Source organism: Silene latifolia, chromosome 3 (genome assembly GCF_048544455.1).
Source record: "Silene latifolia isolate original U9 population chromosome 3, ASM4854445v1, whole genome shotgun sequence".
In the NCBI taxonomy this organism is placed as follows: Eukaryota; Viridiplantae; Streptophyta; class Magnoliopsida; order Caryophyllales; family Caryophyllaceae; genus Silene; species Silene latifolia.
The window spans coordinates 118,322,375-118,466,553 of record NC_133528.1 but is presented as its reverse complement, the minus strand read 5'-3'; the positions used below and the strand labels follow the sequence as shown (position 1 = coordinate 118,466,553).

The following is a 144,179-nucleotide window of genomic DNA, read 5'->3' as shown; positions in this document are numbered from 1 at the left end:
TGGACTATTTCTTTGACTAGGGAGTTTTCAATGAGATACTCGTCCTCATCATCATCGGCCCAAACTCCATTGATTGTAGCTAGTTCCCTCATTCTCATGATCTCGTCTTCTAGTCGTGTGATTTGGTCGACTAGTTTATCAACCACGGCGACTATTTCTTGCATAGTGGCATTTTGAGAAAAGACTAGTGGGGCATGTTCTTTGGGTGCCGTATTGGGGTCATGTAAAGTTGTCACTAAATTTTCTAATTCCCAAACTTACCTATCCACACTCCTTGCCCCTGTGATGAAGTCAGAAATGGTAGGGGAGATGGTAGAGTAGAACCCTTCATTCTCAATCGCGTGGATCTCATCTTCAATTGGAGAGATGAGGTGTGAAAAATCTAAGGTAGATTCTTCACTTGTGATCACTAGAATCCCAAGAGGGTTCTGAGTGTTGTTGGGTTTGCCTCCCGGCGGTATTGGTAGTCGATCGTCCTCGATTATGTCTTGAAGCACATTTTTCAATTTGTAGCATTTTTCTGTGTCATGCCCCTTGCCCCTATGGTATTCACAATACGAGTTCTCGTCCCAGAATTTGAATTTCAATTTGGGTTCGGGAGTAGGTCCTATGGGTTGGAGTTTGCCTTGCTTCATTAACCTCTTTAGAGTGTTGGAGTAAGTGTCCCCAAGATTTGTGAATTTCCTTGGTGGGGTACTCTTCTTGGATGGCTCAAGAAAGTTAACTTCATCAGTCTTGCTAGTGGAGCCGTAAGAACGACTTGTTGAGCCTTGATATTCTCGACCTACCGTTTTTGACAAGAGCCTTTTACGGATGTCATCTTCAATCCTTGTTCCCAGTATGGTTAAGTCCTTGAAAGTTTTGATGTTTTGGTATCTCAAATGATTGGCATAGGTGGGTTTGAGATTGTACACGAACTTCTCCACAAGGGTACCCTCATCCGGGTGTTCAACTAGTTGGGTACTAGTCTTCCTCCACCTACGTAGGAAGTCGGTGAATCCTTCTTTGTCATTTTGGGTAAGAACCTCTAGAGTGCGCATGTTAACTTGGATCTCAGCATTATCCGCATATTGCTTAGAAAACTCGATTGCGGCATCTTCCCAAGTAGCGATCTTCTTGTGTTCTAAAGAGTAGAACCATTGCTTTGGGATGGTGTCAAGAGATGAAGGAAATATCCTTAAGAACATCTCGGGTTTGATGCCTTTGATAGACATGTAATCCTTGAAGGCACGAATGTGGTTCAAAGGGTTTTCGTGCCCCTTGAATTTAGGGATATCCGTCATGATTAAATTGGTTGGCAATTTGGAATTGACGGCCTCATACTTGCGATTATTCTCCCTATAAATGTCATCCCCTTTAAGATACATCAATTGATCCTCTAAGTATTGGAGTCTTTTCATAGCTGCAGTCACACCCATGGGAGGGCTGTCGTCGCTAAAGTCATTCACGAAGTCATCAACGATTTCACTTTCTCGAGGAGGGATCCTCGTTTCTACGGCGTAAATCCGGCCTTCGATGGTGTCGAGGCGATCATACACTTGATCTTGGGTAACTAGGATTTGAGCTAGTGCGGCTAGGATTCGATCATTACCATCTTGAAGTTGATTAAAGTTCGCGTCACTTATTTCAGGCATCTTGAAAACTGGATAAGAGATCGACGACGAATCAAAACACGATCGACCATTCTAACACACTTGCTAAGAGAAGAAATGATTTTACTTGTGAAGTGGGTGTGTGCCACTCGTGTTGAGTGAGCTTTGGAGAAAAGACAAAGCTTTGAAAATGTGTATCCTAGTCAACTATAGTGTAGTTGTAGGAGTGGACTCGAAGTGAGGTTTTGAAATGGGCTTGGGCCCGAATTTTGACTCGACAAACGGACAGAGTTTTGACTGGGTTTTGCGCTAACCAACGGCCTCTTTTTCGAAATTTTCATTCAAAAAATGGGTTTTGATTTTTACAAAAATCGTCATGATTTCGTTTAGAAATGGTGATCACATAAGGCATAAACATTTATACAAACATTATAACGGGATGCTGAGTGCATTTAAAAGGGTTTTGGTTTAAAGGGTGGGTTGCCATACCGAACGATCAAACCCGAAGTCTTTGGAGAGGCTCGTACCAAACAGGAGTAAGGCCGATTCCTAGTCCATTTCCTCAAGTAGTGAAGGTCCTTGATACAAACAAGAGTAAGCATCATGGTATGGATGACGTCAATCGCTATCCATCCTTAGGCCCAAATAAGAATTAGGACCGTTTAGACGGGACGATTGGTCGAATGGGTTGAGTTGGGCCTAGGAAGGCCGAATGAACAGATCTAGGAAGACCGAGTTATGAAAACCGACAATTGTCTTGTACAAACTATTCCTTAACCTTGTTCAAGTTTCACCCTTGGCTACACGTAAGTATATTATCCCCAACGGAGTCGCCAAACTGTGGACAATGGGCCCACGGGGGCGCTTGGGAGAGAGAACAAGTGTTTGCATTTTGTGGAGTCGCCACCAATTTTTATGGGAAATTGGAACCGTTCGAATACCTTGTGCCATGTCTAGACACAAAGTAGTGACATGAACACTAAGCAATCGTTACCCTTAGCATTCTATGTCTAGAATGGCTCTCGTGGATGCCAATGAACACGGATGTTCACAGAGATATGGAGTAAGGGGTGAGGGTATGTATTAGGAAGCTCTTTTGATCGAACACCTGATCCCGCCCGCCTCGATAGCAGCCTCTACTATTGATTGGGGACATCATCTATACTCGATATATCGTCGATTATATGCATGGAATGCAACATCCAAGTTTTAATCCTAGCATGTGAAGAATAGACTAAGTCGGTGAACACGCAATTTAGCATACAATTAATGTCGAAGTAGGATTTAATGCTCAATTACATGTGAAAGCATACAAATGATACAAGAAATATGATAAATATAATAAACAAAATTACAACAATGAGAATTACAATAATTACAATGGATTCAATTGATTTATGTCGAAAATACCTTTAAAACGGATAATTTGAGAAAAAGAATAAAAGAAAGAATTAACGAACAAATCAGTAGGTGATAATATGGTTAGTAGTTAATTATGCGTAAACTAATTAAACTAGGTCAAGCAACAACGGAGTTTAGAGACAGAATTCAACCTGGAACAGGCGCAGCAGGACTGCGCCCTTTGGAAGAGGCGCAGCAGTTGCTGCGTCTGTTCCAAGGGTGAGTTATGGTTGTGAAGCCGAAACTGCAAATCGTTAATGTAAATTGGTGATTTTAATGGTTGATTAACATATTAACTCGGATGGAAGTGATTAACACATTATTTACATATGAATGAGGGTCATAAAGGCAGTAAAACATGGATGAGACGGATTATTTACAAGAATGAAAGATTGATTAGTGACATGGGTGAACTAAATAGGTTAGATATGACAAATTAACGACAAATTAATGACGAAAACGACAAAAGACAGATGAAAATATATCAAAGATCGAATTCCAGAAACCCGATATGAACAAATCGAATTCCTACAACCCGGATTGAGTTTAATGACGAAAACCCGCAAATATGAGATTATAAGGGATTTAAGTCGAAATTAAATGATGGATTAAACATGTTAATGATGAAAAATAATATACAGGTGAAATTATTATGCTGTTGTATCAAAGAATTAAGGAAAACAAGCGAAACAAATAAAACGAACGAATTACAGAGGACGAAGGAAGAAGAAAGGAAGCAGGAACTGCGGCAGCCTCACGAAGAGGCGCAGCAGGCACTGTGCTCCTTCGAAGAGGCGCAGCAGGATTAATTAATTAAGTTGATTAGTTGTGGAGTTGGTCAAATTGGTCGGTCATGCAAACGAGGCTGGTACTCAGAAGGATCCGAGCTTACGTGGTTGAATGTTCAAGCACGTAGACGCCAAAAAGTAAGAACAAAGGTCTAGAATGCAAAGGGAGAAGAGAAGGGCGGACACTCGCGTGAGAAATATGAGGAGCTAAGGCTCCTATTTATACTAATCACGTGAAGGAATAGGGTTTTCAGAGAGACTTTGGAAGTGAATCTCGGAAAGATATGAAAAAGATACGAGAAATACGCAGAAAAGGACCTAGGAAGAGGCGCAGCAGTCACTGCGTCTCTTGGAAGAGGCGCAGTACCTGCTGCGTCTGTTCCCAAGTGGTTTCCTCCTGCGGAAGAAAGATTTTCGTGTTTAAGTTATGGAATGACGGGATAATTTGGTTTTCCTTAATATCTTGTATGAATATTACGGGAAATTGTTTACCAAAGAATAAAAGATTGTGAAATATTTATAAAATATGGAATAGAAATATCCGGAACATTCCAGAACATTCCGACTCGGGATTTAATGGTTGTCAGAAAATGAAGACGGTTTTAGGCCCGGACTCCAAATGTACTCTAATTACTGCCAAAACGACCGTATCGGCGCGTAGATGACAACTAAGAGGTAGACATTAGTGTTTGAGCAATCACTTGACGATAAACTTACGAACTGTCACAAATCGTTCCGTGTACCAAACATGCGGCCCAATCATCACCGGGTGGTTTGTGAGAGGTGCAGAAATGAGGTATCTACAAATTCTTTGTTCTTATTTACCGTCTTCAATTATGTCTTTCATTCTGATTATTATTGTTTTTATTTCTATTATGAGTAGCTAAATTCTTAATCTAGGGTGAAAGGGGATCTAGGTTGTTAAAAAGGGGTTATTACGAATTGATTGTTAAATTGCTTTCTATTGTTGTTTAATTATCGTTTTATATATAATTGATTGATTACTTATCAGAGTTAATTAATTAGTCTTGCATAAACTAGGATTTTCACCGACCGGGTTAAGACTGGTATAGGCCACGATAATTGAATAGAGATAATTTAATGATAGCGATCGCATGTTAAATTAGATCTAAAAGAAAGATTGAATCGACTGATCATATGACTTTCAACAATATAAATTGCTCAATCAATGAATTAAATTCTACCCTTTGATGACGACCTAGTGAACCTAATCCCTAGACTCTTTAATATTATTGTTATTCATCTTTATTTACTTGCAATTAATTGATTAACATACAAACAATCAAACCCCCAAAATTGGTTACTTTAAGACAGATTTAAATATTAACAAACTAGATAATCACCGCCTCCCTGTGGATTCGACCCTGACTTACGGCTAGCTACTAGTTAGTTGAGAATAGGATTACTTTGATTTAGGGGATGCGACTTTAACCTTATCAAATTTGGCCCTGTTGCCGGGGAGGCAACAATTCTCTGTTTGTTTTTAATTTAGTTTGTCTTTTGTTTCAGGGAATTTTAGTTCCTTGAGACAGTTTTATCTTTTCTTGTTGTATTAGTGTATGCCCAGGTCTTACAGGTTAGAGATTGTACCGTTTGATCCCGAGCCAAAAAAGACTTTTTGGTACATACGAAAATTTCAAAGAGAAGTAAGTCAAGTGGAAGACTTGAGTACTGATACGTCTATTTTACATATTTTAACCCCCTATTTTAGCTCGGTTTATTTGACTATTGCACTTATATTAGTGTATTTGTGAGCAAATTCCGTTTTCTAGTTATGTTTGGTTGTTTCTCATTGTGTTTTGTAGGAAATTAAGCTTTTAGTAGCTTTTTCCCGTTAAAGTAACAAGTACAAGAGTTCACGAGTCTAATGAGAGAAAGTCTTGACCATCCAAAGGGGTTTTGGGAAGCATAGGGGCATTTTGGGAAGAAATTTGGAAACCCGAGCAAGAAGAAACCAATCTTAGTTGGTGGATATGTAAAGAAATGAAATACAAGTAAAAGCCCAAGCCATATGTAAGCATTGGATGCCAAATGATGCTTAGGATGCCTTAGACGGACGCATTAAGAAACAAGCATCGGATTCCACATCAACAATAAGTGCAAAGTTAAGACGAATTTAAGAGAAAAATGAGAAAAGTCACGGGCCCGATAAGGGTTGGTGGCCCTGATCGGGGTTACCCCCCTGTAGCTTATTTCCGTTACTCCCTTCACTCCTTACATACTTTCTACACCACTTTTATACTCTCATTTTAGTTCTTAGTTTAGGTTAGATTAGATTTCCTTTTAGCATTTCCATTTTGTTATAAACAATTTTAATTCAAGTTATATACAATTTACATATCAAGTGTTGGGAAATGTGTCCTCAACAATAGTGCGATCACGTGATTTAAATATCATTATTAAATCTCATTTTAAGAATACAATTGGGAAGTAATATTGTTACTGTCAACTGGTCAACATATATCGGTAATGATTGGCTGACTAGAGTTTGACATTACTGTCGTGTGACGGTGGTGATCAGTTGACCCCCTAGGTCATACCTAAAGGGCAATACTCTTAATTGATTATTTAATTAATCGTATAATGTTACGAGTTAATTAAATTACTTGAAAATTGACGGACGATTTTGGAAGTAAAATTTACGTATCATATTGAAATGTGATTAAATAAGATACGGTCTGAGTAATTAAATTGTATAATTACTCGGATGAAATAAATTGTTTAATGTAACAATTAAATGAATGAATTATTATAAATTCAATCAGTTGAAATTTATAAATGGTAAAATATTTTGGCACAAGTAATTATGAAATTACTAAGTCGATTTTTGTATGTGACGTATTTTTATTAATACGTTGATTTTTAATATGTTAAAAATACATAACATATTTATGTCACATATGACATGTGACACATTGACAATTGACAAAAATAATATGGGATCCATATTATGTAAAGTGCCGAAAAATTGGGGAGCATTAAGCTAGTTAATTGTTTTATTTAGTTGATAAAACATAATGATGAAAAAGCAAGTCTAGGCATGCAAGCCTATTGTTCCTTGTGAAGAACAAATTTTCCATGCATTGGCTCCCCAATAGCCCTCCTCTTACACGGTTTTGGGGAAGAAAAACTATCATTGTTTTTCTTTAATTTTGCCTAATAATATACTAAAGGTAGTGTATTATTTCCATTCAAAAATTCACTCATCCAAAAACATAAGTTCTAGTGAGAAGAAAATCCTCTCTTCTTCTCTCTTAAAAACCGAAAACACATAAGAGTTTTATAAAGTTTTTGGTTCAATTTTCTCCTATATTGATATTATACTAGTATTGTAATATTAATTAGATTAAGTGTTAAGCCTTGGGTATAATACATAGGGAGAGATCTTACACTTAGATCTTTGTTCTTCCATTGGAAAAGCTCAAGAACAAGAAGAGAAAGGTGATCTCTCTTGTGCCCTAATAGCCGAAATCTACTATGTAAGGACATGATTTCTCCTCTATTTATATTATTGTTTGCATGCATAAGATCCGTAATTAATTTTATGACAAATTATTTTGACATATAAGAGTATGTTAACATGTATATGAATCTACATTTCCTTCAATCGGTATCAGAGCCACGGTTGTTTGCATGCAAATTGGTTAAAAGTTTTTCCGAGTTATATGAATAACAAAATAAAACTTGTAAAATTTGTGTTATTATGATATATCACGAAATAATTACATGCATGTTAATATTTCTGGTCCTAAAGTGTTTTAGGATTTTTTGGTTAATTTTTCGGATTTTTATTGTTCATAATTTACAATAATGGCATTTAAATGTGATTTTATGAGTAAAAATGTCATTTTTGGTCTAAAAATAGCTATACTTCGAATTTTCACTTGGTTTTTGAATATGTTGTTACATATATTATTTTGAGATAACCTGTAAATTTTCATAATTTTTGGACTTGTTATGCTCGAAAAATGAATTTTTCATCATTAAATTCGGATTTAAGAGAAAAATAGGTTAATATGAGTTAAATTTCGAATCTGGTCATAGAAAATTAATATGTTGTCACATGCAATTTTACAAGATGTGTGTAAAATAATTGGCTATAAAGAAGTCTTTTAGCATGATTTATGAATTTTTGAAGAAAAATTAGCATAAATAGTGACATTATTAGTGTAAAATTAATAAAACATAATCTATGACTTAGGAAAAACGTCTAATGTTGCATTTTATTATATTTTTCAGATCTAAAATTGAAAAGTTAATGAAAATAATTTTTTCCATGTTTTTATGATTATTTTATTAAATATCGATAAACCGCAACATTGTTTTTCCGGAAAATTTTCGAAATTTTTAACCTAAGATTTTGAACATTATGAGTGTCATGGAATTTTTCCAGAATGTTCATGAATTTAAATTTCAAATTTTGAATTTATTTGAAATTTTTCGCTTTATTTGAAGTTTAATGGCTTATTTTTGGTAATTTTGGTCCATTTATGAACAATTTTGTAAATAGAAGTTAATTATGGTCAAATTATTAGTGAAGACTATATTTTGAGTCCTAAGAGGTTAGGGTAATTAACTTATGCATAAATATGAGTTTATGCATTTTTGTGATTATAAAATGTTGAAATCACGCAAATCCGTAAAAACCGAGTAATATACGATATTGGCTAATTAAAAGGCGATTTAGCATAAAAATTGAGCATGTTCATACATATTATAATGCTGCATTTTCTTTATGATTGTCATAATTTTAATTTATGTAATTTTTGAATTATGTAATTTTACTTAGTATGGCCTTAGTTTTTAATTGGTATTTCCCGAAATGCATGGGAATATCGATTCGGTTGTAATTTTTATTGTGATCTCGTATCACCATTTTGTAATATTTAATAGATTTATTTTATTTTAGTTACAAATGTATAATAGGAAATTATGTAATTTATTATGTAATTTTATTCATTCCGGAGTTCCAAAAGACGGATTTCTTCAAGAATGGCGATACATAAAGACGGTGTTACCTCGAGATGCGTGACACAACCGAAGTTCAAGGGACCAATGGAGTTGGTTTCCGAATATGTAATAGATTAATAGTTTTTCTATTTTAGGAAAGGCCATACTAGGATTTATTTATCTTTATGCTTGCATTTTATTTATGTCACATGCATCGCTAAATCGCCATAACTAAACATGCATTGTTAATTTATCGAGTTTATCGACCGTGTCAATTCGAATTATCGTAGTTCACCGCTTTAGTTCACTTAAAACGTGATAGATAATAAATTGACATGACCTCTCGCTAAAACAACTAATTGAGACATAGCCTTACCAAATAGTAGAAACCATGAAAACCTATTTCGCGAGGGAGTGCACTCGGCTACCCCGGGGTACAAACCTTGTTACGTAGGGGAAGTGGGTGATAAATGTCTAATCCACCGAATTCATGTTGATGAGGGTTTCATCGGCTACCCCGTGCCTAAATTAATATGGGTTTGGATAATGGACACATTTATTCGAAATTTGGATTGAACTCAACAAAAGTAATTGATAAGGGTTTCATCGGCTACCCCGTGCCCTTGTTGATGTGTTTTGGGCTATAGATAAATATTAGAGTAATTTTATCGACCAAGAGTTCTAAAAGTATAATCGATTAAAAAGTTAATCCACCGAGTTATATTGATGAGGGTTTCATCGGCTACCCCGTGCCTAAGTTGATATGAATTTGGGTCTTGGAATCATTTATTATAGTTGGGTAGAGGTCACTATATAAATGTTCATATCTTGTTAAAATTGCAAGTATGATTTAAAAAGACAAATGTTAATATTTCCTTTCCTCCATATTTGTAGTGCATTACAATGAATCCATCAAATGCTACCGCACCGATAACCATTGAGTCATATCACCATGTTCTTGACGACGTATGCTCCAACAATAATTTCGATACAACTAGAGAACTTCATTTCGGGATAGGTTCGGATGGAAACCTTAATTTCATCACCACTTCTAAACCACCCACTACTACTAGACCTCGTGTGAGTCCGTCTCAGGAAGACTACCTCATACGATCTATAGGGTCTTTATCTCTGGAAGATAAGGATGCCAAAGCTAGTGGGAGCTCTTGCAATCAAGTTCTTGCTTCAAAGGGCAAGAGGTTCAAGAAGAAAGGAAAGAAAATCAAAAACTTCAAGCAAGTTAATGATGAGTGCCATTATTGCTATGGCATGGGACATTGGCTTAGGAATTGCCCTATGTATTTGCGAAATATAAGGGAAGGACTCATTACTCCAAAAGGTACAATTCCTAAAGAAATTTATGTTATTGATATAAATTATACTTCCACTACGACATGGGTACTAGATACCGGTTGTGGTTCTCACCTTTGTAATCATTTACAGGGTTTAAGAGATGTGGAGAAGCTTAGCAAGGGAGATGTGGATCTTCGACTTGGAAATGGAGCTCGGGTAGCGGCCGAATCCAAAGGAACTTATGTTCTAGCTTTGCCAAACGGTTTTGAGTTGTATTTGCATAATTGTTTTTATGTTCCTACGCTCTCTAAAAACATTATTTCAATCGCCATGCTAGACATGGACGGTTTTTGTTTTGTCATTAAGAACAATCGTTGCTCTATTTCTAGGAATGATTTGGTTATTGGCCAAGCTTCTTCCATTAATGGCATTTACATTTTAGAGACCTCAAATCCAACAAATGATATTTATAACATACAATCAAAGAAACTCAAAACAAGTGACCCAAGTGAAGCGTTCATTTGGCATTGTCGATTAGGTCACATAAACGAGAATCGCATCAAAAGATTAATTTCAACTAATGTGATTACACCTTTTGATTATCAATCATTTGGTACATGCGAATATTGCCTACTTGGCAAAATGACTCGTAATCCTTTTAGCGGTAAAGGGACACGAGCTAGTGAGCTATTGGGACTCATACACACCGATGTATGCGGACCAATGAGTATCACCGCTCGTGGTAATTATGACTACTTTATAACCTTCACCGATGACTTGAGTAGATATGGGTATATCTATTTAATGAAACACAAGAGTGAAGCATTTGAGAAATTCAAGGAATTCCAAAACGAAGTAGAGAACCAATTGAACAAAAGGATTAAGGCACTACGATCCGATCGTGGTGGTGAATACCTTAGTCTTGAATTTGATTCACACTTGAAAGGTTGTGGCATTATATCACAACTTTCTCCACCCAGAACACCACAACTGAATGGTGTTGCCGAAAGGAGGAATCGAACCCTACTTGATATGGTTCGATCCATGATGAGTCAAACCGAGTTACCGAACTCGTTTTGGGGATTTGCAATCCAAACTGCAATTCTATCTTTAAATAATAGTCCCACTAAGGCCACCGAAAAGACTCCATTTGAGACATGGAAAGGAAGGGTTCCTAATCTATCCTATATGAAAATTTGGGGATGTGATGCTTACGTCAAGGCTAAACCCGACAACAAGCTTGCCCAAGATCCGAAAAATGCATCTTTGTAGGTTATCCTTTGACCTCTCGAGGTTACTACTTCTACAAACCTCAAGAAAACAAAGTGTTTGTGTCTAGTGAGGCTGTCTTCTTAGAAAGTCAATTTATTTCTAAGAGACAGAGTGGGAGAAATTTTGAACTTGACGAAGTTCAAGAGCCACAAACCGAGATAGAGACGCAAGAAGATATTCCTTCGTCGTCTAACGCGGTTGCACCTCCTCCACTAAGAAGGACGGGCCGAGTTATTCGCCATCCCGATCGATATGTGGGACTTATCGAAGAAGATGGAACGCTCGATGTGTTGCTTATGGAAAGTGACGAGCCCGCCACCTACAAGGCCGCAATCTCTAGTCCTAATTCCACCTTATGGCTTGAAGCCATGAAGTCCGAAATGGATTCTATGCTTGAAAACCAAGTTTGGGACTTGGTAGATTTGCCTAAAGGGGCAAGACCCTCCAATGCAAATGGATATTCAAGGTCAAAATGGCATAGAAGGACATGACGATGTCTACAAAGCTAGGCTAGTGGCAAAAGGATTTACCCAAGTCCAAGGTCTCCATTATGATGAGACCTTCGCCCCCGTAGCCATGCTAAGATCCATACGGATTTTGTTAGCGATCGCCGCATTTCATGATTATGAAATTTGGCAAATGGATGTCAAAACCGCTTTTCTAAATGGGCATTTAGAAGAGGAGGTGTACATGATACAACCCGAAGGTTTTGTTGATTCTAAAAATCCTAACAAAGTGTGCAAGCTTAAGAGATCCATTTATGGTCTTAAGCAAGCATCTAGAAGTTGGAATCATCGATTCAATCATGTTATAAAAGAAAATGGTTTCACTCGAAATGTTGAGGAACCATGTTTATACATGAAATTTCGTGGGAGCAATGTTGTGTTCCTAATCTTGTATGTCGATGACATACTACTCATTGGAAATGATATTCCAATGTTGTCTTCTGTTAAGAAGTGGTTAGGTAACCACTTCCAAATGAAGGATTTAGGAGAGGCACAACGCATATTAGGTATCTGGATCTATAGAGATAGACCCAAGAGGATATTGGCACTAAGTCAAGAGTCTTATGTTGATAAGATTCTTCGACGATTCAGCATGGACAAATCCAAAAGGGGTTTGGTACCTATGGTAACCGGAACGATATTGAGCAGGACTCAATGTCCCTCCGAACCCCATGATGTTGAACGCATGAAGTTGATCCCTTACGCTTTGTTGTTGGATCAATTATGTATGCCATGATATGCACACGTTCTGATGTCTCGTATGCCTTGAGCATGACGAGTAGATATCAAGGAAATCCAGGTGAGAGTCACTGGATTGCTGTCAAGAATATCCTTAAGTACTTGAGAAGAACTAAGGACTCTATCCTTGTGTTTGGAGGAGACACTGAGTTGCGTGTTACAGGATACACGGACTCAAGTTTTCAAACAGATAGAGATGACATGAAATCACAAGCTGGTTTTGTTTTCATGCTCAATGGTGGTGCCGTAAGCTGGAGAAGCTTCAAGGAAGTCAGAATCATGCGGATTCAACAACGGAGGCTGAGTACATAGCAAAGATCGAAGCCGCCAAGGAAGCTATGTGGATCAAGCAATTCACGGAAGGTCTAAAAGTAGTACCTACCGCCGATGATCCCATCACTCTCTATTGTGATAATAGTGGGACGATCTTCCAAGCTAAGGAGCCAAAGTCTAGTAATAGATCTAGACATGTACTTAGAAAGTATCATGTAATAAGAGATTTCATTGAAAGAAAGGAAATTGCGATTTGTAAGGTTGGGACGGATGACAACATAGCCGATCCGCTCACCAAGCCTTTATCGCAAGCTAAGCATGATGGGCATGTTGCGTCCATGGGACTTAAACGTGTACCAAATTTTTGTTAGATTTTGAAATGAAATAAAAGTGTTGTTTTTGTTCATGTTCATAATCGCATTTGTCTTTTATCCTTAATTTATACTTTGTTACATCCAAACGGGTTGTAGAGACAATTGAACCCCGTTAAAGTGAACATGGATTAACATTGTTTTGCCCATAGTTACTTATATGAGGTGACGTCTCGAAGTGACTAGAGTGTGAGGCGATTGATGGCAAGTTCAAGTGCCATACGGTCATGTGAGATGACTAGTCGATCACATAGGCGATCATTAGGAACATTTTGTCGGGCCTAATGACCGCTTATAGAGTTCTGGCAAATTTATATAGCCTGGTCGTGGCGAGAGCTACTATAGTGTTCTAATGAGTCGATTCTTTTGACTAGAGACTATTCACCTAAGATGGCACAGTTTGATTAACTTTGATTTGTGTTACTACGACCTTCGTAAATGGGGTCAAATGGGCATATTTTGGGTTATGATGGCTGTGGCTAGTCGAAGAGAATGAGTGCGATAGGAATTGTCCACCCCTTGTCAGGGTTATAACAATATCTCGGGGCCACTCGAGGAGCAATGAATCGAAATGCGTGGCCACGCTCGGAGGGTATCCGGTGTGGATAAATCCGGTCAATCAGTTATTCTCCGGATCGAGGAAACCACTCTCGATATGATCACTTGCAAGTACGACCTGAAAGACACCTTGCATTGAGTGGGAGATAGTAATAGACAAGAGAATTGGTGACGCACACTTGTCGAGGACAAGTGGGAGATTGTTGGGAAATGTGTCCTCAACAATAGTGCGATCACGTGATTTAAATATCATTATTAAATCTCATTTTAAGAATACAATTGGGAAGTAATATTGTTCTTGTCAACAATGGTCAACATATATCGGTAATGATTGGCTGACTAGAGTTTGACATTACTGTCGTGTGACGGTGGTGATCAGTTGACCCCCTAGGTCATACCTAAAGGGCAATACTCTTAATTGATTATTTAATTAATCGTATAATGTTACGAGTTAATTAAATTACTTGAAAATTGACGGACGATTTTGGAAGTAAAATTTACGTATCATATTGAAATGTGATTAAATAAGATACGGTCTGAGTAATTAAATTGTATAATTACTCGGATGAAATAAATTGTTTAATGTAACAATTAAATGAATGAATTATTATAAATTCAATCAGTTGAAATTTATAAATGGTAAAATATTTTGGCACAAGTAATTATGAAATTACTAAGTCGATTTTTGTATGTGACGTATTTTTATTAATACGTTGATTTTTAATATGTTAAAAATACATAACATATTTATGTCACATATGACATGTGACACATTGACAATTGACAAAAATAATATGGGATCCATATTATGTAAAGTGCCGAAAAATTGGGGAGCATTAAGCTAGTTAATTGTTTTATTTAGTTGATAAAACATAATGATGAAAAAGCAAGTCTAGGCATGCAAGCCTATTGTTCCTTGTGAAGAACAAATTTTCCATGCATTGGCTCCCCAATAGCCCTCCTCTTACACGGTTTTGGGGAAGAAAAACTATCATTGTTTTTCTTTAATTTTGCCTAATAATATACTAAAGGTAGTGTATTATTTCCATTCAAAAATTCACTCATCCAAAAACATAAGTTCTAGTGAGAAGAAAATCCTCTCTTCTTCTCTCTTAAAAACCGAAAACACATAAGAGTTTTATAAAGTTTTTGGTTCAATTTTCTCCTATATTGATATTATACTAGTATTGTAATATTAATTAGATTAAGTGTTAAGCCTTGGGTATAATACATAGGGAGAGATCTTACACTTAGATCTTTGTTCTTCCATTGGAAAAGCTCAAGAACAAGAAGAGAAAGGTGATCTCTCTTGTGCCCTAATAGCCGAAATCTACTATGTAAGGACATGATTTCTCCTCTATTTATATTATTGTTTGCATGCATAAGATCCGTAATTAATTTTATGACAAATTATTTTGACATATAAGAGTATGTTAACATGTATATGAATCTACATTTCCTTCATCAAGTTATTTATATTTGCATTGTTCTTCAATTCTATTTCCATTTCCATTTCCATTTCAAGGTAATTCTATTCTTATTTTCATTATGTTCACCATTTCAATTGTCATTAGTTTAGTTTACATTTACATTATTCTAGAGTAGTCTACATTGTCTAGGGAATGAAGGGAGCCATGCATAAAAAATATTTGTAACATGATAAACTAGGATGTTATAATATCGTTTCATTGTTTCTATCACATGTTTGTATCGTCACGTTTAATCTTTGTTTAAAGGCCTTATTCTTTGATTAAGTTTGTTAATTCGTTCTATAAGTCGAGAGGCACAGAATCAGATTAGACTAAGCATGTGTAGTAGGACGACCTAGTCATAAACGAGAGTTTCTCTAGGACCCGGTCTATGGTTGACACTAACATCGTGAGGTGGGTGTCTCTAAGCTTAAACAATTGACAATGTTATTATTTTCGAGTTTAACATGAATATATATTTACATTTGCATGTGTGACCCGACTCCACTAGACTCCTTTAATCATATATTGTTATATCGCTTTATTTGCTAATCATCAAACCAAACGTAATCGACCTTGGTAAAATTCACCCCATAACAACTAATTTATAACTCCCGTCTCTCTGTGGATTCGACCCCTACATACTATATTTTGGGAAGAAATTTGGAAACCCGAGCAAGAAGAAACCAATGTTAGTTGGTGGATATGTAAAGAAATGAAATACAAGTAAAAGCCCAAGCCATATGCAAGCATTGGATGCCAAATGATGATTAGGATGCCTTAGACGGACGCATTAGGAAATAAGCATCGGATTCCGCATCAACAATAAGTGCAAAGTTATGACGAATTTAAGAGAAAAATGATAAAAGTCACGGACCCGAAAGGGGTTGGTGTCCCCGATCGGGGTTACCCCCTGTAGCTTATTTCCGTTACTCCCTTCACTCCTATAAATAGAAGCTTTGGTCGACACTTCTTGGACACTTCTTACATACTTTTTACACCACTTTTATACTCTCATTTTAGTTCTTAGTTTAGGTTACATTAGATTTCCTTTTAGCATTTCCATTTTGTTATAAACAATTTTAATTCAAGTTATATACAATTTACATATCAAGTCATTTATATTTGTATTGTTCTTCAATTCCTTTTCTATTTCCATTTCCATTTCCATTTCAAGGTAATTCTATTCTTATTTTCATTATGTTCACCGTTTCAATTGTCATTAGTTTAGTTTACATTTACATTATGCTAGAGTAGTCTACATTGTCTAGGGAATGAAGGGAGCCATGCATAAAAAGTATTTGTAACATGATAAACTAGGATGTTATAATATCGTTTCATTGTTTCTATCACATGTTTGTATCGTCACGTTTAATCTTTGTTTAAAGGCCTTATTCTTTGATTAAGTTTGTTAATTCGTTCTATAAGTCGAGAGGCACGGAATCGGATTAGACTAAGCATGTGTAGTAGAACGACGTAGTCATAAACGAGAGTTTCTCTAGGACCCGATCTATGGTTGACACTAATATCGTGAGGTGGGTGTATCTAAGCCTAAACAACGATTTATCAACTCCTATGTTCAATTTAAGCATTTACATAATTTGCATGTGTGACCCGACTTCCCTAGACTCCTTTTATCATATAGTTTACATCTTAATATTTTCTAATCATCAAACCAACCAACAAACCAATTCAAACGTAATCAACCTTGATAAAATTCACCCCATAACAACTAATTTATAACTCCCGTCTCTCTGTGGATTCGACCCCTACGTACTACATTAATTTGTGTCTAGGGTATTTATTTTTGCATAGGTGTGCGATAGCCTATCAAATTTTGGCGCCTTTGCCGGGGAGCACGGTTTTTTTGCTAATTAGTTGTTGAATTTTATCTTGTTTTATTTTGTCTCAAGGAACACTTGTTCCTTGAGACCTTCTCTCGGTTTCTTTGTAGTTTTAGTGCCTATTTTGTAGGTAATAAAGCCTGGAATTACATAATGAATTACGAATTCGTCCCATAACTCCAAGATGAGCCTTTTCCTGACTATCTTGACCGATTCTACTACTTTTGCGATGGTCTCATCTCCCTTGGACATGTCCTTGGTGGGGATTACTTGGGTCATTTTGTGCTTGGTGGCATAGATTCTGAGACCCGTGGATTGGCTCTAAAGTTGAGTAATGGGAGTCTCTACTACATGATTGGGCCGGAACTTTGGAATTTCTTAGATTTCATGGCTTTCGAATGTCTGGAATTAGCACGCCAATTCCATTATTGGCGCATCGAAGAGGAGCTTAAAGTGTTACATGCTCGTTTGGGAAAAAAATTCTCACGAGAAACCGAGACCACTTGAGCCTATCTTTTCTCATTTTGCTTTTCTACCTCCCCAATGTGAGTCTTTTCAATCTAATGATTTTGAATTATTAGATGACGATGATGATAGTCCGACTTTTTCTTCTAAAAGTCCACCTAATGTCATTCCAATTGAAAATTTAGAGACTCATATTGATGACATTGACCTTGTAGTAGATAACAAACTCACCATGGACGATGTTGGACCCGAATATAATGAAAAGGATGAAGTTTTACCCGAGACCTTAGACCCCTTTGAAAATCCTTTCGTGGAGGATGTGGTTGACCTTTTTAAGGTTGATGGAGGACTTAGTGATGCTAATATATAGCTTAAGTGGGATGCACCCCCCCCCCCCCCCCATTTTTGATGAGTCCTACCACTTAGAGTTTTCATACCACCAATTTGAGACCAAATATGATTATAATTTGTGCACTAAAAGTTATTTTTATGGTCTTAAGCAAGGTGCTCCTTCTCTTACTGACGAGGGGAGTACGGTGGTTCTATTTGAAATCTCTCATGGGCAATTTGATAAGATTAATCATTTATTACCTTTGATCTTTCATGCTTATATCTTATCAATTGCTTACATATGCTTCTGTATTGCTAATGCGCAGGAATATGATCAACTTCTAAGGGCGTTGACATGCTTTTTAAAGGACGATGGATATTCTTTTAGGAAAAATTGTTTTACTTATGCTTTTTAAGACAATTTATGATTGCAATTTCAATTTGGTTTTGATGTAATAGTTAGGACAATAAGACATTTTAGCTTACTTTGGTATTGTAGTAGCTTGTCTTTGGCAGGTACTTTGCTACTTGGATTGGACCTTACCCCGTTTTCAAGCTAGCTTGGGGGAGGCTTCTACACTTTAGTATGCTTTCTTGTCCTTCTTTATTTTTCGCATGTGTCATCTCATCTCCCCTTGTTGGTTTTTGTTAGTCCGTCTTTGTGTCACACATTGAGGACAATGTGTTATTCTAGCTTGGGGGAGGGATTTAGTGTGTCTTGCTTTATTGCTTTCACAAATATTCAAAATCCATAAAAATTGAAAAATTGAAAAAAAATGAAAAATAAAATAAACTTTGGTGTCTTGTTGTGTCCACCCTTTTGTCTTACGCATAATGTCATTCCTCTTTGCATTTTCCATAATGTAGGTCTTTAAGCTAATGAATCATGCTTTATTGACGGGTTTTTCTTTCATGGGGATGTCTTGACATAGTGGGTGGGGGATGGATTTTGGACAAAGTAGACTTGATCTTGTCATCGGCAAACTACATAAATGGTAAGATAGAGCCTCTAAAATGTCAGTACATCTTTACTCGGTCCTATTTAGGTGTGTGTAGTTTCTCCTCTTGTTGTTTTATTACATCTAAACGCACAAGTATGGTTTTGTGTTCCATTTCTTATGAGTTTTGCTATCATGATTGCATCTAGAAGCCATTCACTTGTTTGCTTACATATAATGCCAAAAAAAATCACCCTTTTCTAGCCACGTGTAAAATTGTCTACCCTTGTTGAGCTAGTGACTTGCTACTTTTGTTGGGGTGCTCTCTTATATGGAATATGGTTATTTGATACTATTGTGAGCATTTTTGTTACGGGATTGCTGATTCCCGTAATTTGGTGAATGGTGGTAAAGAAAAAAAAAGTTGAAAAAAGATAGAAAAAAAAATATGAGAAAAGAAAAAAAAAGAAATGAAAAGAAAAGAAAGCAAGAAGCATGAGAAAAATGATAAGCAAAGAAGAAAGAAATGTGAGTTGCTTCCATGTTTGAGATATATTGTTTTGGGAAGTAGTCTCTTGTGCTATAATGAAAAAAATGAGTCATCATCCTATTTTTGGCTCTATTTCTTGCTCTTGGGAAAGGTTAAGGTTCGGAATAAGCATCCTTGTACTTTTTGGTTAGTTACTAGCTTGACACTTGCTCCACATGACCAAAAACATTTGTCCACCTTCTTACCTATTTCCGCTAAGCCTTCTTCTTTGTTCTTGGTTTCTTTTCTTGTGCATATTTGATCATGATTAGCATTATCTTGTTGGCTTGGAATGTTTACCATACTAGATTGCGGGCGCATTCTTTTGAGTCGTAGATAGAAGAGTGTCACATTCACATATAAATTGCCTTGTTCATTTTATGAGTGTGAGTGAATCCCGTCAGGAGTCCGATGTCAATAAGATCATGCAAAAGTTGAAATGTCCATGTGAAGTCCTTTGTGCTACGCCGTCATATAAATCTCATCCATGTTGATGCATTTTCCCTATGCCCAGGTTGTTTCGGGATTTGATTCATTAAGCTTTAAAGTTACTTGACGGGAATTGCATTTGGATGGGATGATTGTTGTTCTTACCCTTGTCCTTGTCATACATTGTATTGTGTACTTGTTTGAGGACAAGCAAGGATTTAGCTTGGGGGAGTTTTATAAGTCCATTTTACATATACTTTAACCCCATATTTTAGCTCGGTTAATTTGACTATTGCACTTATATTAATGTATTTGTAAGCTAATTCCGTGTTCTAGTTGTGTTTGCTTCTTTCTCATTGTGTTTTGTAGGAATTAAGCTTTTAGTAGCTTTTTCCCGTCAAAGTAACAAGTATAAGAGTTCACGAGTCTAATGAGAGAAAGTCTTGACCATGCAAAGGTGTTTCGGGAAGCATAGGGGCATTTTGAGAAGAAATTTGGAAACCCAAGCAAGAAGAAACCAATATTAGTTGGTGGATATGTAAAGAAATGAAATACAAGTAAAAGCCCAAGCCATATGTAAGCATTGGATGCCAAATGATGCTTAGGATGCCTTAAACGGACGCATTAAGAAACAAGCATCAGATTCCGCATCAACAATAAGTGCAAAGTTAAGACGAATTTAAGAGAAAAATGATAAAAGTCACGGCCCCGATAGGGGTTGGTGGCCCTGATCGGGGTTACCCCCTGTAGCTTATTTCCGTTACTCCCTTCACTCCTATAAATAGAAGCTTTGGTTGACACTTCTTACATACTTTCTACACCACTTTTATACTCTCATTTTAGTTCTTAGTTTAGGTTAGATTAGATTTCCTTTTAGCATTTCCATTTTGTTATAAACAGTTTTAATTCAAGTTATATACAATTTACATATCAAGTTATTTATATTTGCATTGTTCTTCAATTCCATTTCCATTTCAAGGTAATTCTATTCTTATTTTCATTATGTTCATCATTTCAATGGTCATTAGTTTAGTTTACATTTACATTATGCTAGAGTAGTCTACCTTGTCTAGGGAATGAAGGGAGCTATGCATAAAAAGTATTTGTAACATGATAAACTAGGATGTTATAATATCGTTTCATTAATTCTATTACATGTTTGTTTCATCACGTTTAATCTTTGTTTAAAGGCCTTATTCATTGATTAAGTTTGTTAATTCGTTCTATAAGTCGAGAGGCACGGAATCGGATTAGACTAAGCATGTGTAGTAGGACGACCTAGTCATAAATGAGAGTTTCTCTAGGACCCGGTCTATGGTTGACACTAATATCGTGAGGTGGGTGTCTCTAAGCCCAAACAACGATTCATCAACTCCTATGTTCAATTTAAGCATTTACATAATTTGCATGTGTGACCCAATTTCCCTAGACTCCTTTTATCATATAGTTTACATCTTAATATTTGTTAATCATCAAACCAACCAACAAACCAATTCCAACATAATCGACCTTGATAAAATTCACCCCATAACAACTAATTTATAACTCCCGTCTCTCTATGGATTCGACCCCTACGTACTACATTAATTTATGTCTAGGGTATTTATTTTTACATAGGTGTGCGATAGCCTATCAAGTACACTTGACTACGAGCGGTATACTTTTGCAGAAGATTCATCCTTAGAAGAGGATACACTTATTTCTGCAGCTGTGATTTATACAACACCAAAGATGCCTACATTAGCAAGTCATTCCGAACCCACGGTTGATTCTATTCCTAAAGGCTTCAAGCTCCCTACCGATGATAACGGAACTTTTGAGATCAAGCCTTCTTACATAAGCTTGATAGAGAGGAATTTATTTGGAGGAAAAGCTAGAGAGGACCCCGCAAAGCACATGGAAAAGTTTGTTACTTATTGTTGTTCTATTCCTTTGACAGCTGGGGTGTCTCAAGATCAGGTCAAGGAAACTCTATTTCCTTTCTCTTTGAGAGATGATGCAGCTGAGTGGTTACGGGACTTAGACATGGAGACCGACGCAATTACTAATTGGACTTCTCTAGCTCTTGCATTCTACCAGAGGTATTTTCTACCACAGAAAACTAATGCATTGAGAAGTCAGATTACAAGTTTTAAACAAGGTCCTACTCAGGATTTTAATGAAGCTTGGATACAGTTCAAGAGACTAGTTCGGTCCGTCCCCCACCATGGTTTCGAAATTTGGTTCCTTTGCAACTAGTTTTACAACGGGTTGTATGATGATCATAGAGCCTTACTTGATTCAGCTGCCAATGGGAGATTCCAAGATAATACAAATGATCGCAATGCTTGGAAGTTAATTGATTAGATAGCTACTCACACAGTTGAGTATGGTAACCCAGAGGAAGCAAGAGAGGAAGTGGGTCAGATAGTGCAATTGCGGCACAACTGAAGGCTCTAACAGCTCAAATAGCCGAATTGAAGACTACTCAATCTTTGGTTAATAAGCGGGAAACGGTTCAAATGGTTCAACAAGAAGTGTCCTGCGAGAGATGTGGGATAGATGGCCACACTGCGGCCAAGTGTATGAGTACCATTGACCAAGTCCATGCCTTCCAGTCTTTCAAACAAGGTACTTCATATTCTAACTTCTTCACTGAAAGGAGTCAGAATGCTTATGCTCAAGCTCCTCAACAAAATCCATATATTATTCCTCAAAATCATGGTAATCAACCACAAGGAGGTTATCAAAGGCCAAATCAAGGAGGTTTTCAACAATTTCAACCTCCTCCTCAATCTCCAAGTAATGAGGTGTCGGAGTTAAAAGTTCTCTTGCAACAAACTTTGATGATGCAACAAAAGAAAACGGCTCAAATCTCCGAACTTATGGCTCATAATAAGATGTTGGATACTCAAGTTGCTCAAATGGCGGCTCAAAATCCATCAAAACAGTCCGGTCTTCCTCCTCAAGGTAAACAAGCACATGAGCAAGTAAATTTTATTTCTTTGAGGAGCGGTACTTCTTATAGCGGTCCGGACATGCCCATTAATGAAGATGAGGTTCTCTATATGCACCCTAAGGAATTGGGAAATCTCGAATTGAGCGATGACGAGAAAGAGTATGGCAAAGATCAAACACGAGATTTGACGAAAAGCGAAAAGAGGATGCAGAACATGGTTCCTCAATCGAGTAGGCACGGGCTCGATCGAGGCACTTACTTACTCGATCGAGTTCACCCCGGGCTCGATCGAGGCACCCCCCATGTTAATGATTTTTCGTCTGTTTCAGCTACGACATTAGATAAAAATAGGTTCCTCGATCGAGTGACTATTGGGTTCGATCGAGGCACCTCTGGAACTGACGATAATACTTCCAAATCGTCTCCTAATGCAAAAGAAGCCGAGCCAATCAAAATTCAACTACCTTTTCCTCAAAGATTGCAGAAATCCAAACTTGAACAACAGTTTGGAAAGTTCATGGAGGTAGTAAAGAAGCTTCAAGTGACAATGCCATTTACTAAATTGGTAACTCAAGTGCCGGCTTATGCTAAGTTTTTGAAAAAGATATTGTCAAAGAAGAGGTCTTTTGATGAAGTGGAGACTGTCGCGTTCACTCATGAATGCTACGCCGCATTGCAAGCCAATTCTCCACCTAAGCTTAAGGATCAAGGGAGTTTTTCTATTCCTTATACAATAGGCCGTTTAACTATTGACAATGCTTTATGTGATTTAGGAGCGAGCGTCTGTGTCATGCCATATAAAATTTGCAATCAATTAAACATGACTAAGCTTAAATGTACTAACATGACTATTCAATTGGCTGACAGGTCTATTAAGCATCCTATGGGTATCTTAGAGGATGTACCACTTAAGATAGGAAAAGTTTTCATTCCAGTCGACTTTGTAGTGATAGATATAGCTGAAGATTCTCGTGTTCCTATTATTCTAGGACGACCATTCTTGCATATTGCAGGGGCGGTTATAGATGTTAGACATGGGAGTCTTACATTCAACATTGGAGAAGATACTATCACTTTTGGTCTTGACAAAGCATCATGTCCTCCTGATTTAACAGCTTCTTGTCATATGATTAATGCTCTTGATCCTACTTTTGATGATTATCTTGCTTTGTGTTTTGACAGGAATCCACCTGACGTCCCTGCTGCTGCATTAGGACCATGGAGCAAGGAAGTAGATAAGATTGTAAAGTTGATTTATGGAGATGATCCTCCTCTTGAGATGGTCCACAACTATGATGAAATCGTTGACATATAAGACGAGTTAGATGCTTTAGAGGCAGAAATATTCAAAGAGGAGCCAGTTAGAGTTTTGAGAAAGCTCATGTGACGGATGAAGAGCCCTATCTCCTACCTATGGATGAGGAATTGAAGAGTGATGGGCATACTTGCTCATATTTTATAAACTTCGAGTTTGATGAGCCAGGACATTTTTTATTGTTTTTATTCTTTGCTTGGACTATTTATTGGTACTACTTATGCTTGTGTGTAGCACATGCGCTACTTTTTGATTTACTGTTACGAGCTTTAACTTGTATTGATTATGATTTGTGTGCGCATTTCTTTTGAATGCAGAATTGGTGCTCAGCAGTTGGTTCCTCGATCGAGTGTCATGGGGCTCGATCGAGTAACCTTGTTCGTTGGGTTCATTTCGTAGCCAGACGATGATAGGAATTGCGCGGTTAATTATTTTCCTCTATTTTTGTAGCTGGTTGGGGGAATTCCTCAGCTCTTACCCGGTATTCTCTTCCCTTGTATCTTCTTTTATTGTAATAATTAAGTATTCCCCATTTCTGTTGCTAGATGTGTCCTTTAGGTTGTTGGAAATTGTGTGATCGTTATGCTGTAGGCGTCACATTGAGGACACTGTGACATTTAGGTTTAGGGGAGGAGTTTAATTATGTTGTGTGATTTATTTATGTTGTGTGCTTTTATATATCAAAAATCCATCAAAATTAAAAAATTTCAAAACACAAAAACATGTTTTTCCTTTGTTTTAGGTCGAGTCTTGGTGAATTCTATTAACAATGATGTTAAATTACATTGTTTTTGCATTTTAATCCCAATTGTCCATGTACATTGTTTTGACCCGTTATTCATGGAAACAAAGCTCATAATTCAAGTCTTAACCGTATTGACATGCCTTATATTGATTAGATTTGATACAATTATGTTGGTAAACTACTTAAATTCTGAGGTCTATAGGGCTTCCTAGGCCAGGAACATCAATAAACTGGTCTCATTGTCAATTAGGCTTGAGTGTGGTTCTTCTTGTGGAATGTGTAATATCAAACTGCATAAGTGTGACATTAGTTTCTTAACTTTTTGCGCGTTCATATGACTAAGTACATATGGATAGGGGGTTCTTACCGTTCAAATAACTTTTTGTTAAGTCCGTTTGAACCTTGTAGCCATTTCATATCCTATTTTCATAGCTACAATCTAGAATTTGCCTACCTTTTCGGGACAGTCGCAGTTGCTTGAGTTTCATGTTATTTTAGCTATTTTGGTTAGGATTGGGACTATTATTGTCAATTGTGGATGTAGTAGAATTATTTAGCAATTGTGTTGTATCCTTGTGTTGGAAAAAGAAAAATATGAAGCAAAAAGAAAAAAAGAAAAAAAAAAGAGAAAAAAAAAGAGAAAAGAATTGAAAGAAAAAGAGATTGCTTCATTTGGTTTTGTCAAGGATCAAAAGGATGGTTGTTGGAGTCTAATGCATAATTGGAGGGTAGTTTGTTAGCTCTCATATGTTGTAAAGTTGAGATCATTTCTCTAAGTTGGGTGCATTTGTTATTTTAAGACTTGGTTTTGGTATTGGTTTAGCGCTGCGACTATCGTCTTAGCTCCACATATCCATAATGTGCTTTGGCACAAACCATTTCTATCTCTTTAACCCACTTATCACCCTTATTGTCCTTGATACATGTACTTTTGTCTACATATGGTGATTGCATATTAGTTGGAGAAATCTCTATCACATTAGATTGCATGCATATTTCATAAGTCGAGTGAGTGTTTCTACTTCTTTCTATCTTCACGTATAACTCACCCGTACATACTTATGAGTGCATGAGTGAAATCCGCGAGAATCCGACTAATTTGTCTTGCAAGATCGAAAGGTATTTGGCATTTATCTATAGTATGGTGACTTGAGACTTGAGCTACGTTTTCTAAGCTATTTCCCGTATCTTTGAATTTGTTTTATTGGTACACTTTGGTGATTGATTTGTTAGAGATAAGGATAGCTTGGGATTTGTATGTGCATCAACATTAGCTCTGAGTTGTTTATTCGCCATTTGTATGTTAGTCTTTTGTAATTGTGTGATGCTTTGATTTAGGAGAAGCAAAGAGATGATTTGGGGGAGTTTGATGAGTCATAATTATATGCATATTTATGCCTCCCCTTAATTGCTTTTGACACGTTTTTGGTGCTAGTTTATATCATTTACATGCATTTTATGTTAGAATGTCGATACTTCCGCTTTTTGATGTTTAATGCAGGAATGATGCATTTGAGAAGCAAAGGAATGAAATGGGCATCGCGGAGTAGGCATGAAGGAACACACGAAGCACAGCACGGAAATCCATAAAAATGAAGGAAGAGAAGTAAAGAAGAAAACACGAAGAAAAGAGCTGAAGACAAGTGGTGCCTCGATCGAATGGAGTTGGGCTCGATCGAGGAAGTGGTGACTCGATCGAGTAGCTCAAGGCTCGATCGAGGAGCCAAGTATTTCTATTATTTCTGCAAATTTCCTTAAGTCGGTTATGTTTTAATATAAATACCTAAACTCGTATCCTAGGTTAACTACGTCTTATTTTCCGTAGTTTAGTATAGCTACCTTAGAAAACTCACTCAAATACTTAGTTTAGTTTAATTATTGTTCTTATTTTCGTATCTAGCTATTTACGGTATTGTTCTTAATCTTTTCTCGTTAATTATTAATTCAATTCATGCTATTAATTCTTTGTTCTTATTTATCGTCTTCAATTATGTCTTTCATTCAGATTATTATTGTTATTCTTTCTATTATGAGTAGCTAAATTCTTAATCTAGGGTGAAAGGGGATCTAGGTTGTTAGAAATGGGGGTTCGAATTGATTGTAAAATTGCTTTCTATTGTTGTTTAATTATCGTTTTACATCTAATTGATTGATTACTGATCAGAGTTAATTAATTAGTCTTGCATAAACTAGGATTTTCACCGACCGGGTTAAGACTAGTATAGGCCACGATAATTGAATAGAGATAATTTAATGATAGCGATCGCATGTTAAATTAGATCTAAAAGAAATATTGAATCGACTGATCATATTACTTTCAACAATATAAATTGCTCAATCAATGAATTAAATTATACCCTTTGATTACGACCTAGTGAACCTGATCCCTTGACTCTTTAATATTATTGTTATTCATCTTTATTTACTTGCAATTAGTTGATTAGCATATAAACAATCAAACCCCCAAAATTAGTTACTTTAAGACAGATTTAAATATAAACAAACTAGATAATCACCGCCTCCTTGTGGATTCGACTCTGACTTACCGCTAGTTACTAGTTAATTGAGAATAAGATTACTTTGATTTAGGGGATACGACTTTAACCTTATCAAACTTTGTCTAAATAAAATCGTTCACTTTATCACAACTTCCATCTCATAAATGATTCTCAATGCTTCTCAAGCACACATAATCATTTCCTAGATGGCTCTCAAGTGACAATCACTAGAACTACATCAATATTTGCTCGTCATACGAACACACAATAAACAATTTTATTATTAAGTCTCATAGACTAAAACAAAATGTATTGTTACATAGAGAAAATATACCATCTACAAACTAAACCATAAAGTGTATTGCACTCCCACTAGTCTTCTTGTACATATTACATTTGAATCTTTGTTTCAAAGGATATCAAACCGTTTGAGTTACTTTATTGAGAACAAAGATTTCAACTCCAAGATACTCGTTTCATCCAATTTGAAACTTTCACATCTTCCTAGTGCACTCTGATGAAGTGAAATTCACATGATGTGTCTGTGACACCCCCATATACCAAGGAGCCTTAATAAGACCTTCCTTAGCATATAAGGACATCACCATTTCGGTTGCCCGAGGAAAGTAATCATCAAAGTCGATAAAAGAACATTTATAATCATTTTACAAGTGATATAACCAAAACTACTGATACAAATAATACATCTCGTCAATAATATATAAACTACTCCTGTCATTACTCGTAAAGACTCATCCCGCCAAGACTCCAGCTACCATCCAAGACAACACATGCTAAGGCTGACTGCTCACCATAAGGGATCACGGCACACACAACAGAGACAAACAAGAAACAACCACACAAGGTCAGTAACTGAGGTAAGACACAATATCAACTACCAACATGATACAACACAACCAATCACACATATAATTCACAACCACTCCAGCCTATTACCATCACCGACTGTCCACTGGACCAGCCCTGCCAGTGGGGGACCGCAGCCGTACCCACCTAAGCCCCGCTCATCATATCGAGCGATAACCCTGTCCCATTAATGTGCACATCCCCTCCCGTGGCGGGTTCCACGGAGGGCGAAACTAGGGCGTGAAGCCACTCCCGCAAGTGACTCCACTCAGCCGAGGACGCACCTCGAGAACCACAGACAATCAGTCACAATCAACGGCATCACAACAACGACAACAACAGCAACTACAACAACAACAACAACAACTAAAACAACAACAACCGACGCCCTAAACAACCAACAGAAACTGAGTAGGCGAACCTACCTTTAGCCAACCGTAGCGATTCCTTGCTTAACCACATGATATCGACCAAGCAAATCAAAACCCCTATATAAACAGTACACAAGCCTATTACTACCATTTCAAACCTACAAGGAACAACAATGACAAAGATGATGATGATGACATACCTACGCATCGTATATCGGCGTCAAGACCGCTACCCGACCCAAGAAATCTATCCCCAAGGCACGCATCCTCAAAGGCTCTCATGGAAGGAATTAAGGTGAAGGGAAGAAGGTGAGGCGACATCTAGGTCTGAAGGAAGGAGCCGGAAATGATTTGCGATTCTATCAAAACAAGATTATAAACCCTCGCTGTAAAGACGCTACTCGATCGAGTAACCAACTTAACTCTATCGAGTACCACTCATCCCCAAAGTCTAACAAGACACAAAGCATCTCTTTCACGCATTACTAAAGGCTCTCACATGCCCCCAAGGTCGGTCAACGTTGGTCAACGGGTCCCTAAAAGGGCGAGTATTACAGTCTTCCCCCCTTAAAAAGAACTTCGTCCCCGAAGTTCGACTCATCCTCCCCAAAACACACGACAAGAAACCAAGTTCGACACCACCGTTCACCCGACATAGGTCAACAACTCTCTAGAAGCATTATCCCACTATGTATGTCCATCTAACATCATCATCGTCATTTGCCTAACACACACCACACACTCAAGTCTCGAAAAACCACTTCTTGAATCACCGAACACACAACATGTACCAACACGACCAACTCAACTATCTTTTATACTACTACCTCGAACTATTCAGACAGGCATTAACGCAGCTACAAGACTATGCTTTCACTGGCCAACAATTTCCAACACAAAACATGTAACACAACGGTCCTATCCCAGATTCACAATAACAGATGATAACACGATCCTATCACAGATTCACCATGAGGTATGATAACATACGAATGATTACTGAAAATAAGGTATAACGATATGTCATCTTGTTTGACAACTACCGACAATTATTCATTCTCGCCCAATTATACAATTCCCACAATAAAAATATTAAAACAATTATAAACTCATATTTTAAATATAACAGAAATACTATAAAACATCACAAACATACTGCAAAATTGCTATAATTGCGGCATTTTCCTTTTGCGACATTACTCTTCCCCTCTAAAAAGGAACTTCGTCCCCGAAGTTCACCATCAAACGACTTCCCAGCCCCTTAACCCAACACCCATAGCATCATATCGACGTATCTTATTAATCACGACTAATATTAATTTATATACACACGCCACTTTACTAACGAACATTATATGGCCGTCACCCATACAAACGTAAACTATTGAAATCACATCCTACTTCACGGACACATATATTTATATCTCTTGTGACAACCTAGCAACATCTCTACCACTTGATAACCAACAACCCCACTGAAGCAGTTAGAACATTATCAACATATTACTCGGTTAACCCTGACAGATGGTACGCGCATTCAGACTAAAAGGTAATACAAATACTACTACAACTTCGTGAATTACTCAAAATTCTTGTCCCTCCATGATACCTGACACCACATAACCGCTACTCACAAGATAACGATATATATACATACAAAACATGAACTTAAATAACATTACTTGCATGTCAAGTTCTCGCAACAAGATGTGTCATTGTCCCGTCACGCTTATATCTTACAAATTTCACTTATAATTCGAGCGCAAACTAAAACATAACTAACAATGAGACCAAAACATGTTACTAACCATGACCGACCAAATCTAGTATAGAAATGTTCAAAACAAAAGCATTTGAACGATTTAATTTTCGAAAAGTTCCTGTAACAGTGCTACTCGATCGAGTGGGTTAAGCACTCGATCGAGCTGGCCCTACTCGATCAAGTATTTTAGATACTTGATCGAGTAGCCCGAGATCAGAATACCTCCAGCTAGACATACCTGCAGCTACTCGACCGAGTAAGGGGCACTCGATCGAGTGGCTTCAGGTCAAAGACTACTTAAAATTCCCAAACATGATATATATAGTCACACAACCACGAGTCGGGATGATAATCCGACCACAAATCCTGTAAAGCAAGTCTAAAAAAGCAAGTACGACCTTATGATCACCAATACAAACCAAATACGAAAAGTACGAGTCAAAACAACTAACATCCAACACAACCGACAATCATAACAAAAGGTAAGGAGTATCACTCCTGCTTCTGCTGCTCATCCATCACGTCGTACTCATCTCCTCCACCGCCCGATGTGCCCGCTCCTGACGCACCAACACCCGCATCACCACCGGCTCCAGCATCTGGCCTCACGTACCAAGAGGTCAAGCCGTCATAAGGATATAACTAAGGTGCTCCCCATGTGGACATATCCACCCCGTAGGAGTGGAATACCCCGTTGTAGTCTCGAACTCCCCTCCACCAAACTGGATGCGGTCCCGAGGTCCCAATACCCTGAGTGTACGCCATCTCATGCATGTTCTGGAGCGTCAAGGTAGAGGACACTCTCTCGGCCAGGTAGCTCTCACGCGTCTCCGGGGTATCAAGAAAAGGGTAACTAGGAAACGGGTACTGTGGTGGTGCTGACGGTTGTGGCTGTGTCTCAGCCATCCTCTCCCTCACACGGCACGGCCCTCTCCCTATCCTGGGTCGATCCTCTTTAGCTCTCACGTTCTCCCTTCCTTGGCTCAGGCATGACTCAGAGGATCTCCGGGTCGATGAACTACGTCTGCCTCGCATGACGTGCATCCTCATCCTCCTCCTCATCAGAATCGGCAGCTACCACTGCCTCGAGTAAAGGCTTTTTTGGTGGGAGGTGCTCAGGAGCTGGTATTTTCATCCAACCCATGCCCCACACCCTCAATGGTAAACTACCGTCCTCCAAAGTTCTCAACCATTTCAGGTCGAGGAAGTAAGCTTTGTCCATGGTAGGTACCAGGGTGGCCAAAGGGACATACTCCGAGGAAGCTTCAAAAGAAGTTAGCTTCTCTGCTAAACGTGTGGCAATAGCACCACAACTCAGAATCCTAGTGCCAGAGGAGACCATCAAAGCAAGGCTGGCACACACCATAGCGGGAGCACTAAAGGTCACTATCTCAGTCCGCTCAGGGTTTAGGTACGCCATCAGAAGCATCAACTCATGCGAGTTCAACTTACTCATATCAGATCCCTCGTAGAGGAGACACGACACAGCACGAAGGAAAATCTTTAAAGTGACATGTTGCACATCATTGATCAACATGTTACTAGCAGTGGAAGCTGATTTCCCGGTGATACAAGGCATAAGACTGCAAACCCCACACTCAGTCGGTATGTCAGGAAGGGCTCCATTGGGAGGCTTAGCCAAGCCAAGGTGAGAGGCAAACATGTCCATGGTCAAGACAAAACTGGTGTTCATGAGGCGGAACTGCACAGTTTGTTACACCGGCTCGTATTTAAACGAGCTCATGAACTCAAGGGTCAGAAAGGCATACGAATGCTTTCGTAGGCGGTATAGTCCGGTGAACCCCAAGGTCTCAAATATGTGTCGGACATCAGTCTCAATACCCAGGTCCTCTAAGAGGGTCGTGTCAACACAACGGGTCGGTCTCATCTTACAGGACTGTAAGGCCACAAAATTCTTTCTTTGGTTGAAATCCACGAATACCACGGACGGGTATTCAGGTACAGCAGGTACTACCGGTCCACTTCCCTCCCCAACTTCAGGCTCGGAAGCCCTTCCCCTCTTACTCTGTCTGGTTCCTAGGTTCAGTCTCGGCATCTGTTTCAGCATACAATTTTAAATATACCACCACATATACACTAAAACGTACAAAGTACACATATTTGATCATAAAAGAATCATCTACGTACACACTATCACCAACAATTCCCAAAATTACAAGCAAAATTTCCAATTCTTATAGCTCAGACGGTCTCTACAGCTGTGAAAATTTTTACATATTTATCATGAATTCACTTAACCACTACTACTTTTAGGACTCAAACCTTCAAAACATATTCATATACAACCCAAATTTGCAATTATATGAGACGAATTTCAGTTTGGGGCACTTTTAAAACGAAGTTTTAAGACAAATTTTGGGGTGAAAATCACAAAAATTATCTCCATACATGATATATACAACATACATTGCTCAATTTTCTTCCTTTTATACGCAATAGATAATCAAAAATCAATTTAATTTCATCAAACCCTAGAAATTCGGTCCATATTACCTTAAATTTTAATTTGATTTTTGCATTTTTAACAACAATAATCATCAAAGGAAAGCATCTAGATCATATTATAACAATTAGAAGCAAGTTTTAACACATGTAAATCGATTTTTCAACATATTCTACCATACTATGTAATTTCAATTAACCAAAAACATTGAAATAGAGTAAGCATTCATACTTTAATCAATTAGGAAGTAAAAAGAACAAATTGAAGCAAGAAAATCAATATATTGAAGCACCACAAATAGCAAGAAACCAAGGAATTGAGAGGAAAAGGGATTAGGGTTTGCGGAAGTAGGAGAAGAAATAAGAAGATTAAACAAAGAGAAGGGTTTTGAACCCGCAGATTTTTCCGATACTATAGCCTTACTCGATCGAGTAAGTAGGGTACTCGATCGAGTGGCCTCTACTCGATCGAGTAGGAGTTACTCGGTCGAGTTTCCGTAGGAATTCCTACTTCCTCGACGTTATAGCTTCCTAACTAGATCGAATGAGGTCTACTTGGTCTAGTAGGCACTCATACTCGGTCAAGCAAGGTTATGTACACAGTCGGAATTACGAGATTTACTAAAGATTCCTGCAAAACAACAACACGTGTCGATTTTCAACCAAATTCGGAAATCGTCACTGGTTACTATACACATTCACAACGCACTATTAATACTCAAATGCAACACAACGGTTCCACCCAACCATGATACATGTCACTCCATCTGTAGCGAACATCACACAAAACAATTTACCACTCTATTAGATCATTCACGCATACATTTAACGCATTATTTCATGTCTAATCCTTCGTCTACAACTTCAATCATAAAACCTTATACTCATATTAGTCTAAGCACTTCCTTAGTATTAAACTATCGTGTACCATTCGAGCCTACCAGAAATCTTTCTGTGCCTCAACATAAACAAACTAGTTTACTCAAATTAATCACGTCACAAGCGGAAGCTTTCAACCAAACATATGTCACATTTTATCCGTCATCATTTGATAATCATAATCACAATTTCACAACTCATTAATTACTATCATTATTATTACTACTTATAAGACTTATAAACTCTTATACGAACTACTATTACCAACTATTCGTAACAAACACGACTATCACCACATTCTACACATTATCCCGCACTTCTACTCTTTTCACATACACTCCTATTCGTGCACCAACTTTCACATTTCTCTTTATCATCACACACATTTTAACTTCAACAGGAACATCATATATATGATTCTAGCATAACCATTACACACATGCTAACTTCAACAGAAACTTTACCACAAATAATTCTAGTATGACCACTATACACATTAGGCACATAATTGCCGACTCAATATTCCCATACCCAGTGACTGGCTTAAGCATAATGGGGCCATGATTTTGAAATGAGGGCGCCTACTTACCCAAAATCTAGCATCAGTTGGGGCTCCCAACATACATACCCCAGGTTCATTTATTAGACTCTCTACGTTCATTAAGCTCATTTATTATAGGTTCCAAAATCGTCGCTCTGATACCACTTTGTGACACCCCCATATACCAAGGAGCCTTAATAAGACCTTCCCTAGCATATAAGGACATCACCATTTCGGTTGCCCGAGGAAAGTAATCATCAAAGTCGATAAAAGAACATTTATAATCATTTTACAAGTGATATAACCAAAACTACAGTGGGAAATAATCTGTATACTTCCCTTAAACTAGAAGGATTATAACGAGTTTAACAATGATGATCAATGGTCATAAACAAAATACATAAACAAAGTATAAAGGATTTAGAATTAACCTTCGGTCCTAGCAAAATTGGCCTAAGAACAATATCAAAATTGATATTCGCCTATTAGCTGCACCCAAGACGACATGAGATATGCCCTTTGATTATGCTAGAAATCGATCTAAAATTTTCTGTAAAATTTAGTTGTTTTTGTGTAAGAATTAGGGTAGAAGAATTCTCACCCTTTCTTTCTTATAGTAGCCGAAATTAGGAGTCAATTAGGAAAGAATAAATCTCTCCTAATTTTCGGCCTAACTGACCGAAATAAGGAGATTATTCTCCTTATTTTTGGTCTTTCCAAAAATATATAAAATATGTTGAATTGTCATCTAGTGAGGATCGAACCCATGACCTCTTGGTTTGTGTACCCTCACTATTACCACTATGACACATTCATCTTGTTGATATTAAACATAACTTATTATATTTAATTACGAATTAACAGATTAATTCGTCCAAGCTAACATTAAATATATTTAACTAAATATAACTTATTATATTTAATTTACGAATTGACAGTTAATTCGTCTCAACTTAATATTATTTAATTTTATTAAATAATTATCTCATCAACACATTGACTAACTTTTTAGTCATTTTGGGCATCAATGTGATTATATTTCTATAACCACATTTCTCAAACACATCCTATAGGCGTGACCTTTAGGGACCAGTTGATCACCGCCATCTGTATGATAATAACGTCAAACTTTCTAGCAAGCCAACCGTTATTAGGTAAACGTTAATCAACTGATTAAATATACGAAGTATACCCTTGTGAACCTGTAAGAGATTTATAAATTTTATCACACTAATTTGTGGAGTACACAAGCTCCAACAAACTCCCACTTGTCCTCACAAGTGTATGTGCGATGACCGATTCTCATATCCTATAAAATTTCTCCCACTCAATGTAAAACAATTTGCAAATCCGAATTCACAAAGGTCGTATTTTACAAGCAATCAATATCAAGAGTGGTTTCCCCGACTAGAGAGTAACTTAACTGATAAACGAATCAACATTCGAGCATGGCCATGCATTTCAGTTACAACTCCTCGAGTGGCCCTGAGAAATAACTATACCTGATAAGGGTTGGATATTTTCCTCAACTCGAATCCTGCAGATGTAAGCACGTATGAAATGACCCGAAAAAAATCTACTTAGACTCCGATTCATGGACCGTGAGAAAGAAACCAAAGTCACCCAAAAACTGCCTTAATCTCAAGAGACAGTCGATAGTCAAAAGAATCGACTCTAGGAACACAATGGATGTCCTATCCAAGACCTGGCATCGAATGTTTATTAAACATTTAGGACTCCATTACGTTGTCACAAAAAGTTGTCCTACGAGGTATCGTCATAATCTCGTATCTGTGATCGATCAGTCAATCGTTTGACTTATGGCTCGTTGAACCCACCATCAATCGACTGCACAATATAATAGCCGGAGTTATCAGCTCACATTGGCGATTACGGACCAAAACAAATTATAATGTAATTCAGTTCACTTTGTGGCGTTCAATGTTGTCAGTACAATCCACATGAAAAACAAAATATTATATATAAAACGATGAAGTTATAAATAGTATATGAAAAAGATAATGTATCAAATCCATAATCAAGTACTACAACTCAGGAACATGTTTAATTCCCATGGAATTTACATGCCCTACATGCTTATCATAATTCAACGGTTTGGTGAGAGGATCCGCGATGTTATCATCTGTCGCAATCTTGTCAATCACTATCTCTTCTTGCTCCACGTAATCACGAATCAGGTGAGCCTTCCGAAGTACATGTCTAGATTTGTTGCTAGACTTTGGCTCCTTAGCCTGGAAGATGGCACCTCTATTGTCACAATAGATGGTGATCGGGTCATTCGAACTAGGAACTACCAAAAGCCCTTGTAAGAATTGACGCATCTATATCGCTTCCTTTGCTGCCTCCGAAGCGGCATAGTACTCGGATTCGATAGTAGAATCTGCTACAACACTCTTTTTGGAACTCTTCCAGTGACCGCAGACACCATTAAGAGTGAAGACGAACCCGGACTGAGATTTTGAATTATCTCGATCCTTTTGGAAGCTAGCATCTGCGAATCGGTTTGCGCATAGCTTAGTATCGCCTCCATAAGTCAATACCCAATCCTTAGTCCTCCGTAGGTACTTGAGGATATTTTTGACTGCTATCCAGTGTGTTTCACACCCGAGTCTTTTGGTACCGACTCGTCATACTCAATGCATATGCCACGTCTGGACGTGTGCATATCATGGCATACATGATCGATCCTATTGCAGATGCATAAGGAACACGACTCATGCGCTCTATCCCTTCAGGCGTCGTGGGTGACTGAGACTTGCTTAACTGCATCCCAGTCGTCATAGGAAGGTTCCCCTTCTTGGAGTTGGTCATGCTGAACCTCTCAAAAACCTTATCCAAATAAGACTCCTGACTAAGTGATAACGTCCGTCGTGATCTATCTCGGTAGATACGGATTCCCAAAATACGCTGTGCCTCACCCAGATCTTTCATCTGGAAATGGTTCTTCAACTATTCTTTAACCGAAGATAGGAGAGGAATGTCATTCCCAATCAAGAGTATGTCATCGACATATTATATCAAGAATACAATCTTGCTCCCACTCGACTTGATATATAGGCATGGTTCTTCGACCGATCGAGTGAAACCATACTCTTTTATCACTTGGTCGAAACGATGATTCCAACTCCGAGAAGCTTGCTTAAGTCCTTAAATGGAACGCTTAAGCTTGCATACTTTCTTAGGATGTTTAGGATCTATGAAACCTTCGGGTTGCACCATGTACAACTCTTCCTCCAAATAACCGTTTAAGAAGGCGGTTTTCACATCCATTTGCCAAATCTCATAATCATGAAATGCGGCAATCGCTAAGATTATCCGAATGGAACGTAACATGACTACAGGTGCAAAAATCTCATCATAATGCAATCCTTGCACTTGAGTGAAAACTTTTGCCACAAGTCGTGCCTTATAGATATCTCTGGTTGCGCGTCTGAGCGTAACGCTTTATTTTGTAAAGCCATTTGCACTGTAGAGGTTTTACCTTATTAGGTAAATCAACTAGATCCCATACGTTATTCTCATACATGGAGTCCATCTCGGATTGCATGGCTTCGAGCCATATCTTTGAGTCGGAACAGGCCATAGCACCTTTATAGGTTGCGGGTTCATTACTTTCTAGAAGTAAAACATCATTCTCCTCGACCATACCAATGTATCTGTCCGGAGGATGAGAGTCTCTACCCGACCTCCTAGGTTCCTCAGGAATATTAACCGTATCATCAGTTGGAGGTACAACTTCCTCCATCTGTTCCTCGGTTGTTGGTTTTGGAATCTCCGACAGCTCGAAGAATCTATTACTCGACTTGTTCTCGAGAAATTCTTTCTCTAAGAACGTCGCACTAGCCGCAACAAAAACTCGATGTTCGGTAGGTGAATAGAAGTAATGACCAAATGTTCCTTTTGGGTAACCTATAAAGTATGTCTTGACCGATCGCGGGCCGAGCTTATCCTCGTGTCTCCACTTGACATAAGCCTCGCAGCCCCAAACCCGAATAAAGGACAAGTTAGGGACCGTTCCCTTCCACATTTCATATGGAGTCTTGTCGACAGCTTTAGACGGACTTCGGTTAAGTATAAGAAGCGGCTGATAAAAGAGCATAACCCCATAATGAATCAGGCACTACCGTGTGACTCATCATGGATCGAACCATATCAAGTAAGGTTCGATTTCTCCGTTCGGACACACCATTCAATTGAGGTGTTCCAGGTGGAGTTAACTGCAAAACGATTTCACAGTCTTTCAGGTGTTGATCAAACTCATTTGAAAGATATTCGCCACCCCGATCTGAACGGAGTGCTTTAATCTTTCTACCCAGTTGGTTCTGTACCCTATTCTGGTATTCCTTGAATTTCTCAAAGGACTCACTTTTATTCTTCATTAATTAGACATATCCGTATCTACTCAAATCGTCCGTGAAAGTGATAAAATATCTATAGCCATCTCTAGCGGTAATTGACATAGGTCCACATACGTCCGTATGTATGAGTCCTAATAGGTCACTAGCGCGCATTCCAACACCTTTGAAGAAAATTCGAGTCATCTTGCCAATGAGACATGATTCACACGTGCCATATGTAGAAAATCCGAATGCGGGAATAGTCCCATTATCGACGAGTTTCTTCACGCGTTTCTCATTTATGTGTCCCATTCGACAATGCCATAGATAGGTTCGATCTTTGTCACCAACCTTTAATTTCTTATTATTCATGTGTAATACTTCCGTGGTTTGATCTAAGATATAAATTCCATTCATGGAAACTGCTTTGCCATAAATCATTTCATTAAAAGAGAAAATATAACTATTATCCTTTATTGAAAATGTAAAACCGTCTTTAGCAAGTACGGAAACAGAAATAATATTCTTAGATAAACTGGGTACATAGTAACAGTTATTTAAATATAACTCAAAACCACTAGGGAGTTGGATTACATATGTTCCGTTCGAGGCAGCAGCAACTCGTGCTCCATTCCCGACTCGCAGGTCCACATCACCTTTTTTGAGAGGTATGATGTTCTTTAGGCCCTGCAAATGATTACACAGATGAGAACCACAACCAGTATCTAGTACCCAAGTTCCGAAACTTGCATGGTTAATCTCAATCATATGAATATAAGATGACATACTAACAGAACGACGCGGCTGCCTTGATGTCCTCACGGTAGACGGGACAGTTCCTCCTCCAATGTCCAGTCTTGTGACAATGGTGGCACTCTATGTCACCGCCCTTGCTCTTTGTCTTGCCCTGTGAGCCACTAGTCTCACCAGGCGCACTCTTACCGTTTCCTGGCTTCTTAAACTTTGGCTTACCTACAGCTAGGTCGCCATGAGCCTTGCCCTTACCTTTACCTTTGTTGTAAATCGTGAGAACATCCTGCTTCACGCTCCCACTCAATTTCATATCCTTCTCGGTCTGTACGAGAAGGGAGTGTAGCTCATGAGGACTCCTTTTCAAATCATTCATATAGTAGTTCGCCCTGAAAAGGGCAAAACCATCGTGAAGAGAATGAAGCATTCGGTCAATGACAATGCTCTCACTGATTTTACAATTCAGTGCCTCCAGTTTCTCGACATTCTCAATCATGTGAAGAATGTGTGGGCTAACCGGTTGGCCCTTCTGGAGTTTCGCATCAAAGAAGCGACAGGTATGCTCATATGTAACGATTCTCGGTGCCCTTGAGAACTCGTTAGTGAGCGTGGTGAAAATCTTGTTTGCACCTTGGGCAATGAAGCGTCTCTGCAAATTGGTTTCCATTGCAAAGATGAGTACGTTCTTTATCGCACCCGCTTCCATAACGAAATCACTATAAGCGAGTGACTCGTTGACTCCTGCATTTGGGCCTGGTTGACCGGTATTGGCTCGATTAAATACCCGAGCTTACCGTCGCGATGCGGGCATTCCGTAGTGCCGCCTCCCAGTCCGCAAAATTGGACCCATCATTCTTCAGTCGAGTGGACTGATTCATTTGGTCCATGAAATTTTTAAGCCAGGACGAACGATCTAGTGTGGCACTAGGCATTGGGATTGCGTTATTTTCAGCCATTTGTTGTAACAGTATTATTGATAATAAATGTGTTCTACACTGCGAAAGAAGAATAAAATAATAAGCATGTGCATCGTTTTTATTTTAAGTCTAATGAACTAATGTCATAACGCGAAGACTCAAAACATTTATACAATTGACCTCCCTCAAGAATTATATAAATGACCTCAAGACTCAATTCTCTGTAAATTGATAAGCTAACCTTTTAGCTAATTCTACCGTTAGAATTCTTGGTCGATAAATTTCTGTAAATACTATCTTTAGTCCATGATAATCACGAGAAACTCTTCGGACTATGATGTTGAGGTAAACTAAGTCAACACAACTACTTACCCAACATAGAAGGGGTCATATTAGGCCTACCGAAGAAGAAGGGATTCATAGATGTTTGCTCTTATAAAGACTAATCTCAATTTCCGTTTTAGAGGAAGATCCCATCAACTTTATTTAAATTCATTTTAAGTGAACTATAATCTAGCATGCGAGAATGATTAAACTAAAGTGATGGCTTAAAGTCTGTGACATCTGCATGTCCATGAAAACTAACATACAACCTATATGAGTCAATTTTCATGCATTTTAGTAGTAGGTGGTTTGGTTTTAGGCGGAAAATGATGCAATTACTAACATGTGAATGAAACGCAATAATAATGAAAAACGTAAAAAAAAAAAACAGTAAAAGTCCTAGTGTGGCCTATCCTATCAAAATGTACAATAAATACAAGTTTGGAATCCATCCTTGGACCCGAGAAGCTTGTCTTGATGTTCCATCTTGATCCATGTAGCGGGAGTGAGCTTGAATCTTCATCTTTAGTCTTCTTTGAAATTACAATAAATAAAATTACATAATTGACCTATTTATTACATTCTCATTTCAAAACCCAAAACTAAAATAAAAGAGATTCGAGATCTCATAATTACATAAAAATCATGTTTCCTTCATTACGAAAACATAATTTGACTAAGGCCACACTAAGTATTACAAATTACAACCGATTGCAAAATTAAATACGTAAATAAAATTCATTCATTCGATTCATTCAACAAAATTAAAAGCATCAACTAAAATAAATTAAACATACATTACACAATTCTTTAATTATGTTGATTAATTTATCCAAACCACCTATTTAAATTAAATTAAGTGACAATTCCGCAGTTTAATCACATTAATTTCATTCTTAATCCATATTAAACTTGTAATATGAATTCTATCCGTCAAAATTTTAAACTGCTTTAAAATAACTCGGTATCTTTAAATTGTGAACGATTCACAATAACTAATTGGCCAAAATAAAATAAAAAAAACAAAATCCAATTTTTCTTCCTTTTGGGTCTCGGCAAAAAGGAAAACAAATTTTTTTTTTTTTATTTGTAAACTCAGCTCACGGCTGACAAAAAAAAACAGCCAAATTTTTTTTTTTTTTTTCGGAAATAAGGCAAAAACAAGAAAAGAAAAAACTTTCCTTTTCTTTTTCTTTTAGATTCGGCAAAAAGAAAAATAACCCAAAAAACAGTTTTTTTTTTTTTTTATGAACACTGTTCACGGTGAACAGTACCGAACAGAAAAAAAAAAAAACAACAACAACGGCAAAAAAAAATAAAACAGCCGTCACAAAAAAAACTCGAGGCAAGAATTGCCCTAAAACAAAACTGATGAAGAAAATGTTTATAGTTGCCATATAGAACGTGATTTAGCAAGTGAATTAATGAACATGATTAATCTTATATGCTAAAACTATATAGCAAAAACAAGTTCTTGTCTCATCGACATGATTATTCCATTAACAATTTAATTTAATCCGAGGTATCTACAAATTCATTTTATTATCATCTTAACATATTAAAACAATAATTCATATGAATCAAATGGAAATAAATCATTAACAAAGGAAAAACAGGCCAGAAAAAAAATTCTCTCGGCACAAAAAATTTCAGCCGAAAACCCTAAAAAATTTTTTTTTTCGAAATCCCCATTGTTTACATACATATTTTATGAAAATCATCAAAAATAAAATCGTGGCCTAATGCTCTGATACCACTTGTGGGAAATAATCTGTATACTTCCCTTAAACTAGAAGGATTATAACGAGTTTAACAATGATGATCAATGGTCATAAACAAAATACATAAACAAAGTATAAAGGATTTAGGATTAACCTTCGGTCCTAGCAAAATTGGCCTAAGAACAATATCAAAATTGATATTCGCCTATTAGTTGCACCTAAGACGATATGAGATATGCCCTTTGATTATGCTAGAAATCGATCTAAAATTTTCTGTAAAATTTAGTTGTTTTTGTGTTTTTCTGATGAGAGAGGAGGCAAGGTCCAAGAAAAGAATTAGGGTAGAAGAATTCTCACCCTTTCTTTCTTATAGTAGCCGAAATTAGGAGTCAATTAGGAAAGAATAAATCTCTCCTAATTTTCGGCCTAACTGACCGAAATAAGGAGATTATTCTCCTTATTTTTGGTCTTTCCAAAAATATACTTCCTCCATTCTTGAATGATCTACCCATTTTCCTATTTGGGCCATTTCACAATGATCTACCCATTTCTATTCTTTCTACTTATGGAACAAAAAAATGACCAAAGTATCCTTATGACCCTTCATTATTTACAAAAAATGCCACAATTAACACACCTAACTATTTCCCTAATTATAATCAACCTAACCTATATTACTAATGACTCCCTCCTTATTTTCCCTGATTTCCCTCGTTATTTCCCATATACCCCATTTTCCTCCCTCTCTCTACCCTCATTTATTCAAACCTACTCTCTCCCTCTCTCTAGAAACTTCCTGAGAAACCCTAAAAATTCCTACTGCTTTTTCCGCCGTTTGTCATCATCCTTATCTCTTCCTTCCTTCCTTATCTCTACCTTCCTTCCTTCTCTTAATGTCGAAAAATAATCCTAAATCAGAGCCTTCCTATCATTCATCACTTGATCATTTGCTATTTGTACCCGGGGTTGGTCATGTTGCCCCGGATACGTATTCTGGATATGGTTCACTGCTAGATTCCGACAATGATGACGACACGGAGGCTACCTCGGCGTTATACCTGGCGTCAAATACCGTCGTTCCTGATTCTATACCTGTGGATCTCACTATTTCTGGTGAGAAATTGTTGGATTGTGATAAATATATTGATGCATGTGTCGAAGAGAAGGAGATTACTCCTGAATGTCATAGATCTGGTGATTTGTCACCTACATCTGTAAAGTTTAACCGGTATTGTACCAACTTTTTAGAAAAAAAGAGGAAGAAAGATCAAAAGAGAGGTATGAACTGTTAGATCACTTGATAAACTCGCATTTACTGAATTTTTTTCATTAAATTTTTTGTCTTTTATTGTGCGATTGACTTATTCTGTGTAATCTGATGCTGCAGTTGAGGAACTGTATGATTTTGATGCTGATAAGCTGAAATCTGCTGCCAAATCTGGTGATTTGTCACCAATGACGAAGAAATTCAATGCTTTTTATGCGAGACAGTTGGAAAGGATGAATAAAAATTGCTAAAAAGGGAGGTTTTGTTCTAATACCCTTCCTTTATTCGTTTAATTTATGTTTTCGCCTGATTTAGATTTTGTTGGTGTTTGCTGATTTTCATTAGTTGAACTGTGACTCTCTGGTTATCTGTTGAACTGTCACTCACTGTTTACTGCTGTTTCTGTGTTTTGATGGAGAATTTGTCAATTTTAGGGTTAAAATGGTTATCTCGTTGAATCTGTCACTCACTTTGGTTTCTTCTTTGTTTCGTGTTTTGATGGAGAATTTGTCAATTTTAGGGTTAAAATGGTTATCTGTTGAACTCGTCACTCACTTTCTTTATCTTTGTTTTTACGTGTTTTGATGGAGAATTTGTCAATTTTAGGGTTAAAATGGTCATCTCGTTGAACTGGCAATCCTTTGGTTTACTATTGTTTACGTGTTTTGATGGAGAATTTGTCAATTTTAGGGTTAAAATGGTTATCTCGTTGAACTGTCACTCACTTTGGTTTATCTTCTTTGTTTCGTGTTTTGATGGAGAATTTGTCAATTTTAGGGTTAAAATGGTTATCTTGTTGAATCTGTCACTCACAAGCGGTTTATTCTTTGTTTTACGTGTTTTGATGGAGAATTTGTCAATTTTAGGGTTAAAATGGTCTGTTGAACTCGTCATCCAGTCTGGGTTTATTTGTTTTTTTTGTGTTTTGATGGAGAATTTGTCAATTTTAGGGTTAAAATGTTCATCTGTTGAACTGTCACTCACTGGTTTACTTTTCTTTGGTTGATTTGTTGTTCTTTGGCTTCCATATTCTGTTTTACAATGATCTACCCATTTCCTAACATGGCCCAATCCACTATGATCTAGCATTGTTGTCTAAGTTCTTTGTAAGACTCTACCTCAATGAAGGTCTTCACTTGACTGAGAGGTTGTCTTTGTGTTGGTGTACAACAGTTAATGACAATACTCAAAGAAACCTAAAATAAGTGCTCCATGTTGTTGCTAGTAATGGCACCATTATTTGTAGCCATGTCGAGGTAACTTATTCTTAGGTTTATTGACCCATATCTCTTTGCCACCAAGAGGCATTACATGTTGAGTTACTTGGTTTTTTTTTATTTACGAGTTTCCATGTTATGTCTCCTCTTGAAGAGGCATTTATATGTGGTGGTCAGTTACTCAATGAGGAAAAGTTGCTTCTTTGAGAGTAACAATGCATTAAGCATAAAAACTTGAAATTTCATTCATAGTCCATTACAAAATGAGTGCTTACATGGTTCATTCATAGTCCATTACAAAATGAGTGCTTACATGGTTCATTCATAGTCCATTACAAAATGTCATTCTTAGGTTCTTATGTTTGCCTTGATAAACTTTCATGCTTAAGACTTTCTTGATGCAAGTTTATCAATCAAACAACCACCTAACTTGTTCAAAAGGGGACTTGTATGCCTAGGTCCAACATTAATTGATCTAGTTCACCTATCAATCCACATGTAATTAAAAATTGAATACATTCTTTCACCAAGTCTTCATCAACTCATTAAATCTCTAGGAAGTGTCCCTTGTCTTCTTTGTGCAGCCTTTGCCAAATGTGGAAGTGGATAGTTATTGTGCCCTCTTTTTTTCATAATTTCCACCATACAAGCTTGTAAACTTAAGAACACATTATCTAGTGTTTCAACTGTTTCTGATTCATATGCTTCTGTTACCTTCTTCACCAACTCTTCAACTGTCTTTGCTGGATTTTCGTCTTGTAATGATTGAATTGATCTAAAAAAACCTAGATCTAAGATGTTCAAATCAGGTGATTGAGCTGGTTGTTGTGTTAATTTGATGTTAAACCCATCTCAAGTTCTTTGCCTCCAAGAAATCTTTGTCTTTCCCATTTATATGAGGCTTGGCATTATCTTGCTTTGAATATGAATTTCCTTTGATGCGAGATCTTTGGCCATTTTTGTTTAATGGCTGGTATCACACATTGATCAAAGCTTGTTTTGTGACTCCTTTGTGATAGATTCAATTGGTTTTGTGACAATTGTACCAGCCACCCTATTCTTGCTCTTTCTCTTAGCTGGTTCTTGGTAAGTGAAAGGCCATATACCAAGCTTTCCATCAAACAATACTTCTCCATTCTCTTTGTATGTTGGTCTTGAAACGGCTGCTAGGAACATGATCTTTGTTATGTACCGTTTGCTTTTACAACTTCGTAAGGTAGTGCTTCATTCTTTGCCAATGTAGTACCTACATTTTGGATTGGTCATATAAAACCATTTTTCATCAATGTGAATGATGCGACTCATATCCTTGAACATTATACACCTCAATAGCCTATCAAAGACTAATTTGCCCATCACAAAATGCAACCTAATGTGCTTGTGGTCTTCACTCAATCTTTGGATGTATTGAACTTGTGTGAGACTTAATGAGTCCTTCTTTTACCCATCTATGACAGGTAGATGGTGAATGCCCAATTGCCTTCCCCAACCTCTTCAAAGTTGTTCTCTTTTCTACATCAAGTGCCACTATGGCCTCTATTGGACAAGGTTTTCTGGTTTTCCCCTTCTTTCCCTTTATTTTACTCCTCACATTGATGGCCACTTGACTCCTCTCTTTTTTTTTTTTGCTGACCATATAGTAAAAACAGATTTCCTTGTGACATTGAACTTATTTGCCACTTCATTCATCTTCCCATGTGCAGGTTTACCATTTTTGCAACTCTCAAACAACAAGCGGTGATTCTATGCCTTTGATCGTCAGTCAGATTTGGTTTTTTCATAGCCCAAATATAGTTGGTGTAATTTTACTGAATTTTTTTTTGTAATGCTTGTAATTTTCTGAGAAGTTTAAGAGTAGTTTGTGTAATTTTATTTGAGAACCATTGGTTATGTAATCCTATTATAGCTGGTGAAACATCACTTGAGGTCTTGGTAATCACATCTTTGAAGTGATGTAATTTGGTGGGAGATTTAAAAGTTCATCCAAATTTTCATTTCCCTCCCATTTTTCCCACTGTTTTACACCAACTTGCACTCACATGAAAAACCGGGTACAATTAAGAAATTGGGGGGAAGTTTATGCCTTACCCCACCAATTATCAATTGTACTTTATTTGTTAATTAAGCTGCCAAATTGCAACTAATCTACTTCCCTTGGTTGTTGAGCCAAAAGTAAATGGGTAGATCATTGTAGAATGGAGGAAGTATAAAATATGTTGAATTGTCATCTAGTGAGGATCGAACCCATGACCTCTTGGTTTGTGTACCCTCACTATTACCACTATGACACATTCATCTTGTTGATATTAAACATAACTGATTATATTTAATTACGAATTAACAGATTAATTCGTCCAAGCTAACATTAAATATATTTAACTAAATATAACTTATTATATTTAATTTACGAATTGACAGTTAATTCGTCTCAACTTAATATTATTTAATTTTATTAAATAATTATCTCATCAACACATTGACTAACTTTTTAGTCATTTTGGGCATCAATGTGATTATATTTCTATAACCACATTTCTCAAATACATCCTATAGGTGTGACCTTTAGGGACCAGTTGATCACCGCCATCTGTATGATAATAACGTCAAACTTTCTAGCAAGCCAACCGTTATTAGGTAAACGTTAATCAACTGATTAAATATACGAAGTATACCCTTGTGAACCTGTAAGAGATTTGCAAATGTTATCACACTAATTTGTGGAGGACACAAGCTCCAACAACTACTAATACAAATAATACATCTCGTCAACACTATATAAACTACTCCTGTCATTACACGTAAAGACTCATCCCGCCAAGACTCCAGCTACCATCCAAGACAACACCTTCTAAGACTGATTGCTCACCATAAGTGATCACAACAGACACAACAGACACAACAGAGACAAACAAGAAACAACCACACAAGGTCAGTAGCTGAGGTAAGACACAATATCAACTACCAACATGATACAACACAACCAATCACACAATCAAGTCACAACCACTACAGCCTATAACCATCACCGACTGTCCACTAGCCCAGCCCTACCAGTGGGGGACCACAGCCGTACCCACCTAAGCCCCGCTCATCATATCGAGTGATAACCCTGCCTCATTAATGTGCACATCCCCTCCCGTGGTGGGTTCCACGGAGAGCGAAACTAGGGCGTGAAGGCACTCCCGCAAGTGACTCCACTTAGCCGAGGACGCACCTCGAGAACCAAAGACAATCAGTCACAATCAACTGCATCACAAAAACGACAACAACAACAACAATTGCAACAACAACAACAACTAAAACAACAACCACCGACCCCCTAAATAACCAACAAAAACTGAGTAGGCGAACCTACCTTTAGCCAACCGCAGCGATTCCTTGCTTAACCACATGATATCGACCAAGCAAATCAAAACCCCTATATAAACAGTACACAACCCTATTACTACCATCTCAAACCTACAAGGAACAACAATGACAAAGATGATGATGATGACATACCTACGCATCGTATATCGGCGTCAAGACCGCTACCCGACTCTAGCAACCTATCCTCAAGGCACAAGCATCCTCAACGGCTCCCATGGAAGGAATTAAGGTGAAGGGAAGAAGGTGAGGCGACATCTAGGTCTGAAGGAAGGAGGCGGAAATGATTTGCGATTCTATCAAAACACGATTATAAACCCTCGCTTTAAAGACGCTACTCGATCGAGTAACCAAATTACTCGATCGAGTAGCCCCTACTCGACCGAGTAACCAAGCTACTCGATCGAGTAGCCTCTACTCTATCGAGTACCACTCATCCCAAAAGTCTAACAAGACACAAAGCATCTCTTACACGCATTCCTAAAGGCTCTCACATGCCCCCAAGGTCGGTCAACGTTGGTCAACGGGTCCCTAAAAGGGCGGGTATTACAGTGTCAAACACTCTATCTTACACATTTCCAATAAGAAAAAGTATTTTTCACAATTATCTACTAAAACTCATCATATGAGTGGCAGTATTTTGCTAGGTTAATCCTATTTAACTTAAGCATACTGCTGTAGTTAGATTTTATCATAGTCAATAATATGACATCAATCTATAGTTGTTGCCAGCCATGCTATATAGATATCCATATATCTTTCCATGTCATCTTCACATTGAAGGCCTATCTTTTACAAAGTTTATACTTTGATATGGTACATGGAGTACTTTAGGATTTGTGATTTCTACCACCTTTTGGAGTTGCGGTCCATCACTTCTTCCATATAGGTCAAACCTATGTAGGGCTTTCAGGTAAAACATCCATGACTCTACATGGGTAAAACCTTAATCCTTTTTCAACAGTTGTAGAGCATTTTGTTAATCTTGAACACTTCAACATTTACTCTACTCCTACTGTCTCTTTTAGAGACCGCATCTCTTTAATAGAAACCATAACATTCCACATAACAAAACTTCTTTTGTTCATGAGATGGGTTATCGAATAAAATTCCTTCTTAAGGCCAGAATACCCCACAAAAGCATATGTCAGAATCGAAACTAAGTTTCGAGAAACATTTTATTAAAACTTTCAAAGTCTCAAGTCTTAAAAAAAGGCAGTTTAGGAACACTTCCAATGCATATGAGATATGCTGTCTTTTCTACGACTTTAGATGGACACTTTCATTAATCATGTACGCAGATATTATAGTACAACATTAGCCTCCAAAAGAATTAATAAGATCTGTGTGGCTCATCATGGGCTGAACCAAATCACATAGGGTTCGAGATAGTTTGAACGATTTCATTTATCTCTAAGATGATCACATGCATTAAGCCCAAATTCTCTCAGTCTCCTTCAGATTAAACGGTACTAAATCAACTTCTCAAGTTGATCTTATACTTTCAACTGAAATTCTCCACGAAGCAAAATAACTTATTAAACCCACATATATCTGTATATGTGTGATCAAACAAGCCGGACATACTCCCACTGAAATCAGTAGGAGACCTCTTTTGTCCCTTCATCATCTAAATAAAAGTGACATACCTTATGTTTTTCATGCTTAATGATTTAAGGACAATGCCATAAATGGGTAAGAACTGAGCCGTAAAACTTGAACTCTAATAATCATTATGTTATGGATAAAGTTGTTCATTACTAAGAATAACAACTTGGCTAGTCTCACTGTACCTGATCTTCTGATAAGGTCGTAGAACAACATTTGTTCTTCATAAAATCAGTCCATGTCCTAACATGAACTAGAATTACCAACCTTGAATATGACATGTACATGAATAACTTTTATTCAATTCTAGTATGAAGCAATAAGGTAAGCTTAAGTAAACCATTTCTACATATGAAATAACAGTATTTGTTAATATCATAGTCAAATCACTTTACATTTGTTGTTGTTCTACTCTCTTTAACCAATTACATTAACAATGTAACAGTTACATTTGGTATCTTATACCAAAATAGCAGAACAATGTTAATGCTTACCTCCATAGCGCGCGCGCGCACACACACACACACACACACACACACACACACACACACACACACACACACACACACACACACACACACACACAAAAACTTGAAGTCATACTTCAGTTGCATTTGCAGATCTTCTAGACACTTCTAAGAGTTACCTTTCCAATCAATACTACAAAAGTAGACGTAATGCAACATTTCGTGGGCAACACTTACGGTTTGTGTTGCAATTTTTAGTTAATTAAGCAACGCTTTATTTAAAAATGTTGCTTCTACCTACATAGGGCATCACTTTAAAATAAGTATTGCAATGTATTACTATAAGTGCAACGTTCTTACACAAATGTTGCATTTTATCGCAACACTTGAGCAACACTTTTTTTACCTAAGTATAACCCTCTAAATTTTTTTTCATTTTTTTGTTTTAGCGCCTTAATGCTAATTGTGAAAATGAAAATTTTGCGCCTTTTTTTTTTGGAATACCAACCATCATTCCTCCGCAATATTCTTCTTATTCTTATCAAACATACATCCACCGTCTTCTTTCTTCTTATCATCTTCACGAAGGAAAAAAAATTAAAAATTCTTGTATTCATTGCATCATCCACCGTCTTCTTTCTTTGTCATTCATTCATTCATTAAGATCCACCGTCTCTTCTTCTAACAATTTCAACTTTGATTCAATCACAAAACGGTGAATTGATTGGCATTTTGTTGATATAATTGATTGGTATTTTGTCAAAAGGTATGATACTCCAATTTCAATTATTTTTATCATTTATATAATTGAAAGTATTGTTTTCATTGTTCAAATTCGTTATTGAATTGTTTTTTCTTATATTGGTTCCTACTTGTAATCATTTTTTTCATTCCTGTTAGTTATTTTTTTCGCAATTAATTTTGTGTTTTTATTGAATTTCAGTACTGATAAGATCATTTAATTGATGTTGTTGTTGTTGATTTTATTTGATTGTGTTTCAGATGAATTAATCCGTTTTTGATGATTTCCTGTTAGTTATTTTTTTCGCAATTAACCAGACTTGTCATCACGAACCCGATTTCCTCCCACGGTTGACTCTGACGACTGTACAGATTTATTTCTGTATCGGGGCCTGGCTGTGATTATAGTAGTGTGATTATAAACTTTGAGGAGAACCAGATCAAGTTGAACAGCCACCATTTTAAAGATTAACATTATAGTACTTTGGCAGAAGAGTCCCTTCCCTCAAATAAAGTCAATCATTAGTGTACTCGTCAAATTCGGCAACCTGGGCAACAATATAAGCAAGTCCTCTTTTGAAAGATTTTTCCTGCACCAAAACAAAACCACAGTTTCTAATGTGTAAGACTGAAAATGAGACGGAAACCAACTGTAAATATATAATGCTCTGAAAATTAATGTGTTTCCTGATAACACAAGAATTGAGTCACTGGAAATTTAGCTAAAGTTTTGTTTGCAGCCTGTAGTTGATATTTGTGATGTTTTTGTAAATGACTCTGTTGATGAAGTTGGGTTGTGTAGATACCTCATTTCTGCACCTCCCGCAAACCACCCGGTGATGATTGGGCCGCATGTTTGGTACGCGGAACGATTTGTGACAGTTCGTAAGTTTATCGTCAAGTGATCGCTCAAAAACTTGTGTGTACCTCTTAATTGTCATCTACGTGCCGATACGGTCGTTTTGGCAGTAATTAGAGCACATTTGGAGTCCGGGCCTAAAATCGTCTTCATTTTCTAATAATCGTTAAAATGCCGAGTCAGAATGTTCTGGAATATTCCGGATATTTCAATTCCATATTTTATAAATATTTTAATCTTTGGCAAACAATTTCCCGTAATATTCACACAAAATATTAAGGAAAACAAAATTATTCCGTTATTCCATAAACTAAACACGGAAATCTTTCTTCCGCAGGGGGAAACCACTTGGGAAAGGACACAGCAAGTGCTGCGCCTCTTCCAAGAGACGCAGTGTCTACTGCGCCTCTTCTCAAGTCCTTTTCTGCGTATTTTTCGTATCTTTTCATATCTTTTCGAGATTCACTTCCAAAGTTTCTCCGAAAACCCTACTTCCTCCACGTGATTAGTATAAATAGAGACCTTCGGTCTCACATATTTCTCACGCGAGTGTCCGCCCTTCTCTTCTCCCTTTTCATTCTAGACCACGTTCTTACTTTTTGGCGTCTACGTGCTTGAACATTCGACCACGTAAGCTCGGATCTGTCTGAGTACCAGCCTCGTTTTGCATGACAGACCAATTTGACCAACTCCACAATAATCAACTTAATCAATCTTAGTCTTTTTCCTCTTACGAGGGCACTTTCGTCTACATTCGAGTCGAGCATCACTAATCGTAAACTTAGTTCATCTCGTTTCGTCAAACATGTAAGTCTGAGGTTGTAATCTCTCATTTATTTATTGTTCTTTATTGTTGTAATCATATTTTAAGATTTATGTCGAGAATACAATTAAAACCGATTTCTAAAACCCTTTGTTTAAACCCTTTTTACGGATTAACAGGAGACAGACGTCGAGAAGGGACGCAGCAACTGCTGCGCCTCTTGGAAAGGATGCAGCACTTGCTGCTCCTCTTCCTGAGGTTGCCGCCATTCTTGCTTCTCTTCTTCTTCCTTCGTCCTCTGTTGGTTTCGTCCTTTTGTTTTCTTTCGTCTTTGTTTGTTCTTATTTCATTCAAAAACATATTGTTCATCATCATTAACATATAATTTATCATTAATTCTCGACTCAAATTCCAAATAACCAATATTTACGGGTTTTCGTCATTAAAGTCAAACCGGGTTGTAGAGATTCGATTCATTCATATTGAGTTTCTGGAATTCGACCTTTGATATATTCTTACCTGTTTATCATCGCGTGCATCATTATTTCGTCATATTTAACCTAATTATTCTGTTTAATCCTTAATTTTCTAATTAACCCTTTTTAATCATGTAATTAATTCGTATTAATCGGTTTCATCCATGTTTATTGCTTTCATGATCATTAATCACATGTAAATAACCTGCTAATCACTTTTACCCGAGTCAAATAGCATAATCAAGCCTTAAAATCACCAATTAACATTAACGATTTGTAATTCCGGCTTCACAGCTAGAACTGAGCCAAGGAACAGACGCAGCAACTGCTGCGCCTCTTCCAGAGGGCGCAGCGCTGCGCCTGTTCCTGGTTGATTTATGTCTCTGAACTCCCGTCTTGCTTTGACCTAGTTTTAGCTTACGTATTAATTAACTACTATTCGTATTATCACCCTTAATTCCCGTTCGTTAATTTGTTTATTTATTTCTTTTTTCAAATTATCCGTTTTAGAAGTATTTTCGACATAAATCGTTTAATCCAATGTAATTGTTGTAATTTTCTTTGTTGTATTTATTTTTCTTGTCTTGTATTGTATTGTATGTTTTCACATGTAATCGATCCTAAATATCTACTTTGACCCAAATGCATGTTAAATTAGGTGTTCACCGACTTATTATTAATTCTCACATGTTAGGATTAAAACGTTGGATGTTGCATTGCATATATATAAATCGACAATATATCGAGTATGGACAATCTTCCCTAATCATTAGTAGAGGTCGCTATTGAGGCAGGCGGGATTAGGTGTTCGGTCAAAAGAGCTTCCTAATACGTACCCTCACCCCTTACTCCAGATCTCTGTGAACATCCGTGTTCATTGGCATCCACGAGAGTCATTATAGACATAGAATGCTAAGGGTAACGAGTTCTTGGTGTTCATGTCACTACTTTGTGTCTTGACATGGCACGAGGTATTCGAACGGTTTCCAATTTTCCACAATAAATTGGTGGCGACTCCACAAATGCAAACGCTTGTTCTCCCAAGCGCCCCCGTGGGCTCATTGTCAACAGTTTGGCGACTCCGCTGGGGATAATACACTTACGTGTAGCCAAAAGGGTGAAACTTGAACAAGGTTAGGGAATAGTTTGTACAAGACAATTGTCGGTTTTCATAACTCGGTCTTCCTAGATCGTTTCTTTCGGCCTTCCTAGGCCCAACCCAACCCATTCGACCAATCGTCCTGTCTAAATGGTCCTAATTCTTATTTGGGCCTAAGGATGAATAGCGATTGACGTCATCCATACCATGGTACTTACTCTTGTTTGTATCAAGGACTTTCACTACTTGAGGAAATGGACTAGGAATCGGCCTTACTCTTGTTTGGTACGAGCCTCTCCCCAGACTTCGGGTTTGATTGTTCGGTATGGCAACCCACCATTTAAACCAAAACCCTTCTAAATGCACTCAGCATCCCTTATAATGCTTGTATATTGTTTGTACCATATGTGATCACCATTTTCTAAATGAAACCATGACGATATTTTGTAAAAAACGAAATCCTTCTTTAAAATACAAAATTTCGAAATTGGGCCTAACATTAGCGCATAACAAGCCGAAACTTTGTCCAATTGTCAAGTCAAAATTTCAGGCCTCAAAACCCATTTTAAAACCTCACTTCGAGTCCACTCCTACAACTACACTAAAGTTGACCAGGACCAACATTTTTCAAACTTTGTCGTTTCCTCAAAGCTCACTGACACAAGTGGCACACTCCCACTTCACAAGTCAAAACATTTCTTTTAAAGTAAGTGTGCTAGAGTGGTCGATCGTGTTTTGATTCGTCGTCGATCTCTTATTCAGTTTCCAAGATGCCTGAAACCAGCGCCGCGAACTTCAACCAACTCCAGAATGGTAATGATCAAATCCTAGCCGCGCTAGCTCGTATCCAAGTTACTCAAGACCAAGTGTATGATCGCCTTGACACCATTGAGGGCCGAATATATGCCGTAGAAACGAGGATGCCTCCTCGAGAAAGTGAAATAGCCGATGACTTCGTGAACAACTTCGGTGACGAAAACCCTCACATAGGTATGACTGCAGCTGAGAAACGACTCCAATACTTGGAGGAACAATTGATGTATCTCAAATAGGATGACATTTACAGGGAGAACAATCGCAAATATGAGGCTGTGAGTTCCAAATTGCTAACCAACTTCAACATGACGGATATCCCGAAATTCAAGGGGCACGAAAACCCTTTGAACCATATCCATGCCTTTAAGGATTACATGTCTATCAAAGGCATTAAACCCGAGATGTTCTTAAGGATCCTTCCTTCATTTCTTGACACCATTCCAAAACAATGGTTCTATTCACTAGAGCACAAGAAAATCGCTACTTGGGACGATGCTGCAATCGAGTTTGCTAAACAATATGCGGATAATGATGAAATCCAAGTCAACATGCGCACTTTAGAGGTTCTTACCCAAAATGACAAAGAAGGTTTCACCGATTTCCTAAGCCGGAAGAGGAAGACTAGTACTTAACTTGTTGAACGCCCGGATGAAGCCACCCTCGTGGAGAAATTCGTGGACAACCTAAAGCCCATCTATGCAAATCATTTGAGGTATCAAAATATCAAAACTTTCAAAGACTTGACCGTACTAGGGACAAGGATCGAAGATGACATTCATAAAGGGCTCTTGTCCAAAACGATAGGTCGTGGATATCAAGGCTCAACAAGTCATTCTTACGGCTCTACTAGCAAGACTGATGAAGTTAACCTCCTCGAGCCATCTAAGAAGAGTACCCCTCCAAGGAAATTCACAAATCTAGGGGACACATATTCCAACGCTCTGAAAAGGTTGATGAAGCTAGGCAAACTTCAATCCATAGGCCCTACACCCGAACCAGAAAAGAAATCCAAATTCTGGGATAAGAATTCGTACTGCGAATACCATAGAGGTAAGGGACACGATACAGAGAAATGCTACAAACTGAAAAATGTACTTCAAGATATGATTGAAGACGGTCGCCTACCAATACCACCTGGAGGTAAGCCTAACAACACTCAGAATCCTCTTGGAGTTCTGATGATCACAAGTGAAGAATCTACCATAGATTATTCACACCTCATTTCTCCAGTCAAAGATGAAATTCATACAATAGAAAGTGAAGGTAACTACTCTACCATTTCTCCAACCATCACTGATTTCATTTCATGGGCAAAGTGTAACACCCCCATACTCCAAGTGCCTTACCAGGACCACTCAGGTATGAAGACATTACCATCTCGGTTACCCGAGGCAATGATAATCAAATAAACAATAAAGAAACAACGTTTAAATATAAATACTTAGTGAAGGGTTACAATTCTCAAAACCAAACCAAAAGTATAATACATGTTCTCAAACTGACTGTTTACTGTTCTAATTGAAATGTAAAGAAACTACTAAGCTACAGCGGAAGACTTCTATCATCATATCGTGGCAATCCCAAACTATCCCGTACTCATCTCATACCTGCTCAATATCTGCTCACCATCCCCGAAAGGATCACCGCAGGTTTACAAAACAACAACCGGGGTCAGTACTAATCACACAACTCAATATATATCAACAATAAGATAAACAGACAGCTTAACTGTCACACACACAGTCACACCAATTCCAATCATCTCAATCACTAATCGTCCACCGGACCACCACCACGCGAGGGGACCGCAGCCGTACCCACCAAATCCCCGCTCCACATAGTGAGCGATAACCCTGTCCATTAATGTGCACATCCCTTCTGTGGCGGGTTCCACAGAAGGCGAAACTAGGGCGTGAAGCCACTCCCGCAAGTGACCCCACTCAGCCGAGGACACACCTCGAGAACCATAGATAACAATCACAATCACAATCACAATCGTCACAATATAATTACTATATCAAACAATCAATCTCAACCCATCAACAATCATCCCATTATGGGACTAATACTGAGTAGGAAATCCTACCTGGAAAGCACACAATCAGACGGTCTCTACTGCTGTATCAAAAAGCTTCCTCTATAAAACCTCCTCCTATCATACAACATACAAATGCTACCAAATCACATACTACTCAAAAACCCCCAAATCCCTATATTAGGGTTTAACCAAATCAAAGGAAAGACAACAAAAAAGGTACATAGATCTTACCCTCGACGCAAGGATCTCAACGGTATAACCAACGATGAGAACTGACCTTCCAAACTCCGGGAATTGCTAACAATGCGATTAGGATTAAGAACGTACTTGCTTTCTCTCTTAAACAGTAAATTAGGTTTTGCAAAAGTGTTTAGAATAATGACGACGAAGGTTATATATCTTAATCGCATAATTAACAAAACCCGAGAAAAACTCCCCGTAAACCGGCTACTCGATCGAGTACCCAAGGTACTCGATCGAGTACCCCCTTACTCGATCGAGTATCCCAGCTACTCGATCGAGTACCCAAAACGTCAGAAATTTTCTAAAACGCAACTTACCCTTACTCGACAGAGTAAGGCCTACTCGATAGAGTACCCAAAGACTCATAAATACGGAGTATTACAGTCTTCCCTCCTTAAAAAGAACTTCGTCCCCGAAGTTCAAACCACTACTAAACAAAGGTACTCCCATAACACTCCCGACTCAACAACCAAAACAAAATTCAACATAAAACGTGTTACTAACCCAACTCATCCCGACAAACATGCCGACACAACATACAACAAGGGTGTAAAACTCTTAAAAAATGTTCGCAATCATCACCTACCCCCCTAAAAGAAACAAGGTTACGTCCCCGTAACCACACATACCTGATCAAAAAGAAAAGGGTACCGCTCTTTCATAGCTTCCTCTGGCTCCCATGTAGCTTCCTCAGTCTCGTGGTTAGACCAAAGGATCTTAAGCAAAATTGTCTCACCACTCCTAGTCTTCCTAACCTTTCGGTCAAGAATTTGCTTAGGCACCTCAAGATATGATAAGGACTCATCTAGCTCTAAGTTCTCTGCCTCTAACACATGTGACGGGTCACTCACATACTTCCGCATCTGCGATACATGAAACACATTATGCACTCTTTCTAACGCAGTTGGTAAAGCCAGACGATATGCCACTTCCCCAACTCGCTCTAAGATCTCATAAGGCCGGATAAACTTCTGACTTAGCTTGCCTTTCTTCCCAAATCTCATAACCCCACACATAGGAGACACTTTCAAAAGAACCTTGTCCCGAACTTGAAACTCTATGTCCCTGCGATGTAGATCTGCATAACTCTTTTGCCTATCCTGAGCTGCTCTCATCCGTTCCCTGATCATCTTAATCTGTTCCACCATCTCATGCACCATCTCTGGTCCTAAAACCACTGCCTCAGCACTATCGTCCCAACAGATTGGACTCCTACATCTCCTCCCATACAAAGCCTCAAACGGTGCCATACCAATACTAGTGTGATAGCTGTTATTGTAATAAAATTCTATCAAGTCTAACCTCTGCTCCCAGCTACCACCGAAATCCATCACACAGGCTCGCAACATATCCTCAAGAGTCTTGATTGTTCTCTCGATCTGTCTGTCCGTCGCGCAGGATGAAATCTTTGTACTCATCTTCAAAGTTGTTCCCAACGATTCCTGCAACTCTTTCCAAAACCTTGATATAAATCTCGCATCTCTGTCAGACACTATGTCCTTAGGGACTCCATGTAACTTAAGCAAGTTCTTTCGATAGGCCATAGCCAATTGTGCCTTAGTACATGTATCTTTCATTGGAACAAAGTGACCTGACTTGGTCAGTCGATCCACTATTACCTAAATCATGTTGTTACCTTGTTGACTCTTTGGCAAACCCACGATAAAATCCATGGAAATGGATTACCACTTCCACTCAGGTACCTCTAAAGGTGAATCTTACCTTGTGGTCGTCGCTGTTCCCCTTTAACTCCTTGGCAAGTCAAACAACGGGACACAAACTCAGCTGTCTCTTTCTTTATCCCAGGCCACCAAAACGTTTTCTTCAAATCCTTGTATAGCTTGTCACCACCTGGATGTACTGAATATGGTGTACAATGTGCCTCTGTCATGATAGTCTTTTCAACTCCTCATCATTAGGGACACACCACCTACCATCGAACCTCAAACTACCATCTGTATGAATAGAAAATCGGGACACTGTCCCTTTCTCTACTCCAGCTCTCCACTCTACTATCTTAGGATCCAACGCCTGCTTACCTCGAATGTCATCATAAAACTCAAGTCATCTTGTCATATCACCCATGGCATCTCCTTTCTGCATCATATGTATCCCAAACCTCGCTACCTCATCTCTCAGCCTCATCAAAGATAGAGCTGTACACAGAGAATGTACACTCTTCCTACTCAAAGCATCAGCAACTACATTGGCCTTCCCTTCATGGTAGATGATTTCTATGTCATAGTCGCCAATCAACTCCATCCACCTCCTCTGTCTCATGTTCAACTCCTTTTGAGTGAAGATGTACTTGAGACTCTTGTGATCAGAAAATACCTTAAAGATTGCTCCATAAAGGTAATGTCTCCAAATCTTGAGAGCGAACACCACCGCACCCAACTCCAGATCATGAGTAGGGTAATTCTCCTCATAAGGCTTCAATTGCCTAGAAGCATAGGCAATCACTTTACCATTCTGCATCAACACACATCCCAACCCATTCTTTGAGGCATCTGTATAAACCTCAAAGTTCTCGCTCCCTTCAGGCAATGCTAAGACAGGAGTTGTGGTCAAACGTTCCTTTAATGTTTGGAACGCCGTCTCACAACTCTCATCCCAACGAAACCTGTTCTCTTTCCTCATCAACGCTGTCATAGGTCTAGCTATCTTGGAGAAATCTTTCACGAACCGTCTGTAGTATCCAGCTAAACCCAAGAAACTCCTAATCTCAGCAACATTCTTTGGTGCTTCCCACTTTGTCACTGCCTCAATCATCACCGGATCCACAGCCACTCCCTCCTTAGAGATCACATGCCCCAGAAAAGCAACTTTCTCTAACCAGAACTCACACTTGGACAGCTTAGCATACAACTCATGCTCCCTCAAAGTTTGCAACACGATCCTCAGATGCTCCTCATGCTCCTCCTTAGTCTTAGAATAGACTAAGATGTCATCGATAAATACCACCACAAAATGGTCCAAGAACTGTCTGAAGATCCTGTTTATCAAATCCATAAACACTGCCGGTGCATTAGACAACCCAAACGGCATCACCACATACTCATAATGGCCATACCTCGACGTGAAAGCTGTCTTTGGTATGTCCACCTCTTTAATCTTCACCTGATGGTACCCCGACCTTAAATCAATCTTAGAAAAGACTGATGCACCACTCAACTGATCAAACAGGTCATCTATCCTTGGCAAAGGATACTTGTTCTTCACCGTCACTCGGTTCAGCTCTCTATAGTCTATGCACAACCTCAGACTCCCATCTTTCTTCTTTACAAAAAGAACTGGTGCTCCCCACGGCGATACACTAGGTCTAATGTATCCGTTCTCTATCAAATCATCCAACTGCTTCCTAAGCTCCTCCATCTCCTTAGGACCCATACGATACGGTGTCTTAGAGATTGGCCCCGTCCCTGGTTTCAACTCAACGGTGAAATCTATCTCCCACTTCGGTGGCAACCCCGGAATCTCCTCTGGAAAAACATCTACAAACTTTCCCACCACTGGTATCTGATCAACTGTCGGACTCTCTATCCGGTCATCTCTCACATGGCACAAGATCAAAGGACATCCCTTCCTCAGATAAGACTTCAAGGTGACAGCTGCAATCAACTTAACTTTGGGTTTGACTAGAAACCCACGATAAGACACACTAACGCCCTTAGGACCTCTTAAAGACACTTTCTTTTGATCATGACAGTCTATCTTAGCTTTATACTTTCCCAGCCAATCCATCCCAACTATCATCTCAAAACCGTCAAAAGGAAACTCTAGCAAGTCTACAGGGAAATCAACTTGCCCAACTATCATAGATACATCTCTAAACAACCTCCCACATGATACAGACTCACCCGAAGGTATAAAAACTTGCTCACTAACAGACTCATACACCCTCAAACCCAACCGTTTAACATGACTTGAAGATACAAACGACTGAGAAGCCCCCGAATCAAACAAAACAAAGGTATGAATACCATTAACAAGGAAAGTACCGGTGATAACGTGTGCATCCTCCTCAGCTGCTTTCTTCTCCATCATGAATAACTTTCCACTAGTCTTCTGTCCACCTCCCTGGACAGTACTGGCTGATGTGGTTGGCTTAGCACCTGACCCTTGATTGTTGTTGTTGTTCGTTGGTGGTTTGTGATAAGAATTACCGCCGTTGCGGTTGCCTCCACTCTGGTAACTCTGACTTCCCCGGTTTGGCCATGACCCAGCCGGTCTATTGCTCGCATAGCTCTGCGCAGGTCTCTGGAAAGATCCCGGTGCACTTGTGCACTCATGTCTCTTGTGGCCTACACCACCACAGCTATAGCAGGTCACTCCCCAACTACCACTAACACTTCCATGGCCACGCCTAAAGGAATCCCCAGCACTGAACCCTGACCCAGAAGAAAACCCCTTAGACTGATTGTGGTTGCCTTTCTTGTGATTAGATTGGCCACCACCCTCGCTCTCAGACTTCCTTTTCTCACCACCTGACCTCTCCTGAGCCATCTCCACCAACCTCTCAGCTCTCCCAGCCCTCTCATAAGCTTCCTTAACATCAGTAAGGATTCCCACGGGTAACTTATCCATAATCTTACGGGTCAACCCCCTCTCGAACCTCAACGCCAAATTCTCCTCACTCAAACCCATATCCTCAGCATACCTACTACCTAGACTTCTCATTGAACTGCCTGTAGTACTCAGCCACAGACATCTCAGCGGTCATCTTAAAACTGTCAAACTCTTCTCTCAACTTACTCCTCACATGCTCCGGTACGAACTCCTTTCTCACAGCCCTACGAAACTCCTCCCAAGGTATAGCAGGTAAACCTTGGTTTGTATATATCTCCTTAGCACTCACCTTCACTGTATCCCACCACTTGCCACCGCCTCCCTCGGATAGAACGCGCTGTGTTCCACTCTCATCTCATCGGACAAGAACCAAATCTAATATGTTCTCCATCTCTCTAAGCCAACTATCAAGAAGGTTAGGCTCCCCAACTCCCTTATACTCTTTCGGGTTAAACCTCGCTATATATAGGCTGATTTTAGAGTGATCAACCTCTTTCTCCTTATCCTTATCCTTATCCTTCCCCACAGTCTTTAAAGTCTCAGTGAGAGCATCCTGATGCTCCAACATCTTAACGATGTCATCTATGTTCATAAGCTCAGCTCTCGCATACAAAGCAGTCTTCTTGGGCGGCATCTTGAAACTATATCAGAAAAAGGGGTGGATATAAACATATGCGCCAAAACCTCAAAACAAGAAAACACGCTGCCCAGACCCCTACTCGATCGAGTTCCCAAACATACTCGATCGAGTAACGGGCTACTCGATCGAGTGCCCACCATACTCGTTCGAGTGCCCCAACATCGACCCCTAACGGACCTTCGATCTCTAACATACTCGACCGAGTCGAGTGACCCCCTACTCGATCGAGTGCCCGAGGTACTCGATCGAGTGCCCAAAAACACGATTCTGGACTCAAAATCGTCAAAAACCCACCCGATCAAGTCAGTCCCACTCGATCGAGTCATGCTAACTCAGAAACGCTACCCGCATGCTATATCATATGCTAACATGCTAAAACTTTATAAAACCAACATTGTATCATAACTAAGCATATAATGCTACGCATCTTTTTATTCGATTCACGAAATCATTATATCATGTTATTAAACGCCACATTGTAAACATCCAACATGTTTTCATTCCAACAACAAGTATACATATATCATCAACCTTCCTTTCATATTCTCAGCTTTCTACTTCTCCAACAGTTACACACACTTCATCACATTCACACACAAGTAAACCAAACAACACATACAACCTTGACTTACACCCCCCATGTGACCGGTTCAAAATTGTAGGACAAGTTCGCGACTTTAGGACATCTCCCAAGCCTTTGCATTAGCTCCTACAACTTTTACCCCGGGTTCATTTTAATTGACTCCCTATGTTCATTAGGTTCATTGGTTACAGGTTTGAAGATCGTCGCTCTGATACCATTTGTAACACCCCCATACTCCAAGTGCCTTACCAGGACCACTCAGGTATGAAGACATTACCATCTCGGTTACCCGAGGCAATGATAATCAAATAAACAATAAAGAAACAACGTTTAAATATAAATACTTAGTGAAGGGTTACAATTCTCAAAACCAAACCAAAAGTATAATACATGTTCTCAAACTGACTGTTTACTGTTCTAACTGAAATGTAAAGAAACTACTAAGCTACAGCGGAAGACTTCTATCATCATATCGTGGCAATCCCAGCTATCCCAGTACTCATCTCATACCTGCTCAATATCTGCTCACCATCCCCGAATGGATCACCGCAGGTTTACAAAACAACAACCGGGGTCAGTACTAATCACACAACTCAATATATATCAACAATAAGATAAACAGATGACTTAATCACACACACACACACACACAATCACACCAATTCCAATCATCTCAATCACCGATCATCCACTTTGGACCACCCTACCAGTGGGGGACCGCAGCCGTACCCACCAAATCCCCGCTCCACATAGTGAGCGATAACCCCGTCCATTAATGTGCACATCCCTTCGTGGCGGGTTCTACGGAAGGCAAAACTAGGGCGTGAAGCCACTCCCGCAAGTGACACCACTCGGTAGGACACGCCTCGAGAACCATAGACAACAATCACAATCACAATCACAACCGTCACAATACAATTACTATATCAAACAATCAATCTCAACACATCAACAATCACCCCATTATGGGACTAATACGAGTAGGAAATCCTACCCGGAAAGCACACAATCATACGGTCTCTCTTCTTTGTATCAAAAAGCTTCCTCTATAAAACCTCCTCCTATCATACAACATACAAATGCTACCAAATCACATACTACTCAAAAACCCCCAAATCCCTATATTAGGGTTTAACCAAATCAAAGGAAAGACAACAAAAAGGGTACATAGATCTTACCCTCGACGCAAGGATCTCAACGGTATAACCAACGATGAGAACTGACCTTCCAAACTCCGGGAATTGCTAACAATGCGATTAGGATTAAGAACGTACTTGCTTTCTCTCTTAAACAGTAAATTAGGTTTTGCAAAAGTGTTTAGAATAATGACGACGAAGGTTATATATCTTAATCGCATAATTAACAAAACCCGAGAAAAACTCCCCGTAAACCGGCTACTCGATCGAGTACCCAAGGTACTCGATCGTGTACCCCCTTACTCGATCGAGTATCCCAGCTACTCGATCGAGTATCCCAGCTACTCGATCGAGTACCCAACAGGTCAGAAACTTTTCTAAAACGCAACTTACCCTTACTCGACAGAGTAAGGCCTACTCGATAGAGTACCCAAAGACTCATAAATACGGAGTATTACACAAAGAGTGTGGATAGGCAAGTCGTGGAACTAGAGAGTGCAGTGACAATATTACGTGGCCCCAACGCCACACCTAAAGAACGTGCACCACTAGTCTTCTCTCAAAACACTACAATGCAAGAAGTAATAGCCATGGTTGATGAACTAGTCGACCAAATTATCCATTTAGAGGCTGAAACCATGAGAATGAGAGATCTTGCTACTGTCAATGGAATATGGGCCGATGATGATGAAGACGAGTATCTTACTGAACACTACTTAGTCAAAGTTAGTGAGGAGATAGTCCAAAATTGTGAAGATCAAGATGTAGATCACCTCACTCGTTCAGGGCGCCCATACCAAAACACCTCTCAAAATGGTCCCATAGCAAACGGTCCAACCAATGTAGTCGTACCAAATGATAACAAAGAAAGTTCTACCGACCATTTGCTAAAGCAATTCCAGAAGACAAAGGCTTATCTTTCAGTCTGACAACTAGTGTCAAGCTCATTCCCACATCGCCAAGCTTTACTGCAAGCTTTGGCCAAACTAAATGTGGCACATAACTCCACACCCGACGACGTGGTCAACTTGGTCTTCCAAGAATAACCAAAGCTAAGTAATCCTATTACTTTCTCGGATGAGGATTTGCCACCTTTCGGTGCTAGTCATAAGTTGGCTCTTTATATCACTGTCATTTGCTTAAAGAAGAATGTGCTAATGACTTTGGTAGATGATGGCTCCGCAGTTAATGTCATACCCTTGAAAACGGCATACAAGTTGGGCATGAAAGAATCAGATTGGACCCCTACCAACCAAGGTGTTCACGCATATGATGGTACACGTCGAAAGGTGGTAGGACTTGTTAACCTAACCATAGCCACAGGGCCGATTGAGCGAGAAAGGTGGTAGGACTTGTTAACCTAACCATAGCCACAGGGCCGATTGAGCGAAAGGTCAACTTTCAAATAATGGACATTGAGGCGTCCTTTAACATACTTCTGGGAAGACCCTGGATTCACGCTTCCAAAGCGGTAACATCCACACTCCACCAGAAAATCAAAATCCCACTAAATGGTAAGGTGGCGACGATCACTTCGTCACCCATCAACGCAGTAATCGAAAAGAAGTCAAGCAATCAAGTCTTTACAGATCCAGTACATGAACTTGGGGGCTTCCATATCATAAATGTCATAGAGAGTGAGTTGGCACCGTTATACTTCAATCGCTACTCTAACTTAGTGGTCAACCACATACTCAAAACCCAGGGATACTTCCCGGGAATGCCTTTGAATCCTATCTGAAGGAACACCATTGCACCCTACAAAGAGGGCAATTCATAAAGAATACCCCTTGGACTAGGATACTGATGTGACCATAATTAGCGCATATTTAGCCCCCGAATTAGCCTTGTTCCCATGCTTTTTAGTGCATATTTGGGTCATTTATTGTCTTTAGTTCTTTGTTTTGCATATTCTTTGAGATTTTGATCCCTTGGTAGGAAAGGAGTGCAAATCTTGCATTTTCATGGCAAAACAAGACTAAATTGATTGAATTCAATGACCAAGCATCAAGGAGAGACAAGATTAGAAAGCCTTTGTACATATGATAGTAGATGAGCAATGTTGAGGAAGGATCCTTGCATCCCCGAGGAAATCCCCAAGGATTTTATGAAGAAAAGGGAAGAAAAAAAGAAGAAACAATGCTGAGCTACAATCCGAGCGGATTGCCTTGAATCTGCCCGTCCTCCACAGCACAATCCGTGCGTCTTCCGCCAAAGACGCCGGGTAAGCGACCACGAGAATCCGCCGGATTCCCTTGAAGACGCCGTCTTTCCCCTGCTACAATCCGCCCGTCCCGACACCAATACGCCCGGATTCCAGCCCAGCACGAATTCGTCTCTTCATGCATCAAAGAAAGAAGCCCTTCCTTCGAAAAATACCGGCTTCTCCCTGCTCAATCTAAAAAGTGTAATTACTAGTTTATCCCTTAGATTAACCCTAATGCATCCACTTAATTTCCACTATAAATACCCCATTAGTCTAATTAGAAGAGCATGTTCTTCTTATCAATTATTAGAGTAGTTAATATCAATCAAATCTCTCTTTAGTATTGTAATCAACAATTAATCAAGTTTTAATACAAGTTTTATTTCCTTAATCTCTCTTTTGTTCATCCTTTATTTTGGGTAATTGAAGATTATTTGGGTTATTATTGGGAGATTGACAACCTCTCAATCAAGCATCAAGTACTTCTTTTATTCTTTGATTTATTATTGGAATCATTAGTAGGTATAATCCTCTTAATCCCTTTTTAATTATTGTTAATTACTTTCATTTATTCATCATGTTTCCTTTTGTTGGTATGATTGACAACCTTGCTAGCATGATCAACATGATAATGAGTGAGTAGTGACCTAGCTAGGGTTAATGGGTAATTAGGGGAAACCAACATGGGGAATGATTCATGCTTAAATTAATATGCTTTCATGGTTTATTTGCTTGCTTGTTTTGATCTCAACTCATGCACATGTTATGTTTGATGAAATGTGAGCCTATGAATCCTTGCATTTTTTACCCATCACCTATCTTTTCAATGAGACTTGTAAGACATAAACCAACTCGAGTCTCATTAGACCATGCATGTTGTTGAGTAGGAAAGACTAAGTCGACTTGTAGGTGTTGTACAATCTAATCGATTCGGCTCCGGGACCCAAACTTTCCTAGGATTGTAAGATATAACCCAACTCAATCCATCACAACAATAATTGCTTGCTTATAATTTGAGAACATGTTTGTATGATCAATTACCATGATTCCCCTATGACCCCATTACACCCTAGTGCTTTTTATCAATTGTTTACAACCCTTTTATTTCATCTTGCTTATTTACTTTCATTGCTATTTAGTTAGTGACCTTCTACATCAACCCAAATTGTGACACCCCTAAGACACCACTAGTTTCAATAGAAATCTCATCTCAATTCCCGTCCCTTGGGATCCGACCTTTACTTGCCTCTTTACTAATTGTAGAGTTGTTTGTGAAGTTATAAATTGTGTTTTGATTCGGACGTGACCCAACGACAACATCTATTCAATTGTGAACACGAAACGGACCGATCAAAAATGGCGCCGTTGCCGGGGACGGTGTTAACTTGATTTAGATTTTCTTATATTGTTATTAGTTGTGTCTTTCTTTGCCTTGGGGAAGTAAAACTCCTCAAGGTTTGTTCTAATTGTTTTCGAGTTGTTTGATATTTTGCATGTCTAGAAGGTCACAAGGTGATTTGTTACCTTTTGATCGTGAAATTGAAAGAACCTTGACAAACAATAGGAGATTTGTTAGGAGGAATTTGAGAGGTATTAGTGAGGTTGTGGATATTCAACCAACTATTGAGTTCATCAACCCTTTTGCAAGAGAAGGTGAGGAGAACCCAACACAAAATACCCCACAAAATCAACCTACAATGCCTAAATTTTCATCACATTCCGTACCCACCGAGGAGAACCTACCAAATGGTACTCCCACACCACAACATTTGACCGGAAATTTTATTGCCAAATCCGCCTTTATCCAATTAGTCGAAAGGAGCCAATTTGGGGGGATGCCTAGTGAAGACCCTCATTCTCATATGGAAACCTTTTGTGACTATTGTGATGCAATTTCTCAAACCGGTGTAACTCAAGACCAAAGCAAGGCTTCTGCTCCGTAGACGAGGTTGAACGGGGAGTGCCCGGTCGATTCTTAATGACTCGGAATCCCGTGTTTTTTGGTACTAAGCGTGCCACCTCGACAAATCCATCCCAGCTCTAGATAGGTGGTCCCTCTCGATCATCAACATCAGCTTCTCTGCCTCCGATTGGTCACCCATGCGCTCCTCATGTGCTATGAGTCGAGCCCATTACGCCGTTTCGAGCTAAGAATTGGCCTTTTTTCTTTCATTGAGGGGGAAGAGTCGAGTCAAAGACACCCCCACCAGTCAGAAGTTGTGCCAGTCATTCGACGTGGATATGTTAAGGATATACAGAGAGTGATCTTTTTTTACACCTTTTAAGATTAAGAAGATTGCAATGCATCAATATGGGGGAAGTTCCCGTCAGGCAACAACGGTTCTGCCCGACCCTACAAAAGTCGCGCAAACATCAATCCGGAGCGCAAGACTGGGTTCAAAAGCTTTGGACGACTGTGTCACTGCGGTCGGCGCTCATCTTTTTACTGTTGTCAACTTATCTTTGAGGTACGATTGAGTTTCATCGTAGGAAGCCATCATTTAGCTATTGCCATTCTTTTCCTGATAGCGGGTAATGCGCGCATTGGTATTTTAAAGTAAGGCTCGCCTTTAAATTAGAACAGGGCGCTCACATTTTTTGGCTGAGCCATATCGAGGATGGGTCTTTAGCTTTTATATGACTAGCCGGTGAACTCAGATTTGAGCTCTGACCTTTGCTAGGTGGGGTCTTACCGTCTAGCCGTTGGTACTCCGCATCTTAACGGAGAATTCAATTTCACCGAGAAGGACGGGGGTCGCTAGGTCAGAAAAGCGGAGAAAGAAAAAGTTATTAATGTATATTCTTTGTTGATTTTAAATCCTAGCATCGCAACTCCATGAAACAGCTCCTCCTGCAAATGTCATCAAGTAGCCCGAGATAGGTTATCTGACCAAATTCCTGCCAGTCTAAACTAGAATTAAAATAAGAATGCGCTGTCCCTGTTCCTGAACTCGTAAAAGGTGCTGCCTTAGAAGCCACAATTGCGATGGGAACAGCTGCATCGGCTGCAACTTCACCCGGTTCCTCCTTTAAGCTACTTCTGAAGCAGCTACATTTTAGGGAATTCGATGGGTCTTATTTCCTTTTTCTCTAATTGGCACCGCGAAACAATGGTTGAAGGGCCTTGATAAGGCCACTCTTGGAATAGATTCTTGGAAGAAGTTGGCTCTAGCTTTCTACAAAAAGTTCTACCCACCGGAAAAGACTAACATGCTAAGAGCTCAAATTACGGGTTTTAAGCAAAGGGATGAAGAATCTTTGTATGAAGCTTGGGAGCGGTTCAAGGGAATTTGTCGCTCATGTCCTCACCATGGACTTAGCGAGTGGTTCTTGGTACAACAATTTTGGAACGGTCTATATGAAGATTCAAGGAACATTCTCAATATGGGATCAAATGGAATGTTCACCGAAGTTGATGACAATCAAACATGGAACAAGATTGAGGAAATGGTGGTCTATAACTCACAATATAGTAGACCTGGCAAGGCTACTAGAGGAGGAAGGCATGAAGTGGACTCTGTTACTCAATTGGGTGCTCAACTTAGTGCTCACATTGGCACAATCAATTTAAAATTTGAACAAGCTATGGCTAGACTTGAAGAAGCCTCAAAATCACCAAAGCATCATGTTAATGCCATGACGGCATCCTCATCAATCCCAAGTGGGATATGTGAGAATTGTGGAACTTTGGGACATGACCAAAATGAATGTAGGGGAAGAAATGTACAAGTGAATGCTTTCCAAGCATACAAGAGTGGTACCCCTTATTCCAATTATTACAATGAAAACACCAAGTTTCATCCAAATCTCTCATACAAAAGCCAAAATGTTCAAAACCCTCAAACAACATACACCCCACCTCCCATGAGAAACCAAAATCAACGACCCTTTTACAACCAAAACCAAGGTTACCAAAACCAAAATCCATACAATCACCAAAACGACCAAGGTTTTGATGTGCAAAAAGCGGTCCTCCAAATGCAAAAGAATCAACAAGAATTTTTCACTCAAATGCAAAAAGATAGTCAAGCAAAGGAAACCACCATCAACAACATTCTAGCTCACACCAAGATGTTGGAAACCCAATTGACTCAACTAGTATCTTCAAGCTCACAAAGACAAAAGGGGCAATTACCACCTCAAAGTAATCCCCCAAGACATGAAACGGTTAGTGACATTCACTTGAGAAGTGGTACAAGGTATGAAGCACCGAAGAAGCAAGTTGAGGATGAAGTTGTGGAAGCTAGTAATAAGGAAGAAATTGTGCAAAACTCCAAAGATGGAGAATCATCAAAAGAAGAAATTTCAAAGAAAAATGAAGACAAGGTCAAGGAGAAGGAGCCCATTGTGATTAGACTTCCTTTTCCAAGTCGTCAAGCCAAGCCCAAATTTGATGACCAACTTGGAAAGTTTATGGAAATTGTGAAGAATTTGGAAGTCTCAATTCCTTTCACGGAATTAATCAATCACGTGCCGGCCTATGCGAAATACATGAAAGACATCATCACAAAGAAGAAGTCGATCCGGAAACTTGAGACTATCGCCTTCACTAAGGTGAGTAGTGCAATACTTCAAGGGAGTTCACCTCCAAAACTAAAGGATCCGGGAAGCTTCTCAATACCGTGTACCATTGGCGACACCACAATAAACAAAGCCTTATGTGATCTAGGGGCTAGTGTGAGTGTTATGTCGTACTCGGTGAGTAAAAGGTTGGGGATGGGAGAGCTTAAGTGCACTAATATCATACTCCAAATGGTCGATAGATCGACGAAGACACCATTAGGGATATGGGAAGATGTCCCCGTTCGAATTGGGAAGTTTTTCATCCCGGTGGACTTTGTCATTGTTGATATGGAGGAAGATTCCAACATTCCAATCATTCTAGGAAGACCCTTCTTACACACCGCGGGTGCGGTGATTGATGTAAAACATGGAGAGCTCACTCTAGATTGGGAGATGAGAGTATAACTTTTAATCTTGACAAGACTATGAGAGCTCCCCGTTTACATGAACCGTGTTTCATGATCGATCATTATAGTCGGAAGGATGAAAGGAAAAAGTCGGAACTCCAATGGAAGAAGAAAATTGAAGATGCTCCATTCAAAGAGCAAGTGAATTGTGACAAAGAGAGCTTGCAAAGCTCATCAAAGACAAGCATTGAAGAAGATGGCCTTATTGGCCAAGAAAAGGAAATGGGAAAGTTGTCTCCATCAAATCAAGAGATTTTCAATGATCAACTTAATGAAGTATGTGGTCTTTGGGACGACAAATTTGAAGGGATTTTTAATCCCTACATTGGTAATGCCATCGATCAAGACCGACAACAAGGGCCAAGGTCTATTGAAGACCTCTATCATGATAATGAACAAGCTTTTGATTACTTTTTCAAGGTGTTCAGCAACATCAACAACGCCTTGAACATGCCCCCTTGACATCTCATCAAGAATGAGAGTTTGGTGGAGTCCTCCCTAAACCACCATTTGTAAATATTTCTAACTCCCTAACTTGCATTTCAATTCTAGTATTGCATTTTTGTTATTTTTGGATTTTTATACTTTGATCAAGATAATTATCATGTTTGAGAGAAGTGAGGGAGGGACTAATAATTTCAATTAATGTGTAGTGCTTTAGCTTAGTGTGGGGATGGCAAATGCCTAGGCTATCCATGCCTTAGTAGTGCCCCCACAATGAAGGACACGAGATATGAAGAAGAATGGAAAAATGACAAGGGATTGGCAAAGTACGCGGATGGAACTGAATCCGGGTACAAAAGGGTCGAATCCGAGCGGATTCAGGAGAATCCGCCCGTCTTCAGGCAATCCGGGCATATTGGGTAGAAGACGCCCGTCCACCATGAGCTGAATTTTTGAAATTTTTGACTGTCAGCAAATCCGAGCGTCCTGCATTCAAATCCGCCCGTCTTTAAAAATCCGCCCGTCCTGAAAGGAAGACGCCCGTCTTCTTGGCTGAAGAAAACAAGAAAAATCCCTGTGAAGGAATCCGCCCGTCTTCTGTAGAAGACGCCCGTCCCGTGTTTGCAAATCCGAGCGTCTTCACTGAAAGACGCCCGTCTTTAGGCGAGTTTTTCCCAACCCAGAACAGGCCAAATCCGGGCGTCCCGAGCAGAATCCGCCCGTCTTGCCCCTGCAGTTCAATTTTTTCGAGTTTTATAAACCCCCTCCCACATTCATTTCTTCATTCCTTCATTCATAACACTACTCATAACCCTCAAAACCCTCATCCTCTCCATTACAAAAACAAGATTCCTCAACAATATTCACCAAAATCAAATCAAAACATCCTTTTAACAACAAATCAATCACTCCTCTTTCAACAAAAATCAAAACCAAGCACAAAATCTTCAACCTTTGAGTCGATTTTTGAATTCATAAAGGCAAAGCCTTTCATCTTTAAATCGATTTGGGTGCACTAGAAATTGAAGATGTTCTCTCTTTTCTTGGTTTATTCATCAATGGCAAGGACTAAGGGAGCAACAAAGGCAAAGGCACCAAAGGCAAAGGCAATCTCATCAAGACAAAAGACTCTTCAAGCAAAGAAAGCATTGGCTATGGTGGTAGCTAACCCAAACATGGAAGTGCGACAACAACAACCTCCCATGGAAGCAACAACATCCTCTACTCCGGAAATTGCTCAACTTTCGAATTATCCGGAGGTAATTTTCATTTCCAAATCCCATAGGGACACTTTTGCTAAGTTTGCTAGAAAATCATTCCTATCCACCAAGTTTATTTGTGAAGATACCTTAGAAATGTTGGGTGTCCTTGAGCAAACTAGAGCATTTTTCAAAGTCATGGGGTTGGAGAAATTGTTTGAATCAAAATAATTGACATACCCCTCCCTTACCTTAGAATTTTTGAGTTCTTTGAAAGTTAACAAGGTTGAGACCATGGAGACCATCGAGTTTCGTCTAGCTAATGTTAGTAGGCGCATCTCCTTTGAGGAAATGGGTAAAGCTTTGGGTCTTAGTGATTCACCGAGTTATTTTAAGAATGTTGGCAAGTATGACCCCAACCCTCTTTGGGAGGCAATTTCCGGAAGGAAATTTGAAGACTTTCATGCTAGTCGCGCTCTATTAGTCCACCATCCGGGCATTAGAGTGTGGCACAAGGTCGTAGGGAACACCATCATTGCAAAAAAGACACCAACCATTTCACCAAACTCGGTTTTGTTCTTCTTGAGTCGGCTTTGAACGTTGGAAGGGAATTCACCAAGCCTTTTAACTCTCTAAGGCTTTTGGTGGATAGATGGTTAAATATTAATTGTGGGAAGAAAGGCACCATCGTTATTGTGAATGGAGGCCTAGTCACTATCCTAGCTAAATACTTTGATCCAAACTTCAACAAAGATAACAAGTATGAGGCGAAAGAGGGTGGCCATCTCATTAATATTAATACTATGATATACAAGTACAAGTGGGTTACCCATAACCCTCTTGACACCAAGTATGGATGGCTCACTAGTGAGGCTAGATCTTTCACTTTGCCTTCAAAGATTTGTCGATTGAGTGTCCACCGGACCAACTATCTACTTCCCCTTTCAAAAGAGGCCGAGTATATTATCCGACAACAAAAGGGTGAAATTGAAATGCCCTCCTCTTCCATTGTCACACCAACCTACCCTTTCGAGTATCAAGAGTTCAAGCCCGAAGGCGTTGAAGCAAGAAACGATTATTTGACTCTTCTCATGCAAGAAATGCACAAGCAAGCTTTCGAGGATCGAAAAAATGCTTACTTAGCCCAATATCCACTCCTCTTACATTTAGCTAGGCAAGGACTACTTGACCCTTCATGTCCTTTGCCTAGTTGGGCGGATAGGGAAGTCTTCTTTCCGAGTGCATCTAGGGTTGTTCCGGGTGATAATGAGGTTGTCGGTAATGAAGAGGTTGATGATAACATTGATGAAGAAGCTAGTGAAGAAGGAGAAGAGGATGATGAGCAAGGTGAAGAAGAAAGTGGTGATAAGACCACTTCTAGTGAGGAAGGTGATGATAATGATGATATGATGGAAGATTAGCAAGCTTTAGAGGCTCCTACCCTCTTGAGGTTTGTCTATTTCTCTCTTTGTTCTTTTTATTAATCTTGATCATTGTTGGAGTAGTCCTAGCACCATTGAGGACTCACACCTCGGCCCCATTGAGGTGTTCTCATTTTATTGTTCCCACCTTTCAAAATCCAAAATGACAAAATTAATTTCATGCATTGCATAGTGTGTGCATGAACTATACCCATCCTTGGACATTAGCAATAATGTCTAGATCGGTTTGGAGAAGTTAATGCATACACAACGGGAGGTAATCTAAATTATCCTCTCCGTCATAAACAAAAACCATGCATCATGTAGCATAGATTAGTGTAAGCTTGCATTTAGTGTAGAAATCATGCATCATGTTTGCATAATTTCCCATCATTTTGGCCATTGAGGACAATGCCCATATTAGTGTGGGGATGGGGAATTCTAACTTAACTTTTATTCAAAAATCCAAAAAAATTGAAAAATTTCGAAAAAACCATAAAAATTTGAAAATTGAAAACCCAAAAACATGTTTATTTCTTTGGTAGTGTATATATTGTTGTATATATTGTGTTTGTTCTATCCTTGTTCACATTGATTGACTACGCCACATCCGAGACATGAGGATCATGAAGACCGCATGGTATGATCTTTCCAATCTCCTTTTTCCTCTTTATGTTAATGACTATGTGGCTTTATTTTGATTGATGCGGTATAACAATGTGAACTTAGGACTTGCATTTAGTATATATGTCATATTAATTGATAGAATCACTTGCATTAGGATGTATATAATAGTTGCATCATGGCATATAGTTGTATTTAGATGAAATACTTTGAAAAGTGCCTAATTGAGAACTTTGAAAAGAGCAACTAAGCCATTACAAATACTTTTTCAACTTAAGACTTTGCCTACTAGAATGGTTGTAAAACACCCTAGGTTGTGTCATACTAGTGTCTTTTGACCCATGACCCAAAGCCTAGTCAAGGGTTTGCATGTGAGTCACCTATCCAACCCCGTGATGCGATGTGGACTTGGTTAACTTGTCTAGGTGACCTTGATTGACCTTGTGGTAAGGCAACCCAAAAATACTTTTCTATCAATAAGCTTGAAGTGCTCATTTCGAAAATTTTGTCATGTGGAAGTAATTTATTGCCAAGGAAACCTCAAATGTTATGAAATGTTGAAATGTTGAGAAATTTTAGTTGTTTTGATGGAGGCGTACCACTTCGATGTGCTTTGGAGAGAGATCCATTGAATTGGGCCCCCACACGGTTGTGAATTCGACCGCCCAGAGACAGAGTGACTATCACCCCGAAAAGCTATTGTCTAGAGGTTAACCGGTTGCCTAATAAGCGGTTGGCGAAAGCAAAGGACACTAGCCCGGAAGGGACAAACCCCATCTTAAATTTTTGAAATGTGAAAGTTAAATGAGGACAATTTTGAATACTAGTCATATCCACCCTTTGTTTATAAAGATTTGAGCATTTCATTCCCAAAAAGCCTTTTGTCAAGCCACTTTGTCGAGCTTGGGACGATCCATGACCTTTACTTTTGTAGAGAATTCGAGACGTGTCATGCCATATGCTACTAGCATCATAGGGATCATCATTCCACCACCATCCGATCGCTCTTGACGAAAGCATTTGGAAATTGAGGACGAAAGTAGTCTAGTTTAACACCATTTGGAGGTGATTTAGTGCCATCCTCTTAACCTTAGTAATTTGTTGAACTAGTATTTGTAAAGGATTATATGCTCTTAAATTTGTTCTCTCTTAGTTGCCTCCGCCACTTGATGAGGAAGTGGATATTCCTTTTGTAGATGCATCCATTGAAGGAAAAGTAGATTCATATACATAAAAACATACTCATATATGTCTAAGTTAATTTGTCATAAAATTAAATACGGATTTTATGCATGCAAACAAATAAATATAATAGAGAAGAAATCATCCTTACATTGTGATTTCGGTTCTAATGGGCACAAAAGAAATCTCCTTTTCTTTTGTTCTTGAGCTTTCCCTTATGGAAGAACAAAGATCCAAGTATAGGATCTCTCCCTAAGCTTTATACCCAAGGCTTTCTCTTAATTTAATTAATATTACAAGAACTAGTATAATATTAATCTAGTAGAAAATTGAACCAAAATATTTATAAAACACTTAATTATTTCGGTTTTAGAGAGAAGAAGAGGAGGATTTTTATTCTCTCTTAGAACACTAATTTTTTGGATGAGCAAGTGAATGAATGAGGATACAAAACATTTTGTATATTATTAGGTAAAAATATGAGAAAACCATCATAGGTTTTGTCTTCCCAAAACCGTGTAAGAGGAGGGCTTTAAGGGAGCCAATGCATGGAAAAATTGTTCTTCACAATGAACAATAGGCTTGCATGGCTAGTGACTAGTGTAATCATCATGTCTTCCACTAATTACAATCAACATATAATTAGCTCAACAACCCTCTAATTTTCGGCCCACTTTATAATATGGATTCCATATTATTTTTGTCAATTGTCAATATGTCACATGTCATATGTGATATAAATTTGTTATGTAATTTTTAACATATTAAAAATCAACGTATTAATAAAAATACGTCACATACAAAAATCGACTTAGTAATTTCATAATTACTTGTGCCAAAATATTTTACCAATTTATAAATCGTATTTACAAAAATTCATTCAATTCCGATTGTTTCCTTAAACAATAATTTCATCCGAGTAATGAAACAATTCGATTACTCAGACCGTATCTCATTTAATCACATTTCAATATGATACGTAAATTTTACTTCCAAAATCGTCCGTCAATTTTCAAGTAATTTAATTAACTCGTAACGTTATACGATTAATTAAATAATCAATTAAGAGTATTGCCCTTTAGGTATGACCTAGGGGGTCAACTGATCACCACCGTCACACGACAGTAATGTCAAACTCTAGTCAGCCAATCATTACCGATATATGTTGACCAGTTGACAGTAACAATATTACTTCCCAATTGTATTCTTTATAATGAGACTTAAACATGTGATCATCATGATCAACAATCGTGATCGCATTATTGTCGGAGGACACATATTCCAACAATCTCCCACTTGTCCTCGACAAGTGTGCGTCACCAATTCTCTTGTCCTATTACTATCTCCCACTCAATGCAAGGTGTCTTTCGGTCGTACTTGCAAGTGATCATATCGAGAGTGGTTTCCTCGATCCGGAAAATAACGATTGACCGGATTTATCCACTCGGATACTTTCCGAGCGTGGCCACGCATTTCCAATTCATTACTCCTCGAGTGGCCCCGAGATATTGTTTTAACCCTGACAAGGGGATGGACAATTCCTATCGCACTTATTCCCTTCGACTAGCCACCACCATCATAACCCAAAATATGCCCATTTGACCCCATTTACGAAGGTCGTAGTAACACAAATCAAAGTTAATCTGAAACTGTGCCATCTTAGGTGAATAGTCTTTAGTCAAAAGAATCGACTCATTTGAATACTATAGCAGCTCTCGCCACGACCAGGCTATATAAATTTGCCAGAACTCTATAAGCGGTCATAAGGCCCGACAAAAAGTTCCTAACAGTCTGCCTATGTGATCGACTAGTCATCTCACATGACTCTATGGCATTTGAACTTGCCATCAATCGCATCACACTCTAGTCACTTCGAGACGTCACCTCATACAAGTGACTATGGGCGAATACCATGCTAATCCGTGTTCACTTTAACGGGGTTCAATTGTCTCTACAACCCGTTTGGATGTAACAAGGTATAATAAAAGAGTTTTAAAGTAAAACTCGAACGACAAATGCGATTATCACATATGAATAGTCAATGCTTGATTACTATTTCATAATCTATAATCTAATTTGATCTTGTATGTAGTTGTTCATTTCAATTCAGTTGAAATGGCATGACTCATCATGTTTAGCCTTTGAGAAGGCTTTGGTTAGTAGGTTTTATCAATTTCTTGTACCTTACTCAACCTTACTACATACTCGTTTTCCTTTGTAATGTATACATTTGCATCACAAAACTTTCTGAGTACGTGTCGAGATCCAATCAAGACATAGGTCCTCTAGCCTAAGAATAGCTCCCACTGTTTTCACGGTGTGTGGGACTCATCCTCTTGCACATCTCATGATTGCAAGTGTACTCAATTTCCGTTATAAATATCTCTTATTGTTCTTTATTGTCCAGAACGATTCTAGAAAATCTACTTCTTAATTAACATAGCCACAATGGTATCTTAACCATCCTAATGTGTTTTGATTATGGTTTTGTCGGAAACCATGCGCAACCTCAATTGTCAATTGTCACTTGTGTAACACCCTTACACAAAATTGCATCATAAACACTTTGCTTCACTTCCTTAATGCTTCTGCATGCACTTAAGGGTAATCTTTATGGCTTTCTTGGCAAGGATTACTTAAATTCGATTTTGAAAACAATTCATCATACTCAAAGCATATGAAGTGTTATACATCATTATTCATTTAATTGATCCGGCAGCGGAAGCAAATGGAATCAATCAAATATGTTCAAATTAATTGAACTAGTCATGAATCTTATCAACATAAGACTTCTTATTGACTCTAATATCATGTGGATTTATCTTCATAAATCCGGATATTCAAGATGTATTATAATACTCCAAAAGTCTTAAATCATTTTCAATGATCAATATGTCATCCACATATCGGACTAATTAAAAATTCCGTAACTCCCACTAAACTCCATGTATAAACACAACCTCTCGACTTATCAAGAAATGTTTTTCACATGATCAAAATGTTGATTCCAACTCATTGATGTCTTACTTAAGATCCTCTCTTAAGTTTCACATTATCTTAGGATTGCAAGAATCTATAAAACTCATGACATGTATTGAATACATTCCTTCTATTGAAGAAGTGTGTTTTAGATTCACTCGCTATGTATTTCATAATAATGAAACACAATCCCTAAGAAGATCCAAATAGACTTAAGCATTTCAATTGGTGCAAAACCCTTTGCAACCAATCAAACCTTGAAATCTCTCTTTATTAGTGCAAAACCCTTTGCAACTAATCAAGCCCTTTTATTTCGGATTTTCATGGCTCTAAGCCTTATATTGAGTTGTGACTTAAACACTCTTATGTAAGTCATATGTTCATTACTTTCTAGAAGTAATCAATTTTGAATCAAACAATTTTATTTTGTAAGTTATAAGCTCTTTACTTTCTTAAAAGTAGCATGAATTCATCATTTTTAACAAGTGACGAATTTAACCTCCTAGGTTTTAAAGAAACAACATCTTACACAAAACGTCTCATGTAGCCAAGAAAGACTAGTTTCTTGCGACATAACATTCTTTGTGGCTCTTGAATAATTTCTCCCACTCTGTCTTCTAGAAATAAACTTGTATTTTAGAAAGACAGCTTCACGAGCCGCAAACCCGTTGTTGTCGTGATAATAGAAAGGGAAAAATGAGCATTTGTTACTTGTGAAAACTTACAAATATGGTACCCTTACCATTTCATATCTCATATGATTTAGTGGAAAATAATTTAGACAAAATGATAAAATCCCCAAGGGATCAAGTAACTTAAAGTAACTTGATCGAAGTCCAAACCATATTGAATAGCGTTTGAATTCTTATCCAATCACACATTATTCCATAATGCGTGTTAAGAGAGATTAACTTGTGATACTATATCACAATTCTTTTGGCTTATATCAAAAGTCTTCACTTTGATAATCCCATCACGACTAAATCGTGATTCCTTGAACTCTTTAAACTTCTTCAAAGATTTTTTTTTTTTTTTTATTTACCTTATTAAGTTAATACATAAGCGTCAACTTAAATCGTTGGTAAAAGAAAATGATCAACCTATTATGGATCAATGATTTACAACCTCGATCTCCTTTTCAACCAAAAAGGCACGAGACATCTTGCTTTGAATACAAGATACGCATATACCATTAACAATCTAATGGTTTCAAGAGTACTCGATAACTCCTTGCGTTTATCATTCCAAAATTTGAGGTTTAATCTTGGGTTACCAATTTGAGTCTTACATCATCTACATGATATATCATTCTAGTTTGGTTTAGAATATATTCACCTTGATGATGGGCTAGCCATACATCAAATCGTGGTGTATAGGGTCACAAAAGTGAAAACCTCTTTTGTATCTTAACAAGTTTATATTCTTATTTAGAGTTTATGCACTTAATAGTCATAATTAAGTACAACTTTAAATCCAAAAACTAGATTGAGTACACAATTACTCTATCTCTCGACATTATTGATGCTAGTCGTCATATTCTAATCATCTTATGTAACGAACACAATGACGAAAACCACCACCGGTTTCTAATATTGACGAAGTAATACTAGCAAAATTTATGTTTAATCAAATAAACATTTAACGAAGAAGGTCCCATTAGATGTCCCACAACTAACTTGTTGATTCTTCAATAATTTGGGGTAGTTTCCTTTCTCGTGTCTAACATTTAAGACAATGGAAACTTTATTGGTCGGGATTGATAGGTTTAGTATCGTCATTTCTCAATAACTTTACTTTTAACATTACCTTGTATCAATTCCATTATCATCTTTACTTCTTGAACCTCGTTCTCATCTTAACGGTTTAAGAGAATGCTCCCACTCGTTTCAATGAGTCTTTGCTTTGAGAAGCAAAATTGAATTCATGAAGATTTCTCTTCATTTGTTCGTTTAGTCTTAAAACTTTCATTGAAGTGGTTGCGTTATTTTGGTCAATTACGAATTCTGAAAATCTAATCACCAAAACAATTTATCGCTTCAAGGTACTTAATTCATTTAAGTATATGAAAAACAATCCATTGTAAGTAGATGTGTTAGTCAAGAATCAAAAACCTGTTTGATAATGAATAACTTTAATCTATACTCTTTACAAGAGATCCTTAGCAATGGTTCATTTGAGGTTTTAGAAGCAAATTCATATTTGTCTTTAGTTACGATGTTATAAGGAGATTTGAATCAAACTCGAAATGATATCGTATAGGAATTGTGGTAAAGAAATAGAACAATATGATAACGGAATGGTGGAAAACAAAACATCCATCGTTATATTAATACTTGTAAACAAGTATAGCATTTACATAGTGACCTCTACCCAACTATGATAAATGATTCCAAGATCCAAATTCATATTAACTTGGGCACGGTGGGGCCGATACATCCCTTATCAATATAACTCGGTGGATTAACTCTTTAATCGATTCTACTTTTAGAACTCTTGGTCGATAAAATTACATTAACATTTATCTTTAGCCCAAAACACATCGACAAGGGCACGGTGGGGCCGATACATCCCTTATCAAATACTTTTGTTGAGTTCAATCCAAATTTCGAATAAATGTGTCCATGATCCAAACCCACATTAACTTGGGCACGGTGTGGCCGATACATCCCTTATCAACATGAATTCGGTGGATTAACATTCATCACCCACTTCCCCTACGTAACAAGGTTTGTACCCCGGTGTGGCCGAGCGCACTCCCTCACGAAATAGGTTTTCATGGTTTCTACTCTTTGGTAAGGCTAAGTCTCAATTGTTTATTTTAGCGAGAGGTCATGTCAATTTATTATCTATCACGTTTTAAGTGAACTAAAGCGGTGAACTACGATAATTGTAATTGGCACGGTCGATAAACTCGATAAAATGACAATGCATGTTTAGTTATGGCGATTTAGCAATGCATGTGACATAAAATAAAATGCAAGCATAAAAGTAAATAAATCCTAGTATGGCCTTTCCTAAAATAGAAAAACTCTTTAGCTATTACAAATTCGGAAACCAACTCCATTGGTCCCTTGAACTTCGGTTGTGACACGCATCTCGAGGTAACACCGTCTTTATGTATCGCCATTCTTGAAGAAATCCGTCTTTGGGAACTCCGGAATGAATAAAATTACATAATAAATTACATAATTTCCTATTATACATATGTAATTAAAATAAAATAAATCTATTAAATTACAAAACGGTGATACGAGATCACAATAAAAATTACAACCGAATCGATATTCCCATACCACTACTACAAATAAGCACTTGGGTCACGGCTAAATTCGTGGCGCAAGTGTTAAATTTCCGTGGCTAAATTATTTGGCCACGGGAATACCTTTCGTGACGCAAGTGGCCGTGGCAAAGAGATAGCCACGGGAAAAACAAGAATGTGGCTATTATTATATTTTTGGCCACGGATTCTCTCGTGGCTAATAACTCCCGTGGCCAAAAAATAATTCCCGTGGCGAAAAAATAATTCTCGTGACAAAAAATATATATGAAAATTAAATAACTAAAATGTTAAATAATCTTTTTTTCACGATCGATATTTTATCATATATCGAATAGTGACAATCTCAGTACTCGTTTCTCTAGTTAACTCGATTCGTTTAAACGTTCTTTGGTTTTACCGGTTATGCATTCGCGCGCATCAAAGAGGCTTCCCAGGAGGTCACCCATCCCAACACTACTCTCACCTGAGCACGCTTAACTATAGAGTTCTTTTGATGTGCTACCGAAACTGAAAGTTAACTTTGTTGATATGATTAGTACTTTGAATCCTTTTAAGTTTATTTTTTTTCCTTTCAAAATTTACCTTTAGTACTATTTAATTACAAAAATGTTACATGATTTGCGAATTTTTGCGGGAAAAACATTATTGTGGCCAAAACAATCAAATTTTCGATGTTACCCTCCCGACTAATGATTTTGACGTCATTTTTTTACCGAAGTTAGCAAAAGCATTTTCTCTACAAAGTAAACTTAATTGTGTTTTCCTAAAAAAATTTAATTTCTTTAGTTTATCGACATTCTTATTTTCACTTCTCTTGTATTCATTTTTTCGTATATTTTTTTACGCAAATGCTAATGTACGACCTTCGTACATACGATATGAAAATTAACCATTTTTTGGTAAAATAATGACCACTTTGTATAACTTAAGGTCTCCCCCCATTGGTCACTATTAACCAAAACGTAGTCACTTTTACTAAAAAAAAAAACACGAAAAACACTGTCGTACAACCGAATCGCTTATTTTCTTAAACTGATTTTTCTTTGTTATGATTTATCATTTTTTTCCTCAAATTTTTCACATTATTTGCACATGTGACTTTAAATTATTATAATTTCTATATTTTCCCCATGATGTGCTCATCTTCAATAAAAAAAATTTCTCCTTATTGAATTTTGGGTAAATTGATAAAAACTACCAACTTTAGTCATCTTTTTCATAATCAATACCAACATAATCAATAATTAGTAATCACTACCAAAATATTAACTTTTTTCTACGATAGGTACCAAGTCGCCTTCTTACTCTAATGTTTTTCCTACTTTAAAGATGTTTTCATCTAAGAGAGGAAATTTGGAAGTGGGTGAGTGAAGATTTTGCCTTGAATGATGGCTTTTGGGACTTTTTCGAGTAGGTTGAGATTAGATTTTCAAACGACTTAGTACCTATCGCAGAAAAAAGTTAATATTTTGGTATTGATTACTAATTATTGATTATGTTGATACTGATTATGGAAAAGGGTCCTTATATTGGTAATGTTTATCAATTAACCCTTGAACTTTTTATATTGATAATTTTTCCGATATGTTTTTTTCCTAATTGATTTGTGGGAGATCATTTTTTTTTCTTTCATTTCTCAGCGCACTTATTTATTTAATCAATTTTGCAATCTAATTGTTGTTTTTTTTTTCACTCCAAAAAAAAATTTTCCCAAACTTTTTTTTCTCATCAAGTTAAATTTTAAATCAAATTCAATTTTTTCTATAAATATCTTACAAATAAAGTTGTAAAGCAAATTTTGAGTGAACCAATTTGACAATATGTTAATTTTTGATTTATCAAAGATAGATGATAAATAACTTATTTAATGAATTTTATATGCTATGTATTTAAAAGTGATACGATCATTTAAGATTGTTATTCAAGATTTTAATGTTTTAATTAAAAAATTAAAAGAAATTCACGCCTCTAACAAATAGAATTATATATTAAAACAAATTTCTTAAATTCCTGCAAAACGTAAATGTGATTTCTAAAAGAATAAAAAAATTTAGACGATAAAATTTTCTTTGCTTGCATATAAGTTTATAAAATTTTAAAATTTCTTATTAAAATAAATAAAATAACAAAAAAATATTAATTAAATTAATCAAAGTGTTTGCAAAATTTTATATTTAAATGCATTTTCAAATTATTTATATTGATTAAATTTCTTTTAGATTTTAAGTTTGCCTTAACATGAAAATATCTTAATTTAAGTCGGAAAAGATACTCGCCACGGGAGTTTGTTCGTTCGTGGCTAAAACATTTTTGGCCACGGAACAATTCATGGCTAATCAAAATTTCGTTACGGGTGTGACATAGTTTGTGGCTAAAATGATTATTTGCCACGGGTGTAGCCTATTTCGTGGCGCAAGTGACTTTTTGCCACGGGAAAAGTTATCCCGTGGCATAAATTTTTTTCCAAAATAATGAATACATTTTTCCCGTGGCTAAGCAGAATTTAGCCACGAATTATAAATTCCCGTGGCATAATTCGTGGCGCAAGTGACAATTTGTTGTAGTGTACATTTCGGGAAATACCAATTAAAATCTAAGGCCATACTAAGTAAAATTACATAATTCAAAAATTACATAAATTAAAATTATGACAATCATAAAGAAAATGCAGCATTATAATATGTATGAACATGCTCAATTTTATGCTAAATCGCCTTTAAATAGCCAATATCGTATATTACTCGGTTTTTACGGATTTGCGTGATTTCAACATTTTATAATCACAAAAATACATAAACTCATATTTATGCATAAGTTAATTACCCTAACCTCTTAGGACTCAAAATTTAGTCTTCACTAATAATTTGACCATAATTAACCCTTATTTACAAAAGGAAGAATTGTCGGGAATAATCCGACCTTTGTGTCATCTTCCAAGAACAATCCGACCTTTCAATAATCCGAAAATAATCTCACCTTTTAACCGCGTCTTCTCTAAACACTCTCTTTTACCTATTACCTGATTAAAAGGTTTCAAGTCTCTTACTTATTTTTATAATTATTTCATTCCTTCATCTCCCACTCTCTAAACCCACATAAATTAATCTAAACAAACTTCAGAAAAGATGAACGATAAAAGAACACCATTAATGAACTCATTTCATCGGCCAAAATCAAGTAATAAAAAATTTCAATCAAAAGCGACATAGGTGAATTAAATCACCATACTCTTCAATTGTTAACATAAGCAAAAACTTCCGATCAATTAAAATCTTATTTCACCATACTCCTTCATTGTTAAATAAGTTGTACATATTGCCATTAAAATCCTATTTCACCATACTCCTTCATTCACAGGAAAAAGTACTCAAAAAGTGTTGATCTCACACTTGAATTAATGCAAAAGCGGGGGGAAATTTTGCTAACCATAGAAACTAGTTATTGCGTCCTTTGTTCACTCCGTTTCTTGTCTAAATTGGGTGTATTCAGTCAATACTATGCTACCTCCGTGCAGCAATTACATTCAATTTTGCATATGTTTAGATTTTATCATCACTACCGTATATTCATTGTTCATAAATTACTTGCATCGGTACATTAGACAATGAACATGTTAAGTTGTAGATATTTTGTCTTATAATATTTGTTTATCATGAAGGAGAGAGAAATGGTTATGTGAAGTAAAATAACTAAATAACAATTTGAAGACACTCACATTACCTACTATAACAAGTCATTTTTATGGAGGGATTGTTTAGAGAAGATGAGGTCAAAAGATGGGAGTATTTTCGGATTATTGAAAGGTGGGATTATTCTTGGAAGATGTCATAAAGGTCAGATTATTCCCGTCAATTCTTCCTTTACAAAATTGTTCATAAATGGACCAAAAATTACAAAAATAAGCTATTAAACTTCAAATAAATCACAAAATTTCAAATAAATTCAAAATTTGAAATTTAAACTCATGAACATTCTGGAAAAATTCCATGACACTCATAATGTTCAAAATCTTAGGTTAAAAATTTCGAAATTTTTCCGGAAAAACAATGTTGCGGTTTATCGATTTTTAATAAAATAATCATAAAAACATGGAAAAATTATTTTCACTAACTTTTCAATTTTAGATCTGAAAAATATAATAAAATGCAACATTAGACGTTTTTCCTAAGTCATAGATTATGTTTTATTAATTTTCCACTAATAATGTCACTATCTTATATATATATATATATATATATATATATATATATATAAAACTGGGTTGAAACGTTGTAGATGCGCCACGTGTCAACCCAGCTTTAAATACAAGTATTAATTACAGTTGAACATTAAATATAAACATAATAAATGCGGTATAAATCTCAGCAAAATATTAATTATAGATTACTAAATTTTATTATAAAATTACATTAAATAATTACAGTGATTTGATTCTAAATTTATTAAAAAATTATTTTGAAAAAAATCCTAAAATGTAAATAATTACGTTTATTGCGAAAAATGCTTCAAATTGAGTATAATTTTCATTATATTTATTGAAATATTTTGATTTTTAGAGATGATTAAAATGAGTGTCTCATAATATTTTTATGTTTACGTAAAAAGACATTTTGAGAAAGTTATAAAACTTAGACTATTAAATCCTAAGAAAAATATATTTGTCATCTTTTAATTGGTTAAGTTGAATGATGTATATTTTAGTCAAAATTCAAAATGAATGTAACATAATGATTTGTATACATGCATATAATTCATGTATTAATGAATAATACATGTGTTTTTTCGTAAATGTTTTTAATTATTCAAAATGAAGTGACTAAACAGGATTAAAAACACGGGGTAATTAAACACTTAATTATTGCGTGAATTGATGACTGAATCAGTTAACATGATGGTATGTACGGAGTAAGTGTTTGCAATTAATTTTTCCCTAAAAAAAAAGTGTTTGCAATTAATTTAGCCAAAATCATTTGACCAAATAGTGTCACATATGGGAAGTGTATGTATGCAGTGTACTTATTTGCAATGATTCACATTCATTTTATATTGTAATTGGTGTATCAAATGAAATTGTATATAAATATTTGATATTGCAAGTCGAAACATTTTGTAAAAAGAAGAATGGTTCCTCGCAATTTTTTTATCGTCTCTGTTTTGACGAAGACCAAACCAGGAGATTTTTTATGCTCATATACTGTGTGAATACGAAGACCAAACCAAAAGATTTTGACGTTCATATAGATTATGCGTTCATCACTAGAAAGGTAAATGCAAGTTCCTTAATTTTAAACTATTTCCATTTTTTTTACAATATAACAATTTTTAATCTTATGTTATTCAATAAAAGGATGTAACCAAAAAAAAAATTATTCAATAAAAGGTGTTGTCATTCATTATAAATTGTTTTTGTAACAATATTAATAAGACTCAATATTGATGCTATAACTTTAAGGCGTTGTCATTCATTATAAAATAATTGAGTGATTTAGCTATATACTCCATTATTTTATTTGCTAATAATTTCAGTTATATTTATGATTCACAATTCTGGCTAAACATGAAATTGAAAGTGTAAAAACTTTTCATATAAGTTAATGCAACTTCTTCTTGAAACCTATAAATTAAAGAGAGTAAATTGATGTACTTTGAAAATTAAAGAATACAAATGTTCTCAACAATTTTCATTATAATGAGCTAGATTGTCTCTTCTATTGAGAAAAAATTGAAACACACTAGATTTTTTCACTTTATATTGATATATTGATGTACAATCATAAAGTCATAACATTCACTTTGTTCAAATGTAAAAGTAGTAATTTTCGGTTAGATAAATTAAATGATTGTTTACACTTACAGAATTAAAATAACAATTTATAATTAGTAGTCTTCTACACTTCATAAGAGTAGTAAAGTTATAAATTATAAAACACAACTCATTTAAGTTTTATGAAAGTCCATGGATCACAAGCAAGAATTGTGAATAATAATTTTTTAGTGTGTAGTCTTAGTTTTTAATGGTCGATGTTCTCTAATGGTTGACATATATACAGTACATATAGAGGATAAATATGTAATTTAACATATGATAAGTATGTATCTGATCAATTCAATCCATGGATCACGAGCTACCTATCGAACGAACACATAATAATGGACCACACATCTCAAAATGATCTATATGTAATGTTTCCGGACTTAGAGAAACGATCATTGATGACCGTTATGACACTAACTAAAGATGCAATATACGAGAAAACGATGCCAATGTGCCTACATTCGAACAATAAATTGCATTGAAAATGTAATATGGACTATTTTTATACACTTATATTTTTCTATGTTATGTTGTACCAATTGGATTTTTTTTTTGAATAATACTTCCACCATAATATATACAATATCACTTTACATATACAAAATATTATTGAATAAAGAAAACACACACACAATATTACTCATTAAAATGACATATGAAAAATAATTGAGGGACTGAGGGAGTATTACATATGTGGAGCGAGTCAATTATTTTACAAATGAAAAGACATAGAACAAGATTTTTATAACAAAATATATAAATAGGAATTTAAAAGCCAGAAGTAGCTGGTGAAATAAAATTATAATTTAATAAATGTTATTATAAAATTACTTCAAATAATTACGATGGTTTAAATTTATGAAAAAAATATTTTGCCAAAAATTCTAAAATATAAATCAAATCATTGCGTTTATTGCGAAAAATGTTTTCAATAGAGTATAATTTTCATTATATTTATTGAAATATTTTGATATGCATAGATGATTAAAGTGAGTGTCTCACATTGCTTTACATTTACGTAAAAAACATTTTGAGAAAATTATAAAACCTAGACCACTAAATTCATTAAGAAAAATATATTCGGGAGAGTAATTGTATTTATTACAAACAAAAGTTAAAGCTAACTACTAAAAGATAAGTTTTTTATAGTGTGTAAATGAAAAAAAATTATATTGCGATAAATTAAATACACATGGAATTTTGAGAGAGTTTAAATAATGTGATAACGAGTATGTATGTACACAGTGATCACGAATGTATTTGAATAATAAAAAAAATAATGATTATTAAGTACAATAGTGTTATAAACGACATGAAAAAATAGAAAACATATTTCATTTTTCTTTAATATTTTCAATTAAATATGTATACGCCAAGTATAAAACGACATTGATTATGGCTAACTAGATTTTACTTTTAGTTAAATATTTTATATGTTACTTCATATTTTTTAAATATTTCTAAATTAAACCTCAAAAAATAATATTTGATAATGTTCAACCTATTTTATTTATAGGTAAAATCTTAAACATCATTACATATACTCCGTAGTTGTTTCAAAAAAAATGTGTAAATTTATAATAAATATGTTTGACATATAGCACATGCAAGACACGACAAAAACATTCGAATAAGTTTTAGTTTGAACCTGATATGTTTGCCATAAATATCACACGGTTTACATAAAAAAATCGAAAAGTGCATAAAATTATATTCACATCATTTTGAACATATATTAACTAATTTGGAGCATAATTCCAATTTAAAAACTTAATGTTGATTGTTACATTATTCGAATACATTTTATTTTAATTTATAGGATATTGGATTAGTTATAACATTATTTATAAAATGTTGATCATGCATAACTAATTATCACTTATTAGTTCTTCGTATAAATAAAATTGTATGTATTTTATCTTAATACGTTGAAGTTAAACCTAAAAAAAATAAGATTTGAGAAAGATTAATTTATTTTATTTGTAAAAAAAATATTAAATGTCATATTTGAATTATATTATTTTCTTCAATTATGATAATAAAAGTTTCAAACAGGCCGCGCGAAGCGCGGGATACTACCTAGTTTATGCTATTTTTCTTCAAAAATTCATAAATCATGCAAAAAGACTTCTTTATAGCCAATTATTTTACACACATCTTGTAAAATTGCATGTGACAACATATTAATTTTCTATGACCAGATTCGAAATTTAACTCATATTAACCTATTTTTCACTTAAATCCGAATTTAATAATGAAAAATTCATTTTTCGAGCATAACAAGTCCAAAAATTATGAAAATTTACAGGTTATCTCAAAATAATATATGTGACAACATATCCAAAAACCAAGTTAAAATTCGAAGTATAGCTAATTTTAGACCAAAAATGACATTTTTACTCATAAAATCACATTTAAATGCCATTATTGTAAATTATGAACAATAAAAAATCCGAAAAATAACCAAAATATCCCAAAACACTTTAGGACCAGAAATATTAACATGCATGTAATAATTTCGTGATATATCATAATAACACAAATTTTACAAGTTTTATTTGTTATTCTTATAACTCGGAAAAACTTTTAACCAATTTGCATGCAAACAACCGTGGCTCATGATACCGATTGAAGGAAAAGTAGATTCATATACATAAAAACATACTCATATATGTCTAAGTTAATTTGTCATAAAATTAAATACGGATTTTATGCATGCAAACAAATAAATATAATAGAGAAGAAATCATCCTTACATTGTGATTTCGGTTCTAATGGGCACAAAAGAAATCTCCTTTTCTTTTGTTCTTGAGCTTTCCCTTATGGAAGAACAAAGATCCAAGTATAGGATCTCTCCCTAAGCTTTATACCCAAGGCTTTCTCTTAATTTAATTAATATTACAAGAACTAGTATAATATTAATCTAGTAGAAAATTGAACCAAAATATTTATAAAACACTTAATTATTTCGGTTTTAGAGAGAAGAAGAGGAGGATTTTTATTCTCTCTTAGAACACTAATTTTTTGGATGAGCAAGTGAATGAATGAGGATACAAAACATTTTGTATATTATTAGGTAAAAATATGAGAAAACCATCATAGGTTTTGTCTTCCCAAAACCGTGTAAGAGGAGGGCTTTAGGGGAGCCAATGCATGGAAAAATTGTTCTTCACAATGAACAATAGGCTTGCATGGCTAGTGACTAGTGTAATCATCATGTCTTCCACTAATTACAATCAACATATAATTAGCTCAACAACCCTCTAATTTTCGGCCCACTTTATAATATGGATTCCATATTATTTTTGTCAATTGTCAATATGTCACATGTCATATGTGATATAAATTTGTTATGTAATTTTTAACATATTAAAAATCAACGTATTAATAAAAATACGTCACATACAAAAATCGACTTAGTAATTTCATAATTACTTGTGCCAAAATATTTTACCAATTTATAAATCGTATTTACAAAAATTCATTCAATTCCGATTGTTTCCTTAAACAATAATTTCATCCGAGTAATGAAACAATTCGATTACTCAGACCGTATCTCATTTAATCACATTTCAATATGATACGTAAATTTTACTTCCAAAATCGTCCGTCAATTTTCAAGTAATTTAATTAACTCGTAACGTTATACGATTAATTAAATAATCAATTAAGAGTATTGCCCTTTAGGTATGACCTAGAGGGTCAACTGATCACCACCGTCACACGACAGTAATGTCAAACTCTAGTCAGCCAATCATTACCGATATATGTTGACCAGTTGACAGTAACAATATTACTTCCCAATTGTATTCATTATAATGAGACTTAAACATGTGATCATCATGATCAACAGTCGTGATCGCATTATTGTCGGAGGACACATATTCCAACATCCATTATTTGATTTTGTGTGCTTAATGTTTGGATGTGTCACCATTTTGGCAAGACCCACCTTGCCTTGCAAGAAGGCATCCTACCTCATGGTTATCTTGTTGTGAGTTGAAGGGGCAGAGTGAGACCCGCTAATTGTCTCATATCGGCTATGTTATTAGGTTAGTTTAAATAATGGTCCTAGTCTTTGTCACCTCTTTACTCGGGACGAGCAAAGGTTCGGTTTGGGGATATTTGATGTGACCATAATTAGCGCATATTTAGCCCCCGAATTAGCCTTGTTCCCATGCTTTTTAGTGCATATTTGGGTCATTTATTGTCTTTAGTTCTTTATTTTGCATATTCTTTGAGATTTTGATCCCTTGGTAGGAAAGGAGTGCAAATCTTGCATTTTCATGGCAAAACAAGACTAAATTGATTGAATTCAATGACCAAGCATCAAGGAGAGACAAGATTAGAAGGCCTTTGTACATATGATAGTAGATGAGCAATGTTGAGGAAGGATCCTTGCATCCCCGAGGAAATCCCCAAGGATTTTATGAAGAAAAGGGAAGAAAAGAAGAAGGAACAATGCTGAGCTACAATCCGAGCGGATTGCCTTGAATCCGCCCGTCCTCCACAAGACAATCCGTGCGTCTTACGCCAAAGACGCCGGGTAAGCGCCCACGAGAATCCGCCCGGATTCCCTTGAAGACGCCTGTCTTCCCCTGCTACAATCCGCCCGTCCCGACACCAATACGCCCGGATTCCAGCCCAAAGACGAATTGTCTCTTCATGCATCAAAGAAAGAAGCCCTTCCTTCGAAAAATACCGGCTTCTCCCTGCTCAATCTAAAAAGTGTAATTACTAGTTTAGCCCTTAGATTAACCCTAATGCATCCACCTAATTTCCACTATAAATACCCCATTAGTCTAATTAGAAGAGCATGTTCTTCTTATCAATTATTAGAGTAGTTAATATCAATCAAATCTCTCTTTAGTATTGTAATCAACAATTAATCAAGTTTTAATACAAGTTTTATTTCCTTAATCTCTCTTTTGTTCATCCTTTATTTTGGGTAATTGAAGATTATTTGGGTTATTATTGGGAGATTGACAACCTCTCAATCAAGCATCAAGTACTTCTTTTATTCTTTGCTTTATTATTGGAATCATTAGTAGGTATAATCCTCTTAATCCCTTTTTAATTATTGTTAATTACTTTCATTTATTCATCATGTTTCCTTTTGTTGGTATGATTGACAACCTTGCTAGCATGATCAACATGATAATGAGTGAGTAGTGACTTAGCTAGGGTTAATGAGTAATTAGGGGAAACCAACATGGGGAATGATCCATGCTTAAATTAATATGCTTTGGAGAAGATCGATTTGTTAGAGCCGCGCAGGATGAGATCATTACCATAATACTTCAAGACGATCACTTCAACCCTACCGCGTTAATCACATAAACCAACACCAATCAGCAGAAAGGATGGAGAAAATCGATCAAGTGGACAAACAATCAAGGAAGACTCTTCAAGCTCACTACTGGAGAAGGAGAGATGTTCAAAGGAGAACCAGAAGACGATGAATTCGAGTCAGAGTCAGAGTCAGAGTCGGAGTCTAGAGAAGTTCCTAGAGAGTCTCCTCCTGTCGTCATTCCCACTCCCCTCGTTTCTTCTAGCCTAGTGTCTAATAACAATAGTAGTTCGGGAAATATCCCAACCGCTGTCCCTTTACCGCCACTGACCATAGATCAGATGGCTTCTTTGTTTCAACTTTTCTCCAATCTTAATATGAATAAATCAGGTTCTGCTTACTCTTCGTGTTATCTTGAATGCAATTCTGTTTACGATGATAATAAGAATGACCCAGACCCTGACTCAATCGAAATACCTCTCTACATATCCAAAGAAATACTACAAGAGGGGGAAGGGGGGACAGTGATAGAGAATACTGAACCCATCAACGTAGGAACTGAACTAGAACCCCAAGAAGTTAGGATAGGGACAACCTTGAACCCCACCGAAAGGGCCAACTTCATAGACCTTCTACACGAGTTCAAAGACGTTTTTGCCTGGTCCTACAAAGATATGCCAGGGATCGACAGGGACATTGCAGAGCAGAGAATCAATCAAACCAGGTTTCAAACCCGTGAAACAGAAGCTTCGTCGAATGAGGACAAAATGGGCTCTCAAGATCAAAGAAGAAGTCGATAAACAATTCAAAGCCGGGTTCATCAAAGTTTCCGAGTACTCAGATTGGGTAGCTAACATAGTAACCCTACCCAAAAAGGATGGGAGAATCCATGTTTGTGTTGATTTCAGAGACTTAAACAAAGCAAGTCCTAAAGATGACTTTCCTCTAGCACATATCGACATATTAGTAGACAATACGGCAGATCACGCGTTGATATCCTTCATGGACGGATACGCAGGATATAACCAGATCAAGATGGCCTTAGAAGACATGCATAAGACCACCTTCATCACTCAATGGGGAACCTATTGCTACATGGTCATGCCGTTTGGGTTAATCAACGCCGGAGCTACATACCAACACACTGCAACTAAACTCTTACATGACATGATGCAGAAATAAGTTGAGGTATACGTAGATGACATGATTGTCAAGTCCAAGGAAAGAGAGGGATATATTGCGAACCTTTGCAAATTCTTCTCAAGGCTACGGAAGTACAACATGAGGCTCAATCCTCATAAATGCACATTCGAAGTAACATCTGGCAAATTCCTGGGATACGTCATTAGCCAACGAGGTATAGAAATAGACCCTTCAAAGATCAAAGCTTTAATCGAAATGCCGCAACCTCAAACGGAGAAAAAATTTAGGGGATTCCTAGGCAAGGTACAATACATAAGTCGATTCATATCGAAGCTCACCATGATCTGCGAACCCATATTCAAGAAGTTAAAGAAAACAGATCACACCGTGTGGGATGATGACTATCAGAAGGCTTTCGACCGAATCAAGGAAATACTAGCCAAACCGCCAGTGCTCATGCCACCCCAATGAGATCAACCTCTTGGTTTATATCTCACGGTAACTGAAACGGCCATGGGCGCCATGCTAGCTCAAACTGTAGGAAAAGAAGAAAGCGCCATCTACTACCTTAGTAAGAAGTTCTTGGAATACGAGTGCAAATACACGCCACTCGAGAAGACATGCCTCGCTCTTGTGTGGGCAACAAAGAACCTACCCTATTACATGCTTAGCTACTCCGTCAAAATATTCTCCAAAATAGATCCTGTCAAATACCTCTTTGAGAAACCCGTTCTCAATGGACGTCTAGCGAGATGGACCTTGATGCTCTCAGAGTTCAATCTCAAGTATGTACCTTTGAAAGTCATAAAAGGGCGCGCCGTTGCCGAATTCTTCGCAGAAAATCCCATCAATGATACACAAACGATAGACACCTGGCCGTTTCCGGATGAGGATATACTCCAAACGGATGTAGACTCCTGGGACCTCTATTTTGATGGGGCGTCGAACTTAAGAGGATTTGGAATAGGAGTGTTGCTCATTTCTTCTGAAGGCAAGCATACACCAATTTCTGTCAAACTCGACTTCGAGGTGACAAATAACGCTGCAGAATACGAAGCCTGTCTCATTGGATTGCAAGCGGCAGTAAGTTTAGGCATCAATAATCTTCGAGTACATGGGGATTCCTCTTTGATCATCAATAAAATCACGGGATCTTGGAAAATCCGAAGCAAAAGCTTGGCACCTTATCAAGCCAGAATAGACCAAGTCGCCCAATTCTTCGATCAAGTAACCTACTTACATCTACCTCGAGAAGAAAATCAATTTGCGGATGCTCTTGCAAAACTCGCATCTTTGATTAATATGCCGGATAGCATGGTAGAAATGCCTTTATGCATCGAACGACGGTCAGAACCAGCTTACGTGCACCAAATCACCAATGAAGAGGAAATTACAGAAGAGCCTTGGTTCCAGGCAATCCTAAACTTCAAACTCCATGGCACCTATCCACCAGAAGTGGACAAAAGGGGACAACGCGCCATCTGTTTGCTAGCTTCCCAATACGTCCTCGTGCAAGGAGAGTTATACCAAAGAACACCTCTTGGTGTAATCCTACGTTGTCTTGATCATTCACAGGCACGAAAAGTGATGGAAGAAGTCCATGATGGAGAATGTGGCCCTCACATGAGTGAACCCATGATGGCAAAGAAAATCACACGTTTAGGATATTATTGGACCACGATGGAATCTGATTGCATCAAATATGTGAGGCATTGCCATAATTGTCAAATCTTCGGGAACGTGCAACATGTTCCTCCTTCATTGCTTTACACCATGACATCTCCCTGGCCATTTTCCGCTTGGGGAATTGACATCATCGGTAAAATCACTCCAGCCGGAACAGGAGGTCACTGTTTCATCCTAGTAGCAATCGATTATTTCACCAAATGGGTAGAAGCGGCTTCCTACACTAGTCTTACGGCCAAGAACGTGGCAAAGTTCATACAAACCAATATCATCTGTCGATATGGTTGCCTATGAGATCATCAGTGACAATGGATTACATTTTCAAGCTGAGACTGAACAATTGCTAGCCAAGTACAAAATTAAGCATCACCACTCATCGCCATATAGACCACAAACCAATGGCGCGGTAGAAGCAGCAAACAAAAATGTTGTCACAATTCTCAAGAAAATGATTAACAACTATAGAGATTGGCCAAGCAAGATACCCTTTGCTTTATGGGGATATCGTACATCCGTTAGGATGCCCACTGGGGCTACTCCTTTCTATTTGACCTACGGCATGGAAGCCGTACAACCAGTCGAGCTAGAAATACCATCCTTGCGTATTTTACTCGAAAGTCAAATCCCAGAAGCCGAGTGGAAGAGGGATAGATATGAAGAACGCATCCTCCAGGATGAACGAAGGTTACGTGCATTACATAATGTGCAAACATACCAGGCGCGTATCAAACAAGCCTTCAACAAAAGGGTTAAGCCAAGGAACATCAAGGAAGGAGACTTGGTCCTCAAATCCATTAGGGCTCTTTTACCTGTCGATCCACGAGGAAAATTCAAACCCAATTGGGCCGGGCCTTTCCTAGTCAAGTCCATACTTCCAGGGGATACGGTTAGGATCACAGACCTAGACGGGAATGAATTTGCCAACCCAACAAACCTTGACCAACTGAAACGTTACTATGCCTAGAATAGGAGCAAAAACGCGCCTCGCGTGACCTCACGTGTCGCTCTTGTGGCACGAAATAAACGGCCCCTGGCCAAGCTGAATCAAGCTAATGTCATCTTGCTCTTACACTTTGACAATTTGTCATTCTCATATCATCAAATAAACTAAATCGAGTTTTAGGAGTAAGTAAAGCACATGCTTATTTTCTAAAATTCATTACAAGCTCTTGCTTAGAACAATTATTATTTTACATTTACTCGAACTACGCGCAAGGGTTTGATTTCATTTTTTTAAATGAATACGTAGGCAATCCTTCACGGGATACAACCCATTTAATTATTTTAAATGTAAATAGAAGGACATTTGCGAATGCACTTGAAATTCGACAAGAATAATGAAAAGAAAATCACAACGGTTTCATAACCATTTAAGCTTTTTATTTCATTAATAATAATAGTACGTTACATAATAAAATCATAATAAAAATAAATAGGCTAGGATTCTAAAAACCCCACCTTCTTATTGCAATAATAATAATAATAATAAATAATAATAAAGACTTAGGCTACTCTTCCATTTTCCCTTTGCCTTTGTCATTTTTATCATACTTCTTGTCGCGGCCTCGAGCCGGACGCTCTTGCGTCACTTCAGACCTAATCACCAATGGTCTCTCTCGTGGTCTCGCTTTGCCATTCTTATCGACCACCATCTCGACGGCAGGAGAAGTATTCGGTTTCTTCGAAGGATGAACAACTCGAAACCCGGCTTCTTTCTCTCCCTCAGTCAAATGCTTCTCCTTCTCCTTTTCCACCTCGCGAACCCTGTAGTCAGCAGGTTCACGCTTCCTCAATCTCTCGCGCTCCTCCGGAGTGGTAGCTTTCCTCCATCGCAGATAGGAATCTGACACCCATAGAGCACCGACAGAAGAATTCAAGAACCAAATGTTCCTCTGAGCCCATTTGATGGCCCATTCTCTTCGACTCTCAGTAGTAAGCGCCACGGCAGTCTGCGGGACAGTGTCTAGCTTCGGAATCATTTGTTTTAATCCAACCTGCCTCATCAGCCTCTCCGGGAAAATGCATACCACAAACTCCAAGCCGGGAATGCGAACGGGTCGGGTAGGATCCAGGGAAGATACTCCAGTGACAGATTTAAGACGCCACCATGGTACGATCCATCTGATTAAGGGGCCATCTTCGCTCTTCAGTTTATTCTCCCAGTAATTGCAAACTCGAGTGAAGTCCACCATGTAAAGCCTGGTCCTCATTACAATTGAGCGAGCATGATAAGAAGGAACATTAACTGGGGGGCTCGATCAATCGAAGACGTTCCATAAGCCAGACCTTCCAAAAGCAGGTATTACGAAAAAAAAAACGAAAAAAAAACGAAAACGAAAGAAAAAAAAAGAAAAAAAAAAGAAGAGAGTTCTTTTTACCTGCAAAATAATGGGACTTCCCAGACAAGGTAGGTCGCGATTAGCTTTCCTGTTATCCAAGCCCAATAGGATCTCTCCTAAACACAGACAAGCTGGGCTCCTGCGCAGCTCCATTTGCACAATCAAGCTCAAGAGACGAGGGTCACCTCTCATATCCTCATCAACATGCCCTTGAAGGACATACACATGTAATAGGCAAAACCCGAATGCCCTTCACCTCGCAACATAAGAGACAGTGGGATCAGCCCTATTGATAAAGCGATCGATGAAATCCAATATTCGCACTCTTTTAGAAGTCACAAGAGGGTCAACCTCAACTCTGGCCAATCCAAGCAAGTCTCTAAACTTGTTCTTATACCCCTGAGAAGTGGAGGGAATAGCAGGCAAATGTTCCGAATCCCTTCCACCAATCGCAGCAATCTCCTCGGGAAATGGGCAAATGTCGCCTCCAGGAAAGGCAAATACATGATAATTCGGGTCCCAATAGTCAAGACAAGCATCTAGGAACGGTTTGACTACCTTGATCAATTTCAATCTCAAAAGTGCTCCAAAATTATAAGCACCCATGTCGTGTTTCTCCACGTTGGAGAACTCATTTGTCCATTCTTTTAGACGAATCTCAAGAGTATTCATGATGTATGCTTATTTTGGGAGATTTGTGTAATAAGACGAAGAAAGACGGAAGAATTATGTGAATAAAACCTCCCTCGACGTCTCTATTTATACTAAAAGTTGTTTCCTAAAATCCGTCAGAACAGACGCACTGGGGAACAGGCGCAGCAGGTGCTGCGCCTCTTCGAAGGGAAGCAGCTCTTGCTACGCCTCTTCCTCAGCACCCTTTCTGTGATTTTCCGCGTTGGATCTTTTCTAAATTCCTCAACGAATAATTTCCTATTCATACGGGTTATTATTTTGGGAAAGGCGCCAGGTTGCCATATTTCGTGTTTCCTAATTTCGCGGATGCGCATCTCGAGACGATATCGACATTTTCGTCATTTTAGCACACTTGTACATTTCTTTTAATTTTCTTTTTTTGGGAATCATTTCACCAATTTAATCTAATTTATTCTTTTTTTCAAATCTGTACATTTTTCCAACTTATACATTTCTTTTTACTCTTTCTTTTTGGGGAATCATTTCACTCCCCACTTCAAACTTACATGTTTTTCTTTTTTTCTTTTTTAAGGGGTAACCCTCCTTACCGTCCGGTCATTTCCGACCAATTTTTTGCATTTTCATTTCTGGTCATTTTTTTTGCTTTTTCGAGTCATTGTTTTGCTCTAATTTAGGCCATATGTACAAATATATGTTCTATGTGATTTCTGTGTAAATTTCGGCAGCATGACGGCGTAAACCGTCATCTACTAAACCTGTCCGAAGCTAACCCGCAGGCACAAACAAAGAAACCCAACAGCAAAGGCACTCAGGCCATCATATATACGATCAAAAAGGGATATGTACACCAAACTGGGGGCTCGAGCCCCAAAACAAGATCCAAATGTCCTAAAATGTATAAATGTACAGAAATACAATCAAAAAACAACAAGCAACACGGAAGCTACTGTTGGTCGCCGTCTAGCTCAGCGACTCTCGTCTCGAGAGCAGCAACCTCGGCGTCACGGACCTCGAGCTCCCTCAGTAGGCGAGCCGTGTCCTCCCAGGACTGGGCAAGCTCTCGCTCCAGCTCACGCTCCCTCTGCAAACAACAAAACTGGCTCATCACTCCAAACATAAAGGAAGATTAGAAAATTCAAAAATAAAGTAAACGGAAGGTTCATACCTGACGTCCTCGGCCACCAGCAAGCGCCTCGACGGCAGTAGCCCGTAGCCGGTTGGCTACCCTCCACAAAGCCACGAACCGGGATGGCGCAACCTACATTTCAAAAGAAAGATTCTTAGCGATTGGACAAACTTGAGCAAATGCGTTCTTAGGCACAAAAAAAAAAAACTACACGAGTTAGAAGACTTACCCTCCGAATGAAATGCTGCCACTCGTCCAGGCCAGCATCTCTCACCGCCACGTCAAAGTCACGCAGCTCGGAAATGGTCGTCATCCCCGTCATGTCGGTGTACTCAAGGGTCTCGGGGTACTCTGGGGGCTCGATGCCCGCCGCCTCGACCTCCTGCAAGGTCAAATGACTTCCGTTAACCGATGATCTTTCATCACATGCTCAAACAATAAAAAATGAAAGAGGATAAGGCACTAACCACAACCGGCCAGTACGCCAACCTCCCGTAGAGGAACGCCGAGTAGTCCTCACCAGGAAGAAGGAGGGCGTCGCCACCGACGCCAGCCAGGTCAGCCTCCCTCTCAGCCTCGGAAAGCTCCCTAAACATCGTCCGAGGAGGATCGATGGGAACCGTCAAGACGTCCCGAGAGCGCTGACGAGCCAAGTGCTCACCCAAGTACCACACAGGTGTTGGAATATGTGTCCTCCGACAATAATAAGATCACGACTGTTGATCATGATGATCACATGTTTAAATCTCATTATAAAGAATACAATTGGGAAGTAATATTGTTACTGTCAACTGGTCAACATATATCGGTAATGATTGGCTGACTAGAGTTTGACATTACTTGTCGTGCGGCAGTGGTGATCGATTGATCCCCTAGGTCATACCTATAGGGCAACACTCTTAATTGATTATTTAATTAATCGTATAATGTTACGAGTTAATTAAATTACTTGAAAATTGACGGACGATTTTGGAAGTAAAATTTACGTATCATATTGAAATGTGATTAAATGAGATACGGTCTGAGTAATCGAATTGTATCATTACTCGGATGAAATAATTGTTTGAGGTAACAATTGAAATTGAATGAATTATTATAAACACAATCTGTTGTGATTTATAAATGGTAAAATATTTTGGTACAAGTAATTATGAAATTACTAAGTCAATTTTTGTATGTGACGTATCTTTAATAATGCGTTGATTTTTAATATGTTAAAAATACATAACAATTTTATGTGACATGTGACATGTTACATATTGACAAATTGACAAAAATAATATGGACTCCATGTTATAAGTATACCGAAATTAAAGGGGTATTAGGCTAATATTGTGTTGTTTAATTTAATAGAAAACACAATGATTACCTAATAGCCTAGCCATGCAACCCTAGTTTGCATTCTGAAGACAAACAAGAGCATGCATTGGCTCCCCTTTTGCCTCTCTCCCACCCGGTTTTATGAAGAGGAAAACCACTTGGTTTTTCCTCTTAAAATTTTACCTAATATACATTAATGTAATGGTATCATTCATTCATACTTTCACTTATCTAAAATAAGAGTTTTAGAAAGATAAAAAGCTCCCATTTCTTCCTCCTCCAAAAACCGAAAATATTAAGAGTATATAATATTTTTGGGTCATTTTCATACAAGATTAATATTGTACTAGTAACTATAATATTAATTTTAATTAAGAGTAAGCTTTGGGTATTATTCCTTGGGAGAGATCCTACACTTGGATCTTTGTTCATCCAAAAGGAAAGCTCAAGAACAAAAGAGAAGGAGATCTCTTTTGTGCCCATTTGAACCGAAATACCAATGTAAGGACAATGTTTCTTCCTTATTTTGTTTTAATGTTTGCATGCATAAGATCCATCTTTAATTTTATGACAAACTAAATTAAATCATATATGAATATGTAAGTATATAGATCTATATTTTCCTTCAATCGGTATCAAGAGCCACGGTTGTTTGCATGCAAATCGGTTAAAAGTTTTTCCGAGTTATAAAGAATAACATATAAAACTTGTATATTTTGTGTTATTATGATATATCACGAAATTAATCCATGCATGTTAATATTTCTGGTCCTAAAATGTTTTAGGATATTTTGGTTAAATTTACGGTTTTTTATTGTTCATATTATACAATAATGGCATTTAAATATGATTTTATGAGTAAAAATGTCATTTTCGATCTAAAATTAGCTACACTTCGAATTTTCCAGTGATTTTTGGATATGTTGTCACATATATTATTTTGAGATAACCTGTAAATTTTCATAATTTTTGGACTTGTTATGCTCGAAAAATGGATTTTTCATTATTAAATTCGGATTTAAGTGAAAAATAGGTTAATATGAGTTAAATTTCGAATCTGGTCATAGAAATTTAATATGTTGTCACATGCAATTTTACAAGATGTGTGTAAAATAATTGGCTATAAAGAAGTCTTTTTGCATGATTTATGGATTTTTGAAGAAAAATGGCATAAATAGTGACATTATTAGTGAAAAATTAATAAAACATAATCTACGACTTAGGAAAAACGTCTAATGTTGCATTTTATTATCTTTTTTTAGATCTAAAATTGAAAAGTTAATGAATATAATTTTTCCATGTTTTTTATGATTATTTTAGTTAAAACCGATAAACCGCAACATTGTTTTTCCGGAAAAATTTCGAAATTTTTAACCTAAGATTTTGAACATTATGAGTGTCATGGTATTTTTCCAGAATTTTCATGAGTTTAAATTTCAAATTTTGAATTTATTTGAAATTTTGTGATTTATTTGAAGTTTATAGCTTATTTTTGTAATTTTTAGTCCATTAATGAACAATTTTTATAAATATGAGTTAATTATGGTCAAATTATTAGTGAAGACTAAATTTTGAATCCTAAGAGGTTAGGGTAATTAACTTATGCATAAATATGAATTTATGTAATTTTTGTGATTGTAAAATGTTGAAATCACGCAAATCCGTAAAAACCGAGTAATATATGATATTGGCTAAATTAAAGGCGATTTAGCATAAAATTGAGCATGTTCATACATATTATAATGCTGCATTTTCTTTATGATTGTCATAATTTTAATTTATGTAATTTTGAATTATGTAATTTTACTTAGTATGGCCTTAGATTTTAATTGGTATTTCCCGAAATGTATGGGAATATCGATTCGGTTGTAATTTTATTGTGATCTCGTATCACCGTTTTGTAATTTAATAGATTTATTTTATTTTTAGTTACAAATGTATGATAGGAAATTATGTAATTTATTATGTAATTTTATTTATTCCGGAGTTCCCAATACGGATTTCTTCAAGAATGGCGATACATAAAGACGGTGTTACCTCGAGATGCGTGCCACAACCGAAGTTCAAGGAACCAATGGAGTTGGTTTCCGAATTTGTAATAGTTATATAGTTTTTCTATTTTAGGAAAGGCCATACTAGGATTTATTTATTTTTTATGCTTGCATTTTATTTTATGTCACATGCATCGCTAAATCGCCATAACTAAAACATGCATCTTCTTTTATCGAGTTTATCGACCGTGTCAATTAAAATTATCGTAGTTCACCGCTTTAGTTCACTTAAAACGTGATAGATAATAAATTGACATGACCTCTCGCTAAAACAATTAATTGAGACATAGCCTTACCAAATAGTAGAAACCATGAAAACCTATTTCGCGAGGGAGTGCACTCGGCTACCCCGGGGTACAAACCTTGTTACGTAGGGGAAGTGGGTGGTAAATGTCTAATCCACCGAATTCATGTTGATAAGGGTTTCATCGGCTACCCCGTGCCTAAGTTAATATGGGTTTGGATAATGGACACATTTATTCGAAATTTGGATTGAACTCAACAAAAGTAATTGATAAGGGTTTCATCGGCTACCCCGTGCCCTTGTTGATGTGTTTTGGGCTATAGATAAATATTAGAGTAATTTTATCGATCAAGAGTTCTAAAAGTAGAATCGATTAAAAGTTAATCCATCAAGTTATATTGATAAAGGTTTCATCGGCTACCCCGTGCCTGAGTCGATATGAATTTGGGTCTTGGAATCATTTATCTAGTTGGGTAGAGGTCACTAGAAAAATGCATAAAACTTGTTTAAATCATACATTTTTACGAGTATTATTAAAATGACAATTGTTTTACTCCTTATATTTTGTTTTGTAGACCACTTCTTTTTCTCATAACAAATGGCAACACCAACTCCAAACGCCACACCTCTCGCTAGTTCATCATGGCTCCAATCCTTTATGGATCGATGTAAACTTGAAAGAATGGGTCAAATTTCTCCGATTGGGATGCCCAACTCAAATTAGCCGCCGAAGGTGACGACAAGCTTCGTTACCTTACCGAGGCCTCTCCACCCGAACCTACTACTAGGTCAACCGCCGCCACTAGGGAAGCATATGAGGCTTACCAAAAGGAGTCCGCCGCAATGAAAAATGTCTTGATATTTGCGATGGAGGCGGACCTCCAAAGGAGAGCCTTTAAAATGGGCAATGCTAATGAGATTTACTCCAAAGTTGTGACAATGTTTTCACAAGCTCCGCGGATCGTCCAATATGAGGCGGCCGCGGCATTCTTTGATCTCGACTTCAAAGAGGGCCAAAAGGTTATCCCTCATGTGCTCAAACTTATGGAGCTTGTCGAGACCATGAAAATTCAAAAGGTTAAAATCCCCAAAGAACTCATTGTAGATAGGATTCTACACTCCTTGTCCAAAGTCAAAGCATATGTTCAATTCCGGGTGAATTTTAACATGCAAGACAAGGATGTGTCTCTTGAAGAGTTGCACAAGTTACTTGTGCAAGCCGAGAGAGACATGGGGTTAAATGTGAACCCACCAAAGGATGTGCTTAACATAAGCACTAAAAGCAAGGGGAAGTTCAAGAAGAATGGGAGGAAGGGTAAAAAGCAAGTTCCCACATTCACCAAAGCTAAGACTTGTGAAGCTAGCACTTCAAAAATCAAGAAGGGTCCTCTTGATAAATGCCATTATTGTAATGGTATGGGACATTGGAAAAGAAATTGTTCCAAATACTTTGGTGATATTAAGGCTGGAAAGATTACTCCAGTAGGTAAATGACTATCCTTCTTTTATGTTTCTAATTCAACTATGGTATTATGATGCAAAGTTGTGATAATGTATCTCCCTTTTTATTGTAAATAGGGCCTCCACCAAGCAAAGACAAGGGAAAAGAAAAGCAAGCATGAGAAACCATCAAGAAGCTAGGGATAGCTTTTATGGAGCTTTGCTTTTCATTGTCTTATTTTAAATTATGTTTTGGATTTTAGGACCTTAAGTTTCCGTGTTCGACATGGAAAGGTATTTTGGATAACGGTGACTTGGTTTGCAACCCAAGTCACCCGTTTTATCATTTATCCTTTTGTTCTAAAATTCATCTTTAAATGCTTGCTCATAGAAACATAAGATTATTCGCTTAAAGTGATCTAATAGACAACTATAATGACGGGTTTCATTATATGTCCACATGCTTAAGGCTTGTGTATGATCATTTACAAAGTAACCTTGACTCTACGAAGTCTCTTAAAGGTATGTCAATCACCAAGTACACATATGAAATCTAAAACTATTAGTCAACCTATGAAGTAGTTCTCCTTATATTTCAAATCATTATTTGTGTCTCATATACTATCTTTGAATTCATAGTGTATTTATTCTAAAGATAGAGTGGGAGAAAAATGAGGACACAACACACAAAACAAGATAAAATTGTGTTCTTGTGTAAATGAAGATCTACGCAAGAGAGAATGATTTGAATGAAGGTATATCTATTTACATAGTATACCGAATAGATGAGATCTATGGTCTCAAGTTAGTTCTATATGACTAAAGAGACCAAGTGAAGTAATCATAAGAGTATATTCTCAAGATAACTACACGAGGAGACCAAAAGAAAGTTTTGAAAGGAAAATGACTAATGTAAAGTCTTAACAAGTTTTTGACTAAGTTTATGAAATTTTTGACCAATAGTTTCAACCTTGAGATTTACTTAAGAGCCTAAATGAATCCAAGTTACATACTAGTTATGATCGAGTTGCAAAGATTGATATACCGATATCTTCAAATGGCCAAGTTTTAACCACGCAAATGTCATTGCTTAACCTCATTATGAAATGGTTAAACCTCCTTCCGAAAGGGATATTTTGAAGGATGTGTATTAGATATTACTTATATTTAATAAATGACATTGCTACACATCATTATGACATGAGTGTGTTAGAGATTTAAAATCTCTTTCCGTAAGGTTAAGATGAGACCTCTTCGAAATAGGTATTTTGAAGGGATATGATGGGAACATATATGGTTTGATCTTAATGACTTGGCAATGCAATTTATATTTCAATTCTTGAAAAGTTTCGATTGAGAAGTCAATTTCGAAATATGTAGAATTGAGTGGGAGTTAGGAAATTCTCATGTGAAGACATGGAATTTAGTGGGAGCTATCATCCTTTGAATGTTTACAACTCATCACTCATTGAAGAATGACGAGCTAATACCTTCTTTCATAAAGAAGATTTGAGTTTTCAATTCTGGATGAAAATGGACTATGATGAATCCGATTACATCAAGGGATGTTGGATTAGTATTGAGAGATACACATCGTATCAACATACACATAGGTTATTCATATGAATGAAAATGAAATTACCATTAGCAGTCATGGTCGTTCATAGAACCTAAGAACGGTTGATCTCATGATTATAAATTACTAATGTTTCCGCCATTAGAATTATCATGCACATGTCCAAATGGTGAATCATATGCATAAGAGCATGATGATTCATCGGTAAACCATAATAGAAACGTCATGAATTCTCGAGAAGAATCCGATGAGCGATTTCGGTGTTTGACGGAATGCTCTATTGCGTGTCAAGAGGTTGCACATATTATAGAAAATTCGTTCACATACAAGGATTTATGAGAATCCTTAACCTTTCTAGCTAAAAAGAGAAATAAGAAGTTTTGGAAAGATACTTAGTTGAATAAGAAGTTACTCAAAACTAATCCTTCCTAACTATGCTAGGACTTGTGAGAAGTGCTAGGCTAATCATCTTGTCAAATTGTTGCAAGACTCTACAAAACATGTACCTAGTGCATTGTGTGTGGATGGAGTACTTGATCAGTACAAGTTATATCATTAATCACAAATTCGTTCGTTATGTGATAATCGATAAGAAAGTTCTTTCGAGATAAAGAACCAAAACCGAGGTCGGGAACCTTGATGTGTACTTGGTAAAGTTCATGCTGTGAGAGAGAACATGAATGTAAAGGAAAATGCAAGTGTAAGAAGTTTGAACACATGGACACATTGCATGTTAAACTTCTATTGCAATCTATAAGTGTTTACACTTACGATATACATCACAAGGTTGTAATATGATATTAACCACCCGAGTGTGATGTCGACATTTGTCGTTTGAGTTATTATTAACTCACCCTGTACATTGTTGTATCCAAACGGGTTGTGGAGACAATTGAACCCCGTTAAAGTGAACATGGATTAACATTGTATTTGCCCATAGTTACTTGTATGAGGTGACGTCTCGAAGTGACTAGAGTGTGATGCGATTGATGGCAAGTTCAAGTGCCATAGCGTCATGTGAGATGACTAGTCGATCACATAGGCAGACTGTTAGGAACTTTTTGTCGGGCCTTATGACCGCTTATAGAGTTCTGGTATATTTATATAGCCTGGTCGTGGCAAGAGCTACTATAGTATTCGAATGAGTCGATTCTTTTGACTAAAGACTATTCGCCTGAGATGGCACAGTTTCAGATTAACTTTGATTTGTGTTACTACGACCTTCGTAAATGGGGTCAAATGGGCATATTTTGGGTTATGATGGTTGTGGCTAGTCGAAGGGAATGAGTGCGATAGGAATTTTCCACCTCTAGTCAGGGTTATAACAATATCTCAGCGCCACTCGAGGAGTCATGAACTGGAAATGCGTGGCCACGCTCGGAAAGTATCTATGATAGATAAGTCCGGTTAATCAGTTATTCTCCAGATCGAGGAAACCACTCTCGATATGATCACTTGCAAGTACGACCTGAAAGACACCTTGCATTGAGTGGGAGATAGTAATAGGACAAGAGAATTGGTGACGCACACTTGTCGAGAACAAGTGGGAGATTGTTGGAATATGTGTCCTCCGACAATAATGCGATCACGACTGTTGATCATGATGATCACATGTTTAAATCTCATTATAAAGAATACAATTGGGAAATAATATTGTTACTGTCAACTGGTCAACATATATCGGTAATGATTGGTTGACTAGAGTTTGACATTACTGTCGTGTGACGGTGGTGATCAGTTGATCCCCTAGGTCATACCTATAGGGCAACACTCTTAATTGATTATTTAATTAATCGTATAATGTTACGAGTTAATTAAATTACTTGAAAATTGACGAACGATTTTGGAAGTAAAATTTACGTATCATATTGAAATGTGATTAAATGAGATACGGTCTGAGTAATCGAATTGTATCATTACTCGGATGAAATAATTGTTTGAGGTAACAATTGAAATTGAATGAATTATTATAAACACAATCTGTTGTGATTTATAAATGGTAAAATATTTTGGTACAAGTAATTATGAAATTACTAAGTCAATTTTTGTATGTGACGTATCTTTAATAATGCGTTGATTTTTAATATGTTAAAAATACATAACAATTTTATGTGACATGTGACATGTTACATATTGACAAATTGACAAAAATAATATGGACTCCATGTTATAAGTATACCGAAATTAAAGGGGTATTAGGCTAATATTGTGTTGTTTAATTTAATAGAAAACACAATGATTACCTAATAGCCTAGCCATGCAACCCTAGTTTGCATTGTGAAGACAAACAAGAGCATGCATTGGCTCCCCTTTTGCCTCTCTCCCACCCGGTTTTATGAAGAGGAAAACCACTTGGTTTTTCCTCTTAAAATTTTACCTAATATACATTAATGTAATGGTATCATTCATTCATACTTTCACTTATCTAAAATAAGAGTTTTAGAAAGATAAAAAGCTCCCATTTCTTCCTCCTCCAAAAACTGAAAATATTAAGAGTATATAATATTTTTGGGTCATTTTCATACAAGATTAATATTGTACTAGTAACTATAATATTAATTTTAATTAAGAGTAAGCTTTGGGTATTATTCCTTGGGAGAGATCCTACACTTGGATCTTTGTTCATCCAAAAGGAAAGCTCAAGAACAAAAGAGAAGGAGATCTCTTTTGTGCCCATTTGAACCGAAATACCAATGTAAGGACAATGTTTCTTCCTTATTTTGTTTTAATGTTTGCATGCATAAGATCCATCTTTAATTTTATGACAAACTAAATTAAATCATATATGAATATGTAAGTATATAGATCTATATTTTCCTTCAATAGGACCCATCGATGTCCTCAGTAGCAGCCGGCTCGAGCTCCTAGGCCGAAGGACCTCAGCCACGAAAGGAGGAGCGTCAGCGTACTCCTCCCAAGGCCTGGGCACCCACTAGAAGAAGCAAACGAAGGGTCATTCTTATGATCAGTTCTAAAAGTAAAGAAAGGGAAACGGACGAATATAAGGTGAAATACTCACGCCGTCCAGCGGAAAAGCGTTCCCCTCCCGCCGACAAACGTCGTGGAAGGAACGCCGACTCCTCGTGTAGTACATCACCCAATCCCTCACAACGGGATAGGCCTGCTCCACCAGCTCCATCCTCTTGGGCGCGAGGCTCGGAAAGTAGGAGTACACCCACGCCTGTAAAGCAGATAATCAATAAAGATCTCTCGTGATTTGAAAAGGAAATGATCTTTCATGAGAAGAAGCGAAGGTTCATACCTCCAACAGCAATCCAGGGCCGACAGCAGCAGGAGTAGTCCCCTTCTCCATCAACTCCGGACGAACCATGGCCCTCATGAAGTGGATGAGGACCACAAAACCAGCAGTGACCCAGTCCCAACGGCCTAGGTCGCTCAGGTCAGAAAGAAAGGGAAGAAGCTTCGTCGAAAGCCTCTCCCATTGTCTCCGAGGTAAATCGAAGACAAGAACCACCAGAGCCACAAGCGGACTCTCTGCTCTGCAGTGCAGGGAGGAGGAGCCGTCTCCTTCCCCTCGATCACCACCGACGCCAGGGTCTTCCCCACGAAGTAGTCCCGCACGTAAGAACTAGGCACCAAGCCAGGTACCGCAGCCGCCTTCGGCGCCAAGTTCCAGCCGATCAGCCTCCTAGCCTCCGTCGAGTCAACCCTCATGGCTGTCTCCGGCCACTCCACCACCTCAGTCCCACACGGTAGACCAGAAATCATGTCGTAGTCCTCCAACGTGACCACCACCTCACCAAAAGGCATGTGAAACGTGGAGGCCGTGTCCCAAAACCGGTCCAAGAAAGCTCGGACGAGACTGAGGTTAGCCCGAAGCTTCCTCCTCGCAATATCCCTCCAAGCCTGCACCAAGGCGCCGAACGCTCCCCGCTTGATCATGGCTCGCTCCTCAGTCGACAGCCGCTCGTAACACCCCATCGCCGTCGTGTAGCCCGAGAACGACCTGATGTTCCCGGCCTCCTATGTTGATTTGAAACAAAGGCTATCTTTAGCTCAAATGAAGAAGAAAAGGAATGACAAACAGAAATGAAAGAAGATGAATGAAGAGTTATGAATCCTATTTACTAAGCTCTTCACCGTCCTGTAGGACAGGTGACCCTCCGCAGCCCAAAGCAGGTGCCTACTATCCCAGGTCTCAGCCCACGCAGGTGCTCCCCTCAGATGGCGGCCACCCCGTCCAACGTTGGCCCGTATCGGGACCTCCTCCTCCTTAGCAGCCTCCTCCTCCAGGACCTCGTCCTCGGCAGCCATCACCCCAGCGGTGAAAGCCTCCTCCAACGCCTCCTCAAGCACCTGAGAAGGGTCGACAGCAGTGTCCACGTCCATGAGATCTCTCCCAAATGTAGAAGCCTCATCACCTGCAAAATTAAAGTAAATTTAGGTCGCGTCAAGTGACGACAAGCCTTGATTAGGGGATTTTCGAGTTTTCGGAGACCTGAAATCGCTCTTTTCTCGCCATCTTTGGCAATTTTCCCACAAACCCGTCCGCTCCTATGGTAAATTGGGTCAAGTCAAGCCTAAGTTGAAGCCTAGTCATGGGTTCGAGTTGGAATTTCGACAGCATTTCGTTATAACGGCGGTTATGCCTTAGAAAGTGTCCTGAAAAAGTCGTCACCAACCAAAATTCCGAGATGGTAGGAAGTTTACCCATAACACAAGGATTCCAAATATCGAGTTTCGTCGCAAATGGGCAATCCTAAGGCTATTTTCGAAGCGATTTACGGTTTAGCTGTGAAACCGTCTCAATTTCACTCAAATGCTCAAAACTTAACAAAAATTCTAAACAAATACATGGTTATGATCCTTATACTACCAATTGGCCATTTACAAAGTCAATTTCGCAAGGCAAAGTTGTTTGGGGGAAAAGCCCCAAATTTTCGACTAATTAGGGTCGAAAACCCTAATTTTGTCGATCCCATTTGATCAAATACGGAAGATAAATGAAAGATTGATACACATACCTCGATTAGTCATGGCAAATACAAGCTTTTGGATCAAATTTTGACGAAAATGGTTGGAATTTGAGAGAGAAATTGAGGAATTGTGTTTCGAGCAAATGAAATGAACCCTCTATTTCATCAGGTTTTTACGCAGAATTGCCACATCCATGAATAGACGCAGCAGGTGCTGCGCCTCTTCCAGGGGACGCAGCTCTTGCTGTGCCTCTTCCTCAGCTTTCCTTCATACGAATTTTCGAAAATTCGTTATGAGTTCGTTATTTTGTGGGCCCATCTTTGGTGCGCCTCTTCCTTGATGCTACATCGCATATTTGGTCCGTTTGACGTATATTCTTCGCCCGGATCCACCTCTTCCAAGCCAACAGCAAATCATCGCCCTATTTTCATCCAAGACCTAGCTTGTCACAACGAGCGTTCCTTCTTTGACAGGTGTTTCGACACGCCTTAATTCTGTTCCCCCAGCGAGAGTACATGGATAGACATTCCCTCTCGAAACATGGAGATCAGTTTCCGATTATGTTCCCCCAGCGAGAGTACACGGATAGACATTCCCTCTCGAGACATGGAGATCAGTTCCCGATTATGTTCCCCCAGCGAGAGTTCACGACCGACAGTCATTCTCTCTCGAGATATGGAGATCAACATCGACCCCAAATCCTTCCGAAGTTTATTTGAAGTTGAACACAAGCAGATTTCTCCCAGCAGTTCCAGACTGTGTCATGTTGTCTTCTCCCAATATCGCGTTTTGCTTCCTCTGGAGTTTCAAGAAAATTCAGGTATGGTCTCTTCTTATGGCTGGCGAGCCTCCTCACATAGTCTAATGGACTTTAAACGACCCTCCCCGATAGTCGGCAGACTCTAAAATGTTCCCGACGACAGGTCCTTGGCTCAGACCCCTTGAGCCGCCTCGCGTAGCCATAGTCGTCAGGTTGTAATCTTCGATTGGCCTGATGGCTATACTTTGACTTTCGCCTTGTCCAAGCCTCGGTCAAAGTGGGGGCTCTGTAGATACCTCATTTCTGCACCTCCCGCAAACCACCCGGTGATGATTGGGCCGCATGTTTGGTACGCGGAACGTTTGTGACAGTTCGTAAGTTTATCGTCAAGTGATCGCTCAAACACTTGTGTCTACCTCTTAATTGTCATCTACGTGTCGATACGGTCGTTTTGGCAGTAATTAGAGTACATTTGGAGTCCAGGCCTAAAATCGTCTTCATTTTCTAATAACCGTTAAAATACCGAGTCAGAATGTTCTGGAATGTTCCGGATATTTCTATTTCATATTTTATAAATCTTTTAATCTTTGGCAAACAATTTCCCGTAATATTCAAAAATTGTGAATAAAGGAAAACAAAATTATTTCGTTATTCCATAAACTAAACACGGAAATCTTTCTTCCGCAGGGGGAAACCACTTAGGAAAGGACGCGGCAAGTGATGCGCCTCTTCCAAGAGACGCAGTGTCTGCTACGCCTCTTCCCAAGTCCTTTTCTGCGTATTTTTCGTATCTTTTCATATCTTTTCGAGATTCACTTCCAAAGTTTCTCCGAAAACCCTACTTCCTCCACGTGATTAGTATAAATAGAGACCTTCGGTCTCACATATTTCTCACGCGAGTGTCAACCCTTCTCTTCTCCCTTTGCATTCTAGACCACGTTCTTACTTTTTGGTGTCTACGTGCTTGAACATTCGACCATGTAAGCTCGGATCTTTCTGAGTACCAGCCTCGTTTTGCATGACCGACCAATTTGACCAACTCCACAATAATCAACTTAATCAATCTTAGTCTTTTTCCTCTTACGAGGGCACTTTCGTCTACATTCAAGTTGAGCATCACTAATCGTAAACTTAGTTCATCTCGTTTCGTCAAACATGTAAGTCTGAGGGTGTAAATCTCTCTTTCATTTATTGTTCTTTATTGTTGTAATCATATTGTAAGATTTATGTCAAAATACAATTAAAACCGATTTCTAAAACCCTTTGTTTAAACCCTTTTTACGGATTAACAGGAGACAGACGTCGAGAAGGGACGCAGCAACTGCTGCGCCTCTTGGAAAGGACGCAGCATTTGCAGCGCCTCTTCCTGAGGTTGTCGCCGTTCTTGATTCTCTTCTTCTTCCTTCGTCCTCTGTTGGTTTCGTCCTTTTGTTTTCTTTCGTCTTTGTTTGTTCTTATTTCATTCACATGATAATTTAACATATTTTTCATCATCATTAACATATAATTTATCATTAATTCTCGACTCAAATCCCAAATAACCAATATTTGCGGGTTTTCGTCATTAAAGTCAAGCCGGGTTGTAGAGATTCGATTCATTCATATTGAGTTTCTGGAATTCGACCTTTGATATATTCTTACCTGTTTATCATCACGTCCATCATTAATTCGTCATATTTCACCTAATTATTCTGTTTAATCCTTAATTTGATAATTAACCATTTTTAATCATGTAATTAATTCGTATTAATCGGTTTCATCCATGTTTATTGCTTTGATGACCATTAATCACATGTAAATAACCTGCTAATCACTTTCACCCGAGTCAAATAGCATAATCAAGCCTTAAAATCACCAATTAACATTAATGATTTGCAATTCCGGCTTCACAGCCAGAACTGAGCCAAGGAACAGACGCAGCAACTGCTGCGCCTATTCCTGGTTGATTTCTGTCTCTGAACTCCCGTCTTGCTTTGACCTAGTTTTAGCTTACGTATTAATTAACTACTATTCGTATTATCACCCTTAATTCCCGTTCGTTAATTTGTTTATTTATTTATTTTTTCAAATTATCCGTTTTAGAAGTATTTTCGACATAAATCGTTTAATCCAATGTAATTATTGTAATTTTATTTTGTTGTATTTATTTTTCTTGTCTTGTATTGTATTGTATGTTTTCACATGTAATCGATCCTAAATCTCTACTTTGACCCAAATGCATGTTAAATTACGTGTTCACCGACTTAGTATTAATTCTCACATGTTAGGATTAAAACGTTGGATGTTGCATTGCATGCATATAAATCGACAATATATCGAGTATGGACAATCTTCCCTAATCATTAGTAGAGGCCGCTATCGAGGTTGGCGGGATTAGGTGTTTGATCAAAAGAGCTTCCTAATACGTACCCTCACCCCTTACTCCAGATCTCTGTGAACATCCGTGTTCATTGGCATCCACGAGAGTCATTCTAGACATAGAATGCTAAGGGTAACGAGTTCTTGGTGTTCATGTCACTACTTTGTGTCTTGACATGGCACGAGTTATTCGAACGGTTTCCAATTTTCCACAATAAATTGGTGGCGACTCCACAAATGCAAACGCTTGTTCTCCCAAGCGCCCCCATGGGCCCATTGTCCACAGGTTGCATGTAACTATGTATCGTGGTTTTGTGGTTGTGCTGGGACTGATGCTTAATTGATTTGATGACCATCCCTACTTTTACTTGTAATTTCTTCGTTGCAGACATTGTTTATTCGTCATAATTGATTATTGAAACAATTATTTTTAACTCTTCCTTGCGGACATTGTTTCTTGAATGATGTATTATGCACTGTGTCATATAAAAACGTGAAGCACGATTTTTTGTAACTCTTTTTGTTGCGTCTGATGTGATTCTCTATGATATTTAGGATGCTAAATATAGTTGCTTAATTAAGACAGTTTATAGGGTATCTAACGAATGAAGTATTCTCTGTTCATTTTAAGGTTATATATTTGCTGAAGTAAGATAGTTGAGGCAGCCGAAACACGCACTCTCTTCATTTTATCTGAACTTGCTTGTTGTGCTCTTGTAAGTCTGTTATCTCCTCTCTTCAATCCGTTGTTTCTTAATGCAATAGTCTGATGTAAATGCCCTACTCATTTTGCTGACACATGATTTACTTGATGTTATGATTGCTTATAATATTGTGTTATACAACAAGAATAACAAAAAGAGTGGGTCATAATACAATAGGCAATCATAGACAATTATTATTTAAATTTAAAATACTAAATGTATTATTTTTACATGCTTAAACAAATTAATGCCTAAATTTCTCATCATTCCTACCATTCTCCAAGCAGTTACTGTTTTTACATGCTTAAGTATATGATTTGTGCTTATTTAATCCAGAATTCAGAGGATGAGGAATGATAGAAGTTGGATGTATATAGCTAGACGTTTGCAGTTTGAAAATGGAGTCATTGAGTTCCTTAATATGTTATTTTCTAAGGGTGTTCATGGGAGTCAAATAAGATGTCCATGTAAGAGGTGTATAAACCGATATTGGTTACGAAGACATGAGGTGTATGATCATTTAAAAGCATTTGGTTTTGTTGAGAATTATTATGTTTGGACCTTTCATGGAGAGTCTCCTTTATCAACTGAATCCATAGTTGAAACCCTTGATGAAGAACCAAATTTCAATGACAATACCAACACATTGTTAGGCGACAGATTTAGAAGTTGTTTTGAAGGTCCCACTAACGTACAAGATGGTCCGAATGATGAAGCTAAAAAATTTTACAAGTTGGTAGAAGAGGGTCAACAGGAATTATTCTCGGGCTGTAAGAATTTTTCAAAACTGTCTTTTATCATTCGACTATTTTTGTACAAGACAGTTCATGGAATTAGTAATGTGGCATTCAATGATCTCCTCCAATTGCTAAGAGACATGGTTCCGGAGGCAAAAATTCTGGTCAACTTCAATGAAGCTAAGAATATTGTGAGGGATTTGGGTCTTGATTATAAAAAAAAAATATGTGCGTGTCCTAACGATTGTATGCTATTTTGGAAAGAGTTTGAAAATGCTGAAGAGTGTTTTAATTGTCATGCCTCTAAGTGGAAAAAATGTGAAGCGAATTAATCTAATAAGACTTCAAACACTAAGAATAATCGTCAAATACCTGCAAAGGTATTATGGCATTTTCCACTACAACCTAGGTTGCAAAGAGTATATATGAATTCAGAAACTGCAGAAGCTATGACATGGCATGCTGATAAATGTCCTAAAGATGGGTATCTAAGACACCCTGCGGACGGGTCAGCTTAGAAGGAATTTGATTCGCTATACCCTTTATTTGCTAATGAACCTAGAAATGTAAGGTTAGGTTTGGCTTCTGATGGGTTTAATCCATTTTAAATTATGAGTGTATGTCACAATACATGGCCCGTTGTGTTGGTCAATTACAATTTGCCACCTTGGATGTTCATGAAACCGGAATATTTTATGCTATCAATGCTCATTCCCGGTCCCGAGGGTCCAGGGAATAACATTGACGTATACTTACAGCCTTTAATTGAGGAATTGAAAGATTTATGGAATGTAGGGCTGGAGACATATGATAAATTTAGGAATGAATCATTTAAGTTACATGCTACTTTGACATGGACAATTAGTGATTTTCCGGGTAATTCAATGTTATCGACTTATCGGGATGGAAAACAAAAAGGAAGTTTGCATGTCCAAGTTGTAACCATGAAACTGACTCCTTATATCTGAAGCATAGCAAAAAAAATGTGTTATATGGGTAGTCGCAGATTTTTAGATGCTAATGATCCTTTGCGCCGTGATAAGAAGTCTTTAATTGGTAAATTTGAAGAAAGACCCCCTCCCAGACCCCTGACAGGATTTCATGTATTAGAAGAGTTGTCTGATTTTGTGAATTGTTTTGGGAAGAAACAAAAGCAAAAGAACAAAAGTAATTGCCCATGGAAGAAGAAGTCTATATTTTTTTAATTGCCTTACTGGAAACACAATAAATGTCGGCATAACCTAGACGTAATGCACATTGAAAAAAATCTTTTTGACAATGTACTGGGAACTTTATTGGATATCTCTGGTAAGAGTAAGGATCATCCAAATGCTTGTTTTGACCTATTAGATATGGGTATTAAAGAGGATCTACAGCCTCAATTGTCAGAAGACCAGAGACATGTCTTTTTCCCAAAGGCATGTTATTCCATGTCTACAAAAGAAAAGGATATCTTCTGTCGTGCTTTGAAAGGTTCAAAACTTCCTTATGGCTTCGACTCTAATATTTCGCGATGTGTGAATTTAGCGCAAAGGAAAGTTTCAAGATATAAAAGTCATGATGCTCACATCATTTTACATTACTTACTTCAAGTTGCTGTGAGAAGGTGCTTTCCCAGGCATGTGGTTGTTCCTTTGATTAGATTAGGAAATTTTTTCCGGAAACTGTACAGTAAAGCCCTAAATCAACAAGAACTTGATTACTTAGAATATGAAATTATCCAAATATTACGTGACTTAGAAAAAATATTTCTCCCAAGCTTCTTCGACATCATGGTACATATGCCCATTCATCTAGTAGAGAAAATTAGACTTGGGGGTCCTGTGCAAGGGAGTGGGATGTATTTCATTGAAAGATATTTTTGTCAATTGAAATCATATGCGCGAAATAGAGGTCGTCCAGAAGGATCTATTGTAGAAGGTTATTTGATTGAGGAATGCATGAATTTTTGCTCTCGGTACGTGGACGGGGGCAAGACAAGAGATAACAGAAGCACAGTTGACATGTCAGCTAATGAAACAGAAGTATTTGACAGTACAATTTTTACAAGTTGTGGTCATCCTTTGGGAGGAAATAAGCAAAGAAATGGACGGGTGTTTACTCTGGACGCCAAAGTAGCTGCACAGGCGCATCGTTACTCATTATTCAACTCAGATAGTCAAGAGGTTGAACAGTGCATAAAGTAAGTAACTTTAACATATAATTTAATTACTAACATTATCTCATAGGCATTAATTAATATATGTCTGCTTTTAATTTTTAATTTGTGAATTTATGTAGAGAACATGAAGTGGTTGTGAACTGTCAACGAAGGAAAAGTAAATGGAAACGTGCACGGCACCATAGTCATGATTTCCCAAACTGGTTGAAAGAAAAGGCGACCCAAACCAGTATTTCTGACCAAATATTTTGGCTTGCTAAAGGACCTACTCCTACAGCTAAAAGGTTCAAGGGATATTATGCGAATGGTTATGACTTTTATACGAAATCACGCGATGCCAGATGCAAAACACAAAATAGTGGAGTAACTCTCTCTGCTTTAACTTCAAGTTTTGCTAGCTCTAAAGACAAAAATCCTGTTGATGGGGATGTTACGTATTATGGTGCAATTCTAGACATAATTGAGCTCAACTATTGGTCTAAGTTTACTGTTGTTTTGTTTCGTTGTGAGTGGTATCAAGTGGAGAAAGATGAATATGGGATGACTTGTGTTAATGTGAACAAATATTGTTCAGTGGATGATCCGTTTTTAATATCATTCCAAGTGCATCAAGTATTTTATGTGGCAGATCCAGTTGTAGATGGGTTGCAATATGTCATGACTAAGGTTCCAAGAGACATATTTGATTATAACATTGAAAATGAAGAACCTAATAATGACCTTATAATGCGTGATGGGCATGTGGAACCTCAAGAGAATATTAGATTGTCAAGAGAAGATATAGATCCTACGGTTGTTGATGCTAATACTGTCTTGGGTAACATTAATAATTTGTTTGATTTAATGTTGACAGTGACGACAATGATGACACCTTATGGGACTGAATGCAAGCTGAGGAAGAACATAACGATGAGGAATGATGAGTAGTGTCAATCTAGTATTTATACATTTTTAGTGTGTCGTATTTGATTATTGTGTGCTAATTTATGTGACATTTTGTAGTTTTATTTATAATAAATTTGATTGTTTGTCTGATGCTTTTTTTTTGTGGAAACTTGAATGCAATTGAAGTATATTAAGCCTGAAAATGGGAAAAGTCGATCAACAATTACGCTTGAATGAATATGAGAGAGTTCGAATTGCAAGAATCGCTCAAAATAAGGTAAGGTTGGAACAGCTTGGGTTACAGAATCTGCTACAGTTGTCGACAAGCCTGGTGGAAAGTAGCGAGAGCAAAAGACGAAAACATAATAGATCAGGAAGAACATGTCATTCCGACAAAGATGATCTGGATTATTTTCCTACCAACAATGAGGCAGAGGATGATCATGTACTTGCGGAAGTTCCTAAAAAGGTATCCTAAGTCTACATATTTTTTTTTCATTGTTCATATTTTATTGTTGTAGGGCGGTTATGGTTATAGTTTTAGTACAGTAAGCTTTTCAGCATCTGTATGAGGGTTCACACTCCTACTGATCCAGGTCTGCAAAAGATTTTATTGAGCCAACAAGTAAGATGTAAGATCTTTAATATTAAACCCACCTGCTCCCCAATCTGCTGCCAACTTTTCAGTACTATTTTCTTGTCACCTAACCAAAAGAAATTCTTGCAAATCTGATTTATCCCCAATCTGCTGCCAAATTTTCAGAACTATTTTCCTGTCTCCCTTAAAATTTCATCACTAACTTCATATGCAGGTTTTTTTTTCACTAGTTTTATCTATATATAGGATGTTTATGTCCACCTATTTATGAATATGCAGGTTTCTAAGTCTGATAGTCGACAACGTGCACAATATATACCTCCTAGGTCAGTGACGAGATACTCCAATTATAGCAGATTGAGAAATCAAGGTCAAGCTAACAAACACCAGCAAGGGTTCGAGCTCCAGCAACTCTTTGACAAAGATCAGACACGTCAAAGGCAGGACGATGTATCTAATGTAAACCCTAACCAGAAAAATGATGTTAGAGAGATGACTATGGCTGAGTTGATCTTGAAGAGAAATCAGTTGCAAAGAGACGAAGAAATGAGTACTGATTTTCATCAACCATCACATTTCACCCCTACTGAGGGAGATAATAACATGGGAGGTAATCATTTGAAGATTTATTTATCCTAAGTTAATTTATTTACTTTTTTCACTCAACTATTTAAAAACAAAACATGCAGTTCACTATGAAAATTCATCTCAATTGGAACGAGATCAACTTATAGCAGAATATTTTGGAGAAGATGCATTAACTGATAGTAGTAGTGAAGGAGAGAACTCCGATACGTCACATAGCGATGAAGAGGAAGATCCTGAAGATGAGAGTGAGGAAATAAACTTGGATAGTCGAGATCTTGAATTAGCTGGTAAATTAATATTTGTTTCTTGTACGTTTTGTTTAAATAATATATATATATATATTTATGAATATTGTATATTATATGATGTTTTATCTTATATACTTCTCCTAGCTATCTCGGAAGGCGGTACAAGAGGACCAACCATGTTACACGATGTGCACACGCGACCACTTCAGAAAAGGGTGGCCATTATTCTAAATGAGTTTGGGCAACCAGTTGGTCCCATAGTTCAGAAACAAAACATTGTAGGTTAATTTTCTAGTTTTTCAGATACATTAGATCGAGATTATACCTATGCACCCTTAGTTTTTGACTCTTGGCGGAAAGTCCCTAACAAAGATAAATTGTGGGCATATGTCTTGGTATGCCTCCTTTAAATTACAGCTTATTTGAATTCAGTAGCGCCCATTTATTTTTTTCAAACTTATACGAAATCATTTTATTTTATGCAGACAAAATATATAGTACCAGATAAAGGTAAAGACTGGGTGATGAAGACTGTTAGAGATGCTTGAAGAGTCCATAAATGTCGTTTCAAGAAGAAGCATTTCTACAGGTATAAAAATGATAAAAGTAGGTGGAGAAACAGATCTAACCTAGTTCCTGATGACGACTTTCTAAAATTACTTGCCACATGGAAAAAGAAATCTGAGAAGGTGATATTCAACCCCTTATACTTGAATTTATTAATCTGAAATTTTTTTGCCTAGCTGTATATGCTATAGAAATCATCTTTAACTACGCTAGTATGTTTCACTATCTATGCATTGCTCTAATGTGCAGAGGCGATGCTCTCGTAACCGTGATCGTCGGTTGGCTCATAAAAATATGCACACCGCTGGCCCAAAAAGTTTTGTAGTTATACGAGAGGAACTGGTAATTTTAATGGTTGTCATCAGTTATATGAACCGTAGATGATATTAACTGAAGCATAAATTAAGTTTTTGCTCAATTTACAGACAAATGAAAATCCAGACAAAGAGATGTTTGAGCATACTCGTGAAACAAAAATAGGAAGAAAGTACAAAGAGTCGTATGACGATACAAAAAGAAAGATAGTAAGTAAATCAATCATGTCATGTTTATAGTTACTATGATGCTTTGAGAATTTTTTTTGACGAGTGACTGTCTAATTATAGACAGAAATGAAGACGTATGTACCTGATGATGAGGAATGCCAACCAGGCCCATTTTTGGGTGTCATGGGCAAGGAATATGACGGTCGTCATAGATTATTTGGCAGGGGCGTGTCTAATAAAAAGTTAAAGGAGGTGAATGGTACACAAACGTCTTATGTGGTTCCAGTGGAAATTTTGGAGTCTCTAAAAACTAGTCTATGTGAAGATTTGCGGAAAGACATGGACTACGAAATAAGTAGCCGAAACAAAGAACATGAAGAAGAATATCTCAAGAGGAAGACCGAGTTAGAAAGCATGGAAAAAGATATTGAAAATCAAAGAGAGTTAATGAGAGAGCAAATACTGACAAAGTTTTTAGAAAGGCTACCTCCAGAAGTTGTCAAGGAGTACTTATCTTGAGGTATATATATATATATATATATATATATATATATATATATATATATATATATATATATATATATATATATATAGGTATGTATATATCTTCTTCTTTGTTGATTCTTTATTTTTCTCTCTTTTCTCCCGTAAGTCTTGCCGATGAATGTGAGGAGTTATTGATGAGAATTGCCCCCTGTTTTAATGTGGAAACATTTTGGTTAAAGTGTACCCTTTTCATTTAGAATTGGTTAAAGATCAGATTTAACATTCTGATTTGTTGGCTAGGCTTGTCACATTTAACATGGCTTATGCTTGACCAAGGTTGCAAAAGCTCTATTAATTGGAAGGCAGGAAGTGCATTTGTTATTATTCTATGTGATCTTACTTTTGGCAGCCTAGGCATACCCTTATAGTGACGTTCACAGTAGTTGCTAGTTCCTACCAAAAAGAAATTGTAAAGAATATCATTAGCTTCTAGCTGATATACACCGGGCTTCCGTGGATTTAGATCTCTTGTTGTCATAATGAATATGTAAAGTCATGCTTCTGCTTTAGGTGTCAATATTATCTGACTGTGTTATACAAGATCTTTCGACACTTGTGTAGCCAATTTAGCTAGTGTGATGAAAGTTTAAAACATATGTGAAGTATTGGTTCACATATAATGTGACAGTTTTTAACATATTGGAATCCATAGTTTATTTTAATTATTTGATGTGGTTAGATTTTAGTGTCAATATGGTTATAGTTGGGGTGGGCGAGTGTCCGAGTACAAGATCAGGCTTCACTTACGAATGGGTTTAATTAGCTTCCTGGCTGAGATGGCTATGATTTACTGATTGAATCAACCGCTTGTCGGCATTGGCTGGGGTTAATCATTTGGTTTGCTTGTTTTTTTTTTTAACTTTCTCTAGGGTGACAAGCTGTATTAGCTAGTAATAAGATCAGATATAATCTGATATTGATTCTCTGATGCAATTCTCGCATTACAACCTGTTGTTCCCATTTGAGTTTTTGCTTGTAATTTGTTGATAACTATTGTTATGCACATGGGATTACCTCTAACTTTCCTTTCATCAACCATATGTTAATCCGTCCTTTGGTTACTCCGCATTATATTTCCTAATAAGGCACAATCAAAGGCTTTAAATATTCCGCGATCCTCAAATCTAATTGTGTTCCGTTTGTTACGTTACAGGTTACATTTGAGGTATTACTATTTTGCTGTGGGTTGATTTTCTGTTCGGGTGGCAACATACATATGGTCCAAAATACAACAATGAAGACTTTTAATATAATAATCGTTACTCATTTGTTCTATTTAAACATTTGCTACATTTTTCTACTTAAACATTTGCGAAGTTCTACTTTTGATTCTTTTTGGAAATGTAATTGACATTCATTTTGAGACTGAATCTATTGCAATTTTGGAATGATTTGCAATTGAATGCACAATTAGTGAGAATTACAATTAAGTATTGTCTTTGGATAAAGTAGTGTTGCATTTGTTTATTACACGTGTTGTTATTGGACGTAACTAGTGTTGCGTTTACAAAACAAAAATGTCGCATTTGTTTGTTATAAGTGTTGCTTTTCAACATGAAAAGTATTGCATTAATTCAAGAAGTGTTGCTATTTTTTCACAAGAAGTGTTGCATTAGCAAATAAAAATGTTGCCTTTGAAATTGAAAAAAGCGTTGCATAAATATAACATATGCAACACTTTATAAAAGTGTTGCTTTAGTTTGAAAAGTGTTGCATTAAGTGTTGCAATGAGCTAATGCAACAAAACTTTATGTAGCACTTCATTAAGTGTTGCATAAACTCTAAAGCAACATTTATACAACATAATGCAACAATAGAGGAGTGTTGCTACAGGATCACAATGTAGTAGTGAATGCTATCATTATATTAATGCTCTAAATTATTTACGTACCCTTTTCAGACTTGGCCTAAGGTATGGGTCTGACAACGATTGCGCTTTCACTCACCTTTACCACCGGCTAAGTCAATATCTCAAGTCTTCTTCTTAATAAACTCAAAGATTATTAATATTAGACTTTTTTGATACGACATTCAATCGTCTTTAACATCTCATGTTATTTGGTGAGAAAGCTAATGGTCAAGTTACATCATAATGAACTCACTTTAACTTGAGGCATAATTGAAACAATTTCAGTTGCTAATTTTATCTAGCACAAGAAGTATCCAATCATTCCAGATTATCGGTATAACTATGTCATCAAATGATATATGGACTAATCGGACCATCTTAGCTTTACCTTTCTCACTTAACGGGAACGTTTCCTTAATTTAGACGGTTGAAATATTTGGTACATCTAGTCATCTTCATGACTCTTACCATACAGCCCAAACTGTATGTTAGCATTGGTTCTAGTTTGTAAATGATTCCCTTTATAAGGAAAAATCTTTTCTCTAGTACTAAGAACAATTCTCAAGATACCAATCTATGAATTTGAACAATTCAAAATCATCTTTATAAGAATGTGATAATGTAGACAAAATATAACCAAAATATACATGTAAAATGAAACGATAATTAATAATTAATCTTAAACAATTTAAGATAATAAATCGAACATGTAACCCTCATACATGAACAATATTCCAAGATCCTAAACACTTTGTGATTTAAGTGAGCTTTGGCTCATCGCCCAAACCACAAATGTCTAGGTAGACATCACCATGTCAATTATATCTCCATGTAACTCTCGGTTTGTCGGTTAGTCATCATATGACACCAACTCCTTGCCTCAAAGCCCAAGTCCGACTTGATAACCATGTTAAGCGAACCAAATTGCACCGTATGAGTAACAACTCAATTCACATAATTGACAAAGCACTGCTTTGACCGTCACTTTAAGCAACGATGCAAACTGTTACCCATCTACTCAATTCACATAATCGGCAAAGCACTGCTTTGACAGTCACTTTAACCAACGATGCAAACTTATTGTAGTGGTCAATAATGGAAAGGCAATGCTTAATATTTATGAGGGATAAAAGCAATACGAGTCCTAACTATGGCACTAGGTCAACTACATTAGTCCAATGTTGTACTAGCTTTAGCTATAACATTGACATGTGACTTAAGTTGTATTAGTTTCAGTTATAACATTGAGCCATAATCTCAAAGTTATACCAACTTCAACTATAACTTTATCACCACCTCAGAGTTGTACCAATTCCAGCTTTAACATTGAGCCATAATCTCAAAGTTATACCAGTTTTAGCCATACAAGTCTAAAACAATAATTATTCATACATCACATGTCTTAATGAGAAAATTTAAAAGACCCATAATATGATGTATAATCAAGAGATAATTCATAATCGCTATTTAATTGAGAATCTTTCTCATTTTCCCGACCCGGGAAATTGGGAAAAACATATCTAAAATTTGATTCATAATCATTAGGCAATTCATAATTGTAATTTAGATGAACAATTCATCAATATACACAAAAGAGGCATGACAACATTATCCTGGTCAAAGAAACGATTTTCTTAATTCGAGATACGAAAGTAAATGCCCAAAATGATTCATAAAACAATTCTCAATCATAACCAAGTCATTGTGCAATTCATAACTGTAATTTAATTGAACAATTCATCCAAAACAAACGAGACTTGATATATTAAAGGATTGCTTTAATATCCCGACCAAAGAAACCATTTTCCCTATTTGAGATATAAAGCAAGTGCAAAATAATTTGTAATTGTAAAACAATTCATAATCATAATCAATTCAATGTTTAGACAAAATACAACAAAACCAAGGTCAAAAAAGCGATTTTCAAATAAAATCAATAGGTTTTGATAGAAAACAGGCGGACACGACCATAATATGACCGGTTCCTAACTGGTATTGGCCTTCCCAACTCGGAACCGGAAAGAACACAGTCCAACCATTCCTTTTAAATCGAAAACCGAGCTAAAACATGCTAAACGTGCTATAATGTTAAACAGAACGGTTCGCATTGAAATAAACCGGTTTTTAAAAACCTTAAACCGGTTCCCTGACAATTAGTGTCCAATTAACCTGGAACCGGTCTGTTTAACACAAAAAACAGATCAATACTAGTCAAAAAAATTTCGACAATTGTTATCATGCTAAACCGATTTGTTCAACCTTTTAAACCAATCAATTAAGCCATGTTTTTCGACTCTTAGCTCATGGTTTTGGCCTCCCTTCATCCTATTTCATTCGAGTCTTGCCTTAATAATATTAGGGCTCATCATCAATAATGAAATAACATCTCAAGGTTTTAGAAAAAACGATTTTAGGGCAAAATATACTCTAATTCAAAATTAGGGTTTATATAAAATCCAATTTCATAATTTACAGTATTAAATTCGCAAATTGAAACCACCCTAAACATGTTTCTAATAGATCTACAAATATTCATATTCATCATATCAATTGAATCTCCCATATCCAATTATGGGGCAAGATTCAAGTCGATTTGAATAATACTACGCGACAAAAGCTTTGATACCACTTCAGGGTTTTGTACACCCTATGAGCCCGGATCTAATCGCAAATATTATACAAATTAACATAGAAAATAAGATGAATCACATACCTCTTAGCGCAACGGAATAATAACGATAATAAGAAGTATATTTGATGTAGAAATCCGAACCCAGACAAATAATAAGCACCCCACTTGTGATGCCTCCACCGGTATCCACACAGGTACTAATCTGCGCCTCGTATGCTAGTACTGAAGGGATGAAGTAAGCCTTGGAGAAAACCCCTTTTCTCTCTTATGTTTTTTCTCACAGTTTTTGTCTGACTAAACTGAATGGAATAATTAGGGTTTGTCACACAAACCCTTTCTTATATAGGTGAGATACACTATTGCTATCTTATTAACCCTAGCGTAGCGCAGCTGGGCCTAATCCATATTAGAGCCCTATTAGAGCAAGTCCAATGGTAAGCTAGTTGTAACTAGTTTACCTTTGCCACATCAAATGTTAAGCTACAACTACCAAACTTAGACAATGGTTTAGCTTTGTTTATACTAGCTTGATTGAATCCAACTAATTTCTTATTGGTTGTTTTTTTTTAGTGGGACCACTTAAGCTACTAGCCTAATGAAGCTAGTTGCTCAACCTAAGCAATCCTACTTGGCTATCTCCAATGGTTTAGCCATTAGCTTGTAATTTTAAGAAATTGCAAGCAAGTCCCTAAGCTAAACCATTGTACTTGCTCTTAGTATTAATTATAAGTCTGATTTATAATTATTATACTAATCTCGTACCTTTTGTGTGTGACCTAATAGGCCCACTTATGACTACCAGATACGTAAACCTCCTTACGTGTCAAATCGACATTGGCCTCTAGCAAAGCATATCGATTACATAGACTTAAGTGAGTTAATTCGTATAGGACAGTGGACATAACTCCTTCATAAGTTACATTACCTTTTCATCCAAGAACACCATCTCTATTCGATTCATCTCTTTGGGATTGGTCCATGATGGTACATCGTAGAGCCTGATAACTCTAACCTTCAACCTCCAAGTTTCCTCGGCGTTGTTGAATGTTGACATCTTTGATAAAGTTGAAGCGTCGAGATTGTGATGCCGCCATGAGTATTGGATGATTGTATGTTAATATAATTTATTCTATTGTGTAGAAATTCAGTATATATTGGCAATCATATCCTACGCCTATATATATAAGTTGCAGAATACTATTTGCAAGTTTATTAATCAAGTTAATTTTGGCAGTGAGTTTTTTTATATCTTTGTTTAATATATGAGATAATTTGCAGAATAATATATGCAAAATATCAACATCTCGAGATTTGGAATATATGAAGCCATATCAAGATTTCGAGATAATTATAGATTGTACTCCGTATATATTTTTGGCAATGATTGAGGATTTTATACTTAGTGTGTTTAGTAATAAATTTTTATGCTATTTTTGGGCAAGATCATTGATATGATCTAGATTTAGCCCATAGTAGAGTAGAACGATGTTATACATTTTTCTTCTACAATAATAATACTTTTAAATGTGCTCTCTATCTAAAATATTGGACCCACTTTTTTATGTTTACACTAAAAAAAAAAAATTGCAAAATAAATTTCTTCACTCACATATTAAATGGAGCTAGCAAACCAAGTGCTCTTATTTGCTCTTCCCCAAGAGTACCAAGAGAGCCCCTCTTCATTTTTTTTTTTTTTTTCATGGAGAGCACCTTCTTTCTTTTTGGAGAGCTCTTATTGTAGGGAAAAAACATCTTTATTGCGCTCTCCAATTGTAGGGAAGAGCACCATGAAGAGCTCTTGGAACGCCCCTACTACGCATGCTCTAAATACCATTTTAAATATATTTATCTTTAATGTAAAGTAAAAATAAAATCTTAGACGAATATCCTATTGAAACAAATTTATGTGTTTTCAGTTGTTTATCAAATCTAAAAAAAAAAAAACTTCAATTTTTTTTTCATTTATTAACAAAATCTTGTCATGTAATTTTCAACTATATTACAAGTCTATATCCATATTAGCAATTCCTTTCTAGTTTTATTGCTGTAGTGTTTTTTTTTTTGATAGTAATTGCTGTAATTTGAGTTACGTTAGTTGGATGGACAAATTAACAATTCAATGATCAAGGTACCATGTTAACAAAATGTACAATGGAACAATATCAAAGAACCAACCCAGTTTTTCCTCAACTTCAATTTGGCAACAATACCTTTGTAGTAGCAAAAGCCACTAAAAATAATAGTAGTACATGCTAACAAGCACAACCTTAAAATATGAACATCATCCTCGCTATACGACCTCATTTCCCAAAGCGGGACTTAACTGTCTCTAGTAATGAAAATATATGCTATTTCACAAAATGTAAGGGGGCAACGACAAAACACGGTTCTTGGCACGCAGATTGCAGCTAAATTTTCAGGGCTTCCCTCAACCCCACATTTAAATTGCTATCTTGGCCTTTCTTACCTCCGACTGTCATTGCATTTCCACTTTGCATCATCGCAACAAACTCGTTGTAGTCAATACGCCCATCCTGCAAGTGGAACACGTATAACCATCATTATGATTAAAAGTAAACCTCAGATATACTTACTCGTGATTAGAATGCCCAAACTCGAGATCCTAACAAACGGCCCCAGTATGGCGGAAAGTCTAAAACACGAATCAATCCGATCAGGAAATACCTCACTTGAACTCAAATCAATCCTAATTGAAATGACCGGGCTAAAAACATGTGATTCAAAATTACTCGAATTGACCTAAAATGACTAATTTCAAGTTGCCTCAAGTGTATCTACATAACGAATAAAAAACTATATATATATATATATATATATATATATATATATATAAAAAAAAAAAAAAAAAAAAAAAAAAGACATTTTTGATGTTCCAGATTTACTTACATTGTCTTGATCAGCATCTCGAATCATCTCATCCAGTCTTGCGTCTTGTACACCAAACTCCTCACACGCTTGTTGAAGCTCATCGATAGTAATATAACCACTTCCGTCCTTATCAAAGTAATTAAATGCAGCAAATAAATTATCTTCTTTCTCAATTTTATTTAGATGCAATGTTGCTGCTACGAATTCCCCATAATCAATTGTTCCACTGTTGTCAACATCAGCCTATATTTCAAACAATAATATGATCGATCAGGTATATATGTCTTCTAATTAAAAGGAGAGAGACATACTCTTAATCACACTAACGAAAAGAAACCAAGATCTTTGTCGCCTTGAAGAGAAAAGGATTACAACTTGTTCGACACTCACTATACAAAATGCCAATTCCCCTGAATTCAGGCCTATAACCAGTAACAAGCATAACTTAGATGTGAAGAACTCGCAAGTGACACTATAAGATAGCTTAGATAGTAAAGTTACTGAATGGAGACACTCAGGTTAAAAACCTGTCAGCGTAACACATCCTTTTTGTGGCTCCTTTCACACACAAAAAAAAAGAGCTCAGCAAGGAGACTGATCAAAGGGCGGCCAGATACAAGTGGAGTAAATGAAAACTAAATTCTACTTTTCTGCATTACTTCACCATGTTTCGAAGTAAGTTGGGCATTTCTAAATGGTGACGGACTGACGGAGGGATTAGTTGTGCCGATTGACCACTAAGTCAAATGGGCAAGATAATTCGGGATGTAGTAGTTCGTCATCTAGCCTCCTACAAGTACAGTGAAATACATTCTCCATGAAGCCTGGGATACCCTTTTAACAAGTGCACCGAAGTGTATGGAGTTTATCTGAAACAAAAACATGCAAGCAAGAGTAGGGATTGATATCTTGTCCCAGCATCTTTGGAGAAGAGTATGAATTAAAATCATATACTAGTGCCTCTGCTGTCACATTAACTGCCTGATTCTACAATCTTCCTTTTCATATCAAGAATTTATTGTATAGCATAAATGACCATATCACAGAGAAATTGTTCCCTCGAGGCTATTAATAATGTCAAGCCTGCCCGGATCTCCAAAAAATCTAGATCTTGTGATGTGCTGAAGGCAAGCAGTTACGCTCTAATCACAAGAAGAGTGTTTGTGGCTTTGGGTATTGTGACTTCTCAATAGTTGAGACAAACCTAATCCATGTGACTTTTCAAAGTTAAGATGGCTAAACTATACAAACATATTGACATGCATTTTCACACATCTATAGATATCGACACTACACTTACCGCTTGCATTAGATCATAAATTTCAGACTCCTTGAGATTGGCACCAGCCTTTTCAAGTCCAACTTTGAGTTCTTCATAAGTGATTTGGCCACTGTTATCTGCGTCTATCATTTTGAACATCTCTTTCAGACCTGCAATCTCTTCTTCGGACATGCAATCTGCAATCACCTACAACAATGATAACCTATTAATTCACAAGGGATCAGAAAATTGTAATTAATCAAAAATGTTTTCGGCTGAATCGTCAGCATTTCCATAGACTACATCTCTTACAAAGTACACTATCATTGATTTATCCTGACATCAATGGTTCTTTCTAGGTTCAAAGACTTACTCGAAGAGCCATTTTCTTGAGTTTATTCATGGCCCTGAATTGCTTCAAGCGACTCAAAACAGCAGAATCAAGAGGTTTGTCAGGTGCCACTCCATCAACTTGCACCCAAGGATGGCCTGCAAGAAAATTCAGCAGTGCATAAGGTATAAAAGAACCCTGAAATAGCTGACACCCAGACACGACAACATTACCCCATTGCCACACAGTCCCGCAAATGGTGAGGTCACAAGAGGTCGAATGTATCCAATCTTACCCCATTAAAGTATGTAACCCTAAAAATTATAAGAAAATAGTCTAAACAAGTCAGAATGTTCAGGAAAGCCTCTTTATTCCTGCAATTGCTCTACTAGCCTTGCTGAGAAGAATATGTTCCCTACTAAAAATTATTTGCAACATTTTGAACTGCTGAACTGAAATGGATTCATAAATTAAACGGCAGACTTGGCTAAATCAGAAAGAAGCTCTGAAAAGAGACAGGAAACACAATAATCATCATGCCTTCATGAAGTATCATACGAATTCCATATCACTCTTAATGCAACCTTTAGTCTCTGACATCAACAATACTACATACACGAGCAATCATATATCAAGAACGAAATCCATATTATGTACTCATTAGTCATTGCATGTCAAAAGCATATAAGCACAAGCACAACACTTGAAAATATGGTGGAGCCAGTTTGTCCAACAGCCGAGAGCTGAACTCCAAGAAATCGGAGGAACAAAAATATTGCAAGAACTCGGTCACTCACATAGAACTTCATGTGCGGTAAGTCGCTTTCTGGGATCACGAACAAGCATTCCTCGCACGAGCTCTTTTGCGTCTTCTGAGATGCTAGGCCAAGGGTCTGAAGAGAAGTCAAGATCACCATGAAGGACTTGTTCAAATATCCCTTGCTCAGTTTCTGCACATGTAATATCTAAATTGTCAAGAATATGTTACAACAGTATCAAACTTTGGTTGAACTGTAGGTCCTAGTTTCTAACAACAGCTTATATTTAGCTAAAGGTAGAAATTCTCACCGCCCCAGAATGGAGGTACTCCACTAAGTAAAATATAAATTATCACCCCAGCACTCCATACATCTGCTTCTGGACCATAACGTTTTCGTAGAACTTCAGGGGCAACATAGTAAGGGCTTCCAACCACATCAGTGAACTTCTCACCTGCTCGGTGTAATAAGACGAAGTAACATCAGTGAAATCCAGAGAATACATACTCAAATCAATAACAAAAAAAGAGAGCAGCACAGTGACTCATCATTGTCTGTTCACATATAAAGACAACAATAACGCATTACCCCAAAGGATCCCGTCTCTGACAAGGTAAGAGGGGCATATATAAGAAAATTTCCTAGTGTTGGAAATACGGAAATGCGTTTTCAGATGACTCACAATGATAATTGCATCAAGGATTGCTAGTTCACTATATAAGACACGGACAGTTTAGCGAGTCATTATGCGTTATTTCATTGTACACTAAAATCAGAGAACGAATCATTTTACTCAACTGGACGAGGAAATAGATCTGGTCAATGTACTGAAATTATATGAGAGAAAGTTTTGGCTCTAATTTTCTAGTTTGTTCCACACGTTATGATGGTGCGCTATCTACAAACAAAGTTGCACATTACAGACCTAAGCTACTGAAGCCTGCAATATTAGGCGAAGGTACAACAACTGTAAGAATAGTTACCAAACTCGGACAACTAAGACAACTATTGAAAATAGTTGGGAACTTGCCTGACATGATTGTATTAAGGGATCCTTTAAATAAACAACATAGCAAGAATTCATAAAACATATAGAAATAGAAAAAAAAAAAAAAACTGTAAGAAAATGGGAAATGAAATACGTCAAAACATTTTTTTTTTTTTTGGTACATAATACGTCAAAACATTGCATCAATACTCTTTTAACTTTCAAGCCAAAACATATATGATACCCATGTGAATCACATCGCATTTTCCATTCAGGGTCAAACAAAAGCGAATGGTAGTTTCTAGAGTTGATCAGGCATAAGAAATTCATTTTTTTGCTTCAAGTTGTCACAACTCACAACCGTCAAAGCCGAGATATAGAAAATGGGAAGAGAGCATTCACTACCTGGCTTGAAAAACATTGAGAGCCCGAAATCAATTGTTTTAAGGGGTGAATCCTCCTCCTGACCAACGAACAAGAAGTTCTCTGGCTTGAGGTCCCGATGCATTACCCCCAAGGAATGGCAGGTTTCCACAACTCCAACTATTGTTCGGGTAAGCTCAGCTGCCTGTCTTTCAGTATAATGTCCACGTTGAATAATTCTATCAAATAGCTCACCCCCTTTGCAAACTTCCATCACAAGATGAACTGCCACAGCATCCTCATAAGCCCCTTTTATTGCAATAACATTTGGGTGCCCTGCAAGATGGTGCATTATTTGAATTTCCCTTCTTACATCCTCCACGTCCTCATCAGTAAGAAGCTTTCTTTTTGCTATTGATTTACAAGCAAACTCTTTACAAGTAGCCTTCTCTATACACATGAATGTCGTCCCAAATTGCCCTTGTCCTAATTTCCTCCCTAATGAGTAAAATTCCTTAATATTGCCTGTCTTCTTAAGTAAAACAGATTCCACCCGAAGCCCAGCACTTGGTGCTCTCTTAAAATGAAGAGGCTTCTTTGGTTTCGCTTGTTCAACTGGCTCAACTTCAGCCTTGGGAATCACCATTTGCTGAACCTCCGATTGAGGCACACTGATTTTCTCAGGTTCTTGTTTCGGCATTGTGACTTGCTTAGGGGGTTCACTCTGGGTACGCAAAGGCAATGTTGGTTCATTGGTAGTAACAGAAGACGCAGGAGTCGATTCACTATTGCTTTCTCCATTAGAAACCGAAGCACCATCATCTGGCCGGCTTCGCCAAACTACAGCTGATACTGTTTGCAGGAAACCATGCCTAGAAACAGTAGGCCCTACACATGTATTCCCCATCTATTCCTCCAATTATCAAGATCCAATGCTACCAATCTCTAATTCAATTTATCAAGATCTAAGATCAAGATCACTTTTTTTTTTTTTTACTGCAACCCACTAAAAGTCAAACAATTGCAAAATCCAACCCAAAAATTGATAAAACTCAAACAAACACCATTTAACATCCAACTAAAGCTCAATGTGAATCAAACAAGCTTACAACAGCATAAAGCAGACAACTTTACAAAACCCACATGAAAATACAGCATAAAACCCTCAAAAAATGGATCAAATTCAAACAACAAAACAAAACCCAGAAATCTTTAGATGCTCCCCTTCAATTCAATCCACCCCACATCTATGATTAACATATAACATCATAAAAACTTAGGGCATTCAGTAGAGCAGTAATAAAACTAAGTCAGATTAATGAAAAGATGGAGTAAAAAAAAAGGTGGGTATTACCAAATCAAACCCATGAAAGTTGAAGTTGTTGTTGCATGTATAGTGTATAGGAGGAATAAATCAAAGGCAAGAAAGAAATGAAGAGTAGCAGTCAAATGGGGTAAAGAGTAAGTTGGGTCAACGAAGCAAGTAGGAACGCGCAAAGCAAAGGTTTGAAGTTGCATACAAATGAGCGAGATTTTAGGGGGAAGACATTTCTGTGCTTGCTTTGTAATTAAGAGTAGTTTGTTTAGTTAATGTTGTGGACTTGTGTTGTGGGGTTAGTTTATCAATTAATTAAACGCGTTTGTGTTGATTAGTAGAGATATACGGAACGTTTGTTTTGTCTTCGATGTGTAGATTTGGTTACGGTTGGACAGTAACTTTATCATCTCTTTTTGATTTTATGCTAAAAAGTGGAATGACGTCACCGAAAAGAGTCCGTTTTTCTTAAAATCATTGCTTTTGGTCTGAAATAAGGCGGTAACATGTCATCATTTTACAATAAAATGTTTTTATTTTTTTATAACATGTTACCATTATTGTTCACATCATTTTCAGGGTAAAAAATGACACCTCTAGTCATAACATTTTGTGAATTAATTGGTTACATTTTCTTAAAAAGTGGCAACATTTTATCCGTCTGACAAATAAGACCAAAAGTGTCGGTCTGAAACAAGAATTTGTGCACCGAAAAAGTTATGGTTATACTTGGTGTATAAAATCATTTATACATTGCGAGTAACATAATGAGTAATGACACGTGACAAAAAAGGGATATGATATATTATATACTAGATTTCATACCCGTGCGTTGCACGGTACTTAAATAGTGTTCTGTTTTTAAGTGAGTTTGTACAAAATGCGGATTTTTGCATCTGAAAAATGTAAAGGTGTCTCCGTATAATATATAATTAATGAGTTAAAAGAACTGCACTTATATCATTTGTATACTGCTCCCTCCTATTCACTAATATATTCCACATTTCCTAAAATGGAAAATTCACAAAGATCTTCCAGTTTCCTTAACCCCGCATTCTCTTTCATACTTTTATTTTCCATCACATATTACCAGTCCACTAAATATTGGTCCAAAATCAATGTGAAAGATCGTATAAAATAGGAGGGAGTTATAAATTCTTAATACCTTACACGAAAGTACTTTAAATAGCTTAATCGTACCATGACATATGATTGATAATAACTCCATACGTTGATGTATGGTCTAGTCACAACAATACTAACGTTTGTTATCAGAATTTTCTCACAAGTTAAAATTGCAAGCGAAAGAGGTTGCCGGGAGAATTGGTATATGTATACTCGTCGGAATATTTTGTTTGTTTTAAATTAGGAATTATCAAAATAATGAAATAATTTGCTTATTTTACGTTAACTCATGTTATCTATGATGGGGTAATTTTAGAGTTTTTAACAAATACTACTCTGTAAATAAAATCTTTCTCTCTCTAAATCTTGGAGTCTTCCCTGAATGAACATCTCCGGCAATGACCTCCCTCCGGGGGTCCCCATACCCCCGCAACCTACTGAAGACATCGAACCCTCCTCTAGGGAAGGTGAAATCCCTCTTGTATCCAATACAAAAAATTCAAAACGTAAAACTATGCATCTAACTGAGTTCATGAATAGTCCCTCACAACCTATTCCCTCAACAGTTCCCTTCATCCCACATTCCATCCCAGAGAGTGATAGTCAATCAAAGCATTCAAGACCGTCCCTCTCCTACAAAGATACGGTACAAGGCTTTGGTTCAGATTCGTATATATTTGAAGATTTGTCCCTGGATGAGGATGATTCTGATTCTGATGACGACAGTGAAGAACTATTAGACGAGGACGACGCTATATGTCCCCGTATAACCCTAACAAAGGAAGAGAAGGCTAAGTTACGAAAACCATGGAGACACTCCCTCATCATCAAAATGTTCGATAAGAACATAGGTTATCTCTCTCTTATGCGGAAGCTCCAGGCTAAATGGTCAATACGTGGGTAGCTGACACTCACTGATCTAACGGGTTCATATTACGTTGCTCGTTTCACGTCAAAGGAAGATTATGAATTCGTTCTTACCCAAGGGCCATGGATGATAGATGATCATTATCTGACCATCAGGAAATGGATTCCTAATTTCATTCCCTCTGAAGACAGTATAAAGTTCCTAACGGCATGGGTTCGTATACCAAATCTACCCGTTGAATACTTTAACGAAACCTTTCTGATGAAAATAGGCACGAGAATTGGGAAGGTGCTACGAATTGATAAGAATACTGCAGCTGCAGAACGCGGCCAATTTACGCGTATGAGCGTAGAAGTCGACATAACCAAACCCCTCCTGTCCAAATTTCGATTAAATGGCAAGGTTCATTGTATTCAATATGAAGGATTGAAAATGATTTGTTTCAAATGTGGTATATTAGGACATAGTACTGATAGTTGTCCTGTTCGGGCAAATAAAGGGTCTGAAGATAGTGCTCATTCGCATACAGAGACACAGGGATATGTCGAAGTCCCAGTAGTGAGTGCCAATTCTATTGAAGCAGGCCTTAGACCGGAGGAGAAAGACGACTTTGGTAACTGAATGATAGTTACAAAGCCTCAGAGAAAGAAGTCCGCCAATGCACAGGGAAAACAAGTCCAGTCCGCCGGTCAATCCATTCACGGCAATACAATTTTCAATTTCGAAAAAAATCAAACAAGGCAAGGTTCAAGATTTGAGATCTTGCAAAATCAAGAAAATATCCCGGTAATCTCGCAATCACCTAATTTATCTAAGGAAATTATTCAATTCTCTTCTAAAAATAATTTAGGTAATAATACCAAAAATATTCAGAGGACTAATTCCCATAATAAACAAGCTAGCAAAAATCCTTCCCAATCTCGTCACAATTTCCGCTCCACAAAATCCATTCCAATTACCAAAAATAATCCATCTACCAGTAATATGATCATTCCAAATTATTCCCCTAATATTCTACAAGATATTTCTAATACTCCAAAGGCTACACCAATTAATAACAATCCACCCAAAAGCTATTCCCCTGTTACTACAATTACAAAAAACTCAACTTCTATTCTGACTACGACTGGACAGAATGGATCCCCACATATCCTACTTAGACCTCAAGCTCCCACAAATCCGTTACCTCCCTCAACATCCTCGGTTCGAGATGATCCCACCATCACAGACGATGTCGATATCAGTATGGAAGGAGATTCTCGCACCTTATATGGGGGTGATGGTACGGGAATGCCCGATAATGGATCTCAGCTTCAAATCAATCCAGGAGGACCCATCGAATCTCCAGCTGGAGATGTCGATACCATGGAACATTAATCAAGTGCTTTCGATGGTAAGTCGAGCTTATCTAACAAATTTACTTTACGCTCCTTTCCATATGTCGGATCGAATCCCTGCTTTGTCACCAAATTCGTCCCCCATTACCTGTATGGTATGGAATATACAAGGGACGGGAAATAAGAATAAAATTAATGCACTGAAAGAAGTGGTTAAGGTTTACAAGCCGTCAATTATTGCACTCATCGAAACTCACATGAATGGCGAGCATGCTCTGAAAATTCAGAAAATTATTGGCTACACCGGTCACTCTCGGGTTGATGCCAACGGGTTTAGTGGAGGTATATGGCTCTATTGGCGATCTGAATTTGTCACTGTCAAACCGGTGAAGGAGCATTCACAATATATTACTGTTGAAGTAGCGCGTAATGGAGATATACCCTGGTTTTTCTCGGCTGTTTATGCTAGCCCGAACCCCTCTAACCGGATGGAATTATGGACTGAACTTGAACAATTTGCCCGCTTTAATGGACATCCTTGGATGCTAGCTGGTGACTACAACGAGACTCGTTCTTTGAATGAAAGACACGGAGGAGATCAAAATATGGCTCGTCGATGCGCCCTCTTTAACAATTGGATAGAAAACTGCCAATTAATTGAATTAGAATTTTCTGGTCCGGCTCATACTTGGGCCCGCGGAAACTCAGCTACAACTCGTCAAAGTGCCCGCCTCGATAGAGCCTTATGTAATAGTGAATGGAGCACTCATTTTAGCGATGCCAGTGTTCGTCATCTCCCTGCATTCCAATCTGATCATTGCCCTTTACTTATCTCTCCAAACGGATTTGCGCCGCTAAGCTCTGTCCAACGACCTTTTCGTTTCCAAGCAGCTTGGATGACCCATGAGAATTTTCCCGAGTTTATAGAATCCAACTGGAAGACGGGAGATACTTTAGTATCACAATTATCAGATTTATCGACCAAATTACAGCGGTGGAATGAAGATGTGTTTGGCAATATTTTTCGAAAAAAAAAGAGAACTGTCTGCTCGAATCGAAGGTTGTTAGCGTGAACTTTCGGCTCATAGACAGAATCATCTCATAAAACTCGAGTCACGTTTGAGAAAGGAACTAGACGAAATCTTGGAACGAGAAGAGCTACTATGGTACCAGAAATCTAGAGTTGATTTTATTCGCGACGGAGATCGCAACACCTCCTATTTTCAGGTTAGTACCTTAGTACGACGGTGGCGTAATCGTATCAACACGTTGAAAAACGATGATGGCCAGTGGGTAGAAGATAGTAACGACATTAAAGAGATGGTAATCGAGTTCTTTAAGCGATTATATACAGACGATACCCCGGAGAGGGAGGATGCAGATATTCCCTATGACTTGTTTCAGGAATTCTCTAATGAACAATGGGATAAACTTGCGAGGAACTATTCGCCGGCGGAAATTGATAATGTTATTTTTAATATGGGATCCCTTAAAGCCCCCGGCCCCGACGGATTTCAGGCTCTATTCTACCAAAAGCATTGGTCTACTGTTAAACAGGATGTTTATAATATGGTTATGAAGGCTTTGGAAGGCAAGGGTTTTCCGGACGGATTAAACAGTACACACATCGTCTTGATTCCAAAGGTTAGTGCACCGGAGCATATCTCACAATTCCGTCCAATCAGTCTATGCAATGTCGCTTACAAAATTATAAGTAAGACTATTGCGAACCGAATTAAGAAAGTCCTCCCAAGACTTATTTCTGAGACCCAAAGCGGGTTCGTCCCAGGTCGTCAAATCACTGATAATATAGTGATTTTTCAAGAGGCAATTCATACCATGCGAAAGAAGAAAGGCAAAATAGGATATATGGCTATTAAAATCGATTTAGAGAAAGCATATGATCGTCTGAAATGGAGCTTTATATACAATACTTTAAAAGATATGTGCTTCCCCAGCCTTATGGTTGATACAATCATGGAGTGTGTGACTTCTCCGTCTATGCAAATACTGTGAAATGGTGAACCAACCGCGCCCTTTAAACCAACTCGAGGGGTTCGCCAAGGTGATCCCCTCTCTTCATACCTTTTTGTCATGTGTCTAGAAAAACTTCAACAAGCTATTGATATTCGAGTGCAAGGGGACGATTGGAAACCCATACCCATTTGCAAAAACGGCCCTCGTATTTCCAGCCTTTTTTTCGCTGACGATATGGTCCTCTTTGCGGAGGCTCGCGCGGATCAGGCCCATGTAATCAAATATGTCCTTGACAATTATTGCGCAGCATCAGGAGAAAAAGTCAGTATAGCAAAATCCCGCATTTTCTTCTCTTCGAACACAGCAAACACGGATATAGAAGAGGTAACAAGCATCCTCGGTTTCGAAAGGACAAACGATTTGGGAACCTACCTGGGAATGCCTACAATTAACGGACGAGTTACGAAGGCAACCTTTGCCCATCTAGAGGAGAAGCTCAATAGACGGTTAGCTGGATGGCAAACCAAATATTTATCGCTTGCAGGTCGGAATACACTGGTTCAATCGACTCTCACCACTCTAGCAAATTACAGTATGCAAACGGCGAAAATTTCTCGATCGGTGTGCGACTCCATTGATAGAAAAACACGGAGGTTCTTATGGGGTGGTAATGAGAATCAAAAAAAGATTCATTTGATTTCATGGGATACGGTACAAAAACCAAAATCTATGGGGGGGTCTAGGCATACGATCTTCCCGTCAATCTAATGCCGCTTTTCTTACCAAGCTAGGTTGGCGAGTCTTATCAGAACCACAAACTTTATGGGCTCGAGTTTTGAGAGCGAAATATTGTCAAGGTCGCTGCGATGTCGACATGTTCCAACCAAAACCGAACATGTCAAATGTGTGGGCCGGTATTTCTTCGCAGGCAAAAATAATCAATAAAGGTAGTACTACGGCAGTGGGTAACGGGCGAAAAACGCTGTTCTGGGATCATTCATGGGTTGACCCGGGTTGTCTTTCTGACAGAGTTATTTGGCCTATCCCAGAAACTATTCTCGGTGCTACTGTTGCTGACATGTGGAACGAGGAAACAGGATGGAAGTGGGAGGAGTTTTCGAATTACCTTGCGCGAGAAGACCTCCTAAAGATAGCTGCATATTATCTATCACCCGAACCAGACTTAGACGATTCTCTATACTGGAATGCTTCTTCTAGCGGTAAATTTTCAATCAAATCAGCCCTAACTCTAATTAAAACGGCAGATATGGCACCTGAAATCGAACCAGTCGCATGGCATGTTATTTGGAAGCTTCCAGTCCAACAAAGAATCTGAATGTTCATTTGGCTCGCAGCACATCGCCGCCTAATGACTAATTATAATCGGGTGAGAAGGGGTATTCATGACGATCCCATTTGTCCTAGGTGCCTCGAGGAGGATGAATCAACGGATCATCTTTTACGGAACTGCCCATATTCGAGAGAGCTTTGGAGTTTACTGGAGGAATGTGCTACTACTGACACTTTCTTTACGATGCCATTCACAAGCTGGATTTCGAAAAATGCAAGTAACGCAATCCCTCTCGCCTCACATAATTGGTCAATGAAGTTTGCGATAACCTGCTGGTGGATTTGGCGGTGGCGAAATAACATTACGTTCGGAAGAGCAGCTGACAACCCGACCGATCCTATCCCTTTCCTCCGCCATCAGTTTGAAATTTCGCGTAAGGCACTTGATCCTTTCGACATTTTCATACCTATACCCGGCACAACCCACGAGGAGTGTTTTATCCGTTGGGAAGCACCACCACACGGCTGGTGTCTCCTAAATACGGACGGGGCCTCGAAGGGAAACCCCGGTCCTGCTGGCTGTGGTGGAATTATCCGCGATGAGACGGGTAATTTTGTACACACTTTTCTCCTCTCCTGTGGTGTATGCAATTCGATGCGGGCTGAGATGCGAGCCCTTGTGGTTGGACTTGATAGAGCTCGTGCGCTGGGTATAAGGAAGCTCATTGTCCACATGGATAATTCATCCTGCGTGGATTTTGTCCAACATGAACAACTTCTAAGTAGCAGCCTTCGGCCACTCGTTCAACGATGTCGCGACCTAATCAAGCTTAATGGGTGGTTAATTAAATTTCATCATGTGTTCCGCGAAGCAAATAGAGCAGCTGATTGGCTCGCTAATGAAGGGATCAACGCAAGCACAACCGTTACCTACCTAGAAGAACCTCCTGATGGTCTTCGTTCTATCCTTCGTGAAGATGCTCTAGGCGTAGCTTTTCCACGTTTAGTTCGTGTTTAATTTCTATTATTGTACTGGGGCTTGGCCCCTCTTAAGCACCAAAAAAAAAAAAAACAAATACTACTCTGTATGTTGCTTGAAGTTGATATACGATAGGCATGTTGCTTTATAAGAATACTCCTATCCTATATTCTTAAGTAATAAAAGAGTCGCTAAATTAATTAAAATTTACACTATAGTACCCATATCCATATGAGATGATATTATATGTATTAAGACTATTAAGACAATGAATACAATTTTTGACAATTTTTTTATCACAAAATTAATTAAGACATCTTTCTCGAATTATACTTTGAAAATAGTTGGTTTTGATCAATCAATCTCAACAAATTTACACCATATATCTACAATTCTATGTATCCTTCGAGAAATTATTTGTCAAGTTAGTGTTGTGCCTACCATATGCTCGTAGTTTATTTTAGGGATTTTCCCATCTATACCCCCGTGGTTTTCACTTTTCCCAACTGTACCCTCGCGTATCAGAGATTACTAATTGTACCCCTAAACTTACCTAATGGCTCCCAACCGTGGCTAATCTCCAATTTTCCGTCAAATGATGTCGTTAATTGCCAATATGGCACGCTTAATGTGCCAACAAGGTATGACTTGGCTGCCAACATGGCATTACTAAAACCCCTTCTACCATTCACTAGTCATACCCTTAATTTCATTATATTGACGGTTTTTCTTATTTATCGTCTCACTCACGCTTTATCGACTTTTAATTATTTGTAATGTCCCGCCTTATTCACACTCACCAACCTCTTCACTTTATCCCATTCCTCAACCCAAACCGCCTCCTACCTTGCTCTGCTGCCCCCACGTCTGTCAGCCTCCGTGGGTCCGTGCCACACCCGTCGCTCACTGATGCGACGCACATCTCTGTCAGACACCGTTCTTCCACTGCTGATCTGTACCTCTCTACCCAATGTCGACACCAGCCACTGCGTCCCCTGCTGCGACGCAATCCACTATCGCGCTCCTTATTCGCTCACTGTTGCGGCGTCTTTCTCAGGTACCCTTGAAACCCTAACCCCCAAATCCATGTTATTTATTGTGTGAAGCTATTGGGGTGCTGGATGCTGCGATTAAGGATTTGGGCTCAATAACGATGTGAAGTCGGGTTTCTGAGTTTGAATAAGACTGAGTTAGAGGGTGGTTTGAAGAGGATTTGGGCGAAATTTTACGGTTTTAATTAGATCGATTTTGATTCGGAATCTGAAAATAATAAGGGTAGTTTGGTTATTGCAAATAATTAAAAGTCGATGTAACGTAAATGAGACGATAAATAAGAAAAACCGTCAATATAATGCCATGTAAGCAACCATGTTGGCATAAGGCGTGCCATGGTAGCACTTAACGGCCAAAACAAACGGAGTAGCCAAGTTTAGTCACGGCTGGGAACCATTAGGTAAGTTTAGGGGTACAATTAGTAATCTCTGATACGCGAGGGTACAGTTGGGAAAAATGAAAATCACGGGGATACAGATGGGAAAAACCCTTTATT

At 37.6% G+C, this 144,179-nt stretch overlaps 3 protein-coding genes, 1 long non-coding RNA gene and 1 other non-coding gene across 5 annotated transcripts; 3 read left to right on the top strand and 2 right to left on the bottom strand.

Moving 5' to 3' along the window:
- Window positions 1-50,692: 50,692 nt before the first annotated feature.
- On the top strand, window positions 50,693-120,112 carry LOC141646247 (uncharacterized). The gene is made up of 3 exons (XR_012545457.1): window positions 50,693-50,907; window positions 115,781-115,865; window positions 119,823-120,112. It is a non-coding gene; the product is annotated as an uncharacterized LOC141646247 (long non-coding RNA).
- LOC141650546 (small nucleolar RNA R71) lies at window positions 69,521-69,627 on the bottom strand. The gene has a single exon (XR_012546571.1). It is a non-coding gene; the product is annotated as a small nucleolar RNA R71 (small nucleolar RNA).
- Window positions 120,113-129,311: 9,199 nt separating the features above from the next.
- LOC141647909 (calcium-dependent protein kinase 1-like) lies at window positions 129,312-135,450 on the bottom strand. Its single transcript, XM_074456279.1, has 7 exons — window positions 133,782-135,450; window positions 132,699-132,842; window positions 132,428-132,580; window positions 131,673-131,788; window positions 131,339-131,506; window positions 130,057-130,281; window positions 129,312-129,683 (listed from the first exon to the last, which is right to left on the bottom strand). The coding sequence occupies exons 1-7, from the start codon at window positions 134,644-134,646 to the stop codon at window positions 129,558-129,560; spliced, it is 1,797 nt and encodes a 598-aa protein (XP_074312380.1). The 5' UTR covers window positions 134,647-135,450; the 3' UTR covers window positions 129,312-129,557.
- A 1,723-nt stretch (window positions 135,451-137,173) lies between these two features.
- On the top strand, window positions 137,174-137,668 carry LOC141649574 (uncharacterized). The gene has a single exon (XM_074458260.1). The coding sequence runs from the start codon at window positions 137,174-137,176 to the stop codon at window positions 137,666-137,668; it is 495 nt and encodes a 164-aa protein (XP_074314361.1).
- Window positions 137,669-138,536: 868 nt separating this feature from the next.
- Window positions 138,537-139,457, top strand: LOC141649573 (uncharacterized). Its single transcript, XM_074458258.1, has one exon. The coding sequence runs from the start codon at window positions 138,537-138,539 to the stop codon at window positions 139,455-139,457; it is 921 nt and encodes a 306-aa protein (XP_074314359.1).
- The last annotated feature ends 4,722 nt before the right edge of the window (window positions 139,458-144,179 follow it).

Coding starts and splice junctions, on each gene's coding strand:
- LOC141649574 (XM_074458260.1), top strand. CDS start 137,174: ATGATAGATGATCATTATCTGACCATCAGGAAATGGATTCCTAATTTC.
- LOC141649573 (XM_074458258.1), top strand. CDS start 138,537: ATGGTATGGAATATACAAGGGACGGGAAATAAGAATAAAATTAATGCA.
- LOC141647909 (XM_074456279.1), bottom strand. CDS start 134,646: ATGGGGAATACATGTGTAGGGCCTACTGTTTCTAGGCATGGTTTCCTG. Junction 131,789..132,427: donor TACCGCACATGAAGTTCTAT/GTGAGTGACCGA, acceptor ATTTTCTTGCAG/GCCATCCTTGGGTGCAAGTT. Junction 131,507..131,672: donor TCAAGAAAATGGCTCTTCGA/GTAAGTCTTTGA, acceptor TCATTGTTGTAG/GTGATTGCAGATTGCATGTC.